The sequence below is a fragment of the Daucus carota genome, chromosome 9, assembly GCF_001625215.2.
Source record: "Daucus carota subsp. sativus chromosome 9, DH1 v3.0, whole genome shotgun sequence".
Taxonomy (NCBI): Eukaryota; Viridiplantae; Streptophyta; class Magnoliopsida; order Apiales; family Apiaceae; genus Daucus; species Daucus carota.
In genome coordinates, this window is record NC_030389.2 from 33,543,587 (window position 1) to 33,686,815 (window position 143,229).

Sequence of the window (143,229 nt, forward strand, 5' to 3'; positions counted from 1 at the left end):
GAGCTTCGAGTTGAAGCTTTAATGGCGGAAAGAACTGTAACTACTTTTGGTTAGTTACAGAGAGAGAGAAGTGGTGGAGCAGTTTGCTCTGATACTATTTAGAGAGAGAAAAATCTAAAATTGTATTCAACTGAACTAAATTACAATCTGTACTAGCTGTCTATATATACACAAAAGCAGTAACTAACTAGCTATAATGTGTGCTAATCTACCCTTAACTACAAGAGCATATTTACATCTATAACCCTGAGCTATAACTAACACTACAATACTTTAACAATTTAATTTTGGTACAATGTTCAAGCTTGTCAAAACTTTGAGTTATTATATATGATCTTTTTTGTTGATAAGTTGTTTGAAACTATTATCGGCTTCATTATGGTATTTTTTTTAATGTTTTAAGCTCCGAACCGGTAAAATACAAATACAATTAAAATCTCGTACACTTTTTATTTGTTATATTATGAAGCAAAGTTAGCACTCGTTTGTAATCAACAATAAGTTGATTTTGTGTTGGAGAAATTTATCCGAATAATTAATTTTTTGAACAAGAGCAGAAAATTATAAGAAACGGAGAAAATGCATCAAGAACAATTGCTACGTAGAATTGGTAATTTTCGCTTAAGTGACAATATAATAAATAATAAATATAACAATAGTGTGTGTGAGTGTGAGTTAATATAGTGGTTCAAGCTGGCTTCAAAATTTTAAAAGTGAGACACAAATGTAATTAGATCCATATTTTCTCATAAATGTGAGATTAGAAACCAAACCAAATTTATTTTTCTAAATGTGATTTCATATGAATCCACATTTATAATTTTAGATTGATTTAATAATTTTGCAATCATATTGCCCCCTCTAATTTTGGGTAATGGACCAAGTGACCGAGTTTGTATTAGGTTGACTCCGTTCATTTTTTTTTAGGTCAAACCTGATACAACCGAATTTTTATAAGAAATGTCAAACTATTATCACCGTAAATTATTAGCAGTGTTATATGCATAATTTTGTACCCAATTTTATATCTAAAATATGTTTCATAATCTTTACCTGAACTTGCCTGTTTTGACAACCGGAATGTAAACCAATAAATAAAATAGCAAATCAATTTTTAATTTTATGCAACGACAAATAAAAGAGATATATGAAGTCATTAAACTATACCAATACAACAAAGGCCCATCCAGTGGAACCTAATAGTTCCATAGGAATCAATAAAGAAACCTATACATGATTAGAATTGAGGCGCAAAGAGGCGCAGGGGTTTGATAACTAAGAAAAAGACCAAAAATGAAAATAATAATGAATCTGGTATTGAGCTATTCGGAATTCACAGGGAAGTCGTGTTGCTTCTGATCAAGACAATCGGTTCTAAAGTACATAATGCATGACTGTTACAGATGCCCATGCATCCGTAACCTCCAGAAAACACTTACACATATGTATGATGAATCATCTATTTATGTTGATCAACAGCTAACTGTTATCCGCTAATTAATCAATCATGACTTCACCAGCCTCCGCGGCAGCTCCTACCTCTTGGTCCACCGGCCTCTTCGGCTGCTCATCCGACGTTCCTAACTGTACTTTCACTACTCTTTCAATCATGTCACGTGTTTTCTTTCCACGCTGACATTTTGCATTTCATTTTTTCAGGTTGTTTAACTTGTTTTTGCCCCTGCATTACTTTTGGACGAATTGCCGAGATCGTCGACAAGGGAAATACCTGTAAGTATGCAGTCAATTTTTGTTGATTATAAGGCAGGTTAATGGTGGCAATATTATCATACATTGCCCTTCAATTTTGCAGCTTGTGCTGCAGCTTGCGCTGTGCATGCCCTAATAGGATATTGGACAGGTTGCGGATGGATTTTTTCGTGCTTTTATCGATCTAAGATGAGAAAGGAATACATGCTGAAAAAGAGTCCTTGTGGAGATTGCTTGGTTCATTTTTTTTGCGGGCTATGTGCATTGTGTCAAGAACATCGTGAGCTTCATATCCGAGGATACGACATGTCTCTGGGTAATCAAGCTACTTACCAAAAATAGTAAAATTTTATAATATAAAGTAACTACATCCACTACTTTTCTCCAATAATTTGTATAGGATGGAAAGGAAATATGCAAAAGCAGAACCGTGGAGTGACTACGGCACCGAAGCCTGAAAGAGGAATGAGCCGATAAAGTTATAGATACCTGCGCTTAGTTTTGATGAATCGGACTGGTTTGTGTTGCGAACAAAATGGCTCTTGTAATAAAGAGTGTGCGTGTAAGATGGCTATTATGTACTGATATAAATGGCAGTACGGTTGTATTGTTCATCACTGTAATTTTTCAATTTTATGACAGGTTACAATGAATACCTACGAGAGTCTTGGAATAGTGATGCTTCGCGAGTAGATTAAGATGAATATTGATCTTGGAAATCATTCCGAAGAATATTCTCTAATTACACATGATATCTTGGAATAGTCGCCTTTCTTGTACTTCCTTTGTCCCTCTATTTTTTTATATTTTTTTTACATTACTCAACACGCATTTTAAAACGCATATAAAACATAGTTCCATGACTTTATGAATCACATTTGGACAAGCTGACAGCCTCTTCCAAACCTCCAGTTTGAGGGGGGGAGTATTAAGGAAACATACAGTAATAATCATCATTATCATCATCATGATAATTACGATAATCAGAACAATCATGAACATGAAATCAGATTGATTATCAGGTGCGAGGAGAAAGAATACTAATTGAGCTAGATAACCAGACAAAAGGTCGACTAATGTATATATGTTTGTGTTTCGTGTTTGATATAGTGTTCAAGCTACCATTTATGAGATTCGATACATTAAGTTAAATGATCCTGTTAAATCCTAAGTTGTGCGAGACTATACGTTTTATACAACTTTTGTATTTAAATTATGAACTTTACATTTTTGTTAGAGTAAAGTGCATTTTGTGTACCACTTGCAATATTGCATTTCTAAAACCATCACATGCAATATCATAATTTATAATATTACTGGATTTCTGAGAGTTGATTTTAATATTACTGGATTTACACCGCTATATCAGAGTAGTTTCTTTCTTGAAATTAGTTGAGATTCCAGATGGGATCCAGAAAAGTTAGGATATAACCACACCAGTAAGTTTCTGATGAGCTTTAGCAAACCTCGAACCCATAGTTACCAACAACTGTGCAAAAATTGCTTGACGTGCTGAATTTGATTGCCAAATTTCAAGCATTGAAGTTTCAACTGGTAGTATATCTATTCAAGTCGACTCAGAGCTTGGTCCTCTCCGTGTCTAAAATGTTCTAGAAGCAAGAAGTTTATTGTTTCTTACAAGTAGAATGGATAGTTTAGACGTTAACTATGCCATTCAGAGAGCCCCGTCCATCTGCAGGAGACCGGCTTTCTTTTTTTCTCTTTTTTGCAGGCCAAGGAGATTAGTTCCGTGACTTCCGTCCAATGTGTTGAGAATACTTCATGAGAAATTTATCCTGCGTCTTTCCAAGAGTCCAAGTTGAAGAGCTAGCAAGGTTTCAGAGACATATTCTTTTCTGTTGGGGACATATTTAGCTAATAAAGTTGTCTAAGTTGATGGTTTTGTGAATCTGGAGATCCTGCACCTCTTGCAAATGTGAACCAATATAAAATATAGTGTCCTCCTGTGACTTTTTAGTAACTTTTTTTTAGAAATTTTGTTGTCGGTATGAAATCTTCTTTCAGAATATAATGATTAAATCTTAGCAGAGGGGCTTACAATGTTGAAATGGATGGATATAATACTTTTACCTATTTTTTTTAAAATGAAAAATAAGGTGTTTAGAATGATTAAGATTTCGCTCATTTTTTATATTAAAATAATATAATAAATTGTTTTGTTTACTAATGACTATTTAGCAAAAAAAAAAAAGTGTACACGTGACTAGAAAAATATAAAATTGACTTATTCTTAATAATTTAATTTAATTAATTAATTAAATAATAAGTAATTAATAATAACTAATAACTAAATTAAAAATATTAAAAGTCTAATATGAACTTATTTTATCTATAAAAAAATACCATTTAAATATTTAGAAAATAGAGTATCATATTTTTAAATTAGTATATTTCTACATAATATCTCGGCTTTGTTTTTACATTAAATTAATTGTATTAGATTACATTAATTATGTTTTATTTTATATTTTGTTAGTGTCAAGACTATTTTTAATCATATATATTTTATTTTTAATTTTGTGTTAGATTCTAAGAAATTCTTCGTCTTAAACTTTTCATTACTTTTTTCTTCAACCATTTTTACCTCATCTCTAATTTGTTTCCTTCACAAACTCAAGTTTTTTCGAACTACTATAATAATAATAATACAATGTTTGAGTACATATCTATAATAATTTATATAGGAAAAAGACGCGTTATATAATTTAAAAGAAAACACAAACATAAAAATAAATTAATTTAATAATTAACTAATAAATAAGTATAATTAAATAAAATAACATTCCCGAGCACGGGCAAAATTACAGTTACAGTAATAGCAATACAAGGGATAGAATGGAGGACAAGTAACATGTGGGTGTTTGGAAGTTGAAGCCGAGAAACACGGGTTTCACTTTTTAGTTCAGCAGAAGTCGGAAGTTGAAGTTGAAAAATTATGGTAGTTCCGATATAAAGTTATAGTCGTTAGCTAAATTAGATATGGTAAGACATTATGTAATTTGCTTCAATTATATTGGTTATATTAATTAACTATAATTTAAAAATAGTATGTTATTAATATTTTAGATTTTAAAAATAGATAATATGAGTTCAATATGATAATAAATGATGTGCAATATTTTTACAGATTTTTTATAGGCATGTAAAGGTTCGACAAATATAGTCATTCATAGGGGTGATCACGGTCTGGTTTAAACCGCAAAATCCGCATAAACCAATCCGATATTAATCCGATCCAAACCGAAACCGAAATGAGGTTTACGGTTTCGGTTCGACTAATTTAAAAAACCGTGGTTTGTGGGTTGGTTTCGGTTTTATATTAAACCAACCCGTTATAAAACCGAACCGCATATTTATATATATACAATATAAATATTTAATATTATAGATATTCAAAATATTAATTTTTTAGCTTATATTTGCTGGGTGGTTGTTTTTTTTACAAGTGCTGGGTTGTTGTTTAGTTACATACCATATCAATACCGATTACAAGTTATATTAATACAGTATTCCACGACTTTGAATCAAGTTTATGCATTTTATTAGACTAAAGTTTGTATTTTAATTTAACTATATGAAATTGTGTAAATGGAGACAAAATGATACTTTATTTTCTAGTATTATTCATGAATCCTCATCTCTAATTATAAGCCTTAGTTATAAACCGATCAATCCGCTTAACCGAACCATCAAAAACCGCACCGCTTGGTCCGGGTTAATTGGTTTGCGGGTCACGGGTTGGTTTGAGATTTTAAAAAACCGCTAATGTATGGTTTGGTTCCGGTTTTAGTTTCAACCCGAACCAAACCGGACCGCGATCACCCCTAGTCATTCATGGGAGGATGGCTAAAATTATAGACGAGGGATGAGTATGGTTGAAATGTGATTTTTTCAAGATGTTGGCTATATTTTTTATTTTTGGTATGTCAACTTATTTTTTAGCTAAGGGTTTTTTTATGTCCAATTCTCCAGGACATTATGTAAAATTTATTGAGCCGGTAAGATATTGCGCTTCGATGGTATTGACTATATTTGTTGGCTATAATTTAAAAATAATATGTTATTAATATTTTAGATTGTTATAAATAAAATATATCAGTTTAATGTAGTAATAAATGATGTATAATATTCCAACAGGTTTCTTAAAAGTCTCTAGAAGATCCACAAATATGGTCATCAATCGAAGGTTGGCTATAATTATATATAAGGGGAGTATGGTCGGAGTGAGTTTTTTTATTTACAAAATCTCTATATTTTTCATTTATAATATGTATTTTTTTAACTAAGGATTTTTCATGCTGAGATGCTCTAAACCCAAATCAAATTCTCACTTATAATTCCCTTCTTTAGTTTGTGTTTAATTGATATGTAATTTCTTTCGATATAAGCAAACAGACTGATTGTGAGATCTCAGAAAACTATTGTGTTTTACGTACCACACTTCAGAATGATTCATATGACGGACAAATCATATATGTATGAATTAGACCCGAAACAAATTTTGACTAAGTATCCATGAACCTCTCCTGAGGCTGAATTTGCATTTGTCCATGTTTTAACTTCCAACTTCCCTAATATATCTAAAATGAGAAAACTTAAAAAGCTTAATTACACAAGTACTTACCCTAAAAACGACTGAGAATTCCCAGACATCAATCAACTGTACTTCATATTCAGCATTTGCATGGTTAAGTGGGCCGTCCGAAAAATTCGCGACAACCTATAATGACGACGAAGAAGATATTTATAATCCCCGACATCTGAGAAAGGCTCATGAATTCATGATCCACATACACAAGTAGATTTTACAAGTCCAATGAGAATTCAACAGCTATAAAGATAACGCCATGCAAAAGAATTCCTTCCACAATTAGAATCGATTTGCAAGGATACACAATTGTTTGAAAAGTCAGCAAAAGACGACGAGTAATAATAAAAGCAAGTCCACTATCGGACTTTTTCTTTCGACTAAATTTCATGATGAAACATAATTAACCTAGTGACTACCTAATTGTTTCGAAGTACAGTGCAAAGCATGTTGTGTCTATTATGGTAATTATTATGGTAATAATTGATGTATAATATTACTATAGATTTGTTACAGGTCTATAGAGGATCGACAAATATAGTCATCATAAGATTGGTCGGAGTGAGTTTTTTTTAGATAATCTCTATATTTTTCATTTATAGTATGTATTAATAATTTTTAACTAAGGATTTTTCATGCTCAGATATGCTCTAGACCCAAATCCACTTTTCATTTATAATTTACTTATTTACTTTGTGATTAATTAATACTAGCTTATAACCGGTGCAATGCACGGGCGGTAATAATATTTGCTATTTTATCGTATATATTTTAACTTAAACTAATATTATTTTGAGAATAAAATTGTGATATAATAATATGATTAAATAAATTTTTTATTTAACAGATGATAAATTCTTAATTGTTAATTTCGTCAAATGGCTACTTAAATATTAGGTCGAACATGTATATTTTACTAAGAATATTAAAATACGTTTTTTTTCATGTTATAATTTAAGGAGATCTATAAAATCGGATATAAATCAACCAATCAATCTTTTAATATTTCGTTATTGATAATTAATAATATAGTATGGAACATATTAAGTTAAATAAGACGCCTAAAACGAAATATCGACCCATCATACTAACCTAAATGTTTTGGTTTAATAGATAATGAAAAATATATTACAACATGTTATAAACAAAGAAGTTCGTGGGTCGAATACCAACCGGCTCACCAAACTCAACTGTCCATTTGTGTATTTAAAAATAATGTTAATGTATTTTGGTTGAAAAATATCACAGGTTATTTATTAATAATTAGATATAATAATATTGTATTTTTATATATGTAGCTCGTGTTAATTGTAGAAGATTTGTTTTTTAGTTAGAAAATATAAAAAAGATAATGTGTTTTAGTTAAAAAAAAAAAAGTAGTAATATGTTTCTCGATATTATTTTAAATGATGGAATTTTTTTAATTAGAAAATATGAAAAAGATAACATATTTTAATTAAAAAGAATAATTGGTATATAGATAGGTCCGTATTTTGGCCCAAGTACCGACCGACCATACTTTCAATATTTCGGATTTAATAGTATAATAATATAGATATATAGGGATATGATCAAATAAAAACTTTTTTAATTTACAAACTTACAAACTTTTATTTTGAATTTTTTTAATTCTTCCAACGTGTTAATATTTAGCTATAGAAAGTATCCATGTTGAAAATTATTGAAAAAACATCACAATTTTTAAAAATAACGCGTAAATAAATTGTGCATTCAACACATTTGTAACAGGGGTTCAACATTGTGCGTAGAATATTAATTATCATTGTGTTGAATATATTTATAGAGATGGTTAAACTATACCTCTGGGATTTGGGTATGGTCCAAAAAGATAAATATTGGTTATATAATACGTTTAACTTAGAAAAATTAGTTTATGCACTACTCCAACACAATATAATCGATCTTAAAAAATGTTGAACTCAAGTTATATATGTGGTGAACAAAAAAAGTTTGTAAGTTTGTACCAGAACCTTCCCCTAGATATATAGTATTTTTTTTATATATGAATGTTGCATATGTTATTTTTGGAAAATCGATTTTTAAGTTAGTATTTTGAAAAAGATAATGTGTTTTAGTTAAGAAGAGTAGTTGCTATGTTGTCCAATATTATTTTTAGAAAATTGAGTTTTTTTAGTTAGAAAATGTAAAAAAAGATAATAGATTTAGTTAAAAAGATAATTGATTATATAAGTAGGCTCATAATTTGACACAAGTATCGACCGATCAAATTTTTAATGTTTCGTCTTTAATAGTATAGTAAACTAATATTATTGTGAGAATAAAATTATGATATACGTAGCCCGTGTTAATTGTAGAAGATCCGTTTTTTAGTCAGAATATATAAAAAAGATAATGTGTTTTTGTTAAAAAGGTAATTACTATATTTTTCGATGTTATTTTATATAATGGAGTTTTTTTAGTTAGAAAATATAAAAAAAATTAATATATTTTAGTTAAAAAGAATAATTGGTATATAAATAGGTCTGTATTTTGGCCCAAGTATCGACCGATCAAATTTTTAATGTTTCGGTTTATAATATTTTTTAAGGTTTGACTTTAGTTTTGGTATAGTCAAATAGGTTTTATATATGTTTTATGTTTTGATCGTATATTTGTTTTATGTTTTGATTTGTTTATATTCTATTTGAAGTCCACTAATTTTGTTTGGAACCCGCTAATTATAAAAGCCCGCATAAAAGCCCGCGTACCGATCGACCAAATTTTTAATGTTTCGGCTTTAATAGTATAGTATAGATGTAATTTCTTTCAATATAAACAAACAGACCGATTGTGAGATCTCATCAGAAAACTACTGTGTTTTACATACTACTAGTGCTGTAATCCGATCCGGGCAGCTCGCGAGCTCGTCCGGCTCGAACTCGTTTTGATCGGCTCGGCTCGTTTAGTTAATCGAGCTCGAGTTCGGGCAGAGGTTTTGGCTCGTTTTGTTAAACGAGCTGGCTCGGCTCGACTCGTGAAAATTAACGAGTCGGATTCGGGTAGCATTTTAGGCTCGATTTAGTGTTAAATTAAACGAGCCGGCTCGCCCGACTCGTTAAACTCGGCTCGTTTAACTAAACGAGCCAGCTCGACTCGACTCGTGAAAATAAACGAGTCGAGTTCGGGCAAAGGTTTAGGCTCGTTTTCTTAAACGAGCCGGCTCGGCTCGACTAAATAAAACTCGGCTCGAATTATGCCCGGCTCGAAACTCGGCTCGCCCGGACCGAATAACAGCCCTACATACTACGCTTCAGAATGATTCATATGACGGATATGTATGAATTAGGCCCGAAACAAATTTTGACTAAGGATCCATGAACCTCTCCTGAATATACATTTGTACATGTTATAACTTCCAACTTCCCTAATATATCTAAAAATGACATAACTTAAAAAGCTTAATTACACGAGTACTTACCCTAAAAATGACTGAGAATTCCCAGACATCAATCAACTGTACTTTATATTCAGCATTTGCATGGTTAAGTGGGGCGTCCGAAAAATTCGCCACAACCTATAATGACGACGGAGAAGATATTTATAATCCCCGGCATCTGAGAAAGGCTCATCCACATACACAAGTAGATTTTACAAGTCCAATAAGAATTCAACAGCTATAAGGATAACGCCATGCTAAATAATTCCTTCCACAATTGGAATCGATTTGCGAGGAGACACAATTGTTTGAAAACTCAGCAAAAGACGACGAATAATAATAAAAGCAAGTCCACTATCGGACTTTTTCTTTCCACTAAATTTCATGATGAAACATAATCAACCTAGTGACTACATAATTGTTTCTAAGTACAGTGCTAAGTATGGCTGTGTATAAATACGCGAACCCTCACCTCCGAATTACACCAGAAACATTTATTCCTTCTATCGTCGAATAATTAATCATGAGTTCTGCATCCTCCGGTGCTCTGGCCTCTTGGTCCACCGGCCTCTGCGACTGCTTCTCTGATATTCCTAACTGTACTTGCACTACTCTGATTAACACGTTCTGTTTTGCATCCCAACTCTTTGCAAGACTTTTGATAAATTGTTGCATTCGTTTTTTCAGGTTGCTTAACATTGTTTTGCCCCTGCATTACTTTTGGACGAATTGCAGAGATTGTCGATAATGGAAATACCTGTAAGTAGTACATGACATTTCATCCATATTCATATATATACTTCTCACGACTGATTGGTCTTCACTACTTGAGCAAAAAACGACGGAAACTATTTAAGACAGAAACAAGGCTTACTTTCCGTCATAAATTAGCCGCTTTTTTGTAGTGAAGTACTTAAAGATATATATTATGGTTCAATTTTTCAGCTTGCTGTAGAGCTTGTCTTGTGCATGCACTGATTGGATATGGGACTGGGCTCGGATGCCTGATTTCATGTCTGTATCGGTCGAAGATGAGAAAGCAATACAATTTGAAAAAGAGTCCTTGTGAAGATTGTTGTGTTCATCTGTTTTGCGGGCATTGTGCATTGTGTCAAGAACATCGTGAGCTTCATAACAGAGGATACGATGTGGCTCAGGGTAAGCTATTCGATTTATATAAGCCTGTATAGAATTTTTTGTTTGTTACTCTTGTTTCCCAGCCATTTCTTTACAAGTTCTTTTTTGGATTTCTAATTCGATTCTTTGCATTCAAAAACTTATCAAAAATACTCGACGAGTCCCACAACTTTCTCATTTTTCTTATTTTTTGACACTACTTTTACTCATTATTTACCTTTTATACATTAAAAATCCATGGGTCTCATCATTTCACCCGTTTTTCTTTTTCTTGTCTATTAATTTATACATATTTGTTAATTTTCATGCTCAAACCATACGTAAAGAATTAGCCGGGATGAAAGGAGCATGATACTAGTAAAGTAAGGTTGTGTAAATAATGTGTGCAGGATGGAAAGGAAACATGGAAAAACAGACCAATACCATGGCACCAAAGCCTCAAGGAGGAATGAGCCGATAAAGCTAATAAACACGGACACCTTCTTGTTTCGATGGCTCGGCTCGAACCGGATCAGTTTGGATCACAAATAAATGGGTCGATTGTTCTGAAAATAGAGATTATTATATGCCTGTACCTTATTGTATCAGTGTGTGTGGGATTTAATAATTGCGAGTACTGTTATTATTTAGTGTGTTTGTAATTGTTCCATGGAACAGTGATGCCTATAGTATTTGATCGTTATATTAACACATCTTGTGGTTCAGATGCTGGAAAATTATTAGATGATTCCGCAGTACGTGATGAGATATATCATATATATATCCAAAATGTTTTATATATACTCTCTCGGTCCCACAGGTTGTTTACATTTGCATCTATTTTAAAGCTTATATAAGATTAGTTTCATAATATTTTTTATTTTTTTTTGAAAGATAATTTAAACGTTAAATTTTTATTCAAATTCTTTTTTAAATAATTTTATGCAACTATATTTTATATAAAAATCTCAAAATACATGTCAAAAAGGCATAAACACGTGATACGATCAATTTTAAACTCAGCTTTTACGCTGAGCTAAACACCACCTTATACTTTTTACAATTAAGAGGTACGTTGTGCATGCGTCCATGCATTATTAAATACATGTCGCTATTTGATTTAATTTCTTCACCATTATTGTACAGTACTATGGTGTAGGGTTATGAACTTGAAAGGACATCATATTAATGTATATAGTGCGCTCAGTGTTACATGTTAATGGAAAATGCTTGGTGCACATAATTGTGTACAAAAATATGTACATAATGACATGTGGTAGCTTTTAATTGGATGACCCCTCTGTATTTATACCAACCACCCCAATTAAAACCCACCACATCACTTGCCACATCATTATGTACAAATTTTCTGTACACAATTATGTGCATCTAGCACTACCCCATGTTAATATGTTACTGTATACACTCATGACTCAGTCATGAGTCATATGTGCTCTATTCACCACTCCTTTTCCCATGCAACGTTAAAGTGATATATTACATGGTACTATTCCCTTCATCACTTGTACCAAATGAGGTCCGTTGATGCAGACTGATCAGTTCTTCTTCGATGGTCCATGCATAAATATTCACATTACGAATATTACTCTCTCTGTCCCATCCAATTCTTATCATTTGAAATGGACTGCTCGACACGCATTTTAAGGCTCATAAAAAATATAGTTTCATAATTTATTTTAAAATTTTCCTTTTCTGAATAAAAGTTTAAACATTAAACTTTTATTCAGAAAAAAAAAATTTAAAAATAAGTTATAGAACCATATTTTTCATGAGTTTTAAAATGCGTGTCGAACACTCCCCTCCAAATGATAAGAATTGGAGGGGACGGTTTAAGGTTATTCCAGTGGTACCCCCACTTGTGAAGAGAACATACACATTTAATTCAATAGCTAAATCAGTTGAATATATTTTTATTTTCGATCATTTTTTAACTGGTTGGTGGCAGTACAAAAAAATGTTATTTTGATCGCTTATTCCAACCGATTTTAGTATCGATGAATTCCGATCATCAATTTTAAAATTTCAAAAATTTTTGACCGGATTTATATATATTTGACTATAAATAAACCGCTTTTCATACCGTAAAAAGCAGGTGCAATGATAAAAGATTAAAATCATACTGAAGAACAGGTGCATGGAAGTCGTTTTTATTGCAAACAAAGAGAGATGTGACGCGAGACGGGACAGATATAATTGAGGTCAAATACCTTCGGAAATGTGTTGCACCATATTATTCGGAATTATCATTTGGTTTCAGTTTGATGAATAAATTAATTATCTTGGTTTGGTTTTGAAAAACAGTAATTTGATTCCGTTTGATTTTAAATCAAACACCGAACTGACCCTCCAGAACATCATAAGCTTCTTATTCAACATTAGGAACATGGTCCCTGTTAGACATGCATCATTTTAAAAAAATATCTAAAATGTGTTAAACAGATGCTTTGTTTGATGTCCTGAACAAAAATTAGAATAATAGATAGAAATAAAAATTTGAACAGTGTCTTAAGAATATGCCCTACTCACTAGGACATCCTTTATCCGTCTCGTTTTTTAGGTTATCCAACTCAAGTCGCATTTTAATTTTACTAATAAAATATTATTATTATTTTCTTCAGTACTTATCATTCAAAAATAATCCTCTCTCTGTCCCAATGAATTGTATACGCTACTTTTTGGCACGTTTTTTAATACTTTTTTAAAGTATAGTTCCACAATATTTTTAAAAATTTTCTTTTTTTGAATAAAAATTTAATGTTTAAATCTTTTATTCAAAAAAAGAAATATTTAAAAAAAACATTATGTAACTATACTTGATCGGAGTCTCGAAATGCATGCAAATAATGAAACGTATGCATCTCACCCGGACGGAAGGAGTAATACATAACACTAGGATTAAAATGATAAAAATGATAGTAGTATCTTAAATTGACTGAGACAGCAACATAGGGGCATACCGGCGTCCTTTAAACAAGTAGGGCTGGCTCTGATAATTTTTTTTTAAAAAAAAGTAGGGTTGGCAATATATTGTAGCCGCCGGTGGATGATTGTATTTGTGCCAGATGCGGTGTCTTCACTGCGCCACTTGTAGTTAACGCGTTTCGTTCGTTTTCTGCTTGCTATATTGACTCTTCTCCGGTGTTGTGCAATTTTAATTTTTAAATCACGTTTTGTTTGACATCTCTTAAATTAAGACAATTTCTACTGCTATTACGTACAGGACACAAGAACGTGTTCCTAATTGTCATCTCCATCTTCCTAGGCAGGCTCCCTTGCATTTATAACCAGTTTGAACGTAAAGTTTTCAAAACTAACCAACCTACGTTCAACTTTTCAAAACCAACCAGTCTAATTCAATATAACTCACACATGTTGGTTTATTGGAATTGATGGTCGCCCCTGACAAGGGCGACCTCTACTGTAGGGTTTATGAAATAAATTACAATGATCTAGTGGGTGACTATCTGATCAGCTGCAGACACATATAATTCTTTTGGATTATTATTTTTATTAATTCTGATTTTTTTTATTATATTAAAATATTTTTATTTCTATTTTTTTTATTAAATTCCACTATTTTTAAAAAAAATCTGATTATTACTTATAATATTTTACAAATATTAAATATTCGAATTATATTTACAAATAGGGTAAACATAATAAACAAAATTGAAAAAATAATATTTGTAAAAAAAGAAAATATTTGTAAAATAATATTGTTATAATCAGAATATACAAATATTATTGTTATAATCGGAATTTACAAATATTATTGCTATAATCGGAATTTACAAATATTCGAATTCTTTTTTTACAAATATTATTGTTTAATATTTACAAATATTAAATATTCGAATTATATTTACGTATAGGGTAAAAATAATAATAAACGAAATCGATAAAAAGAGAAAATATTTGTAAAAAAAGAAAATATGTGTAAAATAATATTGTTATAATCGGAATTTACAAATATTATTGTTATAATCAGAATTTACAAAAATTATTGTTGTAATCGAAATTTACAAATATTCTATACGTTACTCCTATTTCCTATGAAATAAGTTACTCCTATTTAGTTCTATACGTTTATTATTCGGTGACATGTGTTTTAATATTTTATAAAATATAATTATAACCTATTTTTAAATTATTTTTTTGTGAACAAAATTTTGATAGTTAAATTTTTATTTTAAAAAGTCTTAAAAAAATTGATAGGAGGAGGATCAGTGCGTGTCACATTCATGCAAGGGGGAGAGTACTAATTCGAATAACTAAGTTGATGACTTGATGCTAAACAAGCTGGGGCCTGGGATAGAGTGGTTGTATTAATATGAGTCTGCATGGGTCGCTCTTGCTAGGGGCGACCAGTACTTTAAGAAAGGTTACAATGGAGGTCGCCCTTGGCAAGGGCGACCCTTACTGCCAAAGAAAATTAACTTGGGTCGCCTTATATTTAGACTGGTTAGTTTTGAAAAGTTGAACGTAGGCTGGTTAGTTTTGAAAACTTTACGTTCAAACTGGTTAGTTTTGTGAGGGAGCCTCCTAGGCAAGTGTTCCAATTTAAAGAGAGAAGTACTTAGGGGACAACTTGTTTATTTCATTAAAGTTCAGAAAAATGTACTCCCTCCGTCCCCCTGAGTTGTATACATTGGGGGACGGGGACGCGACACGGACTTTAATGCTCCTGCAAAGTGTAGTTGTGCAATTTATTTTTAAAATTTTTCTTTTCTGAATTAAAGTTTAGATGTTATATTTTTATACAGAAAAAGAAAATCTCAAAAATAAGTTACGGAACTATATTTTATAAGAGCATTGAAATGCGTGTCGAACAGTTAAAAAGAAACGTATAGAATTAAATGGGACAGAGGGAGTAATTGATTTGACTGCAATATTTTGTGTGTAAATTTATCTTAATTTAAATTCAAACAAATATGTATTCTATATGAAAAAAGATAAAATGTTTTAAATGAAAAAAAATATTCTCTCTATCCCATTTAATTCAATACCATTTTTTTTCAACTTCTCGACACGCATTTCAATGCTCTTATATTTTAGTGCCTGTTTGGCAATAGCCACTTCTGCCTTTTTAGATAAGAAGCCGACTTCTACTTTTTTTTCATCCGTTTATGTAAAAAGCTAGAAACACTTATAAAAAATTGAGTGGGTGTTTGAGCCGGGCTTTAAACTCAACTTCTGGAGTTATAAGTTAGAAGTACTTATTTGTACCGTTTGTGTGAAAAAGTCAAGAAGTTTTTATACAAAGCTAAGAGTGATAGCTTTTTTTCTGAGAATATCTATTTCTTTACCAAAATGTTTAATCACTTATAAGTTTTAATTTACTTCTCATTTTTAATCTATTTCCTTATTTTAGGCATGTAGCACCTTTTTTTTTTTGCTTAGTCAAAAATGGTTGGAAATATGCAAACTCTTAAAATGATTGGAAATTTACGGCACTTTGCGCACAATGAGAACAATCATATGTATAAAGACAGAATGAATAAAAGTCCTTCATATGCTTAGTCAAGAATAGGCAATTGAATTAAGAGGAGAAGCACTAACCACATCTTGCGAGTTGTGATTAATTAATTAGACCAGCAACCTTGTTTTTTAAGGTTCTCCGTATTTTTACTTTGGTCTCCTCCGACTTGGTTGACTCGAGAATACATAATTTACGAGTAATTACGACTATAAATAGCCATATCCAACAGCACTACCAAACATATCATTCCATCATCCATTTCTACTTCATCTTACTCAGTATAACATCAAGCAGCTAGGTTTTACCTTCAAATATTTAACATGAATCCTGCTTCCAACCCGAATGCTCAGTACTCGTCGAATGCTCCTACCTCGTGGTCCACCGGCCTCTTCGACTGCTTCTCCGATGTTCCTAACTGTACTAGCACTGATCTCTACTATGTTCTTCGTTCAATTTTATGCCAGACACTTTGCAGAAGTGCTTTAAGAATAACTATATGAATTGATAGCATATCGAATTGAATGAAAAAAATTCTGTCTTTTTTTTCCAGGTTGCCTAACATGTTGGTGCCCCTGCATTACTTTCGGACAAATTGCTGAGATCGTCGATAAGGGATCATCTAGTAAGTTTATCTATGAATAACACCTTTTATAATGAAAATACTAGCATTGCACAGTTTAAAAATCGCAGAATAATTGTTCTCCTTATCCTCTACAATTTTTTACACAATATTATTTTGCATATTGTACGTAGAATCGCTCCCTTTTTTATTACATAAACTGCAGATTCCATTTCTTAATTAATTTTATCAATTGCAGCTTGTACTACAACCGGAGCTTTGTATGCACTACTAGCGTTTGTAACAGGGTGTCCATGCTGTTATTCATGCTGTTATCGTACTAAGATGCGAAACCAGTACATGTTGAAAGAAAGCCCTTGTGCGGATTTCTTAGTTCATTGTTGTTGCGAGGCATGTGCATTGTGTCAAGAACACCGTGAGCTTCGCATCCGTGGTTATGACATGTCTCTTGGTAAGCTTTTCAAGTACCATCTAAGCTTTTCTACGTATATTTAGATTGCGTTCACTTGGATAGAATAGAATGACGGGAGAATGGAATGCAAAGTAAATGCAATCTTATAATTGTTCATTATAGTTTAAGTTATCTGTACTAAAGGATGGTGTATACATATATTGTTCAGGGTGGGAAGGAAACATGGAAAAACAAAACCGCGCAGTGGCGATGGCACCAAAATTCGAAGGAGGAATGAACAGATGAAGTTAAAAACGCCAATGCATTGTCTCCGAACTTCATTATTTGTGCTTGATTTCTGCATATGATACGTAAAATAAACACTGTTTGTATTAATTTTTTTCTATAGAGTAAATGTGATATATTATCGTATATTTACACACTTGTAAAACTTCATTATTTAAACTTCTTCTGTGCATAAAACGTAGTACAGTCCAGAAACACTGTTGTTATATTCTTTTCCGTTGTAATTTAAGGTAGATTTACTGTCTAGTTCTGAAATTTATTTTTTTGTAAACTAAAATTTCATATTTTAAATTTATTTGTAAATATAAAATTTTAAAAATAAATAATGTAGCTATGTTGTTAATAAATACTAAATTGTATGTTCAAAATTAACGAGCTAATCTAATTTGGGATGGAAGGAGTGTTAAAACATGTCAATAAAATTTCGATATCTTAAACAAAAATTTAGAACAATAGATAAAAATAAAAGTCTGAACAATGTCCTAAGAATGCCCTATTCACCAGGACATCTTTTAGATCCGTTTTGTTTTTAAGATTACTCCACTCAAGTCTCATTTAATTTTAATAATAAATATTACTATTACTATTTTCTGCACTTATACTCTAAATAATATATAAAACTGAGATTAAAATGAATGTATAAAAATGATATCTTAAATTGTCGGAGACAGCAAAATATTGTAGCCATTTAAAGGGCATACCGGCGTCCTTTAAACAAGTAGGGCTGGCTCTGATAATTAAAAAAAAAATAATAATAAATAAAAAAGAAGAAAAATAATAAAAAATTAGTAGGGTTGGCAAATGGCAATATATTGTAGCCGCCAGTGGATGATTGTGCCAGATGCGGTGTCTTCACTGCGCCACTTGTAGTTAACGCGCGTTTCGTTCGCTTTCGGCTTGCTATATTATCGACTCTTCTCCAGTGTTGTGCAATTTTCATTTTTATATCACGTTTTGTTTGACATCTCTTAAATTAAGACAATTTCTACTGCTATAACGTACAGGACAAGAACGTGTTTCTAATTGTCATCTCCATCTTCCAAGCAGGCAAGTGTTCATTTAAATAGAGAAGTATTTAGGGGACAACTTGTTTATATCATTAAAATTCAGAAGAAAAATGTAATTGATTTAACTGCAATATTTTGTGTGTAAATTACTAAATTTATCTGAATTTAAATTGAAACATATATGTATTCTATATGAAAAAAATTGAAATGTTCAAAATGAAAAGAGTTCAAAGATACTCCCTCTGTCCCATTTAATTTTAAACTTTTTTTTTTAAAATTTCTTGACACGCATTTCAATTCTCTTATAAAATATAGTTCCATAACTTATTTTTATGTGAATAAAAATTTAACATCAATTTTTATTTAGAAAAAAATAAATATAAATTATATAACTATATTTTACTTAAACACTAAAGTTCGTGCCGCGTACCCGTCCCCCAATATATACTATATACAGGGAGGGGACAGAGAGAGCAACAAATATACAAACTTTTAAAATGATTCGAAATATATAGAATTTTGCACATAATGAGAACAATCATATCACACACATATATAAAGACAGAATGAATAAAAATCTTTCTTAATACTTAGTCAAGAATAAACAATTGAATTAAGAGGAGAAGCACTGTGGGATCTATTGTCACGTCAGCAAAATGGATCCAGCAGTGGGGCTCACTGTCATGTCATCATTACGAGTCCATCAGTGGGGCCCGCTGCCACGTAAGCATGTAGGACTCACTGCTACGTCAGCAGAATGAGTCCGGCTGTGGGGCTCATTGTCACGTCAGCATGTGGAACCCACTGTCACGTCATCTAGGATGGTTCCAGAATTGTGTTTTGCAATGACTCTATTCCAACTTCAATGCAACATCAAAATACGATATTGCAATAAATCCTAATGCAACGGTAATGACTCATATAGTGCAACGACATTTGAGTGTTTTTGCAGAAGACTAAAAGGTAATGGTCTACTGCAATATTTTCCTTGCAACACTAAAAAAGTATTGCTTATTAGCACTTATTGTGTAGTATTTAAATCATATAATTTATAGTTGCTTTATGTGATCAAGTTATTATCCAGTTATACCGATGGCTTTGGTAAATGGAGTTGAAGGATTAGGTACAGGTTGGAAAACATCTGTGCGGAGCTACAATATAAGAGACATTGTTAAAATTATAACACTGTTGATAGTAAAGCATGACAAGAAGCAAATGAAACCATGATACAAATAGGTTGAAATCATTCTTGATGATTGCCCAAAAATATACTTATATTTATATGAGGGGAAAATTTTTTGTGTCTTCAAAAATAAAAGAGAGTCATCCTTTTATAAAAGCTAAAACTTATAACTCCGAGAATAACCAGAAGTCACTATTATTTCAAGGAGGTAATGAGTCTCCAAAACGTAAAGTCTCAAACTGAAGAGTTTAAAGATTTTTCTTTTAAAACAAACTTTAAGAAATAAAATTTATATTAATTCTAACATTCCCCCACCTGCAAAAAAAAAAATGATAGTTTCATGGGCAAAGAATAGTCGATTTCTTAAGCATCAATGTCTTGTGGACTTGAATTGATACCGGTGCATACATTCATGCCTCACAAGCATGTGAGGTAGAAAGTCTTTGAACCTTTCACGGTAGTTAGTGAAAACATATTTGCGCACTTAAACCTTTCTCAAATCAAAAGGTGATTTTGTAATTTATTTCACTACGCCATAAAAGGCCTATCGCAACGCGACCTTTGTAAATGTTGCTAAAAAATGTTACCTTAGCTACACTACTTTCACCCTTCCGCAACATAATATTTTTCATGTTAGCTTAGCCAAAAAGGGGATGTTGCCTTTGTTAGAAAGTGTTTAAGGGTGCAACATGGAGACAAATATGTTAGCTTAAGCTATTAAAAGGTGAAAATAATATTTTAACTTAAAATTAAAGAAAAAAGTAATTACTTGTATTAAAAATAAAAATAGAAGTTATGTAATAATATAAAATAAAAATATAAAAAATTATATAAAATATTAAATAATTTAATAGGTGAATGATTTTATTTTAAATAATAAATATATGTTTATTTATTTAAAAAGTAAAATAAAATGTAAACAAAAAAATAAAATATAAACTAAATATATGTATATATGTTTATTTGAACAAGCGGGCGTGGTTCCCGGTGAAATCAGACAAGCAGCGGGACTTTGTTTCACTAACACCCCGCCCCATTTTTTCACTTCCTTTTCCACTCACACTCAGTCATCTCTCTCATTTTCCACACAGTCCTCTCTCGCTCTTCACCCCCACATCTCGTCTCTCCCTCTCTCTTTTCACCCCCCACAGTCGCCTCTCTCTCTTTTCACCGTGTCTCTCTCGTCGCTCTGGTCTCTCTGGTCTCTCATCAGCACATCTCTCTCATCTCAGGTTTGGATTTCAAGTTAGGGCATGGTTTGAGGGCTCGATGCTTTGATACTCCTAACTAGGGGTTTCTCTCTTTAAATCAGGGCTTCATTTCTTTATTTTCTTCCATTTACAGGTCTTTCTTCTTTTAAACTACATCTAATCGTACTTTATCTTTGATTTCAGGTATTTTCAGCGGAGGCTTTGCATTTGGAATTAGGTATGGTGGCTTTGATTTAATTTTTTTCATCTGTATATAGTGGGGGCTGTTAATCTAACTCTATTTTCTATTTTCAGGGCTTCTTCGGTTGATTTTAAGGATTTCATTTAAAGGATTTAAAATTAGGGTTTCAGTTTAAAGATTTTGCTACAGGTATCTCCCTCTCTGCTTCAACATTTTTGAGTTTTTGGGTTTGTTTTTGTTGTTATTTGTTTTTATTAGGGAAGTTATCTGATTTTTGATTTTATTAGGGGTTTGGAATTGCATTTTATGAATTTTTGTTGTTTTCATTTTGTGGCATTTGTTATTTGTTGCATTTTGTAGTTAATATTTGTTACTAGTTAACATTTGATTGATATTTTGTGGTAAGTGTATGTGTCCAGGACTTGTTATTAAATATTTATGCTTGAAATAGGTTGTTCTGGTGACCAGTTATGACTCTGTTTTGTGGTTTCTATATGTATGCTCTGTTTATAGCTTAAAAAATTTGACAATTAAGAGTAGCTGGTGTTGATTCTCTGTTGAACATTTGTATATTTTTGTGCTCTGCTGCCATACATGTAAGATTCCATTGTAGATATTGTGAGCTAGTTGGTTAGATGCCATAACATATTATCTTGGCTCATAAACTCTATGTATACTCTATATATAACTTAAGGGAATTGCGATAAATTTCTATGTATGACTTACCTGATTAAAAGAATATTGTTGTTAATGATTTGTAACTTGTTTACATAGAGACAGGAAAGCTTTTTAAATGGAAGTTGGTAACTTGTGATTCTGATTTGTCATCATTAATTGAGAAAACTGGTGATGGTGAATACATTGATTTTTATGTGGACAACGTTATTGATAACGATGTCCAGCCTATTAAACAAATGCAGCCACATGTAGTGATAAGGCCAAGGCATAATCTACTTCAAGGTTTGCACTCTTTAATTGTGTTTTACATATTATTTAGGTGTCTTTTTATTTCAGCATATATATAACCTCTTTTGTTAAATTTAACCATTTTGTAGCTAAAAAACCTGTCAAACGTAAGTTTGTTACGGCTCATCAGCTACAACAGCAGCACAGGAACAAGAAGGCAAACCTAGGGATTCCGGACAAACTTCCAAAAGTGGGTACTCGCAAGTCTCCAAGACTAGACAAGCTTGAAAATTACAATGAGGCCACCAGTAAGTCGGCAAGTGCGAGGAGGAAGTTGGATTTGCAAAATCCACCACACGAGGATGAAACCATGGGAGAGAATGTTACTGAGGTTAACAAAGACATCTTCATGAATTTTGTTGAATATTACTTTTTTCTGTTAAATGGGTGCACATGCATATTTTGTTGAATATTACTCATTTTTATGGTCTTGTGCAGGGTACAAACCTACCTCCTCCCCCACCCTTGACAGAGTATGAAGTTCAGAGAGCTATAAGGATCCAAAAGAATAATGAAGTTTATTATGCTCTGAATTTACCTGTGCTATCAGCTGGACTTAAAAAAGCTGAATCGAAGGACAAACAAAAAGAAAAGATGCGGGATGGGAGTGAAGATTATGATCCAGCACAGGATGATGGTAGCGATGCTGCTGGATCAGTGTCTCCACCAAAGGTCTGTATTTTTTAGAGTCGAATTTTATGGTTTCAAGCATTATAATTATAAATTAATTATTTGGGATATATGCCCCTGTATTTTGCAGGGAAAGAAGAAAGAAAGTAAAAAAAAGCTTGTCATGGGACGTGGACCAACAACACGTTCTCGAGCCAATGTTGGAAGCAAGACAACTGAGGATGGAAGCGATAAGGAACCGACGCATCATTCGGTACAACCAACAACAGTTGCAAATCCATTAATTGAGATACCCCAAGCAAATGATGGAAATGGTTCAATGACTGCTTTTTTGGCTCTCCGGAAACGCCAACAAGAGGAAGCTAAAAAGGAAAAAGAAGAAAAAGAAAAGCTCGAAAAAGAAAGAGTTGAAAAGAAAAAAGCTCTTGCAGATGCAAGTAAAAAGGTTGTTCAAGAATCTATGCCTGAAATAGAAGAGGGCGATGAAGAAGGTAAGCAATTCCTATTTTATTTTATTTCTCGATATAAGTTTTTCAAGTTTGAGTACATTTCTTTGTTGAATGATAGGAGATACAAGAAACACATTGCTTATTCATGATCTCAGTATGATAAATTATGGAATTTTTTTTAAAAATATTCTTTAATATCTCTAGTTAAACATGATAACTGTTATAATTCAACTTAGAGTAGTTAAAATTAAAGATCCCCATTTTGAATTTTTTCAACAGCTTATAACTCTTATTAGCTCTACTTAAACATGATAACTCTTATAATACATCTGCTGAAATTTGATTAGAAGTTGTAGTTCCATACCGCCCAAGAGGAAAGACAAGAATGGATAAAGTTCATACAAGAAGTTTTGAGCAGAGAATTGTGATTGGGATGAATGAGCTGGGCCAACCCATAACAGAAAATGACAAGGTACTCTCTGAGCTGAGTAGCTTTTTGGGAACACTGGCCAAGCGATGTGTGCCATTGACTTATGTAACTTGGCGCAAAGTTCCTAAAAATTTGAAGGAAACTATGTGGAATTATGTCAAGGTAATTATTGTTGAATATATCAATATTTTCTTGTTCTTTTTATTAGTAATGCATAATTCAAAGCAGTATGAATTAGGAACATCAATTAGTTAATTTTCATTTTGATTGGCTTATAGAAATGTTAGGTGATGATAAATTTAATTAGAGAATGTGAATTATATGAGTAGTTCGATAAAGTAATTCTTATTAATATTTGCAAGGCCCGCTATATTATTCCCGATGAACTGGAAAGTTGGGCAATTGAGACAATTCATGCATCCTGGAGGGGGTATAAGTGTCGAACTAAGGCAGCGCATTATACAGCTTTTGAAACTGATGAAATTAGGCTACAAAATAGGCCTGATGATATTCCACTTGAGAGGTTCAAATTGCTGTTGGAATATTGGAATGATGAAAGTATTCAGGTATACTTGTGATTTTAGGCACTAAATATTGTCTTGGGAACATAGTATAAGTTGCTCAACTTTCGTTTAATTTTTTGTAGGATAAAGCCAGGAAAAATTCAAATAGCCGCAAGTCATATACCGAGACTCACACTCTTGGTCCTAAAAGTATCGCACAGCTTCGACACAAAATGGTATATGGTCATCTAATTTAAATTAATGATTTCTGGCTTTCTTGTTCGATAATTTATGTCTCGTATAATCTATTTTTGTAGAAAAAGAATGCCCCAGATGAGTCTGAACCATGTGATGCAGAGGTTTTTGTGAAAACTCGGACTCGTGATGCAGGACGCAAGTACAAGACCAGTACTAAAACAATGAAAAAGAAAATTGTAAGTATTTAACTTAATCAGTTACACATAATATTTGCCCTTTCAGTTTTCTCTGTTTTGCATTTGCTCGTTTATGTTCATGTTATTGTACTTTTGTAGGATAAAATTAACAAAAAAATCAATTCCGGGGAGGCTGCTGATGAAATGCTTTTGGATAAAGAGCATGGCCCGACTTGGCTCTTAGGGAGATGCAAGAAGCCGCAAAAACTATCAGCTGCTGCTCCAACGGATACATATGTCAAAGAATTGACAACAAAAATTAAGGAAAGCCTTGCTGCTGAAGTCGAGAAAAAAGTGAAGAAAATCCAAGAAGAGGTAGATGAGCAGGTAAACAGGAAGGTGCAACAAAATTTGGCATCGGTCCTTAAAAAACTTGGTGAAGCAAACCCCAACATCACAATTGATGTTACAGAGCTGTGTGCACATGTGGCCAGTGACAATGACGATGGCACACCAATGACTAAAGGCACCAGCTTCTAGTTTGCTAATAGTATGGTTGTTTAGACTTTGGTTCTTTGAAGTTATTTTGACTAGCTAATAGTATGGGGTTATATATCTAGACTTTTTGTTATTAAACTGTTAGTTTGCTGGTAGTTGGTCGATTCTGGATATTATGTTGGTTTAGCTGTGGATTTGATGTTGGAGTAAATTGGATTTGATGTTGGTTTTTGTATGTTTACAATGGTTTGTTGAAATGATGGACAAATTTTGGGAAGTATTGTATTTTAACAGTAGAATTGCAAAATTTTTTGGATAAAATGTTGCAGTAGCCTATTTAAATGTTGCAAAACTTGTATTTCAAAACTGTTGCAGTATAGGAAAAATATGTTGCCAATTTAGCTGCTGCCACCTGGCAACTTGATGGCCCCCACGTGGGCCCCACAGTGGGCCCCACTTTTTAAAAAAAATAAAATTACTCTAAGGTAACATAATTTTTTGTTGGAGTAGGAGAATAAAATGTTAGATTAAACACTCTTTGCTAACATATCTCGGTTGTTGCTGTAGGCAAACGATATGTTGCCTTAGACCCCCTAAGGCAACGGCAAAAATCCTATCATAAAATAAATGTTGCCTTAGCCCTTTTATGGGCCTTTAGCAACATATTGACCCCATTCTGCAACAATTTTTTTATGTTAGATAAGGCCTTTTATGGTGTAGTGTTTATTTTTTTTAAAGTGCCCCCACATTGTACCTGAATTTTCGTGAACGCTCTAGAGGTCCGAAGGACTCTCATAGGAGGTTGGGCATAACCCCACATTCGCATAGGTAAAAATTCATCAGGTTTGTATTGTCGCAAACCACCTCTTACGAGACTATGAACTTATTAAAAGCATTAGCTCATCCTAATACATATGACAATAATAAAAATACTAGAAATATTAAGGGAAGAAACTTTATACTTTCATATTTGGATCTCAACAAGAGTATCAATACTTTCAAGTGACATTGAAAGGTTTCCATCACTAACTGTGATGATCGCTTATAATTAACTACAACAGTGTAGCCCAAAACGAATAATTCACCAAGAGTCATCCGTCTACAACAGTAAAAAAAATAATAAGAAACAAACTATTCAGGACAATTAATTTTAACACCAAATTTGGCACCAAATAACAATTGCATAAAATTATAACTAGCACACCTTAATCACAACTTTGTTAAACATGAGAGAAAAGAGTCTAAAGAATTATAGTTCACTATGTTGACAATGCTTATGTCATATATATATATATATATATATATATATAGGCTCATGATCAAATAGAAACCAATCTTAAAATAAAAACTAAAAACCACTATTCAAACTCCTTAAATTACTAAAGACACTCACTTACACTTAATTATAACCCAGCAGTAACCCCCACCCAGATCTGCCCCCGTTCTTTCTCCTCTTTCCACCTTCTCTCTTTCATCAACCCCACTTCATCTCCCTCTTCTCCTTCAACCTCTACTATCACATCTATGCCCACACGCTCCTACCAACACTGTCACTCATGTCATTATTTCCGATTTCACCATCATCACCACCACCTCTACCACCTGCTCTTGATATTTTTACAAAAATCGCTGGTATTCTGATATACCATTTAGTGATATCATCTATACAATTTAGTGATATCCACTTTAGAAAGTAGTGATATCCTCTGTAGAATTTAGTGATATTCGTAAAAAAACTCCAGAACTTGATGCAAACCTTCAGATGTGTTTTTGTTTGTTGATTCTGGTGGTGATGGCGGTGGTGGGGAAGAAGGTGGTGGAGATGGAGGGGGCGAGGGCATGGAGGATGCAGGGGTGGGGGTTGAGATGGTGGAGGTGGAGGTCGAGATGGAGTTATGGCGGAGGTAGGACCTGAGATAGCGCGCGAAGGTGAAGATGTTGGTGGTAGAAGTGTCGAGGTGGAGGTGATGATGACAAAGGTCGAGATGAATGTGGTGGAAGAGGTGGAGGTGGGTGGACGTTAGTGGTAGAGACGGTGGAGGAGGAATGGAGGGATAATGGACGTGAACGGGGTGGCAGTGGGCGACAAATGTGGAGGGAGCGGCGGAAATGGTGTTGCCGGAAGTGGAGGCTTAGCCGGAGAAGATGGAGGTGAAGGTGGGGTTGTTAAAAGATTTAGTGATATTGTGTTTAGAATTTAGTGATATTACAGCTAAGTTTTTAGTTTGTAGAATAAGAGGGTTTGTATTGGAGTAGTACTCTATATATATATATATATATATATATATATATATAGAGAGAGAGAGAGAGAGAGAGTCTTACTCCAATAGAAACCTCCTTATTCTAGAAACTAAAAACCAAGCTAGAATCACTAAATCTTAAAGCAAATACCACTAAATTCTTAAACAACCCCATCTCCACCTCACCAAACCCACCTCCATCTTCACCAACCCCACCTCCACATCCGCCACTGCCACCACCTCCGTCGTCACCTTCTCCATAACCACCACCACCTCTATGCTGCCCGCCCCCTCCATAACCACCACCTCCATCTCCACCTCTATTATTTCTCTAACAATACAATCTCCACCTCCATCTTCACCAGCCTCATCTTGGTCGCTGCTTCAACCCCGTTCATACTTCTTTCTCCATCTCGCCTCAATTTCAAAACACAATGGAGCCGCCACTATTCCGGCAACGCTCCAACCCCTGCTTCAAGCCGCCCAGACCTCCGCTACAATCATCCTTCCTCCATCTCCACCTTCACCTCCACCATTTCCACCACCGTCACCACCATCTGAATCGAAAACGTGCACAGATCTGGAGATTTTGAGCAGTTTCCGGAACATATATGGAAATTCTGGGTAGTTTCTGCAAGTTTTCACTAATTCGTGCAACACAGATCACTATTCACCAAATCCTAGAGAGAATATTACTAAATTGTACTGAGAATATCACTAACTTGTATTGGTTTCTAGTTTTTATTTTAAAAGTGGTTTCTATTTGATCATGAGCCTATATATATATATATATATATATATATATATATATATAGGGAGAAGTTCAAAAGAGACCGGGGAGTAGCGGGAGACCTGAGAGACCATGATCTCTACCATTGATTCTCTTTTGATCTTGTGGTCTATATGTTATACATACATACTGGTATTCTTCCTTGTTTAAACTCTAGGGGTAGTATATTATATTTTAAAAATACGCATTATGCATACATTAATCATACGATTTTGTTAATTGTACTTCCATAATTATGCGGATTAATTACCATTAAAATCACAGAATCAGTTCTTTATAATATATTATTCAAATTGTTTCCATGTATGTAAAGATTTTAGAATAACTACCATTAATGATACATATTTCATTAATCATACCTTTTTTAAATAGATTGTATGAAGATTTGGGTGCACTTTTAACATAAATTAAAAAATTTACAATTAATATATTACTATAAATTACATTATGCAATTTATCACAGATTCGTTGGAATATGTTATGGATATTTTTACAAAAATTAACAGATTCTAGTAAATATTTTATGAAATCTTACAAAATCATTTAAAAAGATTACTTAAGAGAATCTTTATAAAGATCGTAATAAAGATTATTTTAAAGATCGAATTAAAAATTATTTTAAAGATCAAAGTAAAGATAATGATAAAGATTCTTTAAGATGATCGTGGTATTATTAAAATGTACATATCGGATAATTTTTACAAGATTCTTTAAGATGATCGTGATATTATTAAAATGTACATATCGGATTCTTTAATATCGTGAATCTTATTTTCACAAGAATCTTTAAGTTGTTCCTTAGACACCTTAAATACAATTCTGATATATTTTAATTCAAAATATTCATTTTAATTCTTCATATATAATATGTGTTTATCGGATAATTTTTAAATATAATTTCACCAAATATTATAAAAATATTTTTTTTATTAAACTAAAATAAGATTCCAATTTATACTAAACATTTTGATGTAAAATTTACAATTTTTTTTTGGATGTTTACAAACTCTATATCAAACATTTTTAAGAACTTATGAGACTCAGTAATAGAATATATTTATTAAATTACTCGCCAGAATCTTAATATTATATATCAATCATTTTTAAGTGTTCTCACATGTTTAATCACATCATAAATAAATTCTATTAAACATGGTCCAACATATTTAATCATGTTTTGCCAACTATGTAGTAGCGATTGTTTTATTAAGATTCTCTTAAGTGTTTATTAGCAAAAAACACTTAAGATTACAATATACTTAATCATGTTTCGGCAACTATGTAGTAGTGAATGTTTTATTAAGATTCTCTCAAGTGTTTATTAGCAAAAAACACTTAAGATTACAATATATTAAGAGAATATTAAGAGAATCTTAATAAACACTTAAGAGAATATTAAAATTATATTCTCTACTTGAGAGAATCTTAAGTACTACCTAGTGTTTTTTGCTAATAAACACTTGAGAGAATCTTAATAAAACATTCACTACTACATAGTTGCCGAAACATGATTAAGTATATTGTAATCTTAAGTGTTTTTTGCTAATAAACACTTAAGGGAATCTTAATAAAACATTCCCTACTACATAGTTGGCAAAACATGATTAAATATGTTGGACCATGTTTAATAGAATTTATTTATGATGTGATTAAACATGTGAGAACACTTAAAAATGATTGATATATAATATTAAGATTCTCGCGAGTAATTTAATAAATATATTCTATTACTGAGTCTCGTAAGTTCATAAAAATGTTTGATATAGAGTTTGTAAACATCCAAAAAAAATTGTAAATTTTACATCAAAATGTTTAGTATAAATTTATTGGAATCTTATTTTAGTTTAATAAAAAAAATATTTTTATAATATTTGGTGAAATTATATTTAAAAATTATCCGATAAACACATATTATATATGAAGAATTATAATGAATATTTTGAAAGAAAATATATCAGAAGTATATTTAAGGTGTCTAAGGAACACCTTAAAGAATCTTGTGAAAATAAGATTCACGATATTAAAGAAACCGATATGTACATTTTAATAATATCACGATCATCTTAAGGAATTATGTAAAATTATTCGATATGTACATTTTAATAATACCACGATCATCTTAAAGAATCTTTATCATTATCTTTGCTTTGATCTTTAAAATAATTTTTAATACGATCTTTAAAATAATCTTTATTACGATCTTTATAAAGATTCTCTTAAGTAATCTTTTTAAATGATTTTGTAAGATTTCATAAAATATTTACTAGAATCTGTTAATATTTGTAAAAATATCCATAACATATTCCAACGAATCTGTGATAAATTGCATAATGTAATTTATAGTAATATACTAATTGTTAATATTTTAATTTATGTTAATAGTGCACCCAAATCTTCATACAATCTATTTAAAAAAGGTATGATTAATGCAAAATATGTGTCATTAATGGTAGTTATTCTAAGATCTTGACATACATGGAAACAATTTAAATAGTATATTATAAAGAACTGTAACTGCGATTTTGATGGTAATTAATCCGCATAATTATGGAAGTACAATTAACAAAATCGTATGATTAATGTATGCATAATGCGTATTTTTAAAATATAATATACTACCCTTAGAGTTTAAACAAGGAAGAATACCAGTATGTATGTATAGCATATAGACCACAAGATCAAAAGAGAATCAATGGTAAAGATCATGGTCTCTCAGGTCTCTCGCTACTCCCCGGTCTCTTTTGAACCTCTCCCTATATATATATATGACTGGTTAACGAAACACCTAATAAAAATTTAATGAGAAATTTTTATATAATAAATGTTCTGCTAAGTTTTTTTAGTGAATTTAGTTACTCTTTCTTTACTAAGTGTCAAATATAATTTATTATATATAATATTTTTAAAGAATCTCAATTTGAATTAAAGAGATCATATAATAAAATTTATTAAGATCGCTAACATATTTTGTTACAGAGATTCACAAGGTGTTTTATTAAAATTTAATATATTTATTTTTGTTTTAACAACTGTTCTACTAAAATTTACTATAATTTTTTAGTCAATTAAATGTTCTACTAAGTATTTATAAAAGTGCTCTATTACATATTACTATATTTACTAAAATAGATTTGGTTAAAATATAAGAATACAAAAAATTCCGCAAAAATATGTAATTAATAGTTCAACAAAAAAATTGAGGTGAGTTCTCTAAAAAATATTATTCTATTAAGTGTTATAATGTACATTTTTAATGACCTAACAAAAATTTCAATGTGCCATGGTTTTAGTATTATTCTGGTAAGTGTTCTACTAATTTTTAATGATTTAATAAGATCAACATAATTTAATCATTATCATGTTTGGTACATAAACTGATCGACAATATAGTATTGCGTAAATATATTCTTTCCAAATCTGAAAATATAATTCAATCTCAAAAATAAGAGCACAATATCTCATTTCCAAATATAAAAAGATTATTCAATCTCTACATAAATGCATAATATATCCCTTCCGAATCTGAAAAGAACATTAAATCTCTACATAAAAGACATATTAATATCTTCCATAAATAAACAGATTATAGAGATTTGAGAATATAAAAATTTCCTCCATTAATAGAAATAATTACTGTATTGCCATTGTGAGATGTATTCAAGATTGTATAAAAATACAATTAACGGATGGTCTAGATGGAGTCTCTTGGGTCTCTCAATACGAAGAGTCTCCCTGGAACTCGACCCATATATATATATATATATAGAGAGAGAGAGAGATAAGTTCTATGGAGTACAAAAAAAAATTGGAGTATTGGAGTACAAAGTTTGATAAAATGTAATCTAGTCATCTAAATTTCAATTTTTTTTGTCCAATAATATTTGTAAATATTTGACAACCTGCACATTATATGTTCTGCAACATAAACATCATGATCAAATGGTAGAATAATTACTTTTATAAATCATAGGACTGTATGTTCTGCAATATAACTAATAAGCAGAACAATAATCTTAATACTTGTTAAGGTTGAAAGATATTAATGATTAATTGACAATTATGTGCAAGACAACTTATAAATGATAGATTATATCAAAATTTGGATGATCAAAGATATTATATAGGATCAAACTAAAAAATTATGATTTGTACTCCAATACTCCAATGTTTTTATGTACTCCATAGAACTTAACTATATATATATATATATATATATATATATATATATATATATATATATATATATATATATATATATATATATCACCTTATTGCAAAACGCAACCCACTGGATTTCCGAAAAATCACTTTTAGGCATATATGTTATATAATTGCAATTTGCACCCTGTTGGTTCGTTTGGCGCGTCACTTTGCACCCCTTCCGTTAATTTTGACTGTTAAGGTTAAAAGTCTTGGGAGTAGTTTGAGAAATTTAAAAAAAAAAAAAAATTTAACCAGATTTTATTTAATTTTTTGACTTTTTAAACGATATTTTTTGAAAAATCTTAAAAAAAGAAATTTGTAGATAACGAAAAGATCCTTTTAAAACAATAAAATTCAAAATTATTGAAATCTTTTTTGTAATTGTTTAATAAATTACAAAAAAATGATATCTTGTAGAAATTCGTAATAAATTCAATCAATTTCAGATTTTGAATTTTTGAAAAATATAATTATGTAATTCTAATTTAATAATGAAGGCTTTGTTTGACATCTCTTAAATTAGAATAATTCTTTGTGCTATCAGTACTTATCAAGACGAGGTCATAACGTTATTTTCTCTATCATCAAAGGATATACAAATAAACTTATAATTGTCAAAAAATATAATAATATACACACTTGTTCTTTTTTTAAAAAAAAAACATATACAAAGACTCGTTCTTATTTGTCATCGATCTCCATCTTCCACACTCAAACCTTAAAAAAATAGGTCATATGGGTAACTTGTTTGTATCGTCAACTTTCAAGAAATGCAACACATTTGGCTGTATTTGTTGTAAATTATCATCGAAATTAAGTTCAACCGGTTATTATTCTATATCAAATCAAAACAGCGCATTGAAAACAATAAATATGCAAAATTTTAAAATGGTAGGAAGTTTACAACACTTTGCACGTGAAAACAATATGATGGGGGTGTTTGGCACTACCTATCAGTCAGATTGTTGGTTTTATAAATTAGAAATATTTATTCATATCGTTTGCTTAAAAAGTTAAGAACTACTTAACCAGCAGAGAATGTTAGTTTTGTTTCATGACTTCTACTTCTTTCTCATTTATAAGTCTTAACTTGTTTATAACTTCTATTTCATTTTTTTACTTTAATCAAGAAATTCTTTATTTTAATCAAAAAAAATATTTATTTTAAGCTCATCCAAATAACCCCGATATTTATAACTGTAAGATTGGGTCATCTCCATGATCACACATTAACAATTATTTTTTATCTAGTTGGAAAATTTTGATTAGTAGATATGTACATGTAGGAGAACATTATTATTAACGAGACGAGAATTTATAAAAATTCTCATTTAAATAAAAAGTAGTTGTCAGTGTCACTAGAAAATTTATTTAAAATTTCCATCTTTTAGAGCATCTTCAATAGTACTCTTAAATCACTCTTTAAAATATAATATAATATGTGACTCTTAGTGAGTTAAGACATTGAAAAAGAGGACAACTCCGATGCTCTTATTTATATTTGCTCCTTATTCATATTTTATGTAAATAAATAGGATGGAAAAGTAAAAAGATGGAAAGATGTGAGTTAAAGTTGGAGGGAATCTAATATTATATTTATAAATAAAATATTAAGAGCTACTAGATACTCTTTAAAATAAAAGTGAGATGATGACCTATTAAATTTTTAAAGAACTCTTAGGAACTCATGGAGCTCTAATTTTTATCTTGCTCTCTAAATTTTAAATAAAATCATGTTTAAAGAATCTTGTAGATGCTCTTACTCATGAATCGGATCTTCTTCGATGGTTGACTCAGAGGATAAGAGCCTCTTTCTTTGAGCTTTAAATCCCTCATTTATTGTTGTTTCTAATTTCAAAATGAAAAATATATATGTAGTTTCTCAAAAAATCATTTGTGTAATAAATTAAAAAGTGACTTTAAAACATAATTCAAAGACTAACTTAAAAATTGTGGCAAAAAGAAAAAGACAAACTTTTTTTTTTTGAAAGCAGAAAAAGACAAACTTAAAATTAGAAGTTAATTTTAGTGATTTAACTTTTAAAACAAAATTAGATAAAAGTTACTCATAAGCACAATTTACCCATAACTCAATTTTGTTATTACTACCATATTTTAATAATCTATAAATTATTAATAAATCAGACACACATCTTAGTGGCTTAAATTACAGTACTGGAGTAACTTATAATTTTAAGCTCAAACTGCTCAATGGAACAAGCACTATAAATACGCGTATCCAACTCGTCATATTCAACAACACTACTGCATCTTATTAGTATAACATCAATCTAGCTAGTTTGCATCTAGAAAATACTATTCAACATGAATCCTGCTTCAAACCCGGATGCTTATGGAAAACCAAGTGGTCACCAAGCTCAGCACTCGTCGAATGCTCCTACCTCCTGGTCCACCGGCCTTTTCGACTGCTTCTCCGATGTTCCCAACTGTACTTCCATTTATCACTCCTTAAATTTTATCCCTTACACTTTGTTGACGTTGTTTAAGAATGACTATGAATTCAGTTCATGATAGAAAAATTTGTCTTTGGTTTTTTTTTTCCAGGTTGTCTAACATTTTGGTGCCCCTGTGTTACTTTTGGACAAGTTGCGGATATCGTAGATAAGGGAACATCTAGTAAGTTTATAAATAAATAAACAACTTCGTGCTCTATGAAAAACACGTTTTATGATTAAAAAAAAAAAATTGAAATGATTATCCTGTGCGTTTTTTAAAGTGCAGAACAATTGTTTACAGTAGAAGTACTCCCAATTTTATTACATAAACTGCAGATTTCATTTTTGAATTGATTTTATGAATTTCAGCTTGCACTACGACTGGAGCTCTGTATGCACTTCTAGTGTTTGTAACAGGGTGTGGATGCTGTTATTCATGCTTTTATCGTACTAAGATGCGAAACCAGTACATGTTGACCGAAAGCCCTTGTCCGGATTTCCTAGTCCATTGTTGTTGCGAGTCATGTGCGTTGTGTCAAGAACACCGTGAGCTTCGCCTCCGTGGTTTTGACATGTCTCTTGGTAAGCTTTTCAAGTACAATCTAAGCCTTTTTACACAAATTTAGGTTGTGTTCAATTGGATAGAATGGAATGACGGGAGAATGGACAAGTTTTGAATGCAGCCTTATAGTTATTCGTTATGTTATACCTATTAGTTTAAGTTATCTGTACTAAAGATGGTGTATACATAATTTGTTTAGGCTGGGAAGGGAACATGGAAAAACAAAACCGCGGAGTGGCGATGGCACCAAAATTTGAAGGAGGAATGAACAGATGAAGCTAGAAAAGCCAATTAATTGTCTGCAAACTTCATATTTATGCTTGATTTCTGTATATTGGTACATACAACAAACACCTTTGTTGTATTCTATTTCTTTTTTCAGAGAGTGTGATATATTTTCGTATATTTACACATTTGTAAAACTTCATTATCTATGCTTGATTTCTGTAATTTCTGTATGTGGATTGTACAATAAACACCATTGTTTGTATCCTTCTTCCTTTTCTTTTGTATTAGAGTGGAGGTGATTTTACCAGAGATTCAGAATTTAGTCACTATGTTAATGTTATTTCTAGATTTTATGGAGTTTGATTGTTTCGGAAAAAAAGCAATAATTGTTTATATTGGATATGATATTAACAGAATACAAGTTGTAGCAATGATATTTTGGTCTGGTATTATCCTCGCTCCACTTACCAGAGGTCGAGTTTTCAAAGACAAGATTGGTACGCGTGTGTAGGTGTGGAGGGGCCTGTGAACTGTGATATTATTGCAAGATTTCTTGTGTGCTTATTCAAGAATTGACAATTGACATAACAGGAGAAGCATCCCTTGTTTTTGAAGATTCTTCACTTCTTAAGTCATGCATTAAGTCTTCTCCAACTAGGTTGACTCCAGAATAAATCATCTATTTCTGCATCTTATTAGTAGAACATTCAGCTAGCTAGTTTAACAATATGAATCCTGCTTCAAACCCAAATCCTTATGGGAAACCAAGTGGTTACCAAGCTCAGTGCTCCACCAAAGCTCCTACCTCTTGGTCCACCGGCCTCTTCGACTGTTTCTCAGATGTTCCCAACTGTACTTGCTCTGTTCTCTAACATGTTTTGTGCTTTTTTCATGCCAGACACTTCGTAGAAGTTATTTAAGAGTTGCTATGAATTGATAACATATCGAATGAATAAATTCTATCTTTATTCTTCAGGTTGTCTAACATGTTGGTGCCCCTGTATTACTTTCGGACAAATTGCAGAGATCGTTGATATGGGAACATCTAGTAAGTTTATATATACAGTCTCACGCTCTATGAATAACACGTTTTATGATAAGAACACTAAGTACGGTATTTTTTGAAGTGTAAAAGAATTGTTCGCCTTATTTTTCTACTTTTTCATATACAGACTGCAGATTGGTCATTTCTTGATTAATTTTATAAATTGCAGCTTGCTTTACAAGTGGAGCTGTGTATGCACTAGTACTCGCGATTATGACAGGGTGTGGATGCTGTTATTCATGCTTTTATCGTACTCAGATGAGAGACCAGTACATGTTGACAGAAAGCCCTTGTCCGGATTTTTTAGTTCATTGTTTTTGCGAGCCATGTGCATTGTGCCAAGAACACCGTGAGCTTCGTATCCGTGGTTACGACATGTCTCTTGGTAAGCACTAATCTTTAGTTGCTCATTGTGAGTTTTGTTGAATAATATGAGGTCTTCCTCATCTGACACCTTAAGGCTTCAGATGAGTTGACATGGTATTAGAGTTGGGTTTAGGACAGGGTCTTGGGTTCGAATCCTCCCACTCCCAAACCTTAAGGTTTCGGATGAGTTGTTACTTAGCAACTTTTAAGTACATATGCTAAAGATGTTGAATATTTATTCTGTTCAGGGTGGGAAGGAAACATGGAGAAACAAAACCGCGGAATGGAGGTGGCACCAGAAGTTGAAGAAGGAATGAACAGATGAGAAGTGCATAAAATTGTTTGTGAGTTTCTTAAATGATAATAAACGAAACTTTTGTATTCGAGTGGAGGTATTATATCAGAGATTCCAAAGTTAAGTCGTCACGCCAGATCTTATATTATTCAACAGTTCATATTTATGCGAGATCTTATATTATTCTACAGTTTATATAATATTATACTGACCGAACCACCAGCTACAACCTACAAGTTGTCATTTTGAAATGCAGAGCGTTTTTAGCGTATTGTTTTGTGGAAGAATAATGGTTTGCTTGGGAGATTATACCACCATGAATCCATGATTAATAGGTGTATCAGCTATAGGTCAAAGTATAGATTCGTTCAAGAAAGGGGAAGATTAGGAGGAAGTTTCTCGGGGGAAATACTTGTATAGTTTTAAATTTTCTGGAGGGGTTTTTATAATTTTATAAAATATAGAATAATTAAAAAAAGTCAAAAAAATAAATAGATTTAAATGTTGGGTGGAGAGGGGCCTGTGAACTGTGATATTATTGCAGGCAAGTTGCATGTATTGATTAACATTAGATGCGAAAACTGCTTGAGAATTTTGCTTTGTAGCTAACAGATCGAAGAGTTTAATACTAACATATCCTTTTCTCCACAGACTTGCATACGGCACTAAATTTGATTTTTTTTTAACTAAATACGAAAAGAAAGCAATCACAAATGACCTCTTGCTCCGATGATATTGTCCTTCTTCCGCTTACTGGAGGTCGAAGATTTGAATTCTGTCATCCTTCCGCTTACCGGAGGTCGAGGATTTAAATTCTATCAGAAACAAAATGGGTGTGAGACATGTAATATCATGGTAACATAACTTCAGCAATGGAATTTTCTTGATTCATCGTGAACACCAAATTTAAAGTTCAAATTAATCATACTAGCTTAGCTTCTTCATATCATTCTTCTGAAGATGCAGTTTTGACTTCAAGTTGGTGCTAAACAACTTCCTAGCTGTTGAACTTTGCCTACTCTTTTGTCATTGCAGTTGTATACATGTACCATGTTAGCAGTTCAGGTTGTTCATCATCCATCTGCAGACTTGGACACTAGTTCTTGTCACACAATGTTTCAATAAAATGCATGGTTCGAAACCTGGCCTTTTTGTCAGGCCTTGCGCCTTGGGCAAAGTAGGTAAACTATTTTTCCTGGCATTCAACTGTATTCAAGTGCTTCATAACAACAAAAGAAGAAAGCATACTTAAGCAAAATGATAAGAATATGATGCTCCTGAGGATGCAAAAGATGAGGCCAATGAAATTTCCATGGAATCAGGGAAGCTAAACTGTGATACAATTTTTTGAAGATTCTGACAGTAAGTTGCCAGCAGTTGACAAAAAAATAACTAAGAATTATGATACAAATCAACCCTACGAAAACTTTCTCAAAGAATACTCAGGCCGGAAAACCAATGTTTATGCAACAAGATTGTTACACCAATTATGTGAAACCATTGCTTTTGGCTTTTGGTTGTACAAATCAAAGGATCGCTTCTAGGTGAAGCTGCTGGTCCACTATATGTTCAGACCACCTCACTATGTACCCTCCTTCCTCTATTAAGGCACAAAATTGGGTACAGCTAGAAGTTATGCTAAACTAATATTTCGAAAGGTACAAATTGAGCAAACATGAATTGTCACAATTACTTAAAAATACACTAAAAACAAACAAGCTAACACAGCTATAACTAAGGAGCTTAGTGAAGTATCAGCCGAATGGAGATTTTGTGCTGGGCTGCCCGATGGGGTCGAGTTTGAAGATGGAGCGAGTGATGTGCCATTGATGAAGGTGCCATTTCTCCCACGGCTACATGATTAATTAATTTAGATATATGTGCAAAGAAAATAGTTAAAACCAACATAATACTCCAGAATAGTATATGCTAGAGTAATAATTTAGCAAGAAAACAAAAAAGATGCTAATATAAATTATTTAAGACAAAAATCTGGCAGAGATATGATTTACCTTCCTGGAAATATACAAGTACCATGACCTGTAAAATGAAACAAAACTCAGCATCCTGAATAGTGCTACAAAATGAATAAAGTTGAAAGTAGGAAAATAATTGATCAACAAATATTATCTAAAATTAATTATATTTTATCAAGTGTCTTTTCTTTCTTGCATCTAAAAAGAGAAATTCAGTATTAGAAACTTGAGGAAAACTTATTAATGGAATTGGGTTTTCTTTTTCATTCGTAAACGAGGAGCATTTATTAACAACAATCATACAAAAAAACCAATTAAGGCAGTAACTCAGTAACTATGAAGCAAAGAGAAGAAATAATAGTTCACGCTTCATAGAGGTGATTATTATCCTATGAAGCACGGACACGGCAAAAAGGCTGCCGTACGCGTGTCCGACATGCCACATGGCGTGTCGAAACGCATACGCCGTCGACACGCGACAAACATGGACCATCGACTCAGCCCGCTTAAAGAAAAGCCCAATTCCTGTAGTTTTACCCTAAAATCAGCCCTTCTCTTTTACATCTTATATTAAACCCAAGGTGTTATAGTAGAGAATGGCTCGGTGATGAAGCTTCTGGACGTGTTCCTCCACACAGGGACAAGGAAATTTCAAATGAAAGAAACAATTGTTTGACTAGATTTTTTCCAGAAGAGAATGAAAGGAATAAAAGTCATAGTTAAGTTTGCTAAGTTTTCAGGCTGCATGGGTATTTATAGCTCGTATGGTTCCTTGAAGACTAGGGGAATTCTTGATCACTAATTGTGAAAGAAACTTTATCATATGAATGAAGTTAATTAATATTTGACATAGATAATTCATAAATTATTTTTATTACAATTTTTTTTTTTGCCGTGTCCCGTATCCAGGACTCTTCGATATTGGTGAATCCCCCGTGTCCCGTGTCCGAGTTTCCATACCCGAGCCGGTGCTTCCTAGTTATCATCTAGATTTGTTTTGTTTTGTGGCAGATTATAATTAGAAATTAACTGAATACATTCAAGCAGACAAACAGATGAATTTAACTGAAAAGATTTTGATCTGTCAGTCAGCTGTTCCATACAAAGATAAAGAAGCACGCACACTATAAATCCATACAAAGATAAAAAAGCACACATAAAATGAATCCAAAAAAGAAGTTTTCTCACTTGGATCTGTGGTAGTAATGGTGGCCACCCCATTGAAATCGCAGGTTCCTTCACCCAGAGCCATCCGATGGTAATATGCATCAAATGCGTAGGTTGCATGAGCTGCTACAGTATCTGGTTCATAACATGGTTTTCCTTGCAACAAGGGAGAGCAATCCACTTTCCCAGGTCCACAAGCCCAATCTAAGGCCGCTTGCAGCATCTTTTTATCAGCATTATCCCTTGCCACACAATAAGTTTGATTGGTAGTGTCATTGGCCAACACTGTCCCAGAGCCTGTCAAATGTAGGATATATGTTGGCACCCCATTGGCATCAAAAAGCCCCCAGTTCTTCTCTGACTCTGGTCCAGGACTTGAATCTTCATTGTAAAGCTCATAAATGTAAGTACTAATTGCAATCCCAGGGTGTTTGGGTGTGCCTGTATTATTAAGTACATGCTTGATAAGATTACTGTTATACGTGTTGGCATTATCAACTATGGCCTCTGGCTCTGAAGGGTCACCCTTGGATGGCCAGCCCGATTCAGTAACTATAATGGGGATATTGGTAAAGTTTAGATAAGACATTGCAAAATAGGCTGCATCAATAAGTGCATCAAAAACATTAGTGTAGTGCAACAGGGTGTTGGAATCCACAGCTTCTTTATTTGGAGGAAGGGGACGAAAGAGAGCATAATCTAGTGGAATAGCACCGTTGGATTTCACGTAATCGTAGTAAGGGTACACATTAAGCATAAGGTATGAATCTGTGGACTGCAGAAATTTAAGAAGTGGAACCATCACTGGATCCCAGGACCTATTAAAGAATGCTTGTGAAGGTGGGAAGGAGTCGAGAATAATGGAAGAAGAGTGTGCCGTGGAGACTTTAATCTTGGAATCCAGATCAGAAGCAACCAGGGCAGAGTGTATGAAGTTCAGTGCAGAGACTAGGATAGGAGCAGCATTTGGGAGGGTGGTAAGTACTTCAGATCCAACAGAGATGGATGTGATGTTGGTCGCAGGGACATGTGCCAGAATATTCCGTGAAACCCAATTGGCTGCAGTGACATTTGATTGACCGATGCCAAGTAGTTGATCATTGGGGACAGAAACAGACACACGTATTCCAGTATTAGCAAGTGCAACTAGCATGCCCCTGTCAGCATCATATAGCCTGACATATCGGATTTGCTGAGCCTTAAGAAGAGCTACAACTTGTGTCGGGCTTGGCATGTCAGATAGGGCTGTGCCTACATTTACCCCAATGAAACCATCTGCAAGCGAAAAGATGATACTTGTCAAATAAAACTGAATTTTTTTGCATCTACAGTCAATTATGCACAAAATAAACAATCATCAAAACCAGATCACTGCATTTGAGATATACAATGCTGAAAGGCAGAGGGCCTGATAATTGTGCATATTCAACATGATGGCTATCATGTTTTAATTCAGTTAAGAACATGCTTTACAGACTGATCCAGAAACAAGTCGCATATGGAAGTTAAATTGCTAATTATTGACTTTGCACTTCTTGTCACACATCTGCATCAGATATGAGAAAGGAGCATATCTCATAGCATCATTCTAAGGTCTGGTCTGGCTTGGTATCGGCTGGGGTGTCTGGAAAATACACTACACTTTTGTAAGGTCTTCAGCACCTTTACTGCTTCATCAGATGATATAGAAGATACATGTAGTAAAAGTTCACAAACTGACCATAAATTAAAAGATGAGGAAATTTTTGATAGTAAAGAGTGGGGGAAGTGCGTTATCAATTATGTGGAAGTAATCTAGACAAGATTTCTAATCTTCCCCAGTACTAAAAGATAAACTATTTCAATACAAAAAATGTAGCTACTCTTTTTTTAATCAGACACAAAGAAATTGACCTGAATGACATTTGTGGCAGCTAGAGAGGAGGGTAAATCCAACTTGTAAAATGACATCTATAAACATAATGGCACTAGAGCAAATTCAACAATGGACAGCCTTGTATATGCAGTCACATCGTTTCTTAAAAAGTCCAAGAACAGAAAAGGATAGTACATGATGATTGATAAAAACTCAAAAAGTGGTGTAAATGCGAAAATATAATTGTTTAGATGTTTAGGTACATTGGAGACTGGAGCTAATAAGGAAACAGACACCCAAATTAAATAGTGACATGGGAATTAAATGATAGTCCTTGAACTCATGTCCCACACTCTCACAGTATATTGTCAAATAAATAATCCTCATGTCATCCACAGAAACTGCCAAGCTGTATGTGAGTTACATCGACAGCAACAGGATAGTGGCAGTACACCCTATAGGGCACACTACTATTTTAGAGGAACAATTTTAATATATGGAAAATCGACAGCAAATATAGTTAGAACATGAAGGCTTTTCTGTTTGTTGTAAACTATGGGGTCCAACAAACTATAACCAACTCAGTCTTCATCTTCTTTGAGTTCTTATAAATGATGAAATAAATCTACTTAGAGATCAAAAACAAATATTCCAACTATTAAGGTAGAATGTAATTTACAACAACTTCTCATACGTAGCGGTACTGATTAATGATTATCTAAAACGTCTATGTTGAACAATAAAAGATGCTGGTAGAGTACTACATTCCTATTATTATATGTACCATAGAAGACCAAGACTGTCCAATATAAAATTAATGAAGCTCTGAATTAAAATTTGCCTCAATATAGTGGTAGTAGTAATTTTGATATTAATTTACTACTATTACACTTACCAAATGTAATTATGACAAAACATTGGACTAATGTACGCGACACTGTCCTCTAAATTTTCCTGCATACTTCCCGAATACTAACATAGTTTTGCTTCATTTCTTTTAATAACTACTGAGTTCAGAAAAAATAAAGTCAATTTTGAAGATTGCAAGAAAAGTTTGGTACCATCAAATTCTTGGAAAAGCAATTCTAAAATGAAAAGCTTTCATCTTTTTCCACAAAGGTTCATAAAATTATAAAACAAATCTAATTAGCACAATGTGAACAGAACATATACAGCTTTACTTACTCTTAGGAGTACAAGGTCTCCATATCAACCTTTTCGAGTCTCGGTAAACAGAAACTTATAACTTATAAATACTCCATTTGTCAATAATGACTACCACAGTGAGTGAGGATAAACAATCTAAAGGAAATTAGCAATTGCATAATGAAATGCCAAATATACAAGAACGGAGAATCTATCTCTCTCTCTCTGAAAGAAGGGGCACAGAAGCATAGCAAAAATAGCAAAAACAATCTCTCTCCCTCTTCCCTCTCTCTCTCTCTCTGAAAGAAGGGGCATTGAAAAGATACACAAGGCATAGCAAAAACAATCTCTCTCTCTGTAAAAGAAGGGGCATTGAAAAGATAAATGAGGCATAACAAACAAGAAGCTAAGTGAGGAAATTAAAAGGAAAGAGCTTACCTTGCTCAACAGCAGAAGCAAAAGAAACAAGTAAAGAAAGAAGCAGAAGCAGCAATAGATCCATTGCCTTTTCAACTTCAGGAACTTCAATCTTGTAAATACATACAAAACCCAGTTATGTACTAATAAAGTTGCAAAGATTCCCCAAAAAGAGAAACTAGGAAACTAGATAGAGAGTGAGGATGTAATAGATCCCTTTGAGTCGAGCTTTCAGGAAGTGGGAAAGACTGCAATGTGAAGTGTACAAAGTTGTAGGGACCATAGATGAATTATGATAGGAATAAATGTGATTTATAAATTTATTATTCTTCATTTTTAGTATGCATCAACATCAATGGATGTTTTAATTTTCAAAAAAACATCAATCGATGTTTTAATTTTTTGGAAAGACATTCCGAGCAAGTTCAGTAATTTTAGGATAGACCGAGTTATAATTTAGTATATAAATTATGATTTTGAACGTAAAAATGATATTTAAAATTTTATATCTTGTCCGAATTTAATTTATATTCTATTTTAATCTACTAGTAACACTGAAACATTAATTATTTTGATCAATTGGCGATTAACCTGATTTCGATTTCTTCTTTTTATTGTTTAAGCTTATATAGCAGTTTAATTTTATATTGAAAAATTAAATCTTGGACTTATTTATTTATATATATGTTTCAAAACGACTAATCGATAAAAATTTATATTAACAAGTCTAACAAAAATATAATAATTCAATTATGTATAAAAAATATATTGAAATATTTAAGAATTCAAATTCTAACACATATACATTTTGTTAATAAAATTAAATTAATAATAAAAAATAAATATCAAAATATTAATCATAAGAGAGTAAATATTAAAAGTGCATTTTGAATTTTTAATAAGCATCACTTTTTTTTGAAAGTTTTAACAAGCATAACTTATTTATAGATAAATTTATCACTCAATAAATGAAAGCCGATAGTATTATATTGGCTCTTTTTTATGGTTTAAATTTGATGTGTTTTGAATTTATGTTGGAGACTTTATTTTAAAACAAATGGGCATATGACATTCATGTTATTAGCTATAAGTAATATTTATTTAAGTTTCTAATTAAAAGAATTATCTTTGATTGTTTTTCATTTTGTGTTTCCTATATAATAACAATATATATATATATATATATATATATATATATATATATATTAATATTGTTATGAGTAATGTTAAATATATCAAACTTTTTTCTCTTCTCGTGGTAAGTAAATAGGTGATTTTAGACGATTTATATGCACGTAAGAGGTCCATTATCATTAGCCAAAATGAAATCAATCAAAAATTACCAACTAAGATTTGAAAAAAAAATATAGGAATAGTTTTTGAGATCTCTAACATTTTCCTACTATTATAGTCGATATCTTAAAACTTATAATTTTTTTTGTATTTAAAGAATTATCCGTCAAAATAATTTTAATTGAAAGTCGAATATATGGATGATCACGATCTACAAGTTAGATTGTCAATAACCGTTTTGTATTTATATATATATGACTAGAAAAATATCTTATCATATGACTCAAATTTTTCAAAAAAAGATCAAAATAGCACTAATATATCCAGAGTATCGCTTTTTTTTCCCGGCACACATTGATAACATAAACAAATAATATTGTATTAAATTACATATACTAAGAATTTTAATCTTAATTTAGTACCCAAAAAGAAAGCGAGAAACATAACATATACACGTGGACAATGTTATATACACGTTTCACATAAGACTGGTTGGACAAATATAGGTGAGATGTTTGTTCATGCGTTACGATATATTACGTTTATTTATACGTTACGATGTATTTGTAATTATTGCACAGGAGTTAACAAGATGAACGTATTCATATTATGTATTTAGTACACATGCATTTCTTTTTACCAGAGATCATGGAGACTATACATATTCCGCAAGCAAAATATATAAAAATAGTGGTGTTCATATCAAAACTATATGTTAACAAGAGTAATACCAAAATATAAAAGATATATAGTCCACTACTTAAATATTATTATAAACTGAGTTAACATAAACACTCCAATATTCATTTATCATAAATGTCACCCCTCGTAAAAATCGCCTCTTGTTAAAATCGCCTATCATAAAATATCTCTCTTAATTATCCTTAATAACGTCAATTATAGAACTCACTCACTCTCATAATATATATCATTCATCACAGATCATTGTATTTAGAGAAGGAAGAACAAAATCTTATGCATAATGTCGACGAGAGCTTTTAATAATGTTGTTGATACTAGTATCGATTGTCAGCCGATCCGAAGCGCCGTTCTCAATCTCTTCAACCTCTACTTAGGAGTAAGTAACTAGTTATTTCTTTTCAACTCATATCAATCTACATATTATCACACACACAAATACATACACAAATCTTTGTTTTTTATTATTGAAAGGATGTTTTTTCCCTTTCTCTGAAGTAATAAAATTTTATTATTTTAAAATTTTACAGAGAAATGGAAGTGAAAATACTGATGATTGTACCAGAGAACGGCAGTAAGTTGTCATATGTCTCTTTGATTATTGTAATTAAGTTTGATTATCGTGATTAAGTTTTGATTATCATGATTAGGACATTGTTTTGGAGGCTCTTGTTCTACAAATTTGAGTACTTCTTGAAAATTCTTTTTTAAACAAGTATTTAGATGATATTTAACATTTCTTATTTTATTAAAATATGTTGTTTTTAAGGACAAAAATACATATTTAAAAGGCAAACTTATGGTTTCCCCTTTCCTCACGGTTTGAAGTGAAGAAGTCATTATCACCATCTTTCCTCACATATATTTCATGTAATCTGATTTAATATATTAATCCTTTCCTCTTTCAAAGTTGAAGGTTTAAAATATTAAAGGAACCTATTTAATAATAGAGAAAAGGTTCAAGATACAAAAGTAACAAATATTTTCATAACTCTAACTCTATTGATATATATTCTAATTAATTCCTAATTAGGGTCATATAAATTTCTAACTAAAAAATGAGAAACCGTTCTCCTTTTTCACGAATCCTATTTTTATTTCTTCTGAAAAAACATCTTTTCTCAACAATATTTTTGTCTTTTGATCCTGCTCAATTTTTCCAACACCCCCTCTTTTCACCACTTCATTACCTCATTTTAACAAATTACTGCAATTTTGCTTCTTGCACTTTTTTTATTTCAACGTTAAATTTTTTTACACAACTCTTGAATTCACATTTAAAAAAGATGTCTAATTAGTATTTCCGAAAGTCTTTTGAAAATTAAGAAATCTCATCACCTTATTCTTAAAAAACCACCTAGATTCTCAAGTTAATATCTATTAATATAGAGTGGGTGTTTGGATGGGTTTTTAAGCCTCGCTTCTGGATTTATAAGTTGTAAGCATTTATTTGTACCATTTGTGTAAAAAGTCAAGAAGCATTCATAAAAAGCTAGGAATGCTAGCTTTTGTTTCACTATTTCTACTTATTTCCCAAACACTTTAATCACTTATAAGTCTTAACCTGCTTCTCATTTCTACATCACTTCCTTACTTTAAGCAAGAAGCACTTATTTTAAAAGTTCAGCCAAACAGCGTCAAAATCTATTTTACTCTGATTTTATCTCTGATTTTTCTTTAAATAACCAAAATATCGGGGTTATCATGTTCATTTTTTTTTTAAATATCGGAGTCATCATGTTATTCAAAATATTATCGTACCAACAATTATATATTAATATTATTTTAAAGAACGATGTAGGAGCCTACTGTAACCCTTAATCCTTATTGCGTTTAAAATGCTTTTTCGGCCTCTTGGTTGATTAATTTTTACGTCAAAATGAGTGCTTGTGAGAGTACCCTGTGCACATAAGTCATTTGATGAAATGCATGAACGAGATGCGATATGTTATAACTTATTTTACGCTGATTGTTTGGTTTGTGCTGAATTTAAGGGATTGATGCAATAAGATGTTAAAATTCTTCTCAGCATAGCATGTATCTCTGAGAAATGGGGAAGAAGACCACATTTAATAAGCAAAAATATGATATTCCTAATTTACCTCTTAAGCATAAGGGTAATTTTCCAGGGAAGAGTTCAAATTTGTGACACTAACATAAGTTAAGGATGTGTAATGCAATTATTAGAAGTTTAGATAATAAAATGCAGTTGGTGTAAACCGCGTTCGTAGTTGCTGGTCTGGTTTCAGTACTGGTAAAATGCAGTTGGTTTAATGCTTTAAAATGCTGGTCTGGTTTCAGTAGTAGGTTGTCTGAGTATATCACAATTTGAAATAGGTACTAAAGATGAATCTCGACATATTTTGTAAAATTGCATTGCCTGTATTTTGCTGTACTTGCCCTCTTAGTCTCTTACCAGTACTGAATGTGTCCATAATGATCATTGATTGTTAGATATATGATAGTATAATTGTTCAGATAGTTTTTAATGCCGATAGGACTCGTTTACAGGAACAAATTGCAGAAATGTGTTAGCGCTAACGTGGTGCTTCCCCCTTGCAATGAGCAATTTCTTGTAGATTTTCAGCAGCTCCTGTACCAGTTTTCTGTAAGTTACTCTGCTGAGGTTCTATTTCTTCCTTTGCTTTACTAGTTCATTGGGTTATTAAATCACTAGTCCTGGCAACCTCTATAATTTTTTCAGGATCAGGAGCAGCTGCGGTTGATGGTAGAATCTGTTCTTATTTCTCTGGTCATTCAGTGCAGTAATCATGCTCCCCGTGCTGAATTTCTTGTATATGCTATACAAAGATTGTGCAGCATAGGTTACATTAATTTCGATACTTTTCTTATGTCACTTCTTTCTTCGGTTACCGCTGCCAAATCGTCAATTTGTCAGGGCATAAGTAATTTGCACCAATTAAGTTGCAAAATAATATTAAATGGCCTTAAATTTGACTTGAAGCCTGCCACTCATGCTGAGATTTTTTATCATATGCTGAATTGGTTGGAAAAGTGGGACCAAGGACAGCAGGAACGTAATGAGTCGAATAGTATGAGGTCCTGGAATCCTGATAGGTCCGCGATTGTATGTCTTCACAGTTGTTTAGATGTTATATGGCTATTAGTTGAAGATGACAAGGGTCGTGTGCCATTTTATGAGCTACTGCGTAATTGCTTACCATCTATAGAACGCTTACCTGATGATATGGAATCCTTCACAATCATTTTGGAGATTCATAAGAGGCGAGATATGCTGGCTATGCACATGCAAATGCTAGACCAACACCTCCACTGTCCTAGCTTTGGGACTACCCGGTGTATCCCCCAGGCCATGACAAATATAGCAACTCATCAAGCGAAAACCACAAGATATTCACCAATCACATATCCAAGTGTGTTTGGGGAGCCATTACATGGGGAGGTGAGTCTATTTTTGGTGATGACTACTCCTGTTGGTATTAAATTTCATATAATTAGTAAGTAGCCGATATAAAATGATACTCCCTCCGTCCTTTTTTAGTTGTCACATTTCTATTTTTCTTGGTCAAATTGACTAAACTTTTACCAAAGATTATAAGTCACTCTTTCATTATTTTAAAAAATTGAAAACTACATCTTAAAGTAGATTAAGTTGTTTCCGGTGACATATTTTTTTAATTTTTTAAATTGATAAAATATTAATAAATTTCAGTCAAACTTTGGTCAATTTGACCGGCACAAAACCAAAGGTGACAATTAAAAAGGGACGGAGGGAGTAGATTAGAGGTTACTAAAAGAACGTTACCAGTCAAGATCTTGAAAGAGATGAACATACTATATGAATGCTGTCTACTTGCTAGTGACAGAGACATTAATTAGCAGGAAAAAAGATTAGAATTGTAGATTGATCTTTTTAAAGTTTGTCCAACCTTGTTTTCCTATGACTACATTTACATCTATTCAGTGAAAGCCAAAGAACCATTTTTCTACCAAACTATGTTAACCTTCTTAGTAATTATATCAAGGTAGATGTAAGCTGTAGGTGTAAGCTGTTCCTTGTCATCGAAAACACTCTCCACACACTAATTGTCATGCTTGAATTACATTGTAAAATGGTAATTATTTTGAGTTGAGCTAAACTTTTCTTTTGGTTAGGAACTTGCTGATATTATTGGGAAGGGGACTCTAGACTGGGATAGAGCAATGCGTTGTATTAGGCATGCTATGCGTAATACTCCGTCACCTGATTGGTGGAGACGTGTGCTTGTTCTCGCTCCTTGTTATCAGAAGCAACCTCATGCTCCTGCTTTCGGTGCTGTCTTTACTAGTGAAATGATTTGCGAGGCAGGGTTAGATAGAGTTGCTGAACTTCTGAAGTTGACAAATTCAGTTCCAGGCAATGTGCCCATTCTATTTTCTATACTTTCCTTGAATTGACATTTCAATGATTGTTGTGCCATCTTTTAGCTGTTGTTTAATATGTTCATGTGATGATTATTTCAAGCTATTAAATGCTTAAAAAGACTGCAGCTGGTACAAGTTCAAAATATGCTGGTGTTTGTATAGAGAATATATATGATTGATTTCTACTGATCACCTAAAGCAGAACTGTTTTTTCACCATAAATCTCTCTTTTAGACACATAGCATGCATAGTGGGGCCTTTATTCATCTGTATTAGATCCAGGTAGTAAGTGATATCAAGTACAGAAATACAGAGCTGCAGAACATTCACCTATGCTATTCATCAAACAATCATGTCCCCCCTGTTAGCTTATGATTTAGTAGCAACATACACATGTACATTGTACATATATGCACCTATTTGTATGTAGCTATATGTATAAAAATAAAACTTTGACATCAGATACCTTATGGGTTTCCAATGAAACAGTGGACGTGATTTCTTTTACTTTTAACTATAGAAACCAATTTTGTAGAGATTAGATATTAGAGTGTGATTTCTTTCCCTCAAAGCGAGTAGGAAATCACCTAAAATCTATGGTTAAGGTTTCATGAGTGCAAGGAAGTTTGTGTTTTCTTCTTTTATGCTAATTCGATAATTTAAATTAGTTGCAGATGTAGATTCATGGCACGAGTGGCTTCGGTTTGCAGAGTTATTCCATTTTCTCATAAGGTGTGGGGCCCTAGATGTTTATGATTTTGTGGACAAGTTAATGGCACGCCATGCAGACCACCAGCTTGTTATTAAAACAAATCATGTCACATGGTTGCTGACCCAAATTCAGCATGAGAATGTCCTGCATGCTTCAAGTACAAACCCTAAAAAGGTTGTTTAAATATAATGTATGCTGTCATTTTATACTTGTTGAAGCCTTAAAACCCTTTTTTTCGTGTGTTCTATATTATTATCACTTTCTATTTAATCTTGGCGTCATACAATGATTTGTAACTGTACCATAGCCTCCTCAAATGTATTTGGAATATAAATAATTGTTATATCCATTTATTTTTTTGAAGAAAGGTTTATCAGTTAAGTTGTCATAATGTTCGCAGTTCATATTACTAACTGTAAATCTTGTCTCAATAATTTACTAAGTTTTACATGAGAGTTTTTAATTTTGATAGGCAGAGACTGCAGCCTCGAAAATGCTGTCCTTACATAAAGAAGGGACAAGCTCTGATCATAGCAGTCCAGAAAGTATCCTTCTCGAATATATAAGCAGTTGTCAAACTCTTCAATTGTTGTCACAGTATACAGCACTCAGAGGAGTTATAAATGCTGAGCACATTCATAAAGCAGAACAACAAAAAATTGAATGGTTGAGGCAGGCAAGCGAAGGTATTAATGCCCAATGTTAAATAGCACATCGGATCGATGTCTTTTATGTTGCCCTCAAGTTTGTTACTCTTTATAGCCTGATATTAATTGTTACCTGTTCAGACCTATTGTTAGTGTCCCATCTATTGACCTGAGACACATACACTTGCTTCCCTGGGTCCTTGTTAATCTGCTAGCTGAGACAAATTGTTACTTATTAATAAGCAAATTCATCTAAAGTAAATTGATGACACCTGTTAAAACATATACTATTATGCAATTTGATGCTATAGTTTCCATCTACACAACGTTTCAAATTCTAGTTTAAGTCTAATGTCAGCCTGAATAGTTTCATCCTCTATGATGTAGTTTCTTCTATAATATAATCTGACTAGCGCATGATTTTGTTACCAGGGGAATCTATGATAGATTACCTGAATATGGATGACAGATCAACTGGCATGTTTTGGGCTCTGTCTTATGTGTCGGAGCCACATGCATGCGATACTGTGATCAGTTGGCTGAAATTGGGGGGAACAGAATTGCTATCAGCATCCCATCTACAGTCCAGCGATAGAATCACGATGATGCGAGAGGTTGTCCCTGTGCCAGTGTCACTCTTATCAGGGCTTTCACTACATATGCGTGTAATATTGGCCTCTCAGCTGGAAGAAACTATGTTTAGTGGGAAGGTACTTTGTTTCTTTTCTTCTAGTTTTAACATGCTGATAGGTTTTGTCCCTATAAAATAAATCTTTAGTCAAATTACCTTTTCTTTCAATCTATTAAAAATTCATCATATGTTTTGTTGGGGTCTCATCATGGAACTTTAAAGCTATGCACACTGTTCAGCAACTTAGATCTTTGATTATCTATGGTGCTTAAACATTGTACAACAGTTCTTGGAAATTCCGGTTCTTAAAATTTCATTACTGTAAGCCTCATCTTAAATATTTTGTTGTGCTCTAAATACACAGGTTGTGGCCAGTATTGCATTGGTTGAAACATATGCGAGATTGTTTCTCATTGCACCCCATTCACTGTTCCGTACACATTTCTCTGTAAGCTCCTTATCCTATTCTTATATGTGTTTAAGATAGTGACAAACTTTATCGAGTAAAAAGCTACATCTGATATACCGACGATTTAAGGTTTCATACGTAGGCAATGTTAGGATAAAAAGCGAGATTCAATCTTCTAATGCAAAGCACACACACAACAATATATTTGACGGGGAAAACCCACGTCCCAACTTGTATTATTAATCAAAACCATTATCAATAATACAATCAACCAAACTTGGATACTCAAGCCTACTACTCAAGTATCCGCCCTCGAGCGATACCTAAGTCTACATCTTGAGCATACCTATCAAACACAATATGACTATGTATATATAGTCATCTCAAACTAGACAAATCAGAATCTAATTCTAAAACAGCTACACATAGTCCTAATCCAATTCTGATTTTCAACTCAAATCAGAATCCAATTCCAACTAGGTATTCTATCTTTGCGACCAAGACATATCTTATAATAATTGTCTAAACATACAATTATTATCCTTATATATTTTGGATCACCAAAGTCCATGTTACCTTGTAATGGGCTGATACCTAACAATCCTCCCCTTCAGCCCAATACAATCAACAATCACGATGAAGACACCGGCGTCCATCCGCCAATGCCTCCCCTCGAACAAAAATCTCCGCTTCTCGTTCTTCCAAACTTTGAGGATCACCAAATTTCACTTTAATGAACTCCCAACCACCGCTCTTTATCAAAACGGTATATCCATCTACAAAATCACGTGCATCAACCTCGAGTGCTCTTCCATCCATGAGTCACCCGATCCTTGCTTTCACAATCCTCCGGCCTCTAGAAGAACCATCCAATCTTCTTCCATATTGAGTCCATCATGATTGATCCACGGTGCAAGTCAACCGTCATACCGCACGTAACTTTGCCTCTTCCTGCTAACAAAACCTCCATCGTACTCTGCATTCTCGATTAAATCCCGAATTTTCCTCCAACCTCATCAATCCCGATCCTGACCTCGGCTCTTGATACCACTTGTTAGGATAAAAAGCGAGATTCAATCTTCTAATGCAAAGCACACACACAACAATATATTTGACGGGGAAAACCCACGTCCCAACTTGTATTATTAATCAAAACCATTATCAATAATACAATCAACCAAACTTGGATACTCAAGCCTACTACTCAAGTATCCGCCCTCGAGCGATATTTAAGTCTACATCTTGAGCACACCTATCAAACACAATATGACTATATATATATAGTCATCTCAAACTAGACAAATCAGAATCTAATTCTAAAACAGCTACACATAGTCCTAATCCAATTCTGATTTTCAACTCAAATCAGAATCCAATTCCAACTAGGTATTCTATCTTTGCGACCAAGACATATCTTATAATAATTGTCTAAACATACAATTATTATCCTTATATATTTTGGATCACCAAAGTCCATGTTACCTTGTAATGGGCTGATACCTAACAGGCAACCCCAAATGTTAATTAAGTTACCTAATTATCGCAAGCTTAGTTTTCTGCTTTTGGTATATTAAATATAATCTGAAGAAATCACTTCAACACCTAAGCTCATTAAGACCATCCTACTAGTAGCGTCTACATTGCTGATTTTTATTCAATTTACTCATAGCCTCTAGAATATGTATACTTGAAGGTCAGAATGATTTATGTTGCTCACATCCTTCTCACAAGTATCTTTTGATGCTTGCTTGCTAGTTGAGTAGATTTTCTTCCTCCTAGTATGTTCAAACTTATTTTCCTTACACTGGGTTCTGTTTATATTCATCTGAGGAGGGTTTTCTTAGCTGTATTGGGTGTAGATGTTGAGGTTGGAGTCTGTTCTGTTATTTTCTGCTGGTAAATCACTGTTTGTAGAAATTGCAGCTTTTAGTACTTTGTAGATGGCATGCTATCTTTTAATGTGAAGTTTTTTTTTTGCTGCCTTTTCCATTGCTCCAAGCTCAAACTGGTTGCAGTATGTTTTACTTGAAATATATGTTTAAATCCCTCTTCATCTTTTATTAATTTCACATTTTCTTTATCCCTTATATTTTGAACTTCCCAGCATCTGACAATAAGGTATCCATCCATGTTACGTGAACCGGGTCCATCTCTTTTGCTGCTTGAACTTCTAAATTACCGATTTCTTTCACTCTACAGGTAATTGTTCATTTATACCATGATTCCTTTTTTTGTTGTGTACATATTTGTATTCTTTGCAATCAACTGAGATAAGCGAAGAGTGGTTTCCTTAAACTCTTATTTTTGTGTCCACTTAATATGTTTCAACTTCTGTAGATTGTCAAACAATTAGATGCATGAAATATATGGGAATGATCAAGTTTGTGACCTATATTAGCTCATCTTTTTGGCACCTTTCACCTTTTTCAGGTATGTAGGAAAAAATAAAACCTTGATGTATGACACAACAAAAATAATTGCTTGCCTGAAACGAAAACGCGGAGACCATCGCACTTTTAGATTGGCAGAAAACTTGTGCATTAATCTTCTTCTGTCACTAAAAGAATTTTTTGCTGCAAAGAAGGATCAGGAGGTGCAAATCATTTTTCAGAGACTAATTTATCTTTCTTCCGCATGCTTATCAATAGTTTTAATCTCTTATCAGCCAAAATCTTTTTCAGGGTCCTACTGATATCACGGAAACTTTGAACCGCATAACTATCATGTCACTTGCTATCGCCATCAAAACACGTGGAGTTACTGATGCTGACCACCTTCTTCACCTTCCGCCAATGATTGAACAGATATTAGCGACCAGTCAGCATACATGGTCTGAAAAAACTCTCCGTCATTTCCCTTCTTTGCTGCGTAATAACTTGATTGGGCGCACGGATAAGCGGGGCATAGCAATACAAGCCTGGAAGCAGGTTAGTGTATACCCCCTGATGTTCCATTTTCCATGAGTATCTCTCGTATTTATTAAATTTTCTTTTACAACAAGAAATACAAACTTTTATTCTATATTTAAAAATTATTTACAATCTTTATCCTCTGCCCTCCTGCTTGTTTTTACACGGTCTAGTTTTTATATTATGGATTAGGTACTACATATTAGTTATTTTTACATTGAAATGTTACAAATATGTATGGAGCAACAGATTTTTTAAATTGTCAATCTTAATCTACTAGCTAGTCAGGTCTATGCATGTTAAATTTTGCAGTGATTCAGGTGAGAACATTTTGTTTGTGAGAACAGTGAGAACTTCTGCACTTCTTAGAAAGTGCAGAACAATTGTTTTGAAAAAATTTCACTTGTTGAATGTTGTATTGTTCTGCAGCATAACAATAGTGTTCTCAGTGTTCTCCACTGAGCGCGACCCTGTTAAATTTAGGCTTTCTACATTTTCTAGTCTGTTTTCCTTCTTACACACACACATACACACACACACAGATATATATTTTAGGTTGAAAGAGCCTCACGAAAAAAAATGTTTTTGAAAGAGAATCTTAACGAGAAAAATCTCAGTCATGCACACGTGAATCAAGTGCATTCTTACTTTCATCGAATTAAAGTAACATAAGAGAACTGATTGTTAGTATAAACCATAATCCAGTTGGTCATTCCTCCGTGTTTTGCTAAGCTTAAGAAGTGTGTCATTTAAGACATAACTAGTTTGTATTTTGACAGGCTGAAAAGACTGTGATCAATCAGTGCACCCAACTTCTTCCACCAGATGCTGATCCTTCTTATGTAGAGACTTACATTAGTCATAGTTTCCCTCAACACCGGCAATATCTTTGTGCTGGAGCGTGGATACTGATGCATGACCACCCTGAGGATATCAACAGTGCTAATCTTGTAAATCTAGCAGCTGTGTTGTCCTCTTTCACTTGTATGTTTCTCCTTTTTTAATCTTTTGCTAACTTGATAGATGGCATACAGGCACTTGTCTTGAGAGAAATTTCCCCTGAAGAAGTTACAGCCAATATATACAATCTTGTTGACGTTATTTTTCATCACCTTCAAATGGAGCTCCAGCGTCAGCAGCCCCTGCAGGTCTACCCTGGTCACTATACTGCAATTCCCTTTTACTTTGCGCAATTATTCTCTTTAGGTACTTAATCACTTGAAGTTATAAACAGATTCTCTATCTTGTGTAGGAACTTTTGAAAAAAACTTGTGCAAACCTGGCGTATTTAATTTTCACTCATGAACTGGTGCCTCTAGATATATTGCTTCTAGCATTAATTGACCGCGATGATGATCCCCATGCTTTGAGTATTGTGGTATGGTACCTGAACTATCAATCTTGTTTTCTTTTTTCACAGATCTTCATTGTTTTTTAGATTTATATGATTTGGAGATAATATGTATACATTTTGCCTACGGTATTGCTTATTTGTTGTTATGTTGTCGTTAAATTTATAGTCTAGTTGCCCAAAATTTATAGTTCAGGTTCTATTTTAGGAAGAAAAGCATCAATGTGTTTAGAAATGACATACGTGTGTGTGCATGATGCATCATAATCTTCATACTAATTGAGTATATGATATTAATGCGGATCATTACCATCTGAGCAGGTTAGTCTACTTGAGAGTCCTGTGCTTCAAGAGAAAATAAAGGTTTACATTGATAATTGTGGGGGGCCTGAACATTGGCTTTTCTCTGGAACTTTTAAGCGTGGGGAACTGCAGAAGGCTCTTGGAAACCATTCGTCTTGGAAAGAAAGGTAAAATCTATATAAATGACATACTTTTATATCCAGTTCCTTGAGTGAAATTAGTTGTATCAACTGCAAAAAATATGTGAGTGCTCATCTTCTCCTTTCATATATTTTCATTTGCTGAGACCACCCGAGCCTTGAAAATTTAACTAATTGAATATGAATGACTAAAATCTTGTTACATTGTTTCTCTTCTAACACAAAAGGAAAGTGGTGTCACTCTTGATTTAAGCAACTAGTAGATTTATTTGTGAAGAAAAATACTTTTTTAAAAATTCGAGTGAGGAATATCACTTGACGGTAAAAAAGGTGAAATTTGTTACTTATCGGCTCTCCTAAAACATCAAGGTGTTAGGAGAAGGGCATAATTCGATATGTATTATCTTAACACGTCCCCTCACTCGAAGTTTCATTAGAGAATTAAAGGCAAAGGCCTTTGATAATGGTGTACCACTCGAATCCTCAACATGCTTTTCCTTACATAATTACATAAAATGAATATTATGACACACAGTTTACATTTATCTCTCCCCTGCCTCTAGAATATACATAATCTGGTTAGCTAAATAACTTAATTTTGCTTGGGCTTCAGTATGAAGCTTCAACTTTTTCTCGAAAGGAACATCTTATATAAATCTGAAGAAATCCATTACTCGATATTAGATAAGAATGTAAGTCTTAATCTCTTTCCTGGTGCTTCTTATATTATTACTAATAATTTTCTGAAATTTATTTTAGTGCAATGCATAATGCATTCTTGGTTATATGTGTATGTGTGTTCGTGTGAGTGTTTCTGGGGTTTATCCCAGTTTGGTGCCTTTACTATTACTTTTTAAATTCTCAAGGAAGATAGAGCTTATTTTTAACCACTCGGACATGGATAGCGCATGGTTTTATACATTATTTTGTTGTATTTGATGTAGGTTTCCTCCATTCTTCGATGATATTGCTGCACGATTGCTTCCTGTCATCCCCTTAATAATCTATAGACTTATTGAGAATGAGGCCATGGATGCAGCTGATAGAGTTCTTCAGTTGTATTCCACATTTGTTCAATACTATCCTCTACACTTTACGTTTGTTCGTGATATTCTTTCATATTTCTATGATTATCTCCCAAGAAAGCTCATCCTCAGAATTTTGAATGTGCTGAATTTTAAAAAGGTTATCATGCTTTCCCTTTCCTTTCTTTACTCTACTAGTATGCTCAGTGTCATATGATGCTATCTTCTTTTCTGCAGATCCCTTTTTCCAAGTGTTTACTTTTGCATGTCAATGCCTCAAATGCTGTGACGTCTCCCCCACTGGAGTACTTCACTGTTCTTCTCTTGGGCATCGTGAATAATGTCATTCCTCCTCTTAATAATTTAATATATGGACCTGGGGGAGATGTTCGTGTTCCAGATAACAACATACCAATGTCATCTCAGGCTGGCCCTTCATTTGCATTTAAAGGCCGGAAAGCCTTTTATCAAATTCCAGACCCTGGAACCTATGCGCAGCTAATTCTTGAAACGGCAGTGATAGAGATACTATCACTCCCTGGACCTGCATCCTATATCATCTCAACACTTGTTCAGATTGTTGTTTATAAACCACCAACTCTAATTCAAACCAGTAACTGCCTACATGGAATAAGCCCCTCCAATCTTCTATCCCAGAGTGGTTATACATCCCAGCAGTTACCCTGCATGCTAATTCAAGCTTGTGGTCTTCTATTGGCACAGCTTCCTCAAGAGTTTCATGCACAGCTTTATACTAAAGCAGCGCAAGTAATAAAAGATAGTTGGTGGTTTGTTGATGGCGCAGCCTCTACTGGGTTTGATGTTAGCTATGCTTTGCAAGATCCAACCCAGGCTTCTAATGACAATACCTGCACACCTGTTGGTATGTACTACAGTACTGCACTGATGATGCATTAAATTGTTGCAGTATACCAGAATAACCAAATTTCTGAAAACAAAATTTTGTTATTGTTCCTTTTTTTATTAATTATAAAATCTAAATGTTTATAACATTCCTTTTCAATCTATCAATTAGACCGTCCTACATTTCTTTCCCCATTGTCTTTGATTGGCAATCGGAAAAAAATGTTTTACTAGCTCAGATTAATAAAGCTATTATGAAGCAAGCATAAAATACCAGAATCTTCTTTTTGAACTCTTATTTATAATGTTCTTTATTTCCAGGTAATGTGGTGTCCTTGCTCCACTCTTTCTTTAGTAACCTTCCACAGGAATGGCTAGAGGGAACAAATCTTATCATAGAACATCTCAGGCCTGTCAAATCGATTGCGGTGCTAAGAATAGTGTTCCGTATCATGAGCCCTCTGCTTCCTAGAGTGGCCAATTCCCGCAGTCTGTTCACTAAGGTATTGAAAGGCATTTATTTTGTATACTTTTACGAATTCTAAAACATATTGGACGCGTTGAGGCCTCACGTAAAGAAAACCATGCTAGTGTGCAAGCGATCCTTTCACTTGAGTAAACATACTTACATGATCCATTATTGGCTGCACTCATATTTGTCCTGTCTTGATTGGTTATGTTTCCTCTGATTTTGTATTTTCTTCTGCCCACCCACCAGATGCTCTTGATGCTCTTAAATGTGCTGGTGGATGTGTTTGGGAAGGACTCACAGCCGTCGTCTCCAGTGGAAGCTGCAGATATAATAGATATCATCGACTTCCTGTAAGCTCCAAGTGTCCTGTCTTCGAATAGTTCACTGTTAGTGATTTATCTATCTATAGTATTGTATTTTCTGGTTCACAATGTGTTCTCATTCCATGATTTTGACACTGATTTCGTTAGACATCACATCATCCTATATGAAGGGCAAGGAGGACCTGTTGAAGCGACCAGCAAACCTAGAGCAGAAACCTTGGCTATGTTTGAAAAAATGTTGGAAAAATTACGTCCAGATGTTCAGCATCTTCTTTCTCACTTGAAAACCGACGTGAATTCTTCCATTTATGCTGCTACTCATCCAGAACTGGTCCAGAATGCCATGTAAAATAATGAATTTTCAAAGTAGAAACTAATTATAGACTGCTGACTAGGTGCCCTTGTGTGCTGGCGCGGTTTTGTTAAAGTTTGTAGAGCTATGCATTCTCAGAGTAGGTTTCAATGTTCTGCAAGATTGAATTTAGTCCTTTTCCGTTCATTTCCAAGTGCTCTGTGTAAAATGTAAACTTTAGTCTATGTAAGCTAATCTAATCTACACAAAATCATTTCAGTTACAAAGGGAAGATTTAAACTACGTCCAGAAATGCATTTAGATAAAGTTTCCAAATGCAGAGAACGACTCTTAGGTCGAAATGTTACAAACCAGGTTAATGCACAACACGGCCTAAGAATCTCGGTTGAAACTAACCGTTCCTTGAGTAAAGATTACTAGTATAGAATCTAAGGACTTGGCATGAGCCTGCTACATACATATATAGAAGTAAGTAGTAAGTGCCTCTTTCCTGTTTAACACCTTTGACATTAGCAGGGCTAGTTGTTACTGTCCTTGCCAGGAAGAACCCAGAGCACCGCTAAAACCAAAACCCTCGGATTACACACCACTGGACCCTGGAGTAGCACTCCTGCTACTCCCCTCAGTTTTCTTGCTAAGGTTGTTGTAAGGTGCTGAACTCATCGTCCTGAATGCAAAACAGTCATTAGACTAATAGAATTGAATTTCATCAACTATAAATGGTGCAGAAGCAGCTGAGATCTATGAATGAATAGTTTAGATTGAGGCGAGAATTTTACCTTTCTTTGCGCTTCTCTAGAAAACGAGCCAAGGATGCCTTGCGCGCTTGTGGAACAGCTGCATAAACTATTTAGAATGTGAGTCTTACATGGCCGACCCAAGTCTATAGTTGCAATCTATCTATTGTATTGCAAAATATTATAAACATTTGTTGATTGGAATTCGTAAATTGTGCTGGGAAACTTGAAGGCAATACATGTAAACTAACGAATAAAAGCATTTTATATGCACTTGCATAAAAAATTTGACTACCTGAATGGGTCATTGGGGTGCCAGCAACATGTACAACTGAGGTTGCTGCCTTTGGAGCTTGGTCAACAGGTGTGGTAGAACCTCTACTGTTTTTAGTTAGTACATCATTCATAGTGCCACCACAAGACTGCCCCATCGGATGTGAAGAAACAGACATGGGGCTGGAGAGAGCAGAGCATGGTGGTGTAAGCAAAGGTTGTCGACGAAAAGCTTCTTGTGCCACATGTTTAGGGGTAGGTGCCAAAACTTGATGTTTTGGTTGAGCAAGCTGATAAGTAGCAGAAGGGCCATTGCCAGCCAAAAGCATAATAGCCTGCGCCTGAATGAAATGCCCGGTGTAGCAGATAAAAGTAAGAAATCATATCTTGAATACACAAATCAAATGCATTAGCTGGAAAAAAAAAAAAGGCACACACGGGAGGGAGGGAGGGAGAACCTTTTCAGGTGAAATATCATCAAAGACACTAACAGTACCCCCGTAAAATATGGTCATCTGAGCAGGAGTCCCAGAGGTCATCTGATTGAACCTAAAAGAGAAAACACTCCAATGTAAAATATACAGTCTCAGTATAATAGATTAGCAGACAATATTTTGATTTTGTTAACACCAAAAAATTCTGAAACCTAGTAAATCTGGAGATCCCCTAAATTGGATCTCCTTACAAATTAGATAACATCATTCTTACCTTTCTTCCTTGGTTGATGTCTGAGAAGTAAAGGAAGGATTTGACTGAGGAGGTGTAACCGGAACCCCGCCAAGATAATTTGGCTTTGTGGAAGCAGCTGCAAGATTCAGACCAGCACCAGCAAATTGTGTCTTAAAAAAAGAGTTGTTCATGGACAGTGAAATCCCTTGGTTCATGCTCATGAATGCCTTCACGTCATGGGGAGGAAAATGCAACGGGGGTGCATTCTGTTGAATGGGATAATTTGTCATTGAAAAAAGAGTTCCACCTTCCCTATTCTGATTGGAGTTTCTCTAAAAAGTAAGAAGACAACAGAGATGACGCGAAATGAAAATCAGTCGGTGCACATTAATTTTCATATTATATATGACAAAACAGCCTAAATTAGAGAGTTATCCTAAGTGAAATAACAGCCACATGTCATTAATCAATGCATCAAATTTCATGCACAGAAAGTACACGAGCTAACACTAATACATCTTCAATGATCAGAATTTATAAAGGTTAACAAAGCCCCGCACTAGATAGAAATAAACCTGAATTTCAGCTGACTGGCACTTGTTAGAGTTGAATGCATCTGTCAGCCATGATAAAGTAGACATAAGCACCATGTTGAAATCTTATAGCTGTGCAGTGTTAAGATATTTGAAAGAAGGAAAGAAGCATGTCTTACTTGTCAATGGCCATTGAACTTGTGAATTTTTAAAGAGTACTACAAAATTAGAGATGAATAGCAATGTCAGTGAGATGGTACTGAAAAGTTGAAAAAAGAAAATACTAACAAAGATATTTAAGGAATTCAATCTTTGAAACATGTAAAGATTAACAACTTTAGGCGCCTCAACCAAAAATTCTACAGTAACACAACATCATATATATTCAATTTTCAATAGATCTTGTAATATTAAATGTATCAGTACAGTCAAAACAAGAATCGATATTATATCACTATAAAATGAGTTTAGTTGATCCAGTGTATTTTTTAAGAAAACTCGGTCGTACAGAACTCCTTAACAATATTAAGTAAACAAACTAAAAGGGGAGGAAGTTCGGGAAAGTTGGAAACGTTTGCAGTTTTTAACTCGGTGACTATGAAGACCAAATGGATCCACTCGTGTTGATGCTTCATGTAAGTCGACAGTTATAACAGTTAGGTCTGCCACTTGGCAATATAAGTACCGAGTGAAGTGAAGCTGAAATTGGAAAGTGGTAAAACAACAAAGGGGTCTTCAAGCAGGCAAATATACCGGCACATACGTGGCAACGAGCGTATGTTTTAAGAGATTAACTATAAGTAGCAAAATCCAACAGCAGCACACTTTTATAACCTATTTAGAGCATTTGTATATCTCTAGGGATGCTACAATTATAGAGAGCAGAAAGTATTCAGTTATTATCACTTAGTGATCAACAAAATTTCTTTAACTATCTAGTTCTATGCACTAATGCCCGATCTTCTTCCTCTGTTCCATAGCTGCCATCGTATGCTTTAGCAAAAATTGTTAAGATTATACAAGACAACAACTCCATATCTGAAAATTTTAACATTTCCATACACACAACAGTTCCATTTATGACTCTGTAACAGCAATCGGACTCAAGAACTTGCAACCTTACCAAACTCTAAGCACTGACTACAAGTACTAATTTTTGCATTTACATCTCGAATCAGTTAATACTTGAAATATCAAGGTGATCCAAATTTTTACTTTGCAATATGTAGCACCAAATTAAATTGAGAATCTTTTTAGTCTCTTGAGGATATATTTCTCTTTAAGAATTTATGAAAATTCATCAATTACTCTTGGACAAATATGATGATCAACAAACAAATCTAATAAACTCAAAAACAAAACAAACAAATTTAATAGAAAATCTAAAGAAAATCCACAATAAACATAGTCCAAGTTCGCGATTAGCTTTGAAGGACAAAAATTGCATTAAAGATGAAACTAACATGAATTGATGAACAATTCAATAAATTCACAGATAGAAATGCGATAAAAACAAATCATTGCTTCAGAATTTCAAGTAAAAATATAATTACATTAAGAACAAAATTAACAGTCACATGAACAAGAATTTGAACTCTATCCAACTAAAGAAAATCAGAACAAAGAAAACAAGGTTCGAATCTTCGACATCCCGTACCATACCAACAAGAGTTCACAATTGCATACAATTTATATATACCTGAAGATTCTTTGTATCCCCTAGCATCCTCTTCTTTCACCTCACCCCTAGGCTCTTTAGTGTACAATCCCATGAAATCCCTCTCCATCTCAAATTTTCAAGAACACAGCAAAATCTTACCGATATATAGTTCTTAATTGCTAGAAAAAAAACTCGAAAGATTAAAATATTATATATTGCTAAAACTTAAGCTTGAAGATACAGAGAGAAAATGGTTAGACTGAAACTCTGGTCTGCAAAACTGGTTTTGAAACAAAAGAGAGCAGAATTATTTTTTTATTTTAATATAATAGTGTTTGACTAATAGGCCTCGTGGGGCATGTGATTACGGGCTAGTCAAGTAACACATCCGAGGAGTTCCATCATGGTACTTTGTTCGGTTAAACACGTGCAAGTAAAATAACATGCAACTCCAAATTAGCGTGTCTCAGTGCTTTGTTCAGGAATGAGTTCATGTGCGATTTTCGTGTGAACGAGACTAGCTTTTCTCTCGTGTTCTAAGTGATAAGAATGAGTATATGCTGTCGTTATTAGATTGAGCCCAAACCAGTAAAAGAGGCGGTGTGGACACCGAGTTCGACTCTTACTCACCTGATAATTAGAACATATACTAATTTATAAAATAAATAAGTTGTAAAAAAAATATACTTGTGTATGTTCAGTTTTATTAAATTGATATGAGTATTTATAATTCCTAAATTTACTAATTTATTGAGACTAGTTGTTAGTTAATTGATACTGTATTATTTTCTTAACGACACAGTACTTATATAAAAATATAATTTATATATGTGTTTATATAATTGAGTGTATGTTTGTCTCTTATATTATTCCTGTTATAAATACAACTACATATATAATATAAAGCCTTGACCAATTTTAAATGTGATAACTTTAACCATTTTATAATCAAATCATTATTTTTCTTTCTTTGCCTAATCATTATATTATTTCACATATATTAAGTATTAACATGGACAAAAGTAATATTTATATTTCACAAAATTCTTTAATATACTGTATTAAATATAAATTTCGTGTCTATGTTCATTGTTGATGCAAATATCAAAAGTAAAAAAAAAAAAAAATTCTTTTTGTTCCTCTCTTTCTTTTATCTTGAGAGACGGTGGCTTAGTATGCACTTTAGAAAATTTGTGAAGCGTAGGTTTCAAACATTTTTGAATAAAAAATTAATGTCTAAATATTAATAAAATAAAATTAATAATATTTTACATATATCTTAAAATATGTGTCAAATAACTAAACTAATACCACCTCCGTCCCATCAAAAAGTATAAATTGAGAATAGGGACTTGACACGTATTTTAATACTGTGTTGAATTATTATTTCATAAATTATTTTTATTTTTTTAAATAAAAATTCAAATATTTAAACTTTAATTAAAAAATAAATTAAGTTTTGAAATAAATTTTATTTTCAACTTCAAATACATATCAAACACTAAATAAAAATTAAATATAATTAAATAAAACGAAAGAAATATAGTTTTACTGAAACTTTTATCACACTAGGTGTAAAAAAATTCAAACATTATCCTTTGGGATGGACTAAGAATACAATGTACTGTAAACAACTGTGGAGGCAAAACACTACAGGTAAATTTAACCGACACGTGTGCAAAATTCAGGAGATGGGAGAGGATAAGATATGAGGACATATGTGAACTGTAGAGTTTGCAATATGGGCCTCGAAAACAACTCAACTGTTTACGGTTTTGATCATTCTCCCCGTAATTTTCAGTATTTTTGATATGTTAAGTTCTCGAAATCAAAATTGATGTATATATATTTTGTTTGAAATAGTAATTTATATATTTTATATAAGTTTACAATAAAAATTGAAAAATAAATCACAAATGAGAAAGGGAAAAATCACAACCACAAATCCATTCGAAGAGGGAATAATGGAGGAAATCATTGAGAAATTTTAAGCATACTACACTTTTAAATTAACCACAAAATATTCCCCAACGTCATGATACATGTTCTTTATTTTTTACTTTAAATTAATTAATTATAAGAAAGGATATATAATTTCGGATGAATCATATTTTTCATCTGAGTTCTTAAAATTAAAACCCATACAATGAAAATAAAGAGTTTAATTAGGTCCTGTTACGCACGTGAGATTTCTATCTGGCAAAGGTTTAATTTTTAACTACTTCTGGTCCAAGTACAATAATTTATATATAAATACAGGCCAATAGATATTCTATATTTATGCGGAAAATCTAGCTACTCCTTTTAATTTATTGAATGCTATGGGGTCAGGCAATTTATAAACTCCATTTATTGCCCTGTATTTTTTAAATCAAACTCAAAATTATGAATTTTGAAATGGCTAATATTTTCTCCATTTTTTAAAAATATGCTCATTTAATTTTTGACACCTATTTTTAAATTCTTTTAACTACTATATAATCAAAATTATCATTTTTAAAATATCAGGAATCAAGGACACACTCCTCTGCCGCAGGGAAAGTAGAAATCTGTAATACATCGACGAAAATAATATAGTATTAATTAAACTAATACGAGTAGCAGGGTGACGAGCTGACAGCGAATCTAACATAACTTGTAGCACATGCACTTTTATTATTCTTCCACCATATGAGATGTGACGGATAAATATACATAATTGATTCCACAATAATTATCCGCCATTTTCTATCATCAGAAGTCGTTATAAGATACTAGAAGTTATAAGATCAGGTTTTGTATTATGAAAATTTGATGTTATATTTCTAATAATATATTTAAAAAGATAATCTTAATTATTTATTTAAATCTATCTTTATTTTAGGTAATTATTTAAAAACGATTTTAGGACGATCAAACTATTAAAAAAACTGAATGATATTATTTAATTCTCTCTGTTTATGAAATTTAATTAATATCTTTAAAAATTAGGAACGACGATTAAATAAATACTTGATTGCCACACCACACGCAGTATAAAATAGGTAAGTGAAGCACATGTTTCTTAAAAGAAACATGAACTGAGAAGGACAGCATCCAGCACACAGAAAGCTGGTAGAATTGACAAATACTGTACTCTCTCTGTCCCATTTTAACTGCTTTTGACTTTTTTACATGTATTTTAAGATGTTAAAAAAATCAAATCTAAACATAATTATTTTTTATAAAATTTATGCCAAATAAAAGTTTTTTATTTGATATAAGAATTGTATTATTTTATTGAGTGTAGGTATTGTTTTTTTACACCTCAATATACGTGTTAAAAAGTCAAACATCAGTTAAAATGGGACAGAGGGAGTAGTCAAATACACATTTCGAGAAAATGTGTATTATAACTTGCTTATTAAAGAATGCATTATATGGATGTATTTGTATATTGACTTGGCTTTTGGTTAATTTATCTTTCAGGAATAAAACAACCAATAATCTTTTCTGAAATAAGTCCTTATGTTCTCTATATAATGAATACTAAACACATTCCTAATATTTATATCGAAAAATATTACAAAAAGATGCATTAAAAAAATAAGCTGTCAATTAATAAACCCTTGATGTACTTTGCCAGCCCATAGTGTCAGACTTTGAAGTATAAGAGTTTATAATTGTTTTAAGAATTAATTACATTTTGTAACTCCTAGATTTGCTCCGAACGCAGTTTAGTATCCAAACTTTAAAATGTGACAATATACACCCCATACTTAACATTCTCATGTAAGTTGTAACTCCTAGTCATTATTCCGTCCAACTCTGCCATAAGTTTTAACTGTTTGAGAGATAACAGTCTGTATATTAGTTTCTAACAGCTATTTTACCCCTTGTGACCCCTCAAAAATTATGTATTATATTTGAAAATTATTTCTGAACAAACACAACGATATAAAAAAATTTAAAATAATTTTTAAAATATATATCTAGATTTAGAATCTGATTTGTTTTTCTTTTTTTTACATGAATGATGTAACTTATTGCAAAATTTTAAAATAAATACATATTTTAAAAATTATTTTAATTTTTTTTACATCGTTGTGTGTGTTGAGAATTAATTTCAAAATATAATACATAAACTTTGAGGGGTCACAGGAGGTAAAGTAGCTGTTAGAAACTAATATACACACTGTCACCTCTCAATCAATTAAAGTTAACGGCAGATTTGGACGGAATAGTGACCATGGGTTACAACTTGCACGGGAATGTTAAATGTAGGATGCATATTACCACATTTTAAAGTTCAGATACTAAACTGCGTTTGGAGCAAATCTAGAGGTTACAAAGTGTAATTAACTCTTGTTTTAAACGAAAATAGTAATATTTTGAAAGGTTTTAAGGAAAATGGCCCAAGTCTAGCAGATTACTAAAAAATATCACAAACACGTATTTATGAATTAAAATCACAAAATTTTAATACTTTTTTGTTTCGTATAACTCAGAAAACATCAGTTACAGTTATAATCATTCTAATAAATAAACTCTTTAGTTTCCTGCGACAAAAAACTCTTCTATCTTATTATCTCGACAAAAATAGTGCTGATAATGATACTCCTTTCCTGTTATAATTTTTTTTATTTCTTTCTATTTCCTGTCGACTTTCAGTTTTCAGATGTGTAATGAATACAGCACGGTCTAGAATGGTTAAATATTCTAGCTTGGCGTGCTGAAGGCCGAGACAAATGTGCCTCAGGACAAATAATTCTTAAATTCCGCATACATGTACTTGAAAAATGGTGAATATTATTTCCTAAAAAAAGTTCTTATTTTCTGTTTTTATTTGCTAAATACTTATTTTCTGTTTTTGCCATTTACTTATAACGAACTTGTCCACGAAACACGAATGACAGACATAGCATGTTAGTTAGTTAGTTGTTTGTTTTTTTTTTGGTTTTTTTTTTTTAAAACCTTTGTCGGTGTACGAAAATCAAATTTTAAAATTAAAATGAAATTCGAGATATAAAAATATTTAGAAAGGCATACAATTTTACAGTTTTTTTTTAATATCGGGTGTATTTATAACAATAAAATATTTGATTAGTAACATGATCATTGTCTTGTTACATAGAACGCGTAGTTAAATAATATTCAATCACAATATAATCTCCATTTAAATAACGATTGTGGAGATAACCGAAGATTAATTAAAAAATTAAGAAAGTGTTTATTTTATGATTAATGAATTTGGTTAACAAAAATTGAAATCTTAATTTTACATGTTGACGTTTAGATTAACAATTTTAAAAATGAGATGAGAACCCAAATTTGGAAAGTAAATCATCCCATTTTCATACACTAATTCGCATACTCCTCATTCTCGTACTGTTATCATTCACGATTCAAACACCTCTTAAATTGTGATTGGCGTTAGACTGTCGAAAAAATTATTGAAAGTGAGAGAGCAATAATTTTTTAAATAGTGTATGAATATCTTTTGATTCTTGCAACACTAGTACAGAAAATGCCTTTTGCAACGCTCCTTTTGCGTCGGTTTTTTCTATAACCGTCGCTCAAAACTACTTCAAGCGTCGGTTCTTTCCACAACCGACGCATAAAATCAAATTTCCTGATTTATAGCGTCGGCTCTTTCAAGAACCGACACCTAAAACTCATTTCTTACGTCGGTTAAAAATTACCCGACACTTAAAACTTGTTTAAGGCGTCGGTTTCCGGAACACCGACGCTAAAAGGTTACTTTTTAGCGGCGGTTCGGGAGACGCTGACGCTCTAAATACAACTTTCTAGCGTCGCCTTCCATGAACCCGACGCAAAAGATTTTTTTTTAAATATTAAAAAACTAAATAATAATCGCACATATACTGTCCATCGGGTTTTTACTAACTTTCTCAATTTGCTCTCCGCGCCGGTGCCAAATTGCTCTCAACTGCTCGAGTGAATCTCTCAGGTGCTCAATTTAATTTTAATGTAATTTGACAAGAAGAATTATGGGTTGTAATACATTTAATTTTAATGTACATTGATTAATTCCAAGTTAAGTTTGTGTAATTTAAGTTTAATTAGTGCTATTAACTTTGGGCATTTGTTGTTGGATTTATTTACATTAATGAATGATGCACAGGGTTAATATATATATAAAAAAGGGTCAGAAGCAGAAAAAAATATATATAAATTTAAAAAAAAACACTTTAAGCTACGGCAGTCTGTTAGCCGACGCTATAGGTGTAATATTTAGCGTCGCCTATTTGACTACCGTCGCATAAGATATTGGCCAAAAAAATGAATTTAAGCAACGCCTATTTGACCACCGACGCTTAAGGTACGACTTTTTGCTTCGGGTCCTGCGACGCATAAAACTGAACTTTAGGCTACGACATTCTACACACCCGACGCACAAAACTGACTTTAAGTATCGGTTGACAGGTCTATTGCGTCGGCAGTTAACCGTGGCATGATACACTTAAGCGTCGGTGTTTTTAACCGGCGCAATTGATACTACCCTATAGCGTCGGGTTCATATACTACGCTGGACTGCCGCGCTAAAGGCCTAATTTGACCGTAGCTAAAAGTCATTTTTGTACTAGTGCAAGTAGGGGTGATCATGGTCCGGTTTGATTCAGATTGGAGCTGGAGCTAGAACGGAACCAGACCATACATTAGCGGTTTTTTAAAATCTCAAACCAACCCGCAAACCAATTTACCCGGACCGGGCGGTGCGGTTTTTGATGATTTGGTTAAGCGGATTATTCGGTTTATGACTAAGACTTATAATCAGAGATGAGGATTCATGAATAATACTAGAAAATAAAATATCATTTTGCTCCATTTACACAATTTCACATAGTTAAATTAAAATACAAACTTTAGTCCAATAAAATGCATAAACTTGAATCGAAGTCGTGGATTACTGAATTGAGATAACTTGTAGTTGGTATTGATAAGGTATGTAACTAAACAATATCAACCCAGCAAGTATAAACTAAAAAATTAATATATTTATATAAAATTAAAATTTTGTATATATATAATATTAAATATTTATATTGTATATATATAAATATGCGGTTCGGTTTTATAACGGGTTGGTTTAATATGGATACGAAACCAACCTACAAACCACGGTTTTTTAAATTAGTCGAACCAAAACCGTAAACCTCATTTCAGTTTCGGTTTGGATCGGATTAATATCGTATTGATTTATGCGGATTTTACAGTTTAAATTAGACCGTGATCACCCTGCAATATTATATATATTGAAAAATAAGATGTACGCGTACAATTGACATCTACTTATCAAAGTTGTCACCATACAGACATGTGAAACTGTACTGTATTTTCGTCATTATTTCTCTTCCGCTTTCGGACTTCACATCTATATCTTTTTTCTTGAAACATCGTTTATGGATACAACTTTTCAATTTTTAGGAGCGAACACATTATGCATGCCTACACAGTACGTATTTTCAATGATTCGGTTAATTTTAGGTACGTCATAATTATGCCAGAGTTCAATTTCAGTACGGATATATATTTTTTTGGCTGCTCCACATATGGTTCATATATATTTTGCATATTATGGGCAGCATGTGAAAGTTTGTTTCGAAAGGAAAACATTAAGTTGCTTTAAAATACTGTGATATGCTAGCTTGCGTACATTTACTATCAAATGCCTTTTTGCGAGGCTCATGTGCTTGTATTTGTGATTTAATTTATCTATATTGTGTAAAAAATCTAAAAATTAATTCTTGATTTATACATCGAATATCAGCAGTTTAAAATGTTATCTACTTTTAGTTATTTATTTTGATTTTCAAAATTTAATTTTATAAAAGTGTATACAATTTTATTTGTTGTAATGAGATGCCTGCCTGTAGTAAAGTTAAGCTGTTGAGCACAAAAATAAATATTTAATGGTTAAAAATTTTGTAGACGGAAGATCGTGCCATTCGGGTGTTAATAGGCTAGGCCCAATATATAGGAGCCCCAATCTATTAGTTAAATGGCTAGTTCAAAGTTTCGGCCCACTTTACAACCTTTTTTGTGGTCTCTGTTGGGCCGTTGGCTGTTGCACATGGACATCGATAATGTCGTACTCCCTCTGTCCCTGTATACAGTTTCCTTTCTAGGACATCCCATCAATTGTATACTTACCAAAAATGGTAAATTTTTATAATATAAAACATGATTACACCAACTACTTTCCTCCACTGTCACCATTCTATAATAATATAAATACTATTACACCCACTACTTTCCTCCACTATCTCAAATCTATTATTAAATATAAACGGGTCCCATCATTATATCCACTTTTCATCTAACTTTACACATTTCTTACACAGTTCTTCGTCTCCGTGTCCCAGCCATTTGTATACAAATGACTAGGAGGGAGGGAGTACCTTACTATTATGACCAGACAGTGACAAGTGACAACAATAGATGTCTGACAGATGACAGCAATAGGGAGTTTTATGAACCTCAGTTCAAATATTAGGGCATAAACATGATTACATATAACCGGTTAATAATACTCGCCCGACCGTCCCCCGGATTTTATTTGCAAGGAGCGACACATACTTTAATATTTTTTTAAAATATAATTATGTAATTTATTTTTAGAATTTTTTTCCTTAATAAAAATGTAATTATAAATTTTTATTCAGAAAAGGAAAATCTTAAAAATAAATTAGATAAGCATATTTTATATAAATATTAAAGTGCGTATTAAATAGTGAACGTATAAAATCAAATGGGACGGAAGGAGTAATAATTGTATAAATTCCAAATTTACTTAATGAAATCTTTTGAACACTACGCTTGTGTTCACTTAGATGAAATAGAATGGAGGGGAAACCAAATGAATTTTGTACTCTATCATGGTGCTGCTTAGAAAAAATATCTATATTTTCCATTACTTCAATCATTCCATTGCTACTATATTAAATAAAATTTTAACCCACATGTTTTGGAACCAATGTTCAATCTATTTCTACATCATGTTCCTTACAATCATGATCACAAGAAATTTAAACTCATTCATATTTATTCACTATTATCTTATAATTTCTTATTTCTCGATAAAACTTCTATATAGTTTCTCTTTCCATTTCATTCAAGTGAACACGTAGGCTGTGTTCACTTGGATGAAATGGAATGAAGGGATAATGAAATGAATTTTATACTCTAATATGGTGTTGATTATAGAAAATAATTTTATTCCTTCATCATTCCATTCCTACTATTCTAACTGTAATTTTTATCTACATATTTTGGAAAAAAAGGTCATTTCATTTCTACACCATGTTTCCTTACTACCTTTATGACAAGAACTTTTAACCCATTCATATTCAGTTACTGTTATATCAAAGTTTCTTCCTTCTCCATAAAAACTTCTACATGAGTCTTCGTTCTTCTCTCTCATTCCATTACATGCAAGTACAATCTTTTATTAAAAAAATTAGACCTGTTCACAGTTAGTCACTATTATTGTTTCATAATTTTTATTTTTTAAAAATTTTAATAATTGCTATGTTTTTTGGAGAAAAGGCCGAGAATATCACAATTTCCACAAGCAATGCCAACAATCTCACATTGGTGAAAGATGTTCCGAAATATCACTTATTAACGTCGGAAAATTCAGTGTTTTGGTTCTTAAAAGAAAACACTACATAGTCTTGTATTTAGGTCTAAAAATTATTCCAGAACGTCACAGCGTTTTGGTTATTAGAAGAAAACGCTAAATCGTCTCACGTTTATGTATAAAAATGTTTCGTTCTCGAGTGTTAAAGGCTTTAAAATATTACATAACCTGATATTATTAAGAAGTTAAAAGCAGGGCACGATCTAACATTTTAGACCGGAAAGTGATATTTTAAGACAATTTCTCGTGCCGTGAGATTTGGGACCGTATATCTGAAAAATGTGAAAAATTGGGCCAAAACCCATTTTTTTTTCCGAGTTATTTTAAGCTACTATAATAAATTTAATAAGTTAATATTATAATATAAGGGTCATGTTCTAGATAGAACTATTAGAGAGAGAACTCATAGAACCCTTACCTTATTTCTAATATTAGTTAGGGTTTTGCAGCAAAACTTCACATGCAAAAAATGTCAATATCTATGTATTATATTTTAAAATTATTTTTGAACACACACAACGATGAAAAAACATGAAAAAAACATGTATTTAGATTTGGACCCTGAAAATCTATTTAAAATTTGAGGTTCGGCAACAGAACTTTAGTGGTTCTATGATTCTATTTTAATTACTGGTTCTCTATTGAGCACGACCCTATAAAATTATTCTGATATATATGATTCTTACTCCTATTTATCTTTCTGATTAATTTCTAATAATTTGATTAACTCATGAACAGTAATTTTTTATCAATCAAGCCCGAATCTCGCTTTTCTAAATATTGATTTACAACTGATCAAACTATACAAATTCAAATTCTCTCTAGAGTGGAGATCATAGCGAATGATCATGGGAGCAGAACGACGCCGTCGTATGTGGCTTTTACTGATACTACTGAGAGGCTCATCGGTGATGCTGCCAAGAATCAAGTTGCCATAATCCGATTAACACTGTTTTCGGTATGTTAGCGCTTTCGATGTTTCTCGATTTTTGAATTTTAATTCACTTTAGTTGATTGCTTGTTTGTGTATCCTGTATTGAATAACTCTATAACGATTATGTATAGTGATTATTGATTAAACGTGTTTATAATGTCATATTCTTTCTTTTTCTCATAATTTTGAGTGGAATTGCGAAAGGTGTTGATTTTAATCTTGTTTGTTTGTGTGTATTTGTTTGTTTGTTTAATCCATGTGTTTTGTTTGGTTTTTGGCGATTTTTCGTGTTACATGTGATACGCTTCGTTGTTCGATTCGCATACGACGAGGCAACTTGATCGATAGCATAGCAGTGGTGGCCGATGGTGGTGGTTTCAGGACGGGATCCGGTTTCAGAAAGAAAAGTGCGCTAATTGTGCCTTAATTGAGGGCGGTAATTGTACCTAGTTAATTATGCCTCTTTATTGAGGGCGTAAATTGTGCCTCAATTATTGAGGACGTAAATTGTGCCTATTTATTGAGGGCGTTAATTGGGCCTTATTTGAGGGCGTTAATTGTGTCTTGATTAAGGATATTAATATTTTATTATTATGCCTTAATTAAGAGCTTAATTGTCTCAATCATGAGTTATCATGATTGTGGGAATATTTTGATATAATCTGTTAAATATATCGACTTATATTCTTTTTGTTTCTCTTGTTTTATTTTCAGGATTCTTGGAAGAAGGCCGGTTTTCTTTTCGGACATTAAAGTTTTATTGTCTAAATTTCCCCGGTCATCTTGCATGTCCGACGGTTAGATAATAAGCTTTCTTGAATGAAAGAATTATCACGGTGAATTGCCGATTCTCGTTGAGATTTATTCTCATTTTCAAAAAAAAAAAAAAAAACTATACAAATTCAAACTAAACTGGTATATCAACAACCGCAGGTGAGAAATTACACACCAACCTTAAAGGCTTACAACAAGCATAGATCAGATGAAATTGCCAAAAACTTGTTTGAGATAATTAACATGAAGTAAATAAAGTTGACAACTGGACAGATTATTAACAACCTAAATATACAAACATTAAACAACGGCACTCATTATCACTCCTGTCTGAAGTAGAATGCACTTGCAAAAAAGAAGAACATTATAGGCATTGAATTATTTATTTACAACATCTTGTAGGAAGGAAAGGAAAGAAAAAGAGTATGTGGGGTGCTATCTTTGAAGCTTTCAGCTGTTATTTCTACTATTTCCTTTCTCTTGCTTCAATGTGTCTGTCCCCATCTATCTCAACTTTGAGAGAAAGAGAGGGATCTGTTTTTTTTTTTTTTTTTGACGGATAAAGAGAGGGATCTGTTAAGGAAATACAAAAGGAAACTTCTCTAAAGCCAGAAAGAATTAGAAATGAAATTGCACCAGTTGGGAGAGTGGGAGTCGCTGTCTACCCGAAGATGAAGTTTCAGAGAATATTTCGTGAAAGATTGCGACTTTATTTCTCGCAATTATCTGCAAAGTAGTCATGTTGAAACAAGGTCAGCGCGATACGACAGATATGTTTCCGTTGCTAAATTTCGTTGCAATACTCGATTATTCTAGTAGTGACGTTTGTCAGAAACAATAATAATATCGTAAGCTCACAAATCAGCAGGCTCAAAGAAGGTCCCGATGTACGCAGACAACTTTTTTTTTTTTTTTTTCATATATAGAGACTGATTGAAATATAATTGGCAATTAAATTAAGTTAGAGATGAGTTATGAAGAGCTATGTGTACCTTTCCGGTGACAAAATTTCGCCAAACAAATGATAACTAGTGCAACAATAGCTATAATCGCGATGAGAATTGCCAATGTCCTTTGCATATTATCATCTTTTTTCTTTTCGCCAGTATCTGCAAACATTTATATTCAAGCCAAAAGCAGTGTTTAGTGTATATAGTATAATTAAGCTCTTAACACTAAAATTAACATGGAAATCTAGTTTAAATGTGGATCCATCATCTTATGCTTCATTTTCTGCTGCTGGTATACACTTTTAATTATATATACTTTTCATTTGCTTAAATCACATATTCGAAATTCCAATATTTCGAATTTTTGAAACGAGCACCTTTCGGTGACGTGTTGGTATCGGTTATGTTTGGTTTAGTTCGGTACTGTGATATAGTTACGAATTGTCCGAAAAGAGAGAAAATTGAACCTATCGGCATTGGATCCTACGTAATGTAGTTAAAGTGTTTATGGCAAGTAGGTAGTCGGAGACAAAACTAAAAGTAACAAAAGGTACTACTGTTGATTAAGGAAAGCTTTCACAACTCTTCTTTTTATATAAAGATGGTCAAATAATATGCTAGTAATTGAACACATCAACTTTAACGAGGCCCGGTCTGCCTCTTTGGTCTTTAACACAAAACTTAGAAAATAAGGTTCAGCAACAATACATGTGAACTTCATCGATCAGCTCTTCTGCATATGAACAAATATATCGTACGTGTTGGATATTCCATTTTAATCGAGGGTAATATAAAATAATTTATACTAGCAATAATTATCAAACTCGAACAAAGATATTGTACTGGATATACCATTTTAACCAGATATACAAGGACGTAATGTAAAAAAATTTATTCTAGCAAAATAACCATCAAACTTATTTTCGACATATTATCTAAAATTTAGTGATACATATATATGTGCATGAGTATTTAAATTTTCTCGGTCAATAATATAACACAAGTTTGATCCACGTTAAATCATGCATAGTTCATAACAAAACTAGTTTTTCTTTTGTTACGAATAAATTGAACACACCGCATGGATAGTACTATAAATAATTATATATTAAGCAAAAGATTCTGCAAATCTTTTCCAATCGACCGAATGACCAAAATGACAATTACTTCAAAGTCACGGCCATAACGAACCTCAACACGAATTCCTCAAATAAAACTAAAATCAGTCTAAAATACTAAACAAAAAAACACATAACCGAAAGTCACAAACCACCAGCCACGGAGGTCTCCGCGGCGGCGAAACAGCGGCTTACCATGACTCCTCGAGCGATCCCCATGGTCCGAATATCTCGCGTAGCACTTTCCCAAGAACATGTCTCCCCACGCAGCCGAGCCGCAAAGACTCTTCAGCTGAGCCGTGGCCTCGGCTAAGCAATCCTGACACTGGCTCGTACTCAAGTCCTGCACACACTGTGCCACACCCTGAACACTCCCTGATCCTCCAACACGAAAATACTGGCTCTGCGTTGTTAAATAATTTAATAACGAGTCGAGTCGAGTGGAGCCAGTAGAGTCATACCCGGATGCCTGTCCGCATTTCCGCATGAGGACTGACTTGTCCTGCACGCCAAAGAACGTGACGTTATCGTATCGGATGAAACATCCGTCGAACTGCAATGCGGCGCCGGATGCGGCGGGGCAGACGACGCCGACGCGGCTGACGGCCTGCGCGACGCAGGCGCGGCAGTCGGAGGTGGTGAGGTCTCCGCGGCATTGGTAGAGGCCGTAGACGACGTCGGCCTTGGTGGAGCCGGGGAGGGAGATTTTGAAGGTGTTGTAGGGTGTGGAAGAGGCGGAGTTGACGAGGGAGGAGAGGATGGAGTTGACGTTGTATTCGTACGGAGTTCCCGGAGCGTATTTGAGCTGAGAACAGCCGCCGTAGATGAAGGTGTCGACGGCGGAGATGGAGGGGTTAGTGAAGAGAATGAGTGTGAGGAAGGAGACACATAGAAGAGAAAAAGAGAGGTGGTGAATAGACATGTTGTGGGTGCAAGGGCCTATAACTCGAGGGAGTTATTATTGTATATGAGTTGGGTAGGAGTGGAAATTTGAGGGGGTTTTTTGGCTTGCTAAAGAATCAATGTAGATCATTTAGTAACTCGGTTATGAAATAGACCTATGATTATCGATTCGAGAAATTTAAAATTGAAACCAAATCATAATCGACTCGTCAAATTTAAATTTTATCTTAAAATTGAAAATACGTAGTGTGGAGGAAACATCTCCGCCGGATCAGAATTATGATATCATATGTCGTTTTTTTTATTTTGATTTATTATAAATTACGCACATTAATCCGATTCGTGTTTTTTTGTGTGATAATTTTCAATTGAAATGATAATATTATTTAAATCTCACATGGATAGATGACTTTGTATATTTACTTAAAAAAGGAGTAAATTGTATGGTTACGTTAAAATTGGTGAAGCAATTTTCGATAGTAATGTTAGAAATCGTAAGAAGAAAATTTTAAATTTTCTGGTCATGTATTTGTGTTCGAACTCGGGGAAAAGAAATAGAAGGCTATTACGTTTCTTCGAGAAATTGTTTTAGAAAAAACAATTACTTAGGGGTTAATTAAAATCAAATACAATAGACGTAGAATGGATGTAGAGTGGAGCGTTGAATAAAGATATTGTAGTGTTGTTACTTGCGTTGTTAGGTTTGTTCAATTCACGTTCATTATAAAACACACCAAGAAAACTTTTGCCAATGGTCCTTCATCATAGTTGCGTGTATAGTTATTGTAAGGTACTGCGTAGTTTCTGTATAAGTACCCACTTTATAAACAACACATAACTAATTTGACCGGATCATAGAGAATACAGAAAAATCAAGTTAGCATATGAGTAAAACTCAAACTTTTTGAATATTAAGGTATGAATTATGATTTAGCTTTTCTTTCGGTAAAAAAGGAAAGTAACCTTTTCTATGCAATTTGCATGTCTTTTTCTTTGTTAGACCCTCATTTACCTGAGCATTATGTTGAATGTGTGTCAAATCAATTCTCACATCAAAAAGAATAATTTTTTTGTTTTGGATTAAGAGGACGATCGGTATTGTGTCGAAAATTTTCTCGATAAAGATGGTCGAGACAATTGAACAAGTAGCATTGTGTCAAAAGTTTTCACGATGAAGATGGTCGAGAGGCATGTCAGGTTAAATGAAGAACACATATGAGTAGTTGGTATAAGTGTCAAGATTGAAGATTTTTGGGAGAAATTAGGTAAAGAAAATCATCTTAATTATGTATAATCATACTAATATGGAGTTAACCCGAATTAACGCGCCGATATTTTAAGCCAACTCGGAAATCATTCTCGACTTATAATTAAACCGGAAAATATTTGTCTCTGTCTAAGTTGTTAAAGACGAGCTAAAACGAGTTAGAAGGAGCATTTAACTTCATGCAATATGCTCTCCTTTTTCTAACTTTTCATTTAAATTCATACAAACTTTTTCCATTATTCGCCTCTTTAAAGATCATCCCAATCCAGGAGAAATGTTCCCAGAAAGAACTTCAAATTTAAAAGCAAAGTGGATTAAAGTTTATATTGAGCTTAATAATAAAAATTCTAAATTTTATTTTTTTTGGTCGAAGATTATGGCATCATTAAACGATTCGTGCATAATTATTTAGTTTATGCTCAAGTGCATATCCAAGTGCATATCCATCTATCTCATTCATATAGATCATGATATACGTACTAAATCCCACTTGAACACTGAAATATATATAAAAGAAACAAGTTGAAAGTTGAACAAGGTGATTACTTCACATATAGCTATTAAACAATAAACACACATGCAACTGGTTAAATAATAATTTGTAATAAGATTAGGTTATCTTCTAGGAATATACTAGTGAGAAGTGTTGTATGTTAAAAAAAAGATATTATAAAATCAGATAACAGTTTTATAAATTTTTGATATTTATATATTTTGATTTATAATATTAAAAAATTATGATTTTAGTAGCATTTGACAGTGAAAATGTGGTAGACAAGCAAGCTGTGCGAGTTATGTTTGTTATGTTAAAAATTGTCAACAAGTTAAGGTTTTGAATTACTTTTCAGATAATCAATAACTTAACCAATTACATAAGACAGAAAAAAAGAACAAATAAAAATATATAAGCAAAAATTGTGTTGTTACTCACGGATTAATTTAGAATCATTTTCTCCACAAATTTTAGAAATTATTATCATCAATTTTTTATTACATAGCAAACTCAATCTCTATACATATAACAAAATAATTAGAATAAACTTAATTTCATTTAAAGTAAGGGGAAGAAATGTATAAAACAACGAAACTCGAATAAATAGTGCCAAATATTATCATCCAATATTATCTTGCGTTATAATTAACATTTTACTAGTATTAAAAACTAGTCATGATCATTTAGTTATATTTAGTAACTAATTTAAATATATTCGACTGTAAGTCAACAAATCTTTTTAGCATCGATGTACACCGCGTCACCACTGCACCAGTGCACCAGACTATGAGCAGTTTGCCTGTCCTTTAAACCGAGCTAAAGTCACTTTCAATTAAAATATAATGGACTAACATACATGTTGAAAATAAGTTAGACCGTTATTTAAAACTAGAAATTAGTAAGAATTTAATTTCTAAATGATTTTGTTTACTTTTGTGATCTCATGTAATATAAAAAAATATCATCATTTATAATATATCAAATATGTTGAATAATTTATTAAGTTTAATGTTTATTATATATTTTATTAATTTTCAAATCATTTAAAATATAAAATAGTAAATAAAGGCTCCCATAGTTTATGTTCCATTTGGACTTGTAAGAACTCATCAATGTTATTGCTCATGGGACAGTCATACACTGGTGATGTAGCTAGCTAAAGTGTACCACTACTGGCCCATTTATACAGCCCAATAAAAATGCCGAGTAATCCAATTTGGCACTCATGTAAAACACACAAACATATATACTCACGTGACCGATGTTTAAAATAAAAATCATAAAATCACTAAAGTTCTACTGTAGGAGTTTATATTTTATAAAAATTTTCAATTCTGTTACATAATTCTAACTAATATACATAAGTGTTTGTGGGTTGTGTGTCTTCTCAGTTAAACATGACCTTATATTTATAATCTCAGTTGCGATTCCAATTAGTAGGGGTTTTCATCAAACCGCCCACACCGCATAAACCGCTCCGCACCACACCGCAAAATGCGGTTTTTCTTTTTCGTGGTGCGGTTGCGGGTTGAAATTTTAACAAACCGCGCGGTGCGGTGCGGTGCGGGTTGCGGTTTGACATTATACATGCGCGGTTCAAACCGCACCGCACCGCCATTTTCTAATATATAAAAATATATCACATATAATTACAAATATTTATATTATATAGAATACAGATAGATTATTTATTATGATATTATCTCCTATATGTGTGTATATATGTTCAAGTTACTCAACTTAATTTTAATAATTTTACGATACAAATAAAGTTATTTTTAATTCGACAAATTAAATATTATAATTATATTTGTTTTCCAATAAAATGACTTGTAAGTGTTGAAATCTTTTCATCTTCATCATTATCATACTAATATTTTAGTTTATATTTCTTTTAATGAGTATCGTAACTCTAAATTTGTGTGTGTGTATTTTATAAAAATTATTTTTAAATACATATATTTTAAAATTATATTTATATTGTCATTCAAAAGTATAATTTTTTTGAATGTATAAACCACGCAAACCGCATGAACCGCACCACACCGCACCGCAATTTTGTGGTGTGGTTTACGCGGTTTTTATATTACGCGGTGCGGTTGCGGTTTACGAATTTCCCCAAACCGCATACGCGGGTTGGTTTGCGGTTTTAGGAAAAAACCGCACCGCCCGCACCGCGAACACCCCTACCAATTAGAATAAGTGAGTGTTTCTACGTAAACTAACGGTTATTTTCTTGAATTATATATACTAGCCTTAAACCCGTGCAAAGCACGGGCGGCTATATAATTTTAAACTAATTATTAATTATTATAATATATATATATATATATATATATTAATAATAGTAAATTTACTTTTTTTATTTTTTAACTAATTATAAATTATATTTAAAAGAATAACGGTGGAATTTTTATCTTATAGTATATCAAACTGTTTAGAGATGTAAGACTATGAGAACTCTATGTGTAACAGACTTTTAGTTATAAAGTGAATACCAAATCAACATGACCAAACCAAAAATTTGTACGACGACAAATTATACTCATGTTGGCTTATTATAGTATAGTATAGATATCACAGCTCATTGCCCCATTGCACAAAAAAGCCAAACAGATTTTCTGTTAAAGCACCATAACTTCACGATACGTTTTGAAGTACAGAGCAACGCAGCACCAACAAGCGACCTACTTATTGGCGCTCTTTTGGAATGGGAAGATCTGAAAGAAAAAAATTTAGAGGTTTTGATTATATTTGACTATGTGAATCCGTCAATAATATTAATATTAGTGTTTGATAATTAACAGATTGAAGATTGAAGTAGTTATTTAGATTTAAAAATATAATTTTCAAAAAGCTACTCAAAACAGTTTTTTGGTTAAAGTATAAAATAATTTCATGCAGATAACAAACATTACATCGGTTACAAATTTTATACTAAAACATATGATATAGATATGAATTTTATTCCAAAAATAAGTCCCTCTTTCAATCAACTAATATGGACCATGTACCTCTGCTTCTGTAATTTCCCATCTTAAGCTCACAAGACAACTTAAGATCATTACTAGCAGCACATTTTAAGTACTTAGATGGACTGAAATATATTATTTTGACAAGTTACAACCAACATATAGCATACAATTGAAGTACATCTTCCGAAACCAAATCAAATTATCAAACAATATATATTTAAACAAAATATATAACCAACTTAACATTCACAATACTGATTTGGAAATCACCATGCTTCAGGAGAACAAAACAATGAGCATTAGTCATTGTTTCTGCTCGTTCACTGATCAAAGATGGAGATATACGACCACAATACTTAAGTTTACAGAAAGCTATAATTTACAGATCATTTAAGTTACTGTAATGGCGAAAGGGAAAGCGAAACCATATTATTTCTTATCAGAAGCGGCTTTGTCCCTGGCCATCTGCTCAAACAAGCTTCCGTCATAGACAGCTCTGATGGTATCCCTATGCAGTAAACCATCCTTATCCTTGCAGAGAACATACAAGATCTTCCACTCGACGTAACTAGCAAGCCTGCAGTTTATTCAGCAAGATATAACAAGAGTTTTCCCGAGAAAATGTAGATCATAAATGTAGTTCTAACTTCTACGATATAGAAAGGGAGATTTACAAACCATCCTGAGTAGTTTTTGGGCTCCCTGTTTCCTTTAACCATTGCCATCAGCTCGTCTGATGTTAAGGCACTTTTATTTGACTGTGCATGCTTGCTGAAAATCTCTTCAAACTTTGTAGGAACAAACCTTTATAGTAAATGCTTGCTTAGTCAATATTTCGACTTAATAAGGATAGCATCGATAGTAATAGTCATAAATTAGGCTTGTTTCTATCTAGAAGACACGTATATAGCAAATTTAATTAATTAAGGCCAGACTCGAAAAAGGATAGTAATTAGTAACTACAGAAAGGATAGTAATTAGTAACTACAGAACTGTAAAAATAAGAAGCATGATTTGTTTTCTATAAATTATAATATTCCAATAGACTGGGATAACTTTTACTCAGCAATCAGCATGAATATTCTTTAGCCATATTATCATTGATGAAGATTAGGAGACTCTGGGAATGACTTCATGAATATGAATCTGTGAAGATGACCCGATATCTTGGAATTACTTAAATTCTAATAGATTGTATTAATTCTCCAATTTGATAAACTGGACTTACTTTTCAATATGGTTGGAGTGCCTTAAAATTTTTGTGGATGGAGTTACTTTCCAATTAAATGGAAATTGACATCTATGATTTCTTCAACTGTCAGACCGAAATTTAGTAATACATGACATGTATAACTATGTGCAAAGGATGAAAACATTCACTTACATATATGTGTGATCGATATTATTGTCAATAATTTGATTGGACAGAAACAAAGTAGGAACGTTCTGACGAATATTTACCTAAATATACCTACAAAACAGTACAAGTCTTATTCCACTCCCACCTATTGTCATTCTCATTAATAAAACACTTCATTAGACTTGATTAAGAATAGAATTTGGAAAACAGAAATTTAAGATAATATGCGCTCCATCCACAAAACAAGAAGACTAGTAATATATTACAATGAATACCAGAATAAAAGCTACAAGGAATTACTTTATAACTGAATATACAATTTTTTGACTTGGGTAAACATCATTATTTGGAATTGTGTCATCATTTTATGGACATATAAAAGAGTCTCAAGCAAATACATACCTTCCCTCAGTGTCGTAAACATCACTATCACTTCCATGTTTTCCCTTATGAATGTTCTGTATCTCAATTGGAAAGAGAAGAGAAGGGAACTTCCCCTGGACAAAAAATAAACTATAAAATCAGCCTCATGATCAAATAGGCATAGTAGGAAGATATTATTATATACTGTATTGTTCACTCGGTCATAGAAATACAACCACTTTATTCTATAATTATAGTGGCACGTGAACAGATACTGCAGATTGTAAAATTAAGGTCAATTATGAAGAATGATAAAGACAATATCATGTGGTAGGGAACAAATATCTACAGAACTAAGAGCAAGTCCAACAGTGTCCTAGTTGAAGCCCTAAATATAATATAAAAAATTATGTCCTAGTAGTTTAGGACATATTCAACCAACTTCAACTCCAACAATGTGCCTTATTTTCTCTATTTGTTTAATATTTTATTATTGAAAGTTCACTTTTTTCATTAAAACATAATAGAAAGTAGAGAGAGAAAGAGGGTGTAGATAGATATTTATTATAAAATATGAGATAGGGCAAGGAGAGAGAGTGCCTCAAAAATAAGGCTTGATAGAGTTGTCCTAATGATATAAGGCATCATTAGGACATTGTTGGAGCAGTTTTTTTTATCAAATGCCCTAAATTTTAACTTAGGACAACAATTTGAGGCACTCTTGGACTTGCTTGCAGAACCAACCCAACAAAACACACACAAATAGTACTTTTTCTAACTTTGTTAATCCTTGTGCAAAGTATAAACTTAACATACCTTCGAGATTCACTAAATAAGTTCGCAGGATTCCCTAAATACAAATGTTGATGAAAATATAGATTTACATTAGACAAACCAATATACGATTCATTGTCAATATACTAGAGCATTTTAGAGGGATAGATAAGTAAATTAAGGGACACAGGTGGGGAGAATTAGATTGTGTGTTCTGTAATTGAGATTTATCATCTTACAATCACAAAGCTAAGGTCATTGGTTCAAACAAATTGAGCTTACTCAGTTTTACCAAACAGGTTGAATGCAGTCCAATAGAGATATTGGATGGTGCAAAGAATTGTATACAAAGGTGCTTAACAACTTACTATAAAGTACAAATTTAATTAAATGATTAAAATAATAACTCCATGATGCAAGTGTCTGGTAAGATTTGCAGGACAATAATCATATAATAAGTCAAACTAGTCTTCCTCGGATAGTCGGATGCCAGTTAAAAATGATTAATTATAGCACTTCCGTAATGTTAGGACCTGGGAACTAATATCTATTGCATTAAGTTCTCCATTGCTCATAGCTCATTCAATCTTTCTTGCACATCTATACATGTTCATCAATTACCGTTTTATTCAATAGACTCTACAAACCTCCGACATATACTAATTACATAGATTACTGACTATATATAGATTAATCTCCAATTATTCGAACATAATAATTAGTTTATAGTTACCAAACATAAAGTTCACTAGTACTACGCACTTCTAAATGATTTGGAGTTTTACACTAGCTTGTAGCTCCAAACATAGTTCTCATACCGCAAGATTAACATAAAGAAAAAAGGAGGGGGATAGAAATTTACAGGGCGAGTTTTGGAACTGAGACCCACGTTGATAAAAACAGCAGCCACAGAAGACAAGGCCAGGCCACACCCGATTTGTCGAAAACCTGTGACATCAAATTCGTTGTCATGTAACATCAAATTTATGGATGGGAAGAGAAAACACTATTTTTTTTTTTTTTTTAATAAGTAGGCCTGAATGGCCGAATTCGTAACTCAATAACAAAAAAAAAATGCTAGATGCCCCCAAAATTGTTCCCAATTTCACCCCCAAAATCCAAGTTGTCAACATTTAATTGGTTCAACTCACATCAATAATAAATAATAGGACCCTGTATGTACATAAATCATACAATTAAAATTATTTGCCGAGTCATTTTGGGAAAAATTTGAAACAAAATTTGGGGTACGTAGAATTACTCTTCTATAAATCTCGAGTCTCAGGTTGAGCTAGAATCAAACTAGAACAGGACCGACAAAAGATAATTATATCATTGGAAAAAAGAGAAATAGAAGAAGACCTTTGAAGGTTTCCCAAGGATAAACAATTCCATCTTTATTCTGATCGAAGAAGCTAACATGCTTTTGAAGAACGTTGCCTTCCATGCCCACAAACTCTGCAAATATTTACATACAGTATAAACTGGTTACCAACTTATGTTAAACGAACATACTAATAACATAGTATATATCAAGAAACATATACACATGTACCTTTTGTAGCAGCTTCAGAATCAACAAGCTGTGATGAAGCCATCATGAACAACGTGTGTTTTCGGTGAGATTAATCAAGTAAACACGAAATTTAATTATATGTGTAAAGTGAGGGATTTCAGGGAGAGATTAGAAGAAATGAGGAGAGAGATTGAACAAAGAGATTAGAAGGAGAGAGAGGGTGAGTGTGCAGTGCAAAACAGCATAGGGTGCCAAGAAAATACAATCACTATTTATATACGCGCTTCTACGTTTTTTTTTTTTTTTTTTTTTTTTGAAACAAAGGTGTTAATCTAATAATAAAAGGCCATACGGCATCTACACCAATGATCGAGTCGAACAAACAGTAAATTGCAATCGCCTGATCTCACAATGAGACAGTTAAACGATATTTTGAAGAAAATGTATGTACAAATACAAGGACCCGCTTCATGCATTCTCGTTGAATTACTGGTACCCTCTTCATCATGCCCCGATAGAGCTATCGTTTGAGCTATCGACCAGAGCTGCGATTCCATACAAGCTTTCATACCAAATCAAACCCCGCTTACAATTAAGAAGCGATAAAAGGCAAAAGGCAAGCAACAGACAACAGGAATATTTGATTGCTGGACCAGTATTAAATATTCATTTTATTTATTATATTAAAATAATATATTAATAAAAATGATATTTGAATTCATTATATTTTACACAGAATTTTTGTTATTTTTCAGCAATACTTAGGACCCGAAATAATTTACTAAGCGACATAATTTAATTTATATTATATAGATATAATATCTTTCTTCTAATATAAATCCGATCAAATCTCGTCAACAAATATAATATCTTTCTTCTAATATGATTTTTCTTGGTTTACGAAAATTATAAGTAAATAAATAGTTACTTGAATATTGTTTTGGCAAATATCAAGGAAATGCAGAATATCGGGCTTTTAAGAAATTGTAAACGAGTGCACGTAGGAGCAATAGCAAGGTATGAAGGGCAAGACACATGTGAACGACAACTTGTGTATTACTCTTGTGAAGGAACAATATACTACAAATCTTTTTTCTCGTTTTCTTTACACTAACTAATAGTTGGTAGTTTTTTTTTTATTTAAAAAAACAAGATAGTTGGTGATAATATTTAATTTTATTTAAAAATTGTTAGAATAGTATATAATTTTTTAATTAAATATGTTCTAAATAATTAATAAATATATTTCGATTAGTATCATTTTGATTAATATGTATATTTTTATAGGATATATTAGATGAGGGTTTTAATTGGTAAGTCTCATAAAATATTTATAAACAAATAAGTAGAGAGATTTGTAATTAAATATTTTATATTTAATTATAATTAAACACGCTCAGTATATATGTTATTCCCTCTATACCTCTAATTTCTTTACAGTTTTTTCACACTGCTCGACACGCATTGTTCAGTAACTTATTTCTGAAATTTTTCTGTTTTGTATATAAATTTAAAAATTAAATTTTTATTCAGAAAAAAAAAATTCAAAATAATTTATCAAACTACGTCTTACGCGAATATTAGAATGCGTGCCGAGCTCCCGTCTTCCAACATAAAAGGGGATGGAGGGAGGATAAGATAAGATGTCCAAAACCACTTGCACAATGATAAATAAAATATAATGAATTATTATTTTTAAGTGTTTGAATTACAGTATAAAATTAAAGAACATTATAAATTTTATTCTTCAAGAGATAGCATATATGTCATAAATTAATTATTCCGATTATATGAGAATTATTTATATGTTATAATTTAATATATCATAATTTATTATATAAATAAAAGCAAAACTTGATTTAAAAAGTTCGAGATGATGCACTAACTAATAAAAAGACTGGCTTAACGATCACTTAACAATAAACATTATTGTCATGTTCTTTATTTTTATTTGTTTAAATGCATAAATAAAAAGAAAAACAAATAATTACGTAATAATGTACTTATGTTTGTGCTAGTTGAAGCTACGTGGCACTGTTCTGTGTACTTATTGTCTGGTGACCAACACGTGTCCAGTTGCATGCTAAATAGTTGGTCCACTTTTATCAAATTGTGGGACCAGAGCACGCCAAGCTGCATACTCTACCAGAATTAAGTTGATTTTAGTGACGGATTGTTTCGGTTACAATTGGGTCCACTGTATCACTTGACCTGTTGTCAAGTTACTCTATTATTTGTATATTCTGAGAAATTATCTGCTCCATCTCGTCCCACCCAATTCTTTACATGTAAAAAATATTGGAAAAAAGAAGAAAAACTGGGTGAAGTGATTTGACCCATTGATTTTTAATATATAAAAAAAAGACAGTGAAATAAAAATAGTGTGAGAAGGGAGGAAAGTGAGAAAGTGATGAGACCCATTAATTATTTTAGGAAAGTTTTGTAATGTAAAGAAATGAGTGAGACGTTCAAAAAAAAGAAACCGTAAAGAATCCTGTGGGACGGAGGGAGTATATTATATTTTATAAAATTAGCTAATTTAAAGACAATCTTTTATAAATAAATAAATAATAAATAATATACTTAATCAATGATAAACCATTTTGTTAACAGAGATTAATATTTTAGAGTATCTCCGATAGTCTCTTAAGTCATTTTTCGAATACAATATAAAAAATTGACTCTTAACAACTTAATGTATATTTATCTCCAACAATACTGTTTGTATCCACTCTTTAAACAATTTTTTATTATTAAACATGATTACAATACAAAAGTGGAGAAAGAAAGTGGGTGCTTATATTATATTACAAGAAAATATAACTTAAGAGCAAAGCCAACAACACTGTCCTAGTAGGAGCCCAAATATAATGTAAAATATGATTTTCTAGTGATTTTGGACATGTTTGTCTAAGTTCAACTTCAGTAATGTGCTTTATTTTTAAAATATGTTTAATAATTTATTATTAGAGATTCTCTTTCATCATTAAAACAGAATGTAAAGCAGAGGGAGAAAGAAAATGGGTATAAATTTATATCATAGGATAGGGTAAGGAGAGCTGTCCTATTAATAAGGCTTGGAGAGGTTGTCTTAGTGATATAAATCATCATTAGGATATTATTGGATTAATATTTTTCATCAAATGCAATTATGATTTAGAGACTTGCTCTAAGAATAGACGGAAGACTCTCAAAACAAAGGAGAGAGAAAATGCTCTTAAGATTTCGAAGAGTATCTTCCAACTTCAATTTTGTCAGGTTTTTACTTTTCAAAAAAAGTTCGAAGATCTTGTCGAAGCTCTTAGGATAAAGCAAATGAAGATATAGATAAGAGACTGTAGGTAAAATATGAATATCAATAATATTTTATTTATTTTACAGTAAACATAAATAATTCATATATTAAAACTAAAATTTTATGTTTCCATTATATAAAGTTTATTTTAAAAATTAAATTTCACTAATTATTAATTACATATTATTATTAATTAAATCATTAACAAATCAATTCTAAATATATAAGTGAAAAACATATGATGAAAAAACTACTACTCCCTCCATCCCATTTTAAATGCCCACTTTGCAAATTTCACACATCTTAAGAAACAACTAATGTAATGTTTTTTTCATTATCTTCACCCATCTATTCACCTTGATTTTTACAAATAATAATTACGTATAGCACCACTCCTGCTGTTTATTTGACCTTTTCTTGCATTGGAACTAGTTAGTTAAAAAATTGCATGGGTTAAAGAGTATGACACATATTTTGGAAACTTTTTTTGTGGCCAAGTGGACACTAAAATGAGATGGAGAGAGTATTTTAATATTAAATTGAGTGATCTCAAAACTGGAGCAGCGTTAGTACCCATCTAAATTCAAATCATCATTATACTGTTCCAACTAATCATCGTTCGGGTGAATGTCATTCATGGTCGTCTCAAAACTAAAAATTAATTTAAAATTCATCAATCCTAATGAAATAACATAGTATTTCCAAACCTCCTCTTACATATTTATTTTTTTCCGAAATAAATTTACATTCGCTTTTTAAGAAACTGATTTATTAAGATAGATCAAACATGATTAAATACAGATGATCAACTAAGCAAAATCACCTCCACGCATTATTACAAATAATTTTTGATGTCGAATGTTTTGCTAGCAAGCCACAGCTTAACGAATATTCAACATTCGAAAACTAGTACTCATAGTCACACCTGCTTAAGCTTTTCTTCCTAAGCCTTTACATAGGAGAAACATCAACTCCATACTTATTTGAGATATCGCAATCTCTAACTTGAAAGTATAATTAAGCAATAGCCATGATATCAGTTTACACAAACTAGGTTCTTTTTCGAGATGAAGCTGCTGCTTTGTCCTTGGCCATCTGCTCAAACAAGCTTCCATCATAAACAGCTCTAACAGTATCTTTTGTCAAAACACCATTGTTGTCCTTGCATAGCATGTACAATATCTTCCATTCCGAGTAACTCGCCACCCTGTAATTTCAATTGCATTCGACTTGAAGATAACTAAATTTAATCCTAGTATTATTATATGAAAAGGAAAATGCCAGGTATCTCAAAAATTATTCTCAAATCCTAGTTGATAATATCTGGCTGGTTCAACTCACATTAATAATAATGAAACTCTTTTGTATGCACATAAACCGCTCAATTAAAATCAACCATTTATTTGCCCGGTCAGTGGAACAAAATTTTGGGACAAAATTTAGAGTACGTGGCATTGCTCATATGAAAAATGCAGCCATAAGTTGAAAGTAAGGAACATACCATCCAACATAATCTTTCGGGTCTCTGTTCTCTTTAAGCATCCCCATCAGTTCATCTGATGTTAAGTAAGCTGGATTTGTGCGTGCATGCTTCCTGAATAGCTCTTCAAATCGTGATGCGATAAACCTGTTTATACATTACCCCGCAAATTTAATTTGAGTATTTTAGAAAAAATTCTATGTACATTATAATACTATGACTGATTCCACACAATTGTCAAATAATACTTATTATTGTCGTGTCAAGTAACTTATTTATCTAAAGTTTGGAGAAAGACCTTCCGTTAGAGTCATAGACACCGGTGTCGCTTCCATGCTTGGCTTTCTGAATATTCTTTATCTCGATGGGGAAGAGCAGAGAAGGGCATCTTCCCTACAGCACATAACATTTCTTGCTTAGAATTTACTCTATCAATATATTCTCAACTTTATTCCTATCACAACGAATTATTACTCGTCTGGCCATGCTGTAATGAACATATCGGCCAAGGTAAGCAATCACATTTAATCACGTTTCTTATGTCCAAACTTATGTTTGTTCACAATACAATCCCAGGTTCGAAATCACACGTATTGTTTTCTTCCATTGACACTCAACATCTAAATTAATATCAATTAGCGAATTTTAAAACTACCGATTGCTTTAAGTCTCTGCTGCTTCAGAGAGTTTACCATTTAAGTAGTCTCGCATAATTTTTGCCTGATTTACATATGAAGCTCGAGACGAACTTGAAGAAAAAGAGAAAACTGAGGTAAAAAACAAATATATGATAGCTAGTTCAACAAAGAAAAGAGGATTTACAGGACGAGTTTTGCCGCTGAGTCCAGTGTTGATGAAAACTGCAGCAACAGAGGACAAGAGAACGCCACAGCCAATTTCCCGAAAACCTGTTCATGGAAAGTTAGACCGCAAATCTGGTACAATTTTTGAACTAGAATGGGACAGTTTGTAATGAACAAATCTTGTTAAGTGACCGATTCATTTAAAATTTTACAGTCAAACTAGAGTCCTCTGTTAGCCTAATATTGGGCCTGTTTGTTTAACCGAAGCTTCTTTTGACCCGTTTGTGTAAAGAAGTGGAAGTACTTTTAAAAAGCTGAGAATGCTAGCTTTTGTCTCACAGCTTCTGCTTCTTTTCCAAACACTTTATTAACTTATTTACTTCTCACTTCTGCTCCACTTCTCTAGTTTAAGCAAGAAGTCACTTCTTTTAACCTTGCCCAAACGGCCCCATTATGTCAAGTTACCGACTCTTCTAAAAACTAAAGATTTTTGCAGGATCTTATACTATATTCAAACAGATCTAACGATATCTACATTATACTCGAAGATGAATGAAACAAAATTGTAAACCTTTAAAGGTCTCCCAAGGATAGACGATTCCGTCGTTATTTTGATCAAAAAAAGCGACGTGCTTCTGAAGGATGTTCTGATCTTCCATGCTCATTCCTGCATGCAATTTTATTTAGCAATCGTTTTCATCTGTCTATTTATATATCAAGAGGTACTAACTACTAATCACTAATCAATATATTACAATATACATTACCATCATAGTGATTGTCGCTGGAAGGAAGTTTACTATTAACTTGACTTGAAGCCATTTACGAATCTTCTGTTCCGCGAGGAGAAAGATTAAGTATGTTACAAACTGAGAAACAAACTAGAGAAATTGAAGCACAGAGATGAATGTAAAATGTAGAACAAGTTTAGGACAATCCTTATGTGTGCCACTGTGCGTAGTGATATATGGGAGGTGATCTAAGAATCTACACTGCTCATTTTGTCTACATATATTTCTAAATAAACAGAATTTGGAATTAATCGGATAACCGGATATTAATACGATTAATCGGGATATTTAAATATTAATTATATTTAATTTATTCACTTACACGAAATTTAATGATTGCCCGACTGGTGACAGAGACATCTTTATGCTAAAATATCTGGTCTAAATTACCCCACAGATGTCAGGATCAAATTATTCTGAGACACTAGTGCGCCAAAGGAAGCACATGCAGCAACAACAGCTTTGTAATAGTTTGGTTTCCCACCTGAAATTATTGGATTTGTGATGATGATGGCAAAAGGTGTAGCGTAGAAACTCCAAAATGTGATAAACAACCAAATGGTAAATTACTACCACAATCACCCAATTACTACGCCTTGTTCCTTATATATTATGAAGTTGGGGTATTCAAACTTTTAGTCCTGAAAAATGTAATGGAATTAAAAAGTTGTCTTAAATTTTTTCTCCGAATACTGATGCGTCATAGGTATAATTAATAACTTAATACGACGGATCCCACGTATATACATAAACATACACATATTCAGTCATGTCATGGTATTTGAGATAAATTTTAATACATTGTGTCACCGTCATTTGGGATAAATTTTGAAATCGATTCTAAACATTACTCTTTATGTTGTGTTCGGTAGGAGAGGATGGGATGAAATTGAATGAGTAGAAGTAAAAAAAACGATTAAAGATAGGAGGATTTTTTGATAGAACATGATTAAATACAAAATTGTTATTATGACATCTGAGAAGAAATCGACTAGAATAAAGAAAGGAGCATTCCTTCATAAATTATGAATATAAATTCTAGTATTGGAGGTAACGAATGAAACGAGAAAGAAATGAAATTTTGAACAATCGACGATAATATAGTTCATATTTCATTTTATTCTCTACTAATATTAAGTTTTGCTTTTAACATGTAAACATAAAGTTTTGCTAAAATTCACCTAATGCCTAAATTAAGGTTCTTGCTCTTGTCCGACGAAGAAAGCATGTAAATTTTTGCCTAATACGTAAAGCATCTGCCCAACATTATAAAATTAAATGGACGATAGTGTTGATTCTGCTTTCTAAAAGCAAGTTTCTATTTCCTTACGCTTTGCCATTGCTTAGTAGTGTAGACAAGGCAACTCTTAAACGATAAGACATGAACCAGTTATGATGCACCTTTACACCTAAACTCAGAACTCTGTTCCTTTGTATTTGAATTTCGAATAGGAACAATACCAGGCTTGATAAGGCCAGACCCGAAAAAACAACAATGATCATCAAGACAAGTGATACGAAAACTTGATTCCTGAATGGGTCTGTCGAACCCATCATACAATTCTGCAACTTCCGCAATGTACAGCACAATGTAAAGTAAAAGCATAGACAACTAGAATGACTCAACTTAGGGAGGTGAGACTAAGATTACCTTGCGAGATTTTGCTTCTACACCAGTGCTCAAGTGTGCAGTTGGCAAATTTTTCTTTGCCAAGACACGTAGAAGTGTGTAAATTCTTAACGTAAGGAATATATGCATTTAATCCAAAGACCAATTTATTATAATAAATCCAGAAAGCATCTGTCTGATTACGTTATTGTATCAATTACAAACATGTATAATCGAAAGATAATATGCCCTGCAGCTGCAACTGTCTAGTGCATGAACTTTATATACATCTTCAGTTTGTAACTTTTCTCCCACTACATGATACAACATTTCATCACCCCTTTGGGGTCGATCCTTCCCTCCTCTTCGTTGCCTGAGAAATAGAAACATGGTATTATAGTTAAAGATTTTACATACTGAAAGCAAATAGCGAGCACAGGTGTAATTCATCCATTTAATTAGACTGAAGTAAATTAAAATAAGAGCAACTGAGGTAGCATGCAGTAGATTTCAGTAGCAAACGCACATCTTGCACTATTTATACAATTATAGAAACCTAGTTAAAACAATCTGATGCACAAGTGGCTTTCATCTTAGGGGGCAAGGCTTTCATCTTTTTGCTCTTAGTGGGCATATCAAGGTTTAGTAACCTGTGAGCCCCTTATTAATTGAGTAATACTCGAGGCAACCAGCCTTGTCCGGTAACTCACCACCTTAAATCTTATATTATCAAAAGGTGATGAATATACAGCAGGGCCACAGTTTTTTCTCATACCCTCTTTACACACCATACTTATCGACTCTCACCAAGCACCACTCATGTACCACGTGTTAACATCCTTAGATGCTTTGGATAGTTAGCTGAGAAGGCCTTGCTACAAGGAAAAACATCAAGAGTACAGTTGCTTATAAGCTAGACCCTATACTTCATCTTAGCTTCATCAACCAATGAAGCTGAAAGAGGTCAGACCATTAGGCTTTCATATACAGTAGTCTTATTGCTACTCACTCACCACATCTCTTAAACACACTGGTATCACTGAAATCAACCCAATCAAGAGGTGATGCACACAAGTGACACCCAAATGAATAAGTACCAAGGAGCAAGAGTTGTAAGCATATGCCATACGCAATAACAAAACAAGCACACAAAAAAGTAAAAAATTAAACACACAATGACACACCCCACACAAACTACTTTGCCTGAAGCTAAAACCTCAAGGTAAAGGTAATTAAATACCTTCCGCAGGTTGAGCAAGTCTCCGATTGCGTGAAGACATCATCTCTCTCTTCAGTTCCATTAATATGTCTTCCATTGTGTACTCCCTTTGCCAATCAGCAAGCATGGGAAACAGTTTAGGTTCAACCTGTAATTCGGAATCATGTAAGCTCATCTTGTAACTTAGCTGCGCAAATAATGTGAAACAAGTACAGAGATGCAACACCTACCACACCGGTTTCGTAGTTAACAACACTCATGTTTATCTGAGTCTCAAACCTTACAAGTGGTGGTTTATCCGGATAGTCCAGGCCACAAAAAAATTTCAGCTGGTAGATACGCCCCTCATGAACAGTCTGGCATGCAAAATGTAACATTATATCATCAAATTTACATATTTCACATAGCATTCTTATAATAAATATGTAAAAGAACTGATGGTGCTACTTTCTTATTGTCATTCTTACAAGTGAAACTTTGAGTTATTCAATAAGGGTACAAGACTGGTAAACAGATGGTCTATTCAATAAGAGTATAAGACTGGTCAACAGATGGTCTATGTTAAAAGCCTTTGTCATTGTCATTCTTACAATGCTTTGGGTACTCAATGAGAGTATACAACTAATAAACAGATAGTGTACGAATAAAGCCTTTGGTCGGTTAGTGCAAATACTTGCATATGTGTATAACATTATCTTCACACTTTGGCATTGCAATTAGCAGGAATATTAATGTAGAACAATTTGTAGAAAATTGCCTCGAATTCAAAGTGTTAATGTTAGCATAACTCCATACAGATACTCCACATAACATATTTATGAACAAAAAAAGATAAGAAACATACAACAAAACAGAGTGAGAGCTCTATGTAGGCAACTGTTTTGAAAATGCTAAAAGGCAGGGTATGGGCCTTTTAAAAAAAATTACATGTGCCCTAACTGTTTATACAAGTTGCAAACACTTTCAAAGATTTATAACTTCACTCCCAGTAATTAAAAAAGAAGTAATATTTCTCAACTTACTAGTTTGCATGAACATGTATATCACCTCCATTTCAACTAAAACATGTAATTATGTAATTTTCAATATTAGGATGATTATTACACCAAGTCACCAATGCATAGAAGGTGCTAAACACAGTATATTAATGCTCATTATTTTAGATATTATAAACATGCTTAATGTAAAAGTGTAAACAGTACTTCTGCTACTGAAGATGAGCAACTTTCTGCTGCAAACTGTGTTAAATATACTAAAATTTTAAATGCAACACAGTTCATGTGCAGGTGTGAGAACAAAATGTTGACAGTATGAAGAAAAAAACCAACATTAGGAGGACCAATTATGGTCCCAGTCCATGACTGCATGTATATGTCATCAGCATCATCCATTCCGTAGCTGACAGTTCCATCACCGATTCCTTTTTCTCCTCTCTCTAGTTCTTCCAGCAACCTAAAGTTCCTAGGCACTGAAATTGAAAAGCTTAAGTCAAATATCCAGGACTATTTTTATGTGAATAAATCTGATAACTTTAATATTAACAAAATTATGGCATAAGTTAACACGATGAATCAATAGAAAGCACGCCAACATGACCCAGTTGCAAAACTTAATAGAATATGTTTCTTCAATCATCTACCACCTCTGCGACCAGTGTTACAGCAACAATAGATATTACAACATGATTGTCAAGGCACAAGGGAGACATAGTTGATTCCTTTGAAATTCAATAAAATCTGACCGGCATGCAAATTCAAGATAAGGAAGAAAAAGAAAAATAATAAAGATAAGGATGTAATCAATTAAGTCCTAGTTAGGCATTACTAACCACAAAATATGCAGAAACATTATTCAATGTCGTTAATGCACACATATACATTAACTTTGAAATACACATAATTCCAAAACCTGGCAAAACTGCGAACTCTCATCTACTGCTTTATAAAGAATAACCTTTTATTTTCACTAACATCCAACAGCTTTTACATTTTTATAATTTTAATTTTAATTCTCATAGATACAATATTCAGTTATTATTTACATGTAGTAAAGCAAGCTCATATATTGCTATTAAGATGCCAAATATTTCAATGTATGCGTTCAGTGTGCATGCATGCAAAACATAAATAACAAAAGAGAAATTAGGGCCAAGCTGGAACCGGAGACGAACTAAAGTTTCCAACGAGGCTTTGTCATTCACTTGAAGAAGTTTCCAACTAATATCTCATAGACTCCCATTTAGATATATTTCCATTTCATGATTTATTATTAGCTTACAAATCTTTATTATTTTTCTATCTGTAAATAATATTTATATATGTTTTTTCGCTTCCCAGGTCAAGTCTACCCCAAGTCCCGACAAGTCAAGGGAAAACGGTTATCACTAAAGTGAGTACTACACATGCACACATAAGTTTTGATTACATATACAATCATATACATTGCTGATTCTGAATATCATATAGCTAATCACTACAAGAACTTTTATTCCAATTTTAGGTGCGGACGAGGATATCAAGTAACTCTCTACTGGCCAGCGCCTTCCATTACTATTTATAAACACGTTTATTGACCAATTCGAAGACAACATGCAGAATGCATATGTGCGCAAATCAATATACTTTGTGCGTTATCTTCAGAGTGCAATGTTTCACAGTAGCTAATGTTTATTGGGTATAATAGCTTATTTATCAGTGTATTCATGATGTTTGACATACCTGATAAGCTCTAACCAAGTGTTTGTATTTTGTACCAAATTGACCATATTTGACCAGTACCCAAGAGATCAAAGTGCCCCAGGTGAGGGTGAAATTTTTCAAGACCATCAATAAAGGAAAAAATAATTCATAGGTTCTCACAAATAACAGTTGTGTAGAATAGCAAAACAAAATGAAAAATACATATACTTTTTGTTAATATTAAAGTAAGATTTACATAAATAATGAATGCAGATTCTTTTATGTTGGACTTCCTATTGAAATTTCAATTTTGTTTAAGCATTGCTCTAAAAGAAAGACATGATTCATAATCTAACTTTACAGCCCATAGCAATAAAGAATTCAACTTCAAACCTATGTACAATCATATATAAAGAAAACAAACTTCTTAAAGTAAGCTGATTCACCTCACTTAAAATCAATTCCAAGAAAATTAACATCTGGTACGTCTTTAAAGGAGACAATTCCAAGTCACAGAGATGATTACAAGTAAAACGAAACATAGCAAATAGCCTCATATCTATATTAACAAGCAGCATCCCAACTTTTATGTGTGTGATTTATACAAGTTACAATTAACAGTCCCAAAACTTTTTTTATCTTTTAGTCATGCCCCCACCAAAACTCGAACCATTAAACTGTATGAGAAGGGTATTTACTAGATTACAATGCTAAAGATTAAAACTTTACCATCAAATGAAGAAAAAGACAACAATTTTAGCAACAAGAAGCAATCTTGAAACTACTACCATTAAAACCTAAAACAAACATGAAAAACGGGGCCAATTATGCTAATTCAAACACAACAAAATCGAAACTTAAAAATGTTGTCCAAATATCTCTGACCCAAATCGAGGAAAAACCCAAGAAACTTACAAAGAAAATGTAACGGGCAACAAATTCATGGCTTTAAATAACCAAAACAGATCAAAACTGAAACTCTAACAAATTATTGAAAAAATAACTTACCCAAATCAAGAAAAAGCCCAACTTACAAAAAAAATGAAATGGGCAACAGAGTCATGGCTTTAAATAACCAAAACACATCAAAATTGAAACTTAACAAACTATTGAAATATAAGTCACCCAAATCAAGAAATAACCCAAAAAACTTTCAAAAAACGTAACGGGAAAACAAATTCACAGCCTTAAATAGCCCAAACACATCAAAATTACAACTTTTAACAAATCATTGAAAAATAACTCTTACCCAAATTAAGAAAACACCCAAGAAGCTATAAAAACCCTAACTTTACTAAACCCAATGGCAATGCAACAAAGATCAAAATCAAGAAACCCAAAATTAAGCACAAAAAAATAAGATTGAGCTAAAAGGGTAAAGTTTAATGAGGCTCACCGACAACAGTTGATTCTTCTGGACCCATTTTCTAGCTACCCCAAGAACAAAGTGTAGAGATGTATGTATAAAAAATGTATAGATACAGATAAATATTGAGTTGTGGGGATGATGTATGGAGAGATAAAAGGGGGCTGTGAGGTGGGAAGAGAGAAATGCTTCCACCTCCTACTTGGTATGTGAGACTGTGGATGACAACTCAACACCTCTCTGCTACCATTTTCATTTTCATTCTCTTTGCTTTCCTTTTTACATGTACTTCTTTATGTATACACACTTGCTTATAAGCCTTTTTCTTTTTCTATTTCTATTACATTTTTTATTTAGTTTTGTTCATTTCTTTTCATTATTTATTTTAAGTTGATCTCATTTATTTTTAAAAATATATTAAATTAAACTATTTATACTAATATATTAATCAGTTCTCACTATCTTAACTAAATTTTCCGTTCTTTTCCTTATAATTTTGAAAATTTCATACCCAACAATAAATATTAAGAACAAGTTTGTATCGAGAACTTGATATATTCTGGATTATGTTTTTTTTAGGTGATTCATCTTGTAAAATATTGTTTGAACCTGGCAAGTGAGGGTGGATCGTATAATAATTTTCTATTAAAAAAGGTATGTATATAGTTAATAGATAATATATCATTTAGATAAGATATTTATTGTATTTTCTAATTTTTTTCATTTAAAGAAATGTAAATATCAAATTAATAGATAAAATATCATTTAGATAAGATTTTTATTGTATTTTCTAATTTTTCACTGGGAAATAATAACACATAATCTAAGATAAGTTCAAATCAAAGATTATTTCGTCCCATACTGATATATATATTTTTTAAGAGTTTCAGACCGATAAATTTAAACATGCTTAAGATAGCTGCATTTTGAGTGAGCCCAGCTAAGTTGATCCGGACAGATGGAAATGCTAGAGTGATCTCCGCAGCCTCACCAATGATAATAATTAGAGAAATATCCACTTTTTTTCTAAGATTTAATATTGTTTTGGAAAAATTTACAAAAATATAATTTACAATTAAAAATGAGTATATACAACTCTTTTTTCCGATTCACAACGAAACACAACATTTCTCGGAGAAAAATGAAGGCAATTTCGATTACATTGAAAATTCTTAGTTGCAGCCTCGTCCAAGTTAGGACGGTTGGGAAAAAAATTTGGTTGCAAAACCGTAATTCTGAATACTTTTAAAAAAAATAGTAATTTAACAAATCTTATAAAAAACAAAGATATTTATGCACATAAAAACCAAAATTGAAGTGCAGTTAATAATTAACCATGCATTGCATAAGGAATGCAATTGGGTTAATTAGCCGTTAAATTGGTTATGCTGGACTCCCTCTGCAGTAAAGTGAACTCTGTGGTCTCAAATCTAATTCCACGAAGAGAGTATTAAAGACTCTCCAACTCCCCTTTACAGAAAAAACTAAACAAAATAACTCTCCAACTCATTGTGGATCATTAGAGCTTTGAACATCTAAAATCACGCCTTGGAAAGTCCTAAACAACACTAGTACACTACAGATTACAAGCCATCTCAAAAGCCAACATAAACTCGACTTTATAACTTGAGTAAAACACTATTTTTGCCAAGAAATTACAATAAGATGAATGCATGCGACTAAGGAAGCTATTGAAGAGGGTAATAGCCTATGCTACCTCTGCTTTTATTTCACCTTTAGTACCCGTGTCCAACACTTGTGGGTACAATTGTACAAACACTTGTCAAACTTAAGAGGCAACAGACTCCTGAGAAGAAAGTAACTTTACCCTCCTCGTAAGATCTCTCATTACATCTATTATTATCGACTTCTTTTGGATTCTGAACTGAATAGCCAACTCAGCTGTATCAGAAATGTCTTTCTTTAATAATGCTTCATCCTCCATCAACTTTGTTGGGAAGTGTTCAAGTGCAATTACACAAAGTGCAATACAAGTGCGAAGGACAGCCACTTCATTTGGTATTCCCATAGGTGCCTCGACTGATAATGACTTGAGCGTATCCAGATCATGGTCTTGTACCTTTTCCATATCCCTTTCAAGTAGAACTCTAAGGGCAGCCAACAATCGGCCCTCCATTAGTTCTGGGCCTCCCAAGCTTACCTTTCAGAGAGAGAAATATTTATATGTTGGTTACAATCAAAACAGTATTTATGCATGAAAACAACAGCTACTCAGCTAGGCACTTGTTATTCAATCAAGCTGTTATGCCACCTCATTTCATTAGCTTCCAGCATTTAAAGGGTAACTTAAGATATTTTTTAATTGTTGTAGAGGACAGGCTCTTAGAACTAACATTAGATAAATTCAAAAAGTATACGAGCAGTCTGTCCATACATAAAAGTCAATTTAATTTATAGAGTATTAGTATGTATAACCAACTGCGAATGGGCAATACTTTGTTTTAACCATAAAGTGTCGTTTGACTCAAAGCTGGTTGTAAGATATTAAATTGAAGAATGTAACCTTAAGAAGAGGACTTTCTCCATCTAGATTTAGCTTCAATAATACATCTTTTTGCCAAGGAGCTGGTGTAGAAAAATTGGGGGATGAAACTCCTGCAGCCATGCTTGCAGCATCCAGAAGAGCTCCGTCATACTTGAGTTCAATGCAATCATAGGGATTTGAGGGTATCACGAATCCATAATCTAGAAGAAAAAGATCGTTGTTCAAACCACCATAATTGAGTACCAAAGGATCATTTTGTTTGATATCAGTTCCAGCAACCACCTGTTTTCATAAAAGCAGACACATTAAAACAGAAGAGTCGGAGTAAACCAAGGCCTGTGACTGTATCAAGATAGCAATGGAAGTATAAGCATGCCTTTACTAGCATCTTGGCATTCACATTGCCCTGTTCCTGAACTATTTCAGCATTTGGATTAAAGCTGTGGTTGCACATATCGATAAGTGGAAGCATCATAGGCACATTACTGTGGGTCCCATCTTGAAGCTTTTTTCCATACAAGCGAAATGCTCGAGATGAAACCGCTGACATGGCCCATCCAAGGGAGGATGCATCAACGTCCTGGCTTCCAAAAGGATGATCATTTGACGTCAAATTTCTAAGTACACGTTTCAGCTCTTTCTCAAAATCAAGAAGAAACCGACATCTCTTGTTCACCTGTGTATCATATAGTATCAGTATTATAATGACACTAGTCTGTAGTCAACTCTTCATAGAGGTAAAGTTAGCTAATATTGATTAAAAGACTACTAAGGGGCAAAAGAGAGAGAGTAATTGGTATTGACATGCTGAAAACTTAATCAAGATCTTGCTAAATTTTGAAAGATTTAATATAAACTGTAGTCAAGATAGCTCAACATATCTGATCCATAGTAATCTATGAGAGCAACAGAAAAATTATATGTGCTGCATCATGCACATACCTGATAAAGAAGAGGAGCATACTGCAGATTCTTGATATCTTCTCCAGGAAAGAAAATTGGTACATTGTATGTTTCTGGGAGATTACTGATGTATGGCCACCAGAACGAACCAACTTTTGCCCTTTCTTGCAGAAGTTTTAATCCCAGCCTCATTGCCCACAGCTCCTCTGCCAAATGCTCCAAATGTCCAATTTACTCCTTATATTCAAATGTCATTATACCCTAATTTGCACAAGTAGTGTTACTAACCTAATATGCAAGGGAAACCTAGATGCTAATTTGCTGTAAGTACAAATTTCAAAAATGTAAAAGTTGCATGACTGTTTTCGAGAAAAGATAATTGTTCAACCTTTATCTTACAAAAAGCATTTTAAGATAATTCATGAAGGCAAAAGGGTAACATAAATTATTATTTTAAACTGTGCATCCACTAATATTGGGGTAATCATGAACTGCACTTCTACACTCTGTAGCCTACCAAATTCTAATATCTGAATTACATTTCACTAGTAACATCTTTGATTGCCAAGTGGATAATTGAACAAGCGATGACAAATATTATGCAGGTATGGACAGCAAACATAAACATGAAAGCAACTGGGCTGTGTGAGGAGATTCAACCAAGTCTTCTGCAGTAAAATTTTCAGCAATTCATATGACTTTTCTAGGCTAAATTTGGTAATTAATACCAATAATTTAGCAGCAACAGTATATATTTTCAGCTCTTTCCAAGTTTACATATTAAGATCAGACCTTTCACAGCTAAGAAATGTTATCAACAAATATTAATGACTAGCTTCTTTTTTAAACAAAAAAGGGTCCTGTCCTGTTTGATGGCTTGTGAGGGATCGGAGACTTTTCTTCAGTAAAAATATATGAATACCTTGGTGGACAATGGACTCAAATGGGAAACATATTAGATGATTGTGCTTAGAATCCATCTTAAGACCATGCTATATATCCTAACATCTAAATTAATGGTTAAAAGATCAAAACTTTACTATAGAGATGAACTTAACCAGATTATTAAGAATCAAGTAAGGGTATTTGCTTAGCATGTCTAATTGAGCAATTTGTCAATCTCTAAACAAAAAAAAACCATGAAAAACTCTCGGTTACTAAACTTTCACTATTGCTGCAAAATCCAATTACCACGATTATTCTGCCACAACTATTGGCCTGTTTGGCAAACTACTCATCAGTCTGAACTAACTCAAAAATATTCTTCATTTCAAGAATTAAAATTGACTGATATCGGGTAATTGTTCATGAGACTCGTTTTAAGTCTACTACTTTCCAACACAATCATAAAGAAAACATGCGACTGAACACACTTATTATTTTAGTTCTTTCTTTCTTTTGCCGCTTTTTTATTCACGATAGATTTAAGTATAGCATTATCAATTGAATTAGGACCAAATACAAAATATCAAATATTGCCACAAAAATTACAAAATCTTCCAACTAGCAAGAAATACTTCTTAATTGTTCACTAAACAGGCTCTAAAAACACGACATTTAAAAATTCAAACCGAACACATAGTAAAACCAATACCTGGCACTTGCCGAGCCACATTGGCCAAAACAGAGTCACCATTATCCCCACCATCCCCATCACTCAATCCGAACCGCAACGGAACATGCTTAGGAAGGCCAATAAGATCAGACCTACTTGCAATATCATCACCAGCCACTAAACCAAGGCCAAACTGACCATTTTCAGCTATTCTAACAGAAGGGTGCACAAACCCCCCTTCTTTCTTGACCCAGCTGATTAGGTCAGGTGGGTTTGGCTCCAAACGTTGGGGATATAAAGAAGCCGCAGAAGCATAGCAAGCTAGATGTCTGAAGTGGGTTAATGAGGGTTTGGTTGATTTTGTAAGAAAGTAGATGTTTTGGGTTGCCATGGAAATAGCTTTGGTTGGAGTGGAGCTTGTGAAGATAGGCATTTTGGTGAACAGGTGGGGGATTTCTTTGAGCTGTGTTCTGTTTTGTTTCGAATCGGGTTAACATGCAAAAAGACCAATGGGTTACCGGAGTCAAAAAGTTTGTAAATGAATAACACGATTAGATTTAACTTAAACTGATAAAAACTTGCATTTTGATCACTGTCAGTTTATTTTAACGGAATCTGTTAAAAAAAAATATAGAAATTTGAATTTTTCAAAAGATTCGGAAAACTTGAATAAATCTGAAAATTTTGGAGACTTAAAAATATGTAATTTCTTAAAAAATATGAAAAAATGTAAAAATTTCGAAAAAAATCTAAAAATTTTGAAAATTCAAAAACTATACCTAATTTTTTGAAATTATAAAAAAATTCATGAATTTTTTCCAAAATTTTAGATTTTTTGGAAGTTTTTACATTTTTTCCGTATTTTTTGAATAATTACATATTTTTAATTTATTTTCAAAATTTTTAGATTTTTTTTAAGTTTTAAGAATTTTTTAAAAAATTGAATTTTATATCTTTTCAGAAGTTTTTTTGTTTGGATCATGTTAAAGTCAACTGATACTTAACGGCGCAATGACCTAAATGCAAGTTTGTATCAGTTTAGTGAGTTGACTTCAACTTAAATCTAGTCATGTTATCCATTTGCAAACGTTTTGACTCCCGTAATCCAATTACAAGTTGGTCATGAGTTCAGTGATTTTTTTGCCTATTAACCCGTTTCTTCAAATCAGAAGAAAAATGTTAGTCTTTGGCTACATTTATATTTTAATTTGTTTTTTATTGATTTATTATTGTTTATTGTAGTTAAACTGAAGTAAATTTATATGTGATTCAGAAAAGATTAATTACAATTAATGTTAAAAAGAAAAAATAATTTAAAGAAACATTTATATTTTTAAATATATTTTCAAAAATACAGTCAAAATTAAATATATGATTCCAGTTTTGATTAAAATCAGTTGATTTTCGCATTACTCGAGTTGCATACGTGGTTACACGTACTTTAAAAAAAATGAGATTTTCATAGTGTTTTTTTAGTATTTTGTATATGTGGATTGTATACCTTGTTTGATTTTTTGGTCTTTTCCTATAATTAGAAATTATAGAAATACATGAGAAGAAAAACATATAATCATGGAATGTAGACCAAGGGTTCCATATGGTTTCATAGGTTCATTTTGTTAAACTTTTTTTCTAGAGATGTGAATGAATTGTATTGAAATATGAAAAAATATTTGAAAAGTTTTTTTTTAGAAACGCAGCACTTTTATTATTAAAACCTACCTCCAACAAGAGGTAGGAGTAGCATAACAGCATACAAGCAGAGCCCTAAACGACAGAAACTAAGACTAACAGATAGTACCTAAAAAGATAGAACCTAACAGGAAGAACTGGAAAGCAACTACAGCAACTGGACAAAACTAAATTATTCAGCTGCATTCGAAACATATAACTACAAATGCAGCTAGTTCCTAAGAGATTACAGAGAACTTTCAGTCAATATCCTCCAATGGAGGATCGCCTGCAAAGAGGAAACCAGCTGCTGCTCCAGGCTGAAAAGTTTCTTCATGATCACCAATTGGTTCATCAAAGACAAAAGGTGGAATATTGGCCTGAATATGCACACCTCCATTTGCTGTGCCCGGATTTGCAGCAGGAACTCCACCATTTGCCATCATCTGCTCAGCTGGCACCGCTTCAGGAACACCATTCTCTGCATGTGCATCACCTGGCACATGTTCTTGACCAAGTGAAAGACCATTAACTTGACCTGCTATGCCTACAACCACATTAAAGTTGATTGGGTCTGGAGCATCATCTGGGACAAGAACATCCATGAAGTTAGGGTGATCCACGCCCAGTCCCATGTCCTAGTCCATAAGCTCCTCCAAAGGCCCAACCATACGATTGAATGTGTAGAGGCGATCACAAACCTCTCTTCCCATATGAGCCGCAAACCTAACCACCTGATTCCTGGCTGGGAAGACATACGGCAACACACATACCCAGCAACGAGCCCTTAAGAGGATGGAGATTTGAGACACAATGTCAAAGACGGGAGCAGGTGCACCATGGATGTTGAAACTACGCACTATTTGATAAGCCTACAGATTGTTTGTCTCGATGATTACTGACTCATATCCTTTAATCATTGCCCTCCTCAATGGGGCATAAATAGCCCATAGTTCCGTACCAAGCTTCGACAGTGCTGGAATAGTACCAAGAGTGAAGTGACGGGGTATACCATGTGAGTTACGGTACACCGCACCAATGCCCGAACGGTTACCAATGGCTGAAGGAGCTTGAGAATGAACGCCATGGACGTTTATCTTCAGTGTACCATGGAGTGGAGGCACCCAGGGAAACGCCATGCAGATAGATAGAAGAGTGTGAAAAACCTCCAGACCCTCATCCCGTTAAATACTGATAAGAGAAGGATGCCTTGCAAATTTATAGAAAATCTAAATCATAACCAGCCTTCAATGCTGCACTTCAATGTGGATTAAGAGTTATCAGAAATCTTATGATGATTTGATACTGGAAGACATGCATTGGCCAGATGAGTTGACTTAAAGAAACTGATTTGATTGTTGAAGATAAATGTTAAAAAGCCATCATTTAGAGAGAAAATACACTCTGATAGGAGAGCTCTTATCTCTACCTGCCTCTGATCTCTCAATAATTTATTAGGGCGTATACCATGCAGCAATCATGGCTTCTCTCTTGGCACCTTGCTTCGCAAACTCGTCTGCAATTTGGTTGTGGTGTCTTGGGATGAAGATAAGTGAGACCTTGTGTATTAAATTATTATCTTTCAGCTCATTGAAAAAAGGATCCCAATAAACTCCACATCTAAACTTAGAGAAATTATGCACTAAATTTGTAGAGTCTGTAAAGACAAGGCATGAGCGAATTCCAAGCTTATTGTATTGAAGATGTTTCATCATTACCACTGGAGCTTTTAATTCTGCTTCTTATCCAGAACAATCTACCACCGGACCTGAAAAAATTAATTGACAAGATCGATTGGAGTTAATCAGGAAACCCCCCACACCTGCAAGCAATTGACCAGATGATTTCTTGAGATAAGCACCATCAATAAAGCCTAAGTAATTATACACTGCCGACCATTTTGCAACCGATGCCAGAAAATCTTTCCGGGCCTGCATATAAGTTGAAGTTGATGGAGAAATAGCCCAACCTTTTTGCAGATCTAGAGAGACTAAGTTGGCCGCCCTGGCCCATGTAAAAGCCCGATATTTGATCACTGACTCCAAATTTGAGCTTGAGATTCGAGAATTCCGGAAAACTAATTCATTTCTTGCAACCCAAATTGACCAAAACATTGCCGCTAAGCAAATAGACCCACTCATGGGTTCATACAGAGTTTTTATCTTCAAAAAACATTCAGAAAAGCTCGCGATTTCCTCCTCAAAATTATCGACTTCCAACCATTTCTGGAACAACGTCCACCCTAACTTGGCTAGCGTGCATTGGAAAAAAAGGTGATGTGATGTCTCCTGACCATTGTTACACCATTTGCAAGTATCATCTTGTAGAATGGAATGTTGTTTTAGAATATCATAAGTTGGCAACTTGCGGTGCCCTGCCATAAAAACAGTTTAATTCGATGAGGGATTTTAATACTCCAAAATAAGGACCATATCTTATCATGACTGACTTCTTGTTCCAGAAGCTTGTAGACTACCCCTAAGCTAAGAGACTTGTTATTGACAGACCATCAGATTTTGTCGTCTTGGTCCGGTAGAGTGATTTCCTTTACAACTTGATTAACTGATTAAATTGCAGCTGCTCTGCAGGAATAGTTATCGTAATCTCATCCCCGAGCCTTTCCCAAGATGAAGATCGAACCAGCTCACAGATTTGAGAAATCGTGATGGACTTATCTCGTGCTTTTACAAACATGAGATTGAAGTAGTCCCTAAGCTTCCCCAGAGGATGCCAATGATCCAGCCAGAACTCAATTTTATGACCATTCCCCAGCACCCATAAAATTTGTTGTTCAGAACAACATTTTGTAAAACACTAATTTGAGAGCGAAACAATACTCCTTACTACAGGAGACATTGGAATGGACCTTCCATCCTGCCATGCTGTTCTGAGCACATTGAGGTAGTCCCCACCATATTTGCCTACCAAAATTTCCCTCCATAACCTTCCTTTTTCTTTAGAGAATTTCCACCACCATTTGGCTAAAAGAGCTTCATTTTTGATATCGATAAAACCAAGACCCAGCCCACCTCCAAGTTTGGATTGGCAAACGGTTTGCCATATGATTGTGTGAAGTTTCCTGGTTGGAGAGGTTTGGTTGTCCAATTCTTTCCAGAAAAAGCTCCTACGAATTTTGTCGATGAGCGATATTATTGCTGTGGGTGACCGAAATGCACTTAACCAATAAACTGGTTGGTTATTGAGTGTCGATTTAATTAACATGGTACGCCCTGCTTTGTTCAAAGAATGACATTTCCAGGTACTCAGTCACGTTTTAACTTTGGTAACTATAGGATTCCAAAAGCTTTTACGCTTGTGAGACGAACCCACCTGATAACCCACATATGTGAAAGGCCAAGAACTAATTTGACACCCTAATATAGAAGCACAATGAAGGGAGAACTCTGAATCTGGAGTCTTAGCATACAGAACACTCTTTCGAAAATTAATTTTAAGGCCCGATAAAATTTGAAGAAGAAGAAGAATTATCTTAACTCCCTTACAGCTGGTGACCGAGGTGTCGAAAAAAAGAACTGTATCATCTGCGTATTATACATGAGATATCGGTGGTCCTTTGCCTAAGATCAATCCTTTAAAGAATCCTAACTTCATGGCTTTGTCCAAAAGAAGATGCAAAAACTCGGCTACTAAATTGAATAACATTGGGGAGAGCGGGTCACCTTGTCTTAATCCGCGAGATATGCCGAACTCTTTTGTAGGACTACCATTCACTAACACTGACATGCGTGTACTGCCCAGTATTGATTTAATCCACTGTATCCACTTACCACCAAATCCTAAAGCTTTTAACAATATGAAAAGAAAGGACGAATTAACCGAGTCGAAAGCTTTTTCGAAATTCAACTTGAGTATAAAACCTTATAGTTTCTTGGATTGTAAACTATGGACCACTTCCCGGGTGATAATAAAACTATCCATTATACTTCTGTCGTGGATGAAACCAGATTGCACCTCTGAAACTAACGAGTTTAGGCAAGGGCCTAAACGTAACGCTAAAGCTTTCAATATGATCTTGAGAGTACAGTTGATTAAACTTATGGGGCGAAAGTCAGTAACTATTGTAGAGACCACTTTTTTAGGGACTAAACATATGAAGGAGGAATTGAGACCTAATGGGAGAGTACCTTCCTGAGCAAAACCTTGAGCCATCCGGAAAATGTCATGGTGCATTTTGAACCACAGCTTCCTTATATATTCAACTGAGATGCCATCCGGTCCTGGAGACTTATTTGGATTCATATTCATTAGAGCACCATGAAGTTCGTCAACTGTAAATTCTCTTTCTAGTTCAACAGCCTCTTTGTTGTTTAAGCGCCTTGAAATTAAACCATCTATCTCATAATTAACCTCAATTGTCTGTTTATTAAAAAACGCTCAAAGTGGTTAAAGAAGAGCTGTTTGATTTGTTCAGGTTGTGATTACCATTTCTCCTCATGTAAGAGACCGCGTATATGATTCTGTTTGATTTTGTATTGCACCACACGGTGAAAGAATTTTGTATTACCGTCTCCTTGTGAATCCCAGCCAAGCTTTGCTTTCTGACGAAGAATTTGATCTTGTTCCCTGTATAACTCTTGAATTTTGCCTTCAATTTCATGTATGACTGTGGAATGAGATGTTGAACCTGCTAAGGAGTCTCGTTGTGCTTCCAAGGCTCTAATTTTTTCCTATAGCTTTTCACTAGAGTGATACCATTTCTTGATCACATAACGCAATGATTTAAGTTTACCATGAATGGAATACCCAGAATCTCCTAGCGTATCCCAATGATCAGAAATCATCTTTAAAAAATCCTCTCGTCCCAACCACGCATTGAAGACTTTAAAAGGTTTGAACCCCCAATCGATATTATTTTGACTGAATAGAATGGCAAAGTGGTCCGCAGATTTGCGACCTTTAGAAATCAACGACCATTCTTCCTGAACCCTCCATGCATAATTAATTAGCACCCTGTCTAAACGGCTACATCGCCCTCCTGGCCCAAACCATGTGAAGACTCCTTTATGTATAGGCACATCCCCGAGGTCTGTTTGTGCCATGAACTCCTGTAGTTCAACTGTGTCTAAGTCCCTGTACAGACAGTTACTATGGTCCTGTTGAGATAGAATGCAGTTAAAGTCACCAATTATACATAGTGGGCTCTCACCAATATTATCTTGCATGATGCGTAAATCTTGCCAGATCTGCCTCATGCGTTTCTTTTTATGTGGCATGTATGATGCCACACAATAAAATTCAGCTGATGTGTGTGACTTAAGTGCTCCATGAAACCATATCCAGTTTTGATTGCAGGTGTGATTAAGGCGTACTGCCACACTAGTATCCCAAGACATTGCTAAACCTCCTGAAAGACCGACTGAGTCTACCGTAATCCACTCATGCATTTTACTATCCCAAATAGAATCTTGTTGGAGTGTATTCCAATTATCACATTTAGTTTCCTGTAAACATATAAAATTTGCATGCGTGTCTCTAATGATGGACCTCAACTTACGTCTAGTAATACTGTTATTGATGCCGCGACAATTCCAGCTAATAATTCTTAATTGTTCCATTAATAACTATATAAATTCCGAGGATAAGTGTGAAACCCGAATTCAAGCTTCTGCTAACTCCTGTTGAATTTTTTCATAGGCTTGCATCTTATCTTCTTGTAAAACCAGTCCCATGAGCTCCGCGGTTTTGAGAATTTGTGATGCTATATCCTTTCCATTTTCAAGCAACAAGACTCCTTCCTGTATATTTTCTTCTACCGAAGGGGGTTGTTTAACATTGTGTTTACTTTTCCGCCTCTTACATACCTTCGAGAAATTTTTAGCTCCTCTCTTGCCTCGCTTAAAGCCCTTAATGCCAAAAACATTCCTTACCTCCATCTTTTTCCGTGGTCTACCCACTTTCTTACCTAATGACACTTTTGACATTTTTGACACAAGTTGATCACCAGGGATTGAAGTGTTTGTTGCAAGACATACTTCCTGGCCTGAAGTAATTTCCCCCTCAGCTTGAGCGTATGCTTGATCCATACTGACCGAAAAAAGACCCTTACTTTGTTTTGTTGAAGCCAAAGATGAAATAGGATCCGGCTCCCGGACCTCCTAAATGTTATTCTCCCATTTATCTAAATGAAGCACATGGTCTCTATTGGTTATGTGGAGAGGCGGTCTTGTTGTGAGGCAGTGACTTTGTAGGTCAATTATGTGAATTGATTCCTCTTGCGAGCAGGACTTGTTGACACTCTGGCTGTGAATAGACTCCGCTTCCTTCAAAGTGTCCTTTTTAGTGGAGCATTGTGATGAAACTTCTGAATGCCACGTCTGAGATCTAACATTTGGGAATACAAGATTTGTTTCCTTGATTCTCACCCAATAACCCAGTCCATTGATTACCACCTTGATCGTTTCATCAATTGGAATAACCTTATGGGTTTCAATACAAACCCGTCCATTAGTCATAGTTGCTAATTCTGACATATCCGAAAAATCAATAACCAAGGAGCCCTAGTCTGCTAATATTAACTCCCAAGTTTCCTTATTCCAAACTGATAGTGGTAATCCATCAGAAAGTATCCATGTTGTACGAGGGACAATTAAATCACAATCCTCAACTACTTTTATGTCCAGGAATAAATCAGAAATACCACTAATGTCTAACTCTTTATCATCGTCTGAGATGAATGAGATCAGAAACTTTTTGTCTACTAGGCCCCGAATAGTGAGAAAGGTGAATCCCCTGTCAAGAATCTTTGCATGTAACATATCTGGCTGTACACTTCCTTTTGTGGAGCCAACCAGACTTCTATTAAGCAGTTGTTGACAGCCATTTGAAATGTTTCCTTGAATCGTTCGGAAACTTGGCTGTTTGACCAAGTTCTCTGAGATTCCATCAACACGCTGCTCTCCCAAGGACTGAACCTGTGTGGGCAGTGCTTCCTTCCGTTGCGGCCGATTTCTTTGCCTATTTTTAGCATCTGTCCTAGTGACTTCCTTCTTAAATGAATGCTCAGGTTGTCCATAGAAATCTCTCGCCACATAGAGGGTAAGCTTAAATCGCCCAATCCAAGTTCCATTAAAGGATGTAATGAGTTCTTGGGCATCAGTCATCGATCCCACTATTAAGAAACCGAATCTGTGATTAAATTTGTCACGCCTCTTTGGAAGAATGATGTCTCTAATTTGACGTTTCCTGTTAAATAGCAACCAGGAATCTCGTCGTCTTATTTGATCTGGGATGTTGTTGACCATTACGGACATGCAGCCATTCTTCAATATCCTTGCCTTAATACTGTCCGTATGATTACCGGCGATGCCCTCCCTTTTGCTTCCAGTATTCATAAGCACCTGCGCATATGTACGATTGTCTACTCGATCCTGAACGGAAACCTCAATGTCCTTCTTCGGCACAACGATACGCTTGCCGGACACTTGATGACGCATAACCCTAAACCATTGTCCCTCCTGAAGATTCCGATCACCGTTAGCATGGTTGTTTGAAAGTTTGAAATTTGAATTTTTGAAATTCTCTTTCTCTCTCCTCATTCTCTCTCTAATCCCTATTTAACAAATCTATCAACAATTATATTTTTGATATACCATTTCTAAGTGTAATATGTGTATAAAATATATAATGGGCGCCAGTTCTTTGTGTTTTTTTTATGAAGGAGGCTCACTTGAGTTGAGGAGTGCATGATATGTATCTTGACCTAGTTTTATCTAATCAAGAGGGGTGTATCGGATTGGGATTATGAATTTTTTTTTCATTCATGAAATCCGAGGGTATTCGATTGGGACTGTTTGAAATCCATTAAAATCTTGAGGTATTCAATTAGGATTTTAAATTATGCTACAAAATCTGGTGGTATTCTATTATGAATTTAAATTATGCTTTATCAGATGATATTCAATTCGGATTGTTAAAAACCATTAAAATCTGATGGTATTCAAATGCTAATGGATTTTTTTGGATTTCATAAAATGATGGATTTTGTGGCATTACTCGGTGTATTTTATGTTTTTTGAAATCCCACCAAAATCAATGGGATTTTGAAGCAGTGTGCTTAAATCCTATCAACTCAGCGACATTTTATCAAGAATCCGCACAAAATCAAAATCACATACAGTCCATGACATAGATTAGGTAGATTGAGCTTTATAGATAAATACTTATTAGATGGACACAATCAAACCCATTTCTCGATTCAATAGAAGCCCAAAGAGGTGAATGGGTTCCAAATAACGAAAGATATGTAAAGCAACAAAAAAAACGGCCTATATATATGGATTTTAAGTGCTAAAATGGTATCATGTGGACTTTCCTCAATCAAACATTTTTTTAATGACGAATTACCCCATATATTTGTAAAATTTCAAACCTAGGGTTATGGACTACCCTACCTATAACGAGATTTATCCTACTCAACTACTAAGTACAAAGTACAAGAGAACCCAGTTTCTCACTGGAGAGTCGAACCTTGGTCTATATGGTATTTTATTTATATATTTTCAATTGTACAATTAGCTCTATCATATTTTTTTATATATGCTTGATTATGATTATATAATACCGTTGTTTATAAGATTAAATTTTTGGATGTTAAAATTCTTCAAAGGTTAGAGCTCCGATTTGATAGATTTCCTTCGGCCTAGTCATGGTAAAAATATTAGTATTGAAAATAAAATATTCCTTCTCATAGATGAATTTTGTGAAAGTTTGTTATAACAATTCTTCCCTCCGTACAACTTATTTCTTGTAATTTTTTTTATGTTCAGTGTAGTTTTAAAGTAAAGTATGAGAAGGGTATTATAAATTTCAGATGATATATATATTAAACTTTGAAGAACGTATATAGTAATATATTTATAATATGACATTAGATACATATAAATAACAAGTTTTCCATAAAAATTGAATATATAAATAAGAAATTTTAATATAAAAAAGTTATGTGTGCATCAAGAACATAGTGATAGTTCAACATAAAATTTCCAAATCTATAGTCATTCGGGTTAAATGGCTTAAATATAATTGAACTCGTAACTAACTTGCAAGTAGGTCACTGAACTGAAAAAGCTTGCATTCGACTAAGACATGTCATTAAAACTTTGTTTCCGGTGACTACACTAAATTTTATTTGCATGTCTGTTAAGTATGGTTGACTTTTAGCGGAGCTGCGTTAGTTTGTGCCACCTGTACTGCCACGTGTTAAAAATGACCCAATTTACTAATAACCCAACCCGATTCATCGATATAACTCATTATTTAAAACCCGACCCACTAATATGACCCAATCCAAATCAATCTAACCATAATCGGGTTAAATCATGAGCATCAAGGTTAATAAACCAATCCCATTTCTCCCGAATCGCAACTTACCAATGACATCAACATTCTTGGCAGCCTTAAAAATCGCAACTTGCTCAACTTCAAGAGCCGAATTTTCCCTCTCAACATTAGAGGCGGTGAGATCAAGGTGAAGCAAGTGCTGGTTCTTGGGATGGTAAGCTGAGAGCAAGACCCGGATGACCCGACCCGAATCACATTCTAACCTAAAAATGAGGTAAGCTATCGATGGGGTTGAAGAATTGGTGGGGTGGTGTGGGAAGAGAAAAGGGTCAGAACTCAAAGGAGAAAGAAGGGGTGGGAGAGAATGTAAAGAGATGGAGAACGAAGAGGGAGAAGATGACGGTGGCGGAGAGGTATTAGATGGTGGTGTTGGTGGGTGGTTGTGTTTGAGTTTGCACTGTGAAAAGATCTGATTTTTTTTTCTTGTTTTGTGAAAAGGTTTTGATCTTTATTTTATTTCCTTGTTCATCTTCCCTCTCAGATGCGATGCAAGAGATGGGTTATAATTGATTGGGGCGGGTTTACTCAATTGGCGAGGTCAGCAGCCAGCATGTCCGATTTTAAACAGCTCAGCGCACGCCAACTAAGCATTCCATCACTTCCGTTAAAAAAGTTAACGGCGATCACCCGATTGCAAGATTTAAATAGAACTGTTAGTTGACTCCAAGCTTTTTTAGTTCAGTGACCCACTTGCAAGTTAGTCACGAGTTCAATTATGTTTAAGCCATTTACCCATAGTCATTCTCACACACATGGGTTTAGTATGTGACAAAGTTTATGTTAGACTAGAATTTAACCATAAATCAAATCTTGTGAATAATAAATCAAGAAAATATATTTATTTTTAAAATAATAATTAGCGTTTTATGGTCATCAAACATGCAATCGTGATATAAATTTAATGTGTGTGAGTCATATACATACACAGTGTTATTAATAAAAATTGATTATTGTGGCAGAAAAAATTGATTATGAAGTTTTCGTTTGATTTTTCTTTTCCAATTTCTTGAACCAAAAACTAATATATAATATTTTTAACTGCGAAAACCAATGATCAAAATAATATGAAGAAAACAAAAAATCAAATAAAAGATTATTATTATCGTTCAACAATATGGTTCTTGGTCTACCTTAATTTTTTGATTTTTTTAAATATTTTGTTTTGATATATTACTTATTGTAAAAGTAGGTGTCATGAAATTTACGCTGAACAACATAATATAATAACTTTATGTAAAAGAAATAAAATAATAAAATTTAGAGCTTTTTAATATTTTCACATGATTATTGTTTTACAGTTATGCAAATATGTATAGGGTGAATCATGCCCGTCAATTACACCTATGACTTACATATATATATCAAACATTATTTTCTTGAATTTACCATTCAAATCCAAAAAACCAGAATTTGATTATGGAGAGCAGTGCTAAAGAAGCTGTGACATTCTGCAGCTAGTTCCTAAGAGATTACAGAGAACTTTCAGTCAATATCCTCCAATGGAGGATCGCCTGCAAAGAGGAAACCAGCTGCTGCTCCAGGCTGAAAAGTTTCTTCATGATCACCAATTGGTTCATCAAAGACAAAAGGTGGAATATTGGCCTGAATATGCACACCTCCATTTGCTGTGCCCGGATTTGCAGCAGGAACTCCACCATTTGCCATCATCTGCTCAGCTGGCATTGCTTCAGGAACACCATTCTCTGCATGTGCATCACCCGGCACATGTTCTTGACCAAGTGAAAGACCATTAACTTGACCTGCTATGCCTACAACCACATTAAAGTTGATTGGGTGTGGAGCATCATCTGGGACAAGAACATCCATGAAGTTAGGGTGATCCACGCCCAGTCCCATGTCCTAGTCCATAAGCTCCTCCAAAGGCCCAACCATACGATTGAATGTGTAGAGGCGATCACAAACCTCTCTTCCCATATGAGCCGCAAACCTAACCACCTGATTCCTGGCTGGGAAGACATACGGCAACACACATACCCAGCAACGAGCCCTTAAGAGGATGGAGATTTGAGACACAATGTCAAAGACGGGAGCAGGTGCACCATGGGTGTTGAAACTACGCACTATTTGCTAAGCCTACAGATTGTTTGTCTCGATGATTACTGACTCATATCCTTTAATCATTGCCCTCCTCAATGGGGCATAAATAGCCCATAGTTCCGTACCAAGCTTCGACAGTGCTGGAATAGTACCAAGAGTGAAGTGACGGGGTATACCATGTGAGTTACGGTACACCGCACCAATGCCCGAACGGTTACCAATGGCTGAAGGAGCTTGAGAATGAACGCCATGGACGTTTATCTTCAGTGTACCATGGAGTGGAGGCACCCAGGGAAACGCCATGCAGATAGATAGAAGAGTGTGAAAAACCTCCAGACCCTCATCCCGTTAAATACTGATAAGAGAAGGATGCCTTGCAAATTTATAGAAAATCTAAATCATAACCAGCCTTCAATGCTGCACTTCAATGTGGATTAAGAGTTATCAGAAATCTTATGATGATTTGATACTGGAAGACATGCATTGGCCAGATGAGTTGACTTAAAGAAACTGATTTGATTGTTGAAGATAAATGTTAAAAATCCATCATTTAGAGAGAAAATAGACTCTGATAGGAGAGCTCTTATCTCTACCTGCCTCTGATCTCTCAATAATTTATTAGGGCGTATACCATGCAGCAATCATGGCTTCTCTCTTGGCACCTTGCTTCGCAAACTCGTCTGCAATTTGGTTGAGGTGTCTTGGGATGAAGATAAGTGAGACCTTGTGTATTAAATTATTATCTTTCAGCTCATTGAATAAAGGATCCCAATAAACTCCACATCTAAACTTAGAGAAATTATGCACTAAATTTGTAGAGTCTGTAAAGACAAGGCATGAGCGAATTCCAAGCTTATTGTATTGAAGATGTTTCATCATTACCACTGGAGCTTTTAATTCTGCTTCTTATCCAGAACAAGCTACCACCGGACCTGAAAAAATTAATTGACAAGATCGATTGGAGTTAATCAGGAAACCCCCCACACCTGCAAGCAATTGACTAGATGATTTCTTGAGATAAGCACCATCAATAAAGCCTAAGTAATTATACACTGCCGACCATTTTGCAACCGATGCCAGAAAATCTTTCCGGGCCTGCATATAAGTTGAAGTTGATGGAGAAATAGCCCAACCTTTTTGCAGATCTAGAGAGACTAAGTTGGCCGCCCTGGCCCATGTAAAAGCCCGATATTTGATCACTGACTCCAAATTTGAGCTTGAGATTCGAGAATTCCGGAAAACTAATTCATTTCTTGCAACCCAAATTGACCAAAACATTGCCGCTAAGCAAATAGACCCACTCATGGGTTCATACAGAGTTTTTATCTTCAAAAAACATTCAGAAAAGCTCGCGATTTCCTCCTCAAAATTATCGACTTCCAACCATTTCTGGAACAACGTCCACCCTAACTTGGCTAGCGTGCATTGGAAAAAAAGGTGATGTGATGTCTCCTGACCATTGTTACACCATTTGCAAGTATCATCTTGTAGAATGGAATGTTGTTTTAGAATATCATAAGTTGGCAACTTGCGGTGCCCTGCCATAAAAACAGTTTAATTCGATGAGGGATTTTAATACTCCAAAATAAGGACCATATCTTATCATGACTGACTTCTTGTTCCAGAAGCTTGTAGACTACCCCTGAGCTAAGAGACTTGTTATTGACAGACCATCAGATTTTGTCGTCTTGGTCCGGTAGAGTGATTTCCTTTACAACTTGATTAACTGATTAAATTGCAGCTGCTCTGCAGGAATAGTTATCGTAATCTCATCCCCGAGCCTTTCCCAAGATGAAGATCGAACCAGCTCACAGATTTGAGAAATCGTGATGGACTTATCTCGTGCTTTTACAAACATGAGATTGAAGCAGTCCCTAAGCTTCCCCAGAGGATGCCAATGATCCAGCCAGAACTCAATTTTATGACCATTCCCCAGCACCCATAAAATTTGTTGTTCAGAACAACATTTTGTAAAACACTAATTTGAGAGCGAAATAATACTCCTTACTACAGGAGACATTGGAATGGACCTTCCATCCTGCCATGCTGTTCTGAGCACATTGAGGCAGTCCTCACCATATTTGCCTACCAAAATTTCCCTCCATAACCTTCCTTTTTCTTTAGAGAATTTCCACCACCATTTGGCTAAAAGAGCTTCATTTTTGATATCGATAAAACCAAGACCCAGCCCACCTCCAAGTTTGGATTGGCAAACGGTTTGCCATATGATTGTGTGAAGTTTCCTGGTTGGAGAGGTTTGGTTGTCCAATTCTTTCCAGAAAAAGCTCCTACGAATTTTGTCGATGAGCGATATTATTGCTGTGGGTGACCGAAATGCACTTAACCAATAAACTGGTTGGTTATTGAGTGTCGATTTAATTAACATGGTACGCCCTGCTTTGTTCAAAGAATGACATTTCCAGGTACTCAGTCACGTTTTAACTTTGGTAACTATAGGATTCCAAAAGCTTTTACGCTTGTGAGACGAACCCACCTGATAACCCACATATGTGAAAGGCCAAGAACTAATTTGACACCCTAATATAGAAGCACAATGAAGGGAGAACTCTGAATCTGGAGTCTTAGCATACAGAACACTCGTTGAATTTTTTCATAGGCTTGCATCTTATCTTCTTGTAAAACCAGTCCCATGAGCTCCGCGGTTTTGAGAATTTGTGATGCTATATCCTTTCCATTTTCAAGCAACAAGACTCCTTCCTGTATATTTTCTTCTACCGAAGGGGGTTGTTTAACATTGTGTTTACTTTTCCGCCTCTTACATACCTTCAAGAAATTTTTAGCTCCTCTCTTGCCTCGCTTAAAGCCCTTAATGCCAAAAACATTCCTTACCTCCATCTTTTTCCGTGGTCTACCCACTTTCTTACCTAATGACACTTTTGACATTTTTGACACAAGTTGATCACCAGGGATTGAAGTGTTTGTTGCAAGACATACTTCCTGGCCTGAAGTAATTTCCCCCTCAGCTTGAGCGTATGCTTGATCCATACTGACCGAAAAAAGACCCTTACTTTGTTTTGTTGAATCCAAAGATGAAATAGGATCCGGCTCCCGGACCTCCTAAATGTTATTCTCCCATTTATCTAAATGAAGCACATGGTCTCTATTGGTTATGTGGAGAGGCGGTCTTGTTGTGAGGCAGTGACTTTGTAGGTCAATTATGTGAATTGATTCCTCTTGTGAGCAGGACTTGTTGACACTCTGGCTGTGAATAGACTCCGCTTCCTTCAAAGTGTCCTTTTTAGTGGAGCATTGTGATGAAACTTCTGAATGCCACGTTTGAGATCTAACATTTGGGAATACAAGATTTGTTTCCTTGATTCTCACCCAATAACCCAGTCCATTGATTACCACCTTGATCGTTTCATCAATTGGAATAACCTTATGGGTTTCAATACAAACCCGTCCATTAGTCATAGTTGCTAATTCTGACATATCCGAAAAATCAATAACCAAGGAGCCCTAGTCTGCTAATATTAACTCCCAAGTTTCCTTATTCCAAACTGATAGTGGTAATCCATCAGAAAGTATCCATGTTGTACGAGGGACAATTAAATCACAATCCTCAACTACTTTTATGTCCAGGAATAAATCAGAAATACCACTAATGTCTAACTCTTTATCATCGTCTGAGATGAATGAGATCAGAAACTTTTTGTCTGCTAGGCCCCGAATAGTGAGAAAGGTGAATCCCCTGTCAAGAATCTTTGCATGTAACATATCTGGCTGTACACTTCCTTTTGTGGAGCCAACCAGACTTCTATTAAGCAGTTGTTGACAGCCATTTGAAATGTTTCCTTGAATCGTTCGGAAACTTGGCTGTTTGACCAAGTTCTCTGAGATTCCATCAACACGCTGCTCTCCCAAGGACTGAACCTGTGTGGGCAGTGCTTCCTTCCGTTGCGGCCGATTTCTTTGCCTATTTTTAGCATCTGTCCTAGTGACTTCCTTCTTAAATGAATGCTCAGGTTGTCCATAGAAATCTCTCGCCACATAGAGGGTAAGCTTAAATCGCCCAATCCAAGTTCCATTAAAGGATGTAATGAGTTCTTGGGCATCAGTCATCGATCCCACTATTAAGAAACCGAATCTGTGATTAAATTTGTCACGCCTCTTTGGAAGAATGATGTCTCTAATTTGACGTTTCCTGTTAAATAGCAACCAGGAATCTCGTCGTCTTATTTGATCTGGGATGTTGTTGACCATTACGGACATGCAGCCATTCTTCAATATCCTTGCCTTAATACTGTCCGTATGATTACCGGCGATGCCCTCCCTTTTGCTTCCTGTATTCATAAGCACCTGCGCATATGTACGATTGTCTACTCGATCCTGAACGGAAACCTCAATGTCCTTCTTCGGCACAACGATACGCTTGCCGGACACTTGATGACGCATAACCCCAAACCATTGTCCCTCCTGAAGATTCCGATCACCGTTAGCATGGTTGTTTGAAAGTTTGAAATTTGAATTTTTGAAATTCTCTTTCTCTCTCCTCATTCTCTCTCTAATCCCTATTTAACAAATCTATCAACAATTATATTTTTGATATACCATTTCTAAGTGTAATATGTGTATAAAATATATAATGGGCGCCAGTTCTTTGTGTTTTTTTATGAAGGAGGCTCACTTGAGTTGAGGAGTGCATGATATGTATCTTGACCTAGTTTTATCTAATCAAGAGGGGTGTATCGGATTGGGATTATGAATTTTTTTTTCATTCATGAAATCCGAGGGTATTCGATTGGGACTGTTTGAAATCCATTAAAATCTTGAGGTATTCAATTAGGATTTTAAATTATGCTACAAAATCTGGTGGTATTCTATTATGAATTTAAATTATGCTTTATCAGATGATATTCAATTCGGATTGTTTAAAATCCATTAAAATCTGATGGTATTCAAATGCTAATGGATTTTTTTGGATTTCATAAAATGATGGATTTTGTGGCATTACTCGGTGTATTTTATGTTTTTTGAAATCCCACCAAAATCAATGGGATTTTGAAGCAGTGTGCTTAAATCCTATCAACTCAGCGACATTTTATCAAGAATCCGCACAAAATCAAAATCACATACAGTCCATGACATAGATTAGGTAGATTGAGCTTTATAGATAAATACTTATTAGATGGACACAATCAAACCCATTTCTCGATTCAATAGAAGCCCAAAGAGGTGAATGGGTTCCAAATAACGAAAGATATGTAAAGCAACAAAAAAAACGGCCTATATATATGGATTTTAAGTGCTAAAATGGTATCATGTGGACTTTCCTCAATCAAACATTTTTTTAATGACGAATTACCCCATATATTTGTAAAATTTCAAACCTAGGGTTATGGACTACCCTACCTATAACGAGATTTATCCTACTCAACTACTAAGTACAAAGTACAAGAGAACCCAGTTTCTCACTGGAGAGTCGAACCTTGGTCTATATGGTATTTTATTTATATATTTTCAATTGTACAATTAGCTCTATCATATTTTTTATATATGCTTGATTATGATTATATAATACCGTTGTTTATAAGATTAAATTTTTGGATGTTAAAATTCTTCAAAGGTTAGAGCTCCGATTTGATAGATTTCCTTCGGCCTAGTCATGGTAAAAATATTAGTATTGAAAATAAAATATTCCTTCTCATAGATGAATTTTGTGAAAGTTTGTTATAACAATTCTTCCCTCCGTACAACTTATTTCTTGTAATTTTTTTTATGTTCAGTGTAGTTTTAAAGTAAAGTATGAGAAGGGTATTATAAATTTCAGATGATATATATATTAAACTTTGAAGAACGTATATAGTAATATATTTATAATATGACATTAGATACATATAAATAACAAGTTTTCCATAAAAATTGAATATATAAATAAGAAATTTTAATATAAAAAAGTTATGTGTGCATCAAGAACATAGTGATAGTTCAACATAAAATTTCCAAATATATAGTCATTCGGGTTAAATGGCTTAAATATAATTGAACTCGTAACTAACTTGCAAGTAGGTCACTGAACTGAAAAAGCTTGCATTCGACTAAGACATGTCATTAAAACTTTGTTTCCGGTGACTACACTAAATTTTATTTGCATGTCTGTTAAGTATGGTTGACTTTTAGCGGAGCTGCGTTAGTTTGTGCCACCTGTACTGCCACGTGTTAAAAATGACCCAATTTACTAATAACCCAACCCGATTCATCGATATAACTCATTATTTAAAACCCGACCCACTAATATGACCCAATCCAAATCAATCTAACCATAATCGGGTTAAATCATGAGCATCAAGGTTAATAAACCAATCCCATTTCTCCAGAAGACGAATCGCAACTTACCAATGACATCAACATTCTTGGCAGCCTTAAAAATCGCAACTTGCTCAACTTCAAGGGCCGAATTTTCCCTCTCAACATTAGAGGCGGTGAGATCAAGGTGAAGCAAGTGCTGGTTCTTGGGATGGTAAGCTGAGAGCAAGACCCGGATGACCCGACCCGAATCACATTCTAACCTAAAAATGAGGTAAGCTATCGATGGGGTTGAAGAATTGGTGGGGTGGTGTGGGAAGAGAAAAGGGTCAGAACTCAAAGGAGAAAGAAGGGGTGGGAGAGAATGTAAAGAGATGGAGAACGAAGAGGGAGAAGATGACGGTGGCGGAGAGGTATTAGATGGTGGTGTTGGTGGGTGGTTGTGTTTGAGTTTGCACTGTGAAAAGATCTGATTTTTTTTTCTTGTTTTGTGAAAAGGTTTTGATCTTTATTTTATTTCCTTGTTCATCTTCCCTCTCAGATGCGATGCAAGAGATGGGTTATAATTGATTGGGGCGGGTTTACTCAATTGGCGAGGTCAGCAGCCAGCATGTCCGATTTTAAACAGCTCAGCGCACGCCAACTAAGCATTCCATCACTTCCGTTAAAAAAGTTAACGGCGATCACCCGATTGCAAGATTTAAATAGAACTGTTAGTTGACTCCAAGCTTTTTTAGTTCAGTGACCCACTTGCAAGTTAGTCACGAGTTCAATTATGTTTAAGCCATTTACCCATAGTCATTCTCACACACATGGGTTTAGTATGTGACAAAGTTTATGTTAGACTAGAATTTAACCATAAATCAAATCTTGTGAATAATAAATCAAGAAAATATATTTATTTTTAAAATAATAATTAGCGTTTTATGGTCATCAAACATGCAATCGTGATATAAATTTAATGTGTGTGAGTCATATACATACACAGTGTTATTAATAAAAATTGATTATTGTGGCAGAAAAAATTGATTATGAAGTTTTCGTTTGATTTTTCTTTTCCAATTTCTTGAACCAAAAACTAATATATAATATTTTTAACTGCGAAAACCAATGATCAAAATAATATGAAGAAAACAAAAAATCAAATAAAAGATTATTATTATCGTTCAACAATATGGTTCTTGGTCTACCTTAATTTTTTGATTTTTTTATATATTTTGTTTTGATATATTACTTATTGTAAAAGTAGGTGTCATGAAATTTACGCTGAACAACATAATATAATAACTTTATGTAAAAGAAATAAAATAATAAAATTTAGAGCTTTTTAATATTTTCACATGATTATTGTTTTACAGTTATGCAAATATGTATAGGGTGAATCATGCCCGTCAATTACACCTATGACTTACATATATATATATATATATATATATATATATATATATATATATATATATATATATATATATATATATATATATAGGGGAGGGTTCTGGTACAAACTTACAAACTTACAAACTTTTTTTGTTCAACACATATATAACTCGAGTTCAACATTTTTTTAACATATTTTGTTGAACATGGATTAAAATAGTGGTGGAGAAGTACATAAATCAATTTTTAAATGTAAGAACTAAGGTAAACATGTTATATAACTAATATTTATGTTTCTAGACCCTACCCAAACCCCAGAGGTATAGTTTAAACATCTCTTTAGATATATTCGACACAATGATAATTAGTGTTCAACACCTATGTTGAAAACGCGATTTATTTATGCGTTATTTTTAAAAATTGTGATGTTTTTTGAAGAATTTTCAACATGGATACTTTATATAACTAAGGATTAACACGATGGGAGAATAAAAAAAAGTTTGTAAGTTTGTAACTTAAAAAAGTTTTTATTTGATCCTATCCCTATATATATATATGTGACGTACAAATGAGCACACATGTGTTTGATTCCAAATATCCGGTTCACATATGGTTACACAATCACAGGTCATGATCAGGTAAATGGTATACATATAGGGGTTTAGTTATTGATAATTATTTAGTGAATATTTGATTTGTTTAATATTTTTTTTGTTTAAATTTGTTTTTTTATGGGAATCATTTATAATATTGCTGTTCTACTTAAATAATATTAAAGGAAAATATGTATAAAAAAGTGTATAAATACAATAACCGTTGGAGAAACAATCGGAAATTCTTATTCAAGCTAATACACATTTAAGGACCATTTAAGAAGATTCTAAGGATATACTGTATATCAAAAATTATTTTCTTAAATTTGCCATTCAAATCCAAAAACCAGAATTTGATAATAGAGGGCAGTACTAAAGATGCTGTGGCATATGTAAAAATAATGGAGAAGGAGTCCAAGCAAAGGGATTACGAGCTGTTGTTATCTGCTGTGGGGGGAGGCAATAAGAGTGGTTTTTTTCTCAGGAAATCGAGGAGCAAAGTGAAAAGAAGAAAATGATTTATGCGATATTTTTTTTTATTCAAATTTGTTTCTTTATGGGATCATTTATATATTGTTCTTTTACTTAAATAATTTTAAAGGGAAATATGTATAAAAAAGAGTATAATTATAATAACCGTTGGAGAAATAATAGGAAATTATTTTTCACAGCTAATACACAGTTAAGACTGTTTTAATAAGATTCAAGGGAGATCAGTATATATCAAACATTATTTTCTTGAATTTACCATTCAAATCCAAAAAACCAGAATTTGATAATGGAGAGCAGTGCTAAAGAAGCTGTGACATTCTGCGGCATATGTCAAAATAATGGCGGAGGAGTCCAAGCAAGGGGATTACGAGCTGTTGTTATCTGTTGTGGTGGGAGACGAAGAAGAGTGGTATTTTTCCCCAGGAAACCCAGGAGCAAACTGAAAAGAAGAAAACGAAGGTTTAGGTAAAGTGAAACTTCATCACCGAAGATGTGGTGGTGGTGGTTGTTCTCCCCTTACTATGTGTGCGCGCGGCAGAGAAAGCAACTGAAGGTGGCCAAGGCAGGATATAAGCACAAGTAGGCGGGGAGGAACATATATACTAGGCTATAGTTTAAGTTTTTGATATATCAGATATTTCCTTTTCATGAACTTGCAATAGTACGAGATGATGATTATACTAAATTGGCTTGAATTCTTTGGCCAGCAAGATTTTGAATGAAAATATATGTTAGTTGTTCGAGGGAAATGTCTTACTACCATCTCCAACATTTTTCTAATCAGAAGTAAATGTAAAACAATACATAGAGGGATTCTAGCGTAAAAGTATGGAATACAAAATAAAAATTGTAAGCAAATTTTGGAATGCACCTGTTCCTTTGGTTAAAAACAGAAAATCTTTTAGATCTGAAATAACTTTTACTTATCAAAGCACATTTGCATATGGATGGGAGATATATATGTAGAAACCCTATAGAAAACTATAGAGATGAATTAAAATAAAAGTGCTCAGGATGTGAAAGAAGTTTATGAAAAGCTAGAAAGACATTAGCAAAGAGAGGTGTCTGCACTATGTGCCCCATGAGCCATATTGATGCTCTGGATGAGCTTGGTGATCAATGGAAATTTATTTCTCCTATCTTGGTTATTACATGCATTTACAATGCTCGACTCTTCCAAAAAAAAGCCCAATTTTATTTTTAATTCTTAAAAATTATATTATATATGGTAGTAGAAGAAAAATGTAAATTGATTAAGGTTTTCTTCTGATGATTTATTATATTATTTAAATATTATAACTCATATATTTAAATAATATTTTTAAATTAAACTATTATTTATAAAGTTGACAAATTTAAAATTTTAATCTAAAATCAATTGTTTTCTTTAACTATTTTTAAAATGAACCTAAAATCTGAAAAAAATAACATTCTCGACTGCAAAAAAAGTTGAAAATTTATTTGAGAATTAAATAATTAAATGTATTAACCAAATAAAAATATTAAATAATTTTTAGAAGTAAGTGAGAGAAATAAAACTGGAGTAAAGTAATTTGAGGTTGGGAGTTAAATATGAACAAAATGAGCTTTTCTTTATGTTATGAAGAGATCAGATATATATGCTTATTTTTTTATAAAGAAATTGGGTGTTATTGGGATGTTTACACACCCTAATAGATGGGGCTGCAATCAGATGTCATGACAATAATGTAAATGGTTCACATATATACTTTTTGTTATTGATAGTTGATTATTGAATATTTGATTTGTGCGATATTCTTTTTTATTCAAATTTGTTTCTTTATGGGATCATTTATATATTGTTGTTTTACTTAAATAATTTTAAAGAGAAATATGTATAAAAAGGAGTATAATTATAATAACCGTTGGAGAAATAATAGGAAATTATTTTTCACAGCTAATACATAGTTAAGACCGTTTTAATAAGATTCCAAGGAGATCAGTATATATCAAACATTATTTTCTTGAATTTACCATTCAAATCCAAAAAACCTGATAATGGAGAGCAGTGCTAAAGAAGCTGTGACATTCTGCGGCATATGTCAAAATAATGGAGGAGTAGTCCAAGCAAGGGGATTACGAGCTGTTGTTATCTGCTGTGGTGGGAGACGAATAAGAGTGGTATTTTTCCCCAGGAAACCCAGGAGCAAACTGAAAAGAAGAAAACGAAGGTTTAGGTAAAGTGAAACTTCATCACCCAAGATGTGGTGGTGGTGGTTGTTCTCCCCTTACTCTGTGTGCGCCCGGCAGAGAAAGCAACTGAAGGTGGCCAAGGCAGGATATATTCACAAGTAGGCGCCTAGGCGGGGAGGAACATATAGACTAGGCTATAGTTTAATTTTTTGTAATATCACATATTTTCTTTTCGTGAACTTGCAATAGTATGAGATGACGATTATACTAAATTGGCTCGAATTCTTTGGCCAACAAGATTTTGAATGAAAATATATGTTGGTTGTTCAAGGGAAGTGTCTTACTACCATCTCCAACATTTTTCTAATCAGAAGTAAATGTAAAACAATACATAGATGGATTCTAGCGTAGAAATATGGAAGAAAATATAAAATTGTAAGCAAATTTTGGAATGCACCTCTTCCTTTGGCTGAAAACAGAAAATTTTTTAGATCTGAAATAACTTTTTCTTATCAAAGCACATTTGCATATGGATGGGAGATATATATGTAGAAACCATATAGAAAACTATAGAGATGAATAAAAATAAAAGTGCTCAGGACCTGAAAGAAGTTTATGAAAAGCTAGAAAGACATTAGCAAAGAGAGGTGTCTGCACTATGTGCCCCATGAGCCATATTGATGCTCTGGATGAGCTTGGTGATCAATGGAAATTTATTTCTCCTATCTTGGTTATTACATGCATTTACAATGCTCGACTCTTCCAAAGAAAAAACTCAATTATATTTTTAATTCTTAAAAATTGTATTATATCTGGTAGTTGAAGAAAAATGTAAATTGATTAAGGTTTTCTCTTATCAGTTATTATATCATTTAAATATTATAATTCATATATTTAAATATTATTTTTAAATTCAACTATTATTTATAAAGTTGACAAATTTAAAATTTTAATCTAAAATCAATTGTTTTCTTCAACTATTTTTAAAATGGACCTGAAATCTGAACAAAATAACATTCTCGACTGCAAAAAAAGTTGAAAATTTATTTGGGAATTAAATAATTAAATGTATTAACCAAATAAATATATTATATAATTTTTAGTAGTAAGTGAGAGAAATAAAACTGGAGTAAAGTAATTCGAGGATGGGAGTTAAATATAAACAAAATGAGCTTTTCTTTATGTTATGAAGAGATCATATATATATTTGCTGATTTTTTTTAAAAGGAAATTGGGTGTTATTGGGATGTTTACACACCCTAATAGATGGGGTTGCAATCAGATGTCATGACAATAATATAAATGGTTCACATATATACTTTTAGTTATTGCTAGTTGATTATTGAATATTTGATTTGTGCGATATTCTTTTTTATTCAAATTTGTTTCTTTATGAGATCATTTATATATTGTTGATTTACTTAAATAATTTTAAAGGGAAATTTGTATAAAAAGGTGTACAAATAAAATAACCGTTGGAAAGATATAATAGGAAATTATTTTTCACAGCTAATACACAGTTAAGACTGTTTTAATAAGATTCAAGGGAGATCAGTATATATCAAACATTATTTTCTTGAATTTACCATTCAAATCCAAAAAACCAGAATTTGATAATGGAGAGCAGTGCTAAAGAAGCTGTGACATTCTGCGGCATATGTCAAAATAATGGCGGAGGAGTCCAAGCAAGGGGATTACGAGCTGTTGTTATCTGTTGTGGTGGGAGACGAAGAAGAGTGGTATTTTTCCCCAGGAAACCCAGGAGCAAACTGAAAAGAAGAAAACGAAGGTTTAGGTAAAGTGAAACTTCATCACCCAAGATGTGGTGGTGGTGGTTGTTCTCCCCTTACTATGTGTGCGCGCGGCAGAGAAAGCAACTGAAGGTGGCCAAGGCAGGATATAAGCACAAGTAGGCGGGGAGGAACATATATACTAGGCTATAGTTTAAGTTTTTGATATATCAGATATTTTCTTTTCATGAACTTGCAATAGTACGAGATGATGATTATACTAAATTGGCTTGAATTCTTTGGCCAACAAGATTTTGAATGAAAATATATGTTAGTTGTTCGAGGGAAATGTCTTACTACCATCTCCAACATTTTTCTAATCAGAAGTAAATGTAAAACAATACATAGAGGGATTTTAGCGTAAAAGTATGGAATACAAAATAAAAATTGTAAGCAAATTTTGGAATGCACCTGTTCCTTTGGTTAAAAACAGAAAATCTTTTAGATCTGAAATAACTTTTACTTATCAAAGCACATTTGCATATGGATGGGAGATATATATGTAGAAACCCTATAGAAAACTATAGAGATGAATTAAAATAAAAGTGCTCAGGATGTGAAAGAAGTTTATATAAAGCTAGAAAGACATTAGCAAAGAGAGGTGTCTGCACTATGTGCCCCATGAGCCATATTGATGCTCTGGATGAGCTTGGTGATCAATGGAAATTTATTTCTCATATCTTGGTTATTACATGCATTTACAATGCTCGACTCTTCCAAAAAAAAGCCCAATTTTATTTTTAATTCTTAAAAATTATATTATATATGGTAGTAGAAGAAAAATGTAAATTGATTAAGGTTTTCTTCTGATGATTTATTATATTATTTAAATATTATAACTCATATATTTAAATAATATTTTTAAATTCAACTATTATTTATAAAGTTGACAAATTTAAAATTTTAATCTAAAATCAATTGTTTTCATTAACTATTTTTAAAATGGACCTCAAATCTGAAAAAAATAACATTCTTGACTGCAAAAAAAGTTGAAAATTTATTTGGGAATTAAATAATTAAATGTATTAACCAAATAAAAATATTAAATATTTTTAGTACTAAGTGAGAGAAATAAAACTGGAGTAAAGTATATATATCAAACATTATTTTCTTGAATTTACCATTCAAATCCAAAAAACCAGAATTTGATTATGGAGAGCAGTGCTAAAGAAGCTGTGACATTCTGCAGCTAGTTCCTAAGAGATTACAGAGAACTTTCAGTCAATATCCTCCAATGGAGGATCGCCTGCAAAGAGGAAACCAGCTGCTGCTCCAGGCTGAAAAGTTTCTTCATGATCACCAATTGGTTCATCAAAGACAAAAGGTGGAATATTGGCCTGAATATGCACACCTCCATTTGCTGTGCCCGGATTTGCAGCAGGAACTCCACCATTTGCCATCATCTGCTCAGCTGGCACCGCTTCAGGAACACCATTCTCTGCATGTGCATCACCCGGCACATGTTCTTGACCAAGTGAAAGACCATTAACTTGACCTGCTATGCCTACAACCACATTAAAGTTGATTGGGTCTGGAGCATCATCTGGGACAAGAACATCCATGAAGTTAGGGTGATCCACGCCCAGTCCCATGTCCTAGTCCATAATTAAGCTCCTCCAAAGGCCCAACCATACGATTGAATGTGTAGAGGCGATCACAAACCTCTCTTCCCATATGAGCCGCAAACCTAACCACCTGATTCCTGGCTGGGAAGACATACGGCAACACACATACCCAGCAACGAGCCCTTAAGAGGATGGAGATTTGAGACACAATGTCAAAGACGGGAGCAGGTGCACCATGGGTGTTGAAACTACGCACTATTTGATAAGCCTACAGATTGTTTGTCTCGATGATTACTGACTCATATCCTTTAATCATTGCCCTCCTCAATGGGGCATAAATAGCCCATAGTTCCGTACCAAGCTTCGACAGTGCTGGAATAGTACCAAGAGTGAAGTGACGGGGTATACCATGTGAGTTACGGTACACCGCACCAATGCCCGAACGGTTACCAATGGCTGAAGGAGCTTGAGAATGAACGCCATGGACGTTTATCTTCAGTGTACCATGGAGTGGAGGCACCCAGGGAAACGCCATGCAGATAGATAGAAGAGTGTGAAAAACCTCCAGACCCTCATCCCGTTAAATACTGATAAGAGAAGGATGCCTTGCAAATTTATAGAAAATCTAAATCATAACCAGCCTTCAATGCTGCACTTCAATGTGGATTAAGAGTTATCAGAAATCTTATGATGATTTGATACTGGAAGACATGCATTGGCCAGATGAGTTGACTTAAAGAAACTGATTTGATTGTTGAAGATAAATGTTAAAAATCCATCATTTAGAGAGAAAATACACTCTGATAGGAGAGCTCTTATCTCTACCTGCCTCTGATCTCTCAATAATTTATTAGGGCGTATACCATGCAGCAATCATGGCTTCTCTCTTGGCACCTTGCTTCGCAAACTCGTCTGCAATTTGGTTGAGGTGTCTTGGGATGAAGATAAGTGAGACCTTGTGTATTAAATTATTATCTTTCAGCTCATTGAATAAAGGATCCCAATAAACTCCACATCTAAACTTAGAGAAATTATGCACTAAATTTGTAGAGTCTGTAAAGACAAGGCATGAGCGAATTCCAAGCTTATTGTATTGAAGATGTTTCATCATTACCACTGGAGCTTTTAATTCTGCTTCTTATCCAGAACAAGCTACCACCGGACCTGAAAAAATTAATTGACAAGATCGATTGGAGTTAATCAGGAAACCCCCCACACCTGCAAGCAATTGACCAGATGATTTCTTGAGATAAGCACCATCAATAAAGCCTAAGTAATTATACACTGCCGACCATTTTGCAACCGATGCCAGAAAATCTTTCCGGGCCTGCATATAAGTTGAAGTTGATGGAGAAATAGCCCAACCTTTTTGCAGATCTAGAGAGACTAAGTTGGCCGCCCTGGCCCATGTAAAAGCCCGATATTTGATCACTGACTCCAAATTTGAGCTTGAGATTCGAGAATTCCGGAAAACTAATTCATTTCTTGCAACCCAAATTGACCAAAACATTGCCGCTAAGCAAATAGACCCACTCATGGGTTCATACAGAGTTTTTATCTTCAAAAAACATTCAGAAAAGCTCGCGATTTCCTCCTCAAAATTATCGACTTCCAACCATTTCTGGAACAACGTCCACCCTAACTTGGCTAGCGTGCATTGGAAAAAAAGGTGATGTGATGTCTCCTGACCATTGTTACACCATTTGCAAGTATCATCTTGTAGAATGGAATGTTGTTTTAGAATATCATAAGTTGGCAACTTGCGGTGCCGCCTGCCATAAAAACAGTTTAATTCGATGAGGGATTTTAATACTCCAAAATAAGGACCATATCTTATCATGACTGACTTCTTGTTCCAGAAGCTTGTAGACTACCCCTGAGCTAAGAGACTTGTTATTGACAGACCATCAGATTTTGTCGTCTTGGTCCGGTAGAGTGATTTCCTTTACAACTTGATTAACTGATTAAATTGCAGCTGCTCTGCAGAAATAGTTATCGTAATCTCATCTCCGAGCCTTTCCCAAGATGAAGATCGAACCAGCTCACAGATTTGAGAAATCGTGATGGACTTATCTCGTGCTTTTACAAACATGAGATTGAAGCAGTCCCTAAGCTTCCCAAGAGGATGCCAATGATCCAGCCAGAACTCAATTTTATGACCATTCCCCAGCACCCATAAAATTTGTTGTTCAGAACAACATTTTGTAAAACACTAATTTGAGAGCGAAACAATACTCCTTACTACAGGAGACATTGGAATGGACCTTCCATCCTGCCATGCTGTTCTGAGCACATTGAGGCAGTCCTCACCATATTTGCCTACCAAAATTTCCCTCCATAACCTTCCTTTTTCTTTAGAGAATTTCCACCACCATTTGGCCAAAAGAGCTTCATTTTTGATATCGATAAAACCAAGACCCAGCCCACCTCCAAGTTTGGATTGGCAAACGGTTTGCCATATGATTGTGTGAAGTTTCCTGGTTGGAGAGGTTTGGTTGTCCAATTCTTTCCAGAAAAAGCTCCTACGAATTTTGTCGATGAGCGATATTATTGCTGTGGGTGACCGAAATGCACTTAACCAATAAACTGGTTGGTTATTGAGTGTCGATTTAATTAACATGGTACGCCCTGCTTTGTTCAAAGAATGACATTTCCAGGTACTCAGTCACGTTTTAACTTTGGTAACTATAGGATTCCAAAAGCTTTTACGCTTGTGAGACGAACCCACCTGATAACCCACATATGTGAAAGGCCAAGAACTAATTTGACACCCTAATATAGAAGCACAATGAAGGGAGAACTCTGAATCTGGAGTCTTAGCATACAGAACACTCTTTCGAAAATTAATTTTAAGGCCCGATAAAATTTGAAAAAGAAGAAGAATTATCTTAACTCCCTTACAGCTGGTGACCGAGGTGTCGAAAAAAAGAACTGTATCATCTGCGTATTATACATGAGATATCGGTGGTCCTTTGCCTAAGATCAATCCTTTAAAGAATCCTAACTTCATGGCTTTGTCCAAAAGAAGATGCAAAAACTCGGCTACTAAATTGAATAACATTGGGGAGAGCGGGTCACCTTGTCTTAATCCGCGAGATATGCCGAACTCTTTTGTAGGACTACCATTCACTAACACTGACATGCGTGTACTGCCCAGTATTGATTTAATCCACTGTATCCACTTACCACCAAATCCTAAAGCTTTTAACAATATGAAAAGAAAGGACGAATTAACCGAGTCGAAAGCTTTTTCGAAATTCAACTTGAGTATAAAACCTTATAGTTTCTTGGATTGTAAACTATGGACCACTTCCCGGGTGATAATAAAACTATCCATTATACTTCTGTCGTGGATGAAACCAGATTGCACCTCTGAAACTAACGAGTTTAGGCAAGGGCCTAAACGTAAATTCGTCAACTGTAAATTCTCTTTCTAGTTCAACAGCCTATTTGTTGTTTAAGCGCCTTGAAATTAAACCATCTATCTCATAATTAACCTCAATTGTCTGTTTATTAAAAAACGCTCAAAGTGGTTAAAGAAGAGCTGTTTGATTTGTTCAGGTTGTGATTACCATTTCTCCTCATGTAAGAGACCGCGTATATGATTCTGTTTGATTTTGTATTGCACCACACGGTGAAAGAATTTTGTATTACCGTCTCCTTGTGAATCCCAGTCAAGCTTTGCTTTCTGACGAAGAATTTGATATTGTTCCCTGTATAACTCTTGAATTTTGCCTTCAATTTCATGTATGACTGTGGAATGAGATGTTGAACCTGCTAAGGAGTCTCGTTGTGCTTCCAAGGCTTTAATTTTTTCCTATAGCTTTTCACTAGAGTGATACCATTTCTTGATCACATAACGCAATGATTTAAGTTTACCATGAATGGAATACCCAGAATCTCCTAGCGTATCCCAATGATCAGAAATCATCTTTAAAAAATCCTCTCGTCCCAACCACGCATTGAAGACTTTAAAAGGTTTGAACCCCCAATCGATATTATTTTGACTGAATAGAATGGCAAAGTGGTCCGAAGATTTGCGACCTTTAGAAATCAACGACCATTCTTCCTGAACCCTCCATGCATAATTAATAAGCACCCTGTCTAAACGGCTACATCGCCCTCCTGGCCCAAACCATGTGAAGACTCCTTTATGTATAGGCACATCCCCGAGGTCTGTTTGTGCCATGAACTCCTGTAGTTCAACTGTGTCTAAGTCCCTGTACAGACAGTTACTATGGTCCTGTTGAGATAGAATGCAGTTAAAGTCACCAATTATACATAGTGGGCTCTCACCAATATTATCTTGCATGATGCGTAAATCTTGCCAGATCTGCCTCCTGCGTTTCTTTTTATGTGGCATGTATGATGCCACACAATAAAATTCAGCTGATGTGTGTGACTTAAGTGCTCCATGAAACCATATCCAGTTTTGATTGCAGGTGTGATTAAGGCGTACTGCCACACTAGTATCCCAAGACATTGCTAAACCTCCTGAAAGACCGACTGAGTCTACCGTAATCCACTCATGCATTTTACTATCCCAAATAGAATCTTGTTGGAGTGTATTCCAATTATCACATTTAGTTTCCTGTAAACATATAAAATTTGCATGCGTGTCTCTAATGATGGACCTCAACTTACGTCTAGTAATACTGTTATTGATGCCGCAACAATTCCAGCTAATAATTCTTAATTGTTCCATTAATAACTATATAAATTCTGAGGATAAGTGTGAAACCCGAATTCAAGCTTCTGCTAACACCTGTTGAATTTTTTCATAGGCTTGCATCTTATCTTCTTGTAAAACCAGTCCCATGAGCTCCGCGGTTTTGAGAATTTGTGATGCTATATCCTTTCCATTTTCAAGCAACAAGACTCCTTCCTGTATATTTTCTTCTACCGAAGGGGGTTGTTTAACATTGTGTTTACTTTTCCGCCTCTTACATACCTTCAAGAAATTTTTAGCTCCTCTCTTGCCTCGCTTAAAGCCCTTAATGCCAAAAACATTCCTTACCTCCATCTTTTTCCGTGGTCTACCCACTTTCTTACCTAATGACACTTTTGACATTTTTGACACAAGTTGATCACCAGGGATTGAAGTGTTTGTTGCAAGACATACTTCCTGGCCTGAAGTAATTTCCCCCTCAGCTTGAGCGTATGCTTGATCCATACTGACCGAAAAAAGACCCTTACTTTGTTTTGTTGAATCCAAAGATGAAATAGGATCCGGCTCCCGGACCTCCTAAATGTTATTCTCCCATTTATCTAAATGAAGCACATGGTCTTTATTGGTTATGTGGAGAGGCGGTCTTGTTGTGAGGCAGTGACTTTGTAGGTCAATTATGTGAATTGATTCCTCTTGTGAGCAGGACTCGTTGACACTCTGGCTGTGAATAGACTCCGCTTCCTTCAAAGTGTCCTTTTTAGTGGAGCATTGTGATGAAACTTCTGAATGCCACGTTTGAGATCTAACATTTGGGAATACAAGATTTGTTTCCTTGATTCTCACCCAATAACCCAGTCCATTGATTACCACCTTGATCGTTTCATCAATTGGAATAACCTTATGGGTTTCAATACAAACCCGTCCATTAGTCATAGTTGCTAATTCTGACATATCCGAAAAATCAATAACCAAGGAGCCCTAGTCTGCTAATATTAACTCCCAAGTTTCCTTATTCCAAACTGATAGTGGTAATCCATCAGAAAGTATCCATGTTGTACGAGGGATAATTAAATCACAATCCTCAACTACTTTTATGTCCAGGAATAAATCAGAAATACCACTAATGTCTAACTCTTTATTATCGTCTGAGATGAATGAGATCAGAAACTTTTTGTCTGCTAGGCCCCGAATAGTGAGAAAGGTGAATCCCCTGTCAAGAATCTTTGCATGTAACATATCTGGCTGTACACTTCCTTTTGTGGAGCCAACCAGACTTCTATTAAGCAGTTGTTGACAGCCATTTGAAATGTTTCCTTGAATCGTTCGGAAACTTGGCTGTTTGACCAAGTTCTCCGAGATTCCATCAACACGCTGCTCTCCCAAGGACTGAACCTGTGTGGGCAGTGCTTCCTTCCGTTGCGGCCGATTTCTTTGCCTATTTTTAGCATCTGTCCTAGTGACTTCCTTCTTAAATGAATGCTCAGGTTGTCCATAGAAATCTCTCGCCACATAGAGGGTAAGCTTAAATCGCCCAATCCAAGTTCCATTAAAGGATGTAATGAGTTCTTGGGCATCAGTCATCGATCCCACTATTAAGAAACCGAATCTGTGATTAAATTTGTCACGCCTCTTTGGAAGAATGATGTCTCTAATTTGACGTTTCCTGTTAAATAGCAACCAGGAATCTCGTCGTCTTATTTGATCTGGGATGTTGTTGACCATTACGGACATGCAGCCATTCTTCAATATCCTTGCCTTAATACTGTCCGTATGATTACCGGCGATGCCCTCCCTTTTGCTTCCTGTATTCATAAGCACCTGCGCATATGTACGATTGTCTACTCGATCCTGAACAGAAACCTCAATGTCCTTCTTCGGCACAACGATACGCTTGCCGGACACTTGATGACGCATAACCCTAAACCATTGTCCCTCCTGAAGATTCCGATCACCGTTAGCATGGTTGTTTGAAAGTTTGAAATTTGAATTTTTGAAATTCTCTTTCTCTCTCCTCATTCTCTCTCTAATCCCTATTTAACAAATCTATCAACAATTATATTTTTGATATACCATTTCTAAGTGTAATATGTGTATAAAATATATAATGGGCGCCAGTTCTTTGTGTTTTTTTTATGAAGGAGGCTCACTTGAGTTGAGGAGTGCATGATATGTATCTTGACCTAGTTTTATCTAATCAAGAGGGGTGTATCGGATTGGGATTATGAATTTTTTTTTCATTCATGAAATCCGAGGGTATTCGATTGGGACTGTTTGAAATCCATTAAAATCTTGAGGTATTCAATTAGGATTTTAAATTATGCTACAAAATCTGGTGGTATTCTATTATGAATTTAAATTATGCTTTATCAGATGATATTCAATTCGGATTGTTTAAAATCCATTAAAATCTGATGGTATTCAAATGCTAATGGATTTTTTTGGATTTCATAAAATGATGGATTTTGTGGCATTACTCGGTGTATTTTATGTTTTTTGAAATCCCACCAAAATCAATGGGATTTTGAAGCAGTGTGCTTAAATCCTATCAACTCAGCGACATTTTATCAAGAATCCGCACAAAATCAAAATCACATACAGTCCATGACATAGATTAGGTAGATTGAGCTTTATAGATAAATACTTATTAGATGGACACAATCAAACCCATTTCTCGATTCAATAGAAGCCCAAAGAGGTGAATGGGTTCCAAATAACGAAAGATATGTAAAGCAACAAAAAAAACGGCCTATATATATGGATTTTAAGTGCTAAAATGGTATCATGTGGACTTTCCTCAATCAAACATTTTTTTAATGACGAATTACCCCATATATTTGTAAAATTTCAAACCTAGGGTTATGGACTACCCTACCTATAACGAGATTTATCCTACTCAACTACTAAGTACAAAGTACAAGAGAACCCAGTTTCTCACTGGAGAGTCGAACCTTGGTCTATATGGTATTTTATTTATATATTTTCAATTGTACAATTAGCTCTATCATATTTTTTTATATATGCTTGATTATGATTATATAATACCGTTGTTTATAAGATTAAATTTTTGGATGTTAAAATTCTTCAAAGGTTAGAGCTCCGATTTGATAGATTTCCTTCGGCCTAGTCATGGTAAAAATATTAGTATTGAAAATAAAATATTCCTTCTCATAGATGAATTTTGTGAAAGTTTGTTATAACAATTCTTCCCTCCGTACAACTTATTTCTTGTAATTTTTTTTATGTTCAGTGTAGTTTTAAAGTAAAGTATGAGAAGGGTATTATAAATTTCAGATGATATATATATTAAACTTTGAAGAACGTATATAGTAATATATTTATAATATGACATTAGATACATATAAATAACAAGTTTTCCATAAAAATTGAATATATAAATAAGAAATTCTAATATAAAAAAGTTATGTGTGCATCAAGAACATAGTGATAGTTCAACATAAAAGCTTGCATTCGACTAAGACATGTCATTAAAACTTTGTTTCCGGTGACTACACTAAATTTTATTTGCATGTCTGTTAAGTATGGTTGACTTTTAGCGGAGCTGCGTTAGTTTGTGCCACCTGTACTGCCACGTGTTAAAAATGACCCAATTTACTAATAACCCAGCCCGATTCATCGATATAACTCATTATTTAAAACCCGACCCACTAATATGACCCAATCCAAATCAATCTAACCATAATCGGGTTAAATCATGAGCATCAAGGTTAATAAACCAATCCCATTTCTCCAGAAGACGAATCGCAACTTACCAATGACATCAACATTCTTGGCAGCCTTAAAAATCGCAACTTGCTCAACTTCAAGGGCCGAATTTTCCCTCTCAACATTAGAGGCGGTGAGATCAAGGTGAAGCAAGTGCTGGTTCTTGGGAAGGTAAGCTGAGAGCAAGACCCAGATGACCCGACCCGAATCACATTCTAACCTAAAAATGAGGTAAGCTATCGATGGGGTTGAAGAATTGGTGGGGTGGTGTGGGAAGAGAAAAGGGTCAGAACTCAAACGAGAAAGAAGGGGTGGGAGAGAATGTAAAGAGATGGAGAACGAAGAGGGAGAAGATGATGGTGGCGGAGAGGTATTAGATGGTGGTGTTGGTGGGTGGTTGTGTTTGAGTTTGCACTGTGAAAAGATCTGATTTTTTTTTCTTGTTTTGTGAAAAGGTTTTGATCTTTATTTTATTTCCTTGTTCATCTTCCCTCTCAGATGCGATGCAAGAGATGGGTTATAATTGATTGGGGCGGGTTTACTCAATTGGCGAGGTCAGAAGCCAGCATGTCCGATTTTAAACAGCTCAGCGCACGCCAACTAAGCATTCCATCACTTCCGTTAAAAAAGTTAACGGCGATCACCCGATTGCAAGATTTAAATAGAACTGTTAGTTGACTCCAAGCTTTTTCAGTTCAGTGACCCACTTGCAAGTTAGTCACGAGTTCAATTATGTTTAAGCCATTTACCCATAGTCATTCTCACACACATGGGTTTAGTATGTGATAAAGTTTATGTTAGACTAGAATTTAACCATAAATCAAATCTTGTGAATAATAAATCAAGAAAATATATTTATTTTTAAAATAATAATTAGCGTTTTATGGTCATCAAACATGCAATCGTGATATAAATTTAATGTGTGTGAGTCATATACATACACAGTGTTATTAATAAAAATTGATTATTGTGGCAGAAAAAATTGATTATGAAGTTTTCGTTTGATTTTTCTTTTCCAATTTCTTGAACCAAAAACTAATATATAATATTTTTAACTGCGAAAACCAATGATCAAAATAATATGAAGAAAACAAAAAATCAAATAAAAGATTATTATTATCGTTCAACAATATGGTTCTTGGTCTACCTTAATTTTTTGATTTTTTTATATATTTTGTTTTGATATATTACTTATTGTAAAAGTAGGTGTCATGAAATTTACGCTGAACAACATAATATAATAACTTTATGTAAAAGAAATAAAATAATAAAATTTAGAGCTTTTTAATATTTTCACATGATTATTGTTTTACAGTTATGCAAATATGTATAGGGTGAATCATGCCCGTCAATTACACCTATGACTTACATATATACATATATATATATATATATATATATATATATATATATATATATATATATATATATATATATATGGGAGGGTTCTGGTACAAACTTACAAACTTTTTTTGTTCAACACATATATAACTCGAGTTCAACATTTTTTTAACATATTTTGTTGAACATGGATTAAAATAGTGGTGGAGAAGTACATAAATCAATTTTTAAATGTAAGAACTAAGGTAAACATGTTATATAACTAATATTTATGTTTCTAGACCCTACCCAAACCCCAGAGGTATAGTTTAAACATCTCTTTAGATATATTCAACACAATGATAATTAGTGTTCAACACCTATGTTGAAAACGCGATTTATTTATGCGTTATTTTTAAAAATTGTGATGTTTTTTGAAGAATTTTCAACATGGATACTTTATATAACTAAGGATTAACACGATGGGAGAATAAAAAAAGTTTGTAAGTTTGTAACTTAAAAAAGTTTTTATTTGATCCTATCCCTATATATATATATATATATATATATGTGACGTACAAATGAGCACACATGTGTTTGATTCCAAATATCCGGTTCACATATGGTTACACAATCACAGGTCATGATCAGGTAAATGGTATACATATAGGGGTTTAGTTATTGATAATTATTTAGTGAATATTTGATTTGTTTAATATTTTTTTTGTTTAAATTTGTTTTTTTATGGGAATCATTTATAATATTGCTGTTCTACTTAAATAATATTAAAGGAAAATATG

At 33.6% G+C, this 143,229-nt stretch overlaps 14 protein-coding genes across 20 annotated transcripts; 7 read left to right on the forward strand and 7 right to left on the reverse strand.

Moving 5' to 3' along the window:
- Positions 1-1,386: 1,386 nt before the first annotated feature.
- LOC108202163 (cell number regulator 2) lies at positions 1,387-2,474 on the forward strand. 2 transcript variants are annotated; one of them, XM_017370545.1, is made up of 4 exons: positions 1,387-1,586; positions 1,660-1,731; positions 1,814-2,026; positions 2,111-2,474. In XM_017370545.1, the coding sequence occupies exons 1-4, from the start codon at positions 1,508-1,510 to the stop codon at positions 2,185-2,187; spliced, it is 441 nt and encodes a 146-aa protein (XP_017226034.1). In that variant the 5' UTR covers positions 1,387-1,507; the 3' UTR covers positions 2,188-2,474. The 2 variants fall into 2 exon arrangements, with proteins under 2 accessions (XP_017226034.1, XP_017226036.1); XM_017370547.2 differs by having other exon boundaries at positions 1,862-2,026.
- A 7,655-nt stretch (positions 2,475-10,129) lies between these two features.
- LOC108203059 (protein PLANT CADMIUM RESISTANCE 3-like) lies at positions 10,130-11,635 on the forward strand. Its single transcript, XM_017371771.2, has 4 exons — positions 10,130-10,315; positions 10,404-10,475; positions 10,662-10,874; positions 11,243-11,635. Exons 1-4 carry the CDS (start codon positions 10,240-10,242, stop codon positions 11,311-11,313), a joined length of 432 nt encoding a protein of 143 aa, XP_017227260.1. The 5' UTR covers positions 10,130-10,239; the 3' UTR covers positions 11,314-11,635.
- Positions 11,636-16,567: 4,932 nt separating this feature from the next.
- On the forward strand, positions 16,568-17,825 carry LOC108203058 (protein PLANT CADMIUM RESISTANCE 2). The gene is made up of 4 exons (XM_017371770.2): positions 16,568-16,749; positions 16,883-16,954; positions 17,151-17,363; positions 17,533-17,825. The coding sequence occupies exons 1-4, from the start codon at positions 16,653-16,655 to the stop codon at positions 17,607-17,609; spliced, it is 459 nt and encodes a 152-aa protein (XP_017227259.1). The 5' UTR covers positions 16,568-16,652; the 3' UTR covers positions 17,610-17,825.
- A 1,883-nt stretch (positions 17,826-19,708) lies between these two features.
- Positions 19,709-25,318, forward strand: LOC108203857 (uncharacterized). Its single transcript, XM_064085389.1, has 12 exons — positions 19,709-19,717; positions 21,194-21,227; positions 21,327-21,380; positions 21,972-22,151; positions 22,247-22,488; positions 22,596-22,829; positions 22,918-23,278; positions 23,584-23,828; positions 24,029-24,232; positions 24,313-24,405; positions 24,487-24,603; positions 24,703-25,318. The coding sequence occupies exons 1-12, from the start codon at positions 19,709-19,711 to the stop codon at positions 25,081-25,083; spliced, it is 2,154 nt and encodes a 717-aa protein (XP_063941459.1). The 3' UTR covers positions 25,084-25,318.
- A 9,159-nt stretch (positions 25,319-34,477) lies between these two features.
- Positions 34,478-35,829, forward strand: LOC108202413 (protein PLANT CADMIUM RESISTANCE 2). Its single transcript, XM_017370785.2, has 4 exons — positions 34,478-34,723; positions 34,840-34,911; positions 35,100-35,312; positions 35,492-35,829. The coding sequence occupies exons 1-4, from the start codon at positions 34,600-34,602 to the stop codon at positions 35,566-35,568; spliced, it is 486 nt and encodes a 161-aa protein (XP_017226274.1). The 5' UTR covers positions 34,478-34,599; the 3' UTR covers positions 35,569-35,829.
- Positions 35,830-36,003: 174 nt separating this feature from the next.
- LOC108202412 (protein PLANT CADMIUM RESISTANCE 2) lies at positions 36,004-37,412 on the forward strand. The gene is made up of 4 exons (XM_017370784.2): positions 36,004-36,372; positions 36,497-36,568; positions 36,735-36,950; positions 37,180-37,412. Exons 1-4 carry the CDS (start codon positions 36,249-36,251, stop codon positions 37,254-37,256), a joined length of 489 nt encoding a protein of 162 aa, XP_017226273.1. The 5' UTR covers positions 36,004-36,248; the 3' UTR covers positions 37,257-37,412.
- A 1,256-nt stretch (positions 37,413-38,668) lies between these two features.
- Positions 38,669-44,056, reverse strand: LOC108202410 (glucan endo-1,3-beta-glucosidase 3). Its single transcript, XM_017370779.2, has 4 exons — positions 43,809-44,056; positions 40,391-41,644; positions 39,239-39,266; positions 38,669-39,079 (listed from the first exon to the last, which is right to left on the reverse strand). The coding sequence occupies exons 1-4, from the start codon at positions 43,870-43,872 to the stop codon at positions 38,920-38,922; spliced, it is 1,506 nt and encodes a 501-aa protein (XP_017226268.1). The 5' UTR covers positions 43,873-44,056; the 3' UTR covers positions 38,669-38,919.
- A 3,314-nt stretch (positions 44,057-47,370) lies between these two features.
- LOC108202409 (mediator of RNA polymerase II transcription subunit 23) lies at positions 47,371-60,450 on the forward strand. 5 transcript variants are annotated; one of them, XM_064084209.1, is made up of 20 exons: positions 47,375-47,896; positions 48,291-48,387; positions 48,484-49,203; positions 49,917-50,157; positions 50,840-51,051; positions 51,350-51,563; positions 51,957-52,234; positions 52,520-52,603; positions 54,669-54,763; positions 54,995-55,157; positions 55,246-55,491; positions 56,253-56,423; positions 56,508-56,621; positions 56,726-56,851; positions 57,146-57,294; positions 58,212-58,452; positions 58,530-59,175; positions 59,478-59,659; positions 59,875-59,978; positions 60,099-60,450. In XM_064084209.1, exons 3-20 carry the CDS (start codon positions 48,505-48,507, stop codon positions 60,298-60,300), a joined length of 4,167 nt encoding a protein of 1,388 aa, XP_063940279.1. In that variant the 5' UTR covers positions 47,375-47,896; positions 48,291-48,387; positions 48,484-48,504; the 3' UTR covers positions 60,301-60,450. The 5 variants fall into 5 exon arrangements, with proteins under 5 accessions (XP_063940278.1, XP_017226267.2, XP_063940279.1 ...); XM_064084206.1 differs by having other exon boundaries at positions 47,558-47,576; XM_017370778.2 differs by having other exon boundaries at positions 47,373-48,387.
- Positions 60,451-60,523: 73 nt separating this feature from the next.
- LOC108202411 (protein TIFY 6B) lies at positions 60,524-64,486 on the reverse strand. Of its 2 annotated transcripts, none has more exons than XM_017370780.2 (8): positions 64,176-64,486; positions 62,656-62,694; positions 62,519-62,559; positions 61,983-62,275; positions 61,733-61,823; positions 61,297-61,615; positions 61,044-61,110; positions 60,524-60,931 (listed from the first exon to the last, which is right to left on the reverse strand). In XM_017370780.2, exons 1-8 carry the CDS (start codon positions 64,261-64,263, stop codon positions 60,844-60,846), a joined length of 1,026 nt encoding a protein of 341 aa, XP_017226269.1. In that variant the 5' UTR covers positions 64,264-64,486; the 3' UTR covers positions 60,524-60,843. The 2 variants fall into 2 exon arrangements, with proteins under 2 accessions (XP_017226269.1, XP_017226270.1); XM_017370781.2 differs by having other exon boundaries at positions 61,044-61,101; positions 64,176-64,431.
- An 11,534-nt stretch (positions 64,487-76,020) lies between these two features.
- On the reverse strand, positions 76,021-78,549 carry LOC108200798 (plasmodesmata-located protein 6). Its single transcript, XM_017369050.2, has 3 exons — positions 77,730-78,549; positions 76,459-76,575; positions 76,021-76,192 (listed from the first exon to the last, which is right to left on the reverse strand). Exons 1-3 carry the CDS (start codon positions 78,454-78,456, stop codon positions 76,176-76,178), a joined length of 861 nt encoding a protein of 286 aa, XP_017224539.1. The 5' UTR covers positions 78,457-78,549; the 3' UTR covers positions 76,021-76,175.
- A 4,822-nt stretch (positions 78,550-83,371) lies between these two features.
- LOC108200537 (probable peroxygenase 4) lies at positions 83,372-87,430 on the reverse strand. Its single transcript, XM_017368731.2, has 6 exons — positions 87,225-87,430; positions 87,032-87,127; positions 86,532-86,617; positions 84,935-85,029; positions 83,851-83,976; positions 83,372-83,749 (listed from the first exon to the last, which is right to left on the reverse strand). The coding sequence occupies exons 1-6, from the start codon at positions 87,268-87,270 to the stop codon at positions 83,602-83,604; spliced, it is 597 nt and encodes a 198-aa protein (XP_017224220.1). The 5' UTR covers positions 87,271-87,430; the 3' UTR covers positions 83,372-83,601.
- Positions 87,431-91,290: 3,860 nt separating this feature from the next.
- On the reverse strand, positions 91,291-93,750 carry LOC108202976 (probable peroxygenase 4). Its single transcript, XM_017371652.2, has 6 exons — positions 93,531-93,750; positions 93,335-93,430; positions 92,783-92,868; positions 92,259-92,353; positions 91,982-92,107; positions 91,291-91,687 (listed from the first exon to the last, which is right to left on the reverse strand). Exons 1-6 carry the CDS (start codon positions 93,583-93,585, stop codon positions 91,531-91,533), a joined length of 615 nt encoding a protein of 204 aa, XP_017227141.1. The 5' UTR covers positions 93,586-93,750; the 3' UTR covers positions 91,291-91,530.
- Positions 93,751-95,312: 1,562 nt separating this feature from the next.
- On the reverse strand, positions 95,313-100,735 carry LOC108202977 (ubiquitin-conjugating enzyme E2 variant 1A-like). Its single transcript, XM_017371653.2, has 5 exons — positions 100,457-100,735; positions 97,711-97,850; positions 96,613-96,738; positions 96,404-96,530; positions 95,313-95,536 (listed from the first exon to the last, which is right to left on the reverse strand). Exons 1-5 carry the CDS (start codon positions 100,482-100,484, stop codon positions 95,478-95,480), a joined length of 480 nt encoding a protein of 159 aa, XP_017227142.1. The 5' UTR covers positions 100,485-100,735; the 3' UTR covers positions 95,313-95,477.
- A 1,096-nt stretch (positions 100,736-101,831) lies between these two features.
- Positions 101,832-105,885, reverse strand: LOC108200496 (uncharacterized). Its single transcript, XM_017368668.2, has 5 exons — positions 105,430-105,885; positions 103,875-104,041; positions 103,309-103,608; positions 102,951-103,214; positions 101,832-102,587 (listed from the first exon to the last, which is right to left on the reverse strand). The coding sequence occupies exons 1-5, from the start codon at positions 105,821-105,823 to the stop codon at positions 102,216-102,218; spliced, it is 1,497 nt and encodes a 498-aa protein (XP_017224157.1). The 5' UTR covers positions 105,824-105,885; the 3' UTR covers positions 101,832-102,215.
- Between the last annotated feature and the right edge of the window lie 37,344 nt (positions 105,886-143,229).

What these genes read in the sequence shown, in the direction of transcription:
- LOC108202163 (XM_017370545.1), top strand. Translation starts at nt 1,508, where the DNA reads ATGACTTCACCAGCCTCCGCGGCAGCTCCTACCTCTTGGTCCACCGGC. An exon ending in CTCATCCGACGTTCCTAACT is followed by an intron (nt 1,587 to 1,659) that starts GTACTTTCACTA and finishes TCATTTTTTCAG; the next exon opens with GTTGTTTAACTTGTTTTTGC. An exon ending in AGGATACGACATGTCTCTGG is followed by an intron (nt 2,027 to 2,110) that starts GTAATCAAGCTA and finishes TAATTTGTATAG; the next exon opens with GATGGAAAGGAAATATGCAA.
- LOC108203059 (XM_017371771.2), top strand. Translation starts at nt 10,240, where the DNA reads ATGAGTTCTGCATCCTCCGGTGCTCTGGCCTCTTGGTCCACCGGCCTC. An exon ending in TGTCGATAATGGAAATACCT is followed by an intron (nt 10,476 to 10,661) that starts GTAAGTAGTACA and finishes TCAATTTTTCAG; the next exon opens with CTTGCTGTAGAGCTTGTCTT. An exon ending in AGGATACGATGTGGCTCAGG is followed by an intron (nt 10,875 to 11,242) that starts GTAAGCTATTCG and finishes TAATGTGTGCAG; the next exon opens with GATGGAAAGGAAACATGGAA.
- LOC108203058 (XM_017371770.2), top strand. Translation starts at nt 16,653, where the DNA reads ATGAATCCTGCTTCCAACCCGAATGCTCAGTACTCGTCGAATGCTCCT. An exon ending in CGTCGATAAGGGATCATCTA is followed by an intron (nt 16,955 to 17,150) that starts GTAAGTTTATCT and finishes TATCAATTGCAG; the next exon opens with CTTGTACTACAACCGGAGCT. An exon ending in TGGTTATGACATGTCTCTTG is followed by an intron (nt 17,364 to 17,532) that starts GTAAGCTTTTCA and finishes TATATTGTTCAG; the next exon opens with GGTGGGAAGGAAACATGGAA.
- LOC108203857 (XM_064085389.1), top strand. An exon ending in GGCTTTGCATTTGGAATTAG is followed by an intron (nt 21,228 to 21,326) that starts GTATGGTGGCTT and finishes GTTGATTTTAAG; the next exon opens with GATTTCATTTAAAGGATTTA. An exon ending in GTTTAAAGATTTTGCTACAG is followed by an intron (nt 21,381 to 21,971) that starts GTATCTCCCTCT and finishes ACATAGAGACAG; the next exon opens with GAAAGCTTTTTAAATGGAAG.
- LOC108202413 (XM_017370785.2), top strand. Translation starts at nt 34,600, where the DNA reads ATGAATCCTGCTTCAAACCCGGATGCTTATGGAAAACCAAGTGGTCAC. An exon ending in CTTCTCCGATGTTCCCAACT is followed by an intron (nt 34,724 to 34,839) that starts GTACTTCCATTT and finishes TTTTTTTTCCAG; the next exon opens with GTTGTCTAACATTTTGGTGC. An exon ending in TGGTTTTGACATGTCTCTTG is followed by an intron (nt 35,313 to 35,491) that starts GTAAGCTTTTCA and finishes TAATTTGTTTAG; the next exon opens with GCTGGGAAGGGAACATGGAA.
- LOC108202412 (XM_017370784.2), top strand. Translation starts at nt 36,249, where the DNA reads ATGAATCCTGCTTCAAACCCAAATCCTTATGGGAAACCAAGTGGTTAC. An exon ending in TTTCTCAGATGTTCCCAACT is followed by an intron (nt 36,373 to 36,496) that starts GTACTTGCTCTG and finishes TTTATTCTTCAG; the next exon opens with GTTGTCTAACATGTTGGTGC. An exon ending in TGGTTACGACATGTCTCTTG is followed by an intron (nt 36,951 to 37,179) that starts GTAAGCACTAAT and finishes TATTCTGTTCAG; the next exon opens with GGTGGGAAGGAAACATGGAG.
- LOC108202410 (XM_017370779.2), bottom strand. Translation starts at nt 43,872, where the DNA reads ATGGATCTATTGCTGCTTCTGCTTCTTTCTTTACTTGTTTCTTTTGCT. An exon ending in TGCTTCTGCTGTTGAGCAAG is followed by an intron (nt 41,645 to 43,808) that starts GTAAGCTCTTTC and finishes TTTCGCTTGCAG; the next exon opens with ATGGTTTCATTGGGGTAAAT. An exon ending in CATTACTACCACAGATCCAA is followed by an intron (nt 39,267 to 40,390) that starts GTGAGAAAACTT and finishes TTCATTTTACAG; the next exon opens with GTCATGGTACTTGTATATTT.
- LOC108202409 (XM_017370778.2), top strand. Translation starts at nt 48,268, where the DNA reads ATGCCGATAGGACTCGTTTACAGGAACAAATTGCAGAAATGTGTTAGC. An exon ending in GGGAGCCATTACATGGGGAG is followed by an intron (nt 49,204 to 49,916) that starts GTGAGTCTATTT and finishes TCTTTTGGTTAG; the next exon opens with GAACTTGCTGATATTATTGG. An exon ending in CTGCAAAGAAGGATCAGGAG is followed by an intron (nt 55,158 to 55,245) that starts GTGCAAATCATT and finishes AATCTTTTTCAG; the next exon opens with GGTCCTACTGATATCACGGA.
- LOC108202411 (XM_017370780.2), bottom strand. Translation starts at nt 64,263, where the DNA reads ATGGAGAGGGATTTCATGGGATTGTACACTAAAGAGCCTAGGGGTGAG. An exon ending in GGGATACAAAGAATCTTCAG is followed by an intron (nt 62,695 to 64,175) that starts GTATATATAAAT and finishes CTAATTTTGTAG; the next exon opens with TACTCTTTAAAAATTCACAA. An exon ending in AGTTCAATGGCCATTGACAA is followed by an intron (nt 62,560 to 62,655) that starts GTAAGACATGCT and finishes CATGGCTGACAG; the next exon opens with ATGCATTCAACTCTAACAAG.
- LOC108200798 (XM_017369050.2), bottom strand. Translation starts at nt 78,456, where the DNA reads ATGTCTATTCACCACCTCTCTTTTTCTCTTCTATGTGTCTCCTTCCTC. An exon ending in GGATCGCTCGAGGAGTCATG is followed by an intron (nt 76,576 to 77,729) that starts GTAAGCCGCTGT and finishes AAATGTTTGCAG; the next exon opens with ATACTGGCGAAAAGAAAAAA.
- LOC108200537 (XM_017368731.2), bottom strand. Translation starts at nt 87,270, where the DNA reads ATGATGGCTTCATCACAGCTTGTTGATTCTGAAGCTGCTACAAAAG. An exon ending in TCAGTTCCAAAACTCGCCCT is followed by an intron (nt 85,030 to 86,531) that starts GTAAATTTCTAT and finishes TTTTTTGTCCAG; the next exon opens with GGGAAGTTCCCTTCTCTTCT. An exon ending in GTTTACGACACTGAGGGAAG is followed by an intron (nt 83,977 to 84,934) that starts GTATGTATTTGC and finishes TTTACTATAAAG; the next exon opens with GTTTGTTCCTACAAAGTTTG.
- LOC108202976 (XM_017371652.2), bottom strand. Translation starts at nt 93,585, where the DNA reads ATGGCTTCAAGTCAAGTTAATAGTAAACTTCCTTCCAGCGACAATCAC. An exon ending in TCCTTGGGAGACCTTTAAAG is followed by an intron (nt 92,869 to 93,334) that starts GTTTACAATTTT and finishes TTCCATGAACAG; the next exon opens with GTTTTCGGGAAATTGGCTGT. An exon ending in TCAGCGGCAAAACTCGTCCT is followed by an intron (nt 92,354 to 92,782) that starts GTAAATCCTCTT and finishes TATGTGCTGTAG; the next exon opens with GGAAGATGCCCTTCTCTGCT.
- LOC108202977 (XM_017371653.2), bottom strand. Translation starts at nt 100,484, where the DNA reads ATGGGTCCAGAAGAATCAACTGTTGTCG. An exon ending in AGAAGAATCAACTGTTGTCG is followed by an intron (nt 97,851 to 100,456) that starts GTGAGCCTCATT and finishes TTTCAATTTCAG; the next exon opens with TGCCTAGGAACTTTAGGTTG. An exon ending in TTAACTACGAAACCGGTGTG is followed by an intron (nt 96,531 to 96,612) that starts GTAGGTGTTGCA and finishes TCCGAATTACAG; the next exon opens with GTTGAACCTAAACTGTTTCC.
- LOC108200496 (XM_017368668.2), bottom strand. Translation starts at nt 105,823, where the DNA reads ATGCCTATCTTCACAAGCTCCACTCCAACCAAAGCTATTTCCATGGCA. An exon ending in ATGCTCCTCTTCTTTATCAG is followed by an intron (nt 103,609 to 103,874) that starts GTATGTGCATGA and finishes TATGATACACAG; the next exon opens with GTGAACAAGAGATGTCGGTT. An exon ending in ATGCCAAGATGCTAGTAAAG is followed by an intron (nt 103,215 to 103,308) that starts GCATGCTTATAC and finishes TTATGAAAACAG; the next exon opens with GTGGTTGCTGGAACTGATAT.